This window comes from Saccostrea echinata, unplaced genomic scaffold (assembly GCF_033153115.1).
Source record: "Saccostrea echinata isolate AGI-Se365-2 ecotype Australia unplaced genomic scaffold, CSIRO_AGI_Sech_v1 ptg000012l, whole genome shotgun sequence".
In the NCBI taxonomy this organism is placed as follows: domain Eukaryota; kingdom Metazoa; phylum Mollusca; class Bivalvia; order Ostreida; family Ostreidae; genus Saccostrea; species Saccostrea echinata.
In genome coordinates this window covers 14,743,118-14,846,676 of record NW_026889761.1, presented here as the reverse complement: position 1 = coordinate 14,846,676, position 103,559 = coordinate 14,743,118, and the positions used below count along the sequence as shown (strand labels likewise).

The 103,559-nt window shown below is 32.3% G+C and overlaps 3 protein-coding genes across 3 annotated transcripts; 2 read left to right on the top strand and 1 right to left on the bottom strand.

Annotated features, from left to right (window-relative positions):
* Nucleotides 1-28,201: 28,201 nt before the first annotated feature.
* LOC133185997 (snake venom 5'-nucleotidase-like) lies at nucleotides 28,202-37,604 on the top strand. The gene is made up of 9 exons (XM_061321279.1): nucleotides 28,202-28,715; nucleotides 33,053-33,266; nucleotides 33,950-34,141; nucleotides 34,748-34,942; nucleotides 35,474-35,605; nucleotides 35,907-36,029; nucleotides 36,321-36,476; nucleotides 36,931-37,134; nucleotides 37,372-37,604. The coding sequence occupies exons 1-9, from the start codon at nucleotides 28,377-28,379 to the stop codon at nucleotides 37,545-37,547; spliced, it is 1,731 nt and encodes a 576-aa protein (XP_061177263.1). The 5' UTR covers nucleotides 28,202-28,376; the 3' UTR covers nucleotides 37,548-37,604.
* An 8,703-nt stretch (nucleotides 37,605-46,307) lies between these two features.
* LOC133185052 (agrin-like) lies at nucleotides 46,308-84,614 on the bottom strand. The gene is made up of 27 exons (XM_061320116.1): nucleotides 84,474-84,614; nucleotides 81,456-81,591; nucleotides 81,053-81,207; nucleotides 76,159-76,261; nucleotides 74,918-75,055; nucleotides 73,940-74,076; nucleotides 70,053-70,247; nucleotides 63,566-63,685; nucleotides 61,294-61,384; nucleotides 60,465-60,587; nucleotides 60,198-60,335; nucleotides 59,640-59,756; nucleotides 57,537-57,674; nucleotides 57,286-57,399; nucleotides 56,885-57,010; nucleotides 55,043-55,171; nucleotides 54,507-54,638; nucleotides 53,391-53,525; nucleotides 52,196-52,309; nucleotides 51,528-51,656; nucleotides 51,192-51,326; nucleotides 50,095-50,208; nucleotides 49,192-49,320; nucleotides 48,672-48,797; nucleotides 48,255-48,380; nucleotides 47,499-47,630; nucleotides 46,308-47,194 (listed from the first exon to the last, which is right to left on the bottom strand). The coding sequence occupies exons 1-27, from the start codon at nucleotides 84,586-84,588 to the stop codon at nucleotides 47,143-47,145; spliced, it is 3,399 nt and encodes a 1,132-aa protein (XP_061176100.1). The 5' UTR covers nucleotides 84,589-84,614; the 3' UTR covers nucleotides 46,308-47,142.
* Nucleotides 84,615-90,573: 5,959 nt separating this feature from the next.
* LOC133185051 (CASP8-associated protein 2-like) lies at nucleotides 90,574-102,289 on the top strand. Its single transcript, XM_061320115.1, has 4 exons — nucleotides 90,574-90,663; nucleotides 91,543-91,677; nucleotides 93,248-93,432; nucleotides 97,635-102,289. The coding sequence occupies exons 1-4, from the start codon at nucleotides 90,574-90,576 to the stop codon at nucleotides 101,983-101,985; spliced, it is 4,761 nt and encodes a 1,586-aa protein (XP_061176099.1). The 3' UTR covers nucleotides 101,986-102,289.
* The last annotated feature ends 1,270 nt before the right edge of the window (nucleotides 102,290-103,559 follow it).

Sequence of the window (103,559 nt, the reverse complement as noted above, 5' to 3'; positions counted from 1 at the left end):
TTTTTAATGGTTAGTGCTTATACTTTCATAGATCACAGGTATATTCATTGAGATAAGTCCTTTCTTTCGGTAACAACATTTTTTATCCCTTGACCTTGGAGTTTGATTTGCATTTAAATAACTTCAACCTTCGCCAAAAGATGTCATACAGGGGCATCAGTGTTTCTAAAACACATCTTGTTTTTCTTTAGAAAAGGAAGTCGTCCACTATTTCGGCAGAGAATGCTTTTAAATATATATTATCCGGAAAAAGTTGGATATTGATTATATAGAGCTAATCTTACGGGAAGCATAATAATAATGGATAACTATCAAACAGAGCCTTCTATACACATTAAAATAATCTAAGCAATCTTACTTAGGATGTAATGGTCAGTTCCCATTCAAGAATCATTCCAATGAATAGCTCTTGGAGCAATGCTGCAATTGCAATTATTAATTCTGATGGAATACGTGGATCTATCTAAAGAGGTAAGCTAGCCATAGTGATTTTCTCGGGCAATATTTCTACTTATTAATAAAGTAAATGACAACGAATTGTTCATATTTTCTGAAATAAATAAAAGAATCCTTTATAAGAATGAGCCAGAATCATTTCCTTCCTATATTACTCTATTCAGAGTTTATAACTCACCATTATTAACGATAATTAAGTCGGGGAATTACAGGATTAAAATGCCTTTCTTTCCGACTGTAGGAAATATATTCCGAAGAGACGTGTTAACAACAATGCTGTTTGGAAACTGTGTGGATCTTATTAATCTCCAAGGGAAATATCTGAGACAGGCATTGGAACATTCTGTGGTGCGATATAACAAGCTCATTATCTCCAACTGTAAGGTTGTAAACTATAAACGTAATCAATAGATTAAGAAATATTACTGTTTGAGGTGTGGTTTAAAGCCGATCTCTCCTTTTGTTTTACTATACTCCCATCATAACAATGCTGTTTAAACAAAAATATAGTAAGGAAAGCATCATTATTCTTTGAATACGTGTGTTAATATATTTTGTATATTTTGTTTCAAGAAATATGCACATGAAAATGACAACATAATGGGTATTTAAATACATTTGAAGTGTACTGTTCACGCAATTTATTTTAGCGTGTTCACGATTAAGCACAAACTTTCATGTATATTCGTAGCAACCATGAACTAGTGCGGTCAGTATTTGTTTCATATAGACATTCAAATGAAATATAACTTGTGGTAGTATTTAGAAAAAAAAGACACAAAGGATTGCCAAAAAATATGAATTCTTGATGAATTAAAATAAATATTCAGCTTTATTCATTTCCTATGGTAAATCCATCATTTTTTTTTTTTTTTTTTTTTTTTTTTTTTTTGGTTGTTTTTTTTTTTTTTTTTTTTATTTAATTTAATTTATTTCACACACGATGCAGGAAGTGCTCAGTTCCGAAGTACTCCACTTTAAATGCACACTATACTTACGCTTAGTTTTATTATTCAGGGAGAGCATAGCTATAAAGTCATTAAGGACCACGATACAGATCACTTGGCATTTAGTGAGTTATTTTGTTATGGAATCTTCACTTTTTTTTTTTTATACTTTTTTAAAATCAGATCAGATAGAGATTCCTGAATCGGGTGATGTTACCAAACATGTTTGTCAATTACTTGTGATATACATAGGTGCCTGATGACGAGACACCTCACTCCCCCTCCCCCATATATACATCCCGGCCTGGACCTTTTTGACTTCATTCACAAATTAACTTTTTTGACATCCTTCCCATCAAATCGAAAAATTACTTTAAACAAACATTTTTTAAAACAAAATTCCTATCCACTTTAAATTGAGGAGGATGAAATTTTTTTTATAAAATGTTCATTCTAGGCGATAGTTTTTTGATTTTATGGTTACTTGAGATACTTATATCTCAAATGTGTCATAAAATATAATTTATGAAAAAAAGCCAGGGTCCTCAGGCCTTGCAACTTTATTGATATATTAAGCATCTTCGTCAAATCTCATGGGAACATTATAAAATGAAAATGTCATTACATTGAAAAATACTTTTGTCAATGAGTATATAAACTGTAGATAACAAACAACGTTCGGTATCTCCAATCACACAGTCTTATAATCAAAGGCGAAGAGTGAAGGATAAGTCTTTTAGAAGACTCCCTAACAAAAATAATACTGTAGTAAACTGTAGTTAACTATAGTTTACTATAGTTAACGATAGTACCAAAGTAAAAACTTTGAAACTTTGATTTACTATAGTGAAAACTTTGAAACTTTGTTTTACTATAGTGAAAACTTTGAAACTTTGACTTACTATTGTAAAAACTTTGGAACATTGATTTACTATAGTAAAAACTTTGAAACTTTGATTAAGTACGATAAATCCGGTGGAATTATGTTTTTTGATTCCCATTCTTTACATTTTATGATATTTCAAGTTTAAGATTCATAAAAGCTTTAGAGAACATTTTAAAAACCCGACCCCTCTCCTAAAAGAAGAATGTACAAGATATGAGTTTTAATATAAAGGTTGTCGCTTGCGTCGATAAATAAGCAATATTAATTTCAATGTATTTAATTTAAATGTTATGCAGATGTAACGTAAGTCTTAGTTATGGAGAAAAAAATATATTATAAAAAGATTGTGTCATTTAGAATCAAAATATCTGCTTCATCAACTTCAGTCAACATGTATTTCTTTTTTAAATTCATAAATGTAAATATTGCATTTGAATTAGCTACTATGTATATTTTTTTAAAAAAAAGATGTACGACAAAAACCAGCCCAAACCAACCATGTATCCACCCCCTCCCCGAAAACGGCTAAATAATAATAAAAAAAAAAAAAACTAATAAAAATACATAAGTTGCTAAACTAATGAAAAAACTTTGAAACTTTGATAAAGTATAGGGAAAACTTTGATACTTTAGTTAAATATAGTAAAAACTTTGGAACTTTGATTTACTATAGTAAAAACTTTGGAACTTTGATTTACTTTAGTGAAAACTTTGGAACTTTGGTTTACTATAGTTAACTATAGTAAACTATAGTTTACTATAGTATTTTTTGTTAGGGCTGTACCAGTAATGGAAGAGTTGTCAAACCAAACACGTTCATACTTTGAATCTTTTCTTTACATTCATGTTAACTTGCTAAGGAAAAACGTTTCATTGTTAGGGATAATCGTTGTGTATAACTTTCATTAATTGTGGTCATGATAAATTAAATGTTAAAATAATCTCTTGAAGTTAAAGTAGGTGGATTCAGGAATCTCTATCTGATCTTTTCTTTTATTTCTGTATAAAATATTTTTTAGTATATTCGACCACTACCCCTAGAAAATTAAAAATCTTAAATTATCAGATCTACAACCTAGTAGATTAACGATAAACCACGTACTAGGGTTGTCCAAAACGTTTTTTGATACACTCATGTCTGGTCATAATCAGGGAAACAGAATAAGACTATTCAGTGACTTCTAATTTAAAGTACATGTCAAAACAAGTGGTATCCAAATATTTTCTGGATATTCACGGTTTTTGTAATAGTTGATATCGATAAAGATTTTTGTTTTTGAAAAACTGGATTTCCTGTGCTAGAGAATATTTCTTTTCTTAAATGTATGAATCAAATCCTAGTGTTTAGATATATTCGTATCGTCGAAAATAACTCAACGAAGCTCCATCTAAATTGTACAATACAATAGTTACTAGCCTTATTTTATAAATATAAATATTCAACGGATTTCCTCGACCCTCTTTCGGCTATTTTAGTGTAAGACAGACTTATGTGCAGTTCTAATAATAGGTGTCAAATTGTAAGGTCGACACTTATCTTTCATATCACAAAAATCTAAGAACGGTTCTTATCTTTGTACAATGTTAAGTGACGGCTCACACCACTTATGGAACAAGTAGTTGACAATTGCTGCAGTGATAATACGAAAAAGAAAATAATCATCTATATAGATACAAATACCTTAAGGGGAAGAAGGACCTTGAGCTGAAAAAACTTTGCATGTGAGTTAAGGCTAGGTATAGGTGTTTCTATGCAAATGAGCTAATAAAAAAGCATAAGAGGTATATTTATTATTCAGAAAAAGTTTGATTTATTTTCTTATACATATTTAGTACCCACGATATGTTATAGACCGTACACATTATGACGTCATGTTATGACGTCATTGTTCTTACTTACTGGAGGTAATAAAACACATCAACAAAACAGCTTCGGCGCAAAGGATTACCCTATTTAATTTTACATAAAAATTTTATAATGCTAAGAAGAATATTCTATAGATTAATAAAACTAATGCACAAATCCTAGACATTTTTTCATTTGATCGGAATTTGAGGAAACATATTGGATTGTATATTTTTTCCCTAATTCAACTAATACCTTTACAAATAGTAATTAAACAACTGAGCTGCTGATATTTGTGCAGCAATACCAGCAATCCTTGGAATAATTTGCTTCTAAATATACCTTGTTTCAGTTAAATAAAATTGAGTATGCCCTTGCGCCGAAGCATTATTGTGAATGTCCTTTATAATCTTGTGTAGTAATGAACAATGACTTCATAATATGACGTCATTATGTGTACTGACTATGTCATGTCGTGGGTACCAAGTATGTATTATATAATAAGTTTTAACTTTCTCTGTATAATGGATATAGTCTTTAGGCATTTTAATTACTTTATTTGCATAGAAATGCGTATACCACGCCTTAACTCACCTTCGTTGTCATTCAATTTTTTTCATATTTTGTATATTTCGAATTAAGTATGTCCCACATATCTGAAAGCACTTATATCATGAGGATTGTGACCTTATTTTAGAGATATTATGCTCTACAGTGAAGATTTAATTCTCCATGTATCCGGGCCCATTACTCTGTCCATAATAGGATTTTTTAAGCGTAGATAAAAAAATATGTAAGCGTACATGTATCTTTTAAAATATTTCAGAGTATAAATAGAGTTTAAAATTCAAAAAGACAAGTTTCTTCTATTAAACTGCATCTGGATAGGGAAAATTACGTACTTTTTCAGACAACATAAACAACAAAAAACATAATTTGCAAAAAATTCTATCATTCAATATTTTTAAACTTACGTTGAAGTGCAAGTCCTTCATATCATTGATGAACTGTAAAAATTTCGAATGGTGAAGCTGACCTCAATATTGCACAGGACATCGTTAAGAAGACATAAGCATGACAAAACCGTGTCATGTTTACATTTCTCGAGTACGGGAAAAACCAACGTAAGCTAAATAAGCGAAATAAGATGTACCTACAAAAGATTTCCGTCAGCAGCAATGCAAAAGTAATTTTTGTGTTCCCCTTCTCTCAAAATATTTCATCATATACTGATTATGACCCGTTTTTACATAATAATACCGCCTCTGTATTCACCGAGTATGATCTTGCTGTACTAACAGATCGTGTATGACGTCACCGACTTGTTGGACGGGCAGTTTAAGGAAACAGAGGAGTGGATCTTACAATTTCATAATTTGTTAATGTTTAGAAGAATGTTAAAACTTTTTATTTTTTTTTTTAAAAAAGATGGTAATTAAAGTAAATAAATTGTCAAAAATTTATACAAGAACTGATGGTTTACACGTTTTGCTCTTATATAAACAGAGACTATGACGTAGTTAAACATAGTCATGTGACCATGTGTCCTTCATCCCCTTAAAAAGGTTTTATTACATATGTAATTGTAGTGGTCCTAAAATGCTGTTGCCGAATTACTCTGTCACCTTAGTATTTGTCCGGAGGGTGCGAGGGGGTTTGATGAGGGGGTTTTCACAAGAGTGTTTTTGGACCTCAGTTGTCGGGGTTGATGTAATATATGTATACTTACCTTATAATCCGGGATATCCAGGTCCAAGAAGCATCTTTTACTTCCTGGTGTTGACGATCGCACTGTAGGATTCCAAGGAGATGCATGCAGAGCTTACCTATTCTTGGATGGAGCCTTCGCGACGTAATGATGGCAAAGTTAGGCAACGTCATGACCGGATGCTGAATGGTGATTGGATGTCATCGATGAACCACGTGGCAGACGGCAGGTGTCGGAGACAGCGATTGACTACGTAGAGGACTGAGGCTACTCGGGTGTTGGAGGAATGTGATGTGTGTCTGTGATTTTAACTGTGATAATTTCTTATACATTTATTTTGCAATTTGTGATGTCTGTTTACATGTGTGGTAGGCCCTGCTAGGAATTTTTTTTTTAATTTTATGTACATTCTAGTTTGTAACGGGCTGGGAGGCCCTTTATTAAAATAGGGAGGCCTGTATACGTAGAGCCTAGATGTCTCCTCTAGTACACGTGACTCTCTGTTCGCGCACCTGTTGCGTCTTGTGCAGAGACTCGCTCCCTTTCCAGTTAGCTGTAACGGAGAATAGACATAATTCTGTAAGTATTGCATATTGTGATTACCGGTATATTGTCAACCTAGCATTATGGTAAAGTGCGGAATTTTATTACATAGTATTTTTCCTATTGGTCATCACAGCAGTATTAACATGTAATTTAGGAGAGACACTATAAGATGAAATGCAATGCTGTAATTTAATGAGTACTTTTATTTAAAATTCGGATGGGATTTTGATGAGTATTCAAAACTCAATTAGAATCAAATCATTCTGTAGAAAATTTAAATAAAATTCTTTACTTACGCTCTATATAATATATATCCTTATTATCCTCTACTGGATCCTTTCTTTTAGACAATGTACTACAAGCCTTTCTTTTTCTCACCCTTGCATCATGCAGAGAGGTATCAATGATCTTGATTCAATTAGTAAAAGATTGGAACGTATTTATGGACAGTTTATACTTGAATTGTAGTCCATACTTGTAACATGGATAAAAATATATTTGATGTAAGTAATCCGCAAGAGACGCGTAGTGGCTGTATTTTCAACTAATCCACTCAGATAAGAAAACTAAATATTGATAATAAATATGGTACTTTATGTGTGGTGTGCCCCATGGTGAAAATGCAAATTTTTAACCTTAAAACGTTTTTAGTAAGGAGCAGCTGATTTGATGTTATGCATACTTGAGTTAGGAATGTTCAGAAATTGAGACATTTAGATCTACTTGTAATCCATAAAGGAAAGAGATAAATTCATAAGAAACAAGATGTGTTTGTGAAACACTGACTCCCCCGTATGGCAACTTACAGCAAAGGTTAAACTTTCTGAAATGCAAATAAAATATGTTGGTACCCAAAGTAAGGTCTTGTCTAGAGGAATATACCTGTGAAATATGAAAGCCCTTACAGTAACCATTGAATAGATATGGAAAAGGTTACGTTTTTTCAAAAGTATGTCAAACATCAAGGTCAAGGTCAAGTGGTCAAAATTAATGGTGCCCAAGGAAAGGCCTTCTCCCAAGAAATATACAGGTAAAATACGAAAGCCGAAGCACCAATCGTTCAAGAGTTATGACCAAGGTTAAAGTTTTCCAAAAGTATGTCAAACTCCAAGGTCAAGATCAAAGGGTCAAAGTTGTTGGTATCTAAAGAAAGGTCTTGTCACAAGGATTATATATGTGAACTATGAAAGCCCTAGCACTAATTGTTAAAAAGTTATGGCAAAGGTTAAGGTTTTTTCAAAAGTAGGTCAAGCTCCAAAGTCAAGGTCACAGGGTCAAAGTTATTGGTATCTAAAGAAAAGTCTTGTCACAAGGATTGCATATGTGAAGTATGAAAGCATTAGCTCCAACCGTTCAAAAGTTATGGCCAAGGTTAAAGTTTTTCAAAAATAGGTCAAACTCCTAGGTCAAGGTCAAAAGGTCAAAGTTGTTGGTATCTAAAGGAAGGTCTTGTCACAAGAATTACATATGTGAAGTATGAAAGCCCTAGCACTAATTGTTAAAAAGTTATGGTCAAGGTTAAAGTTTTGTAAAATTTTGCAAAACTGGGTCAAACACCAAGGTCAAGGTCAAAAGGTCAAATATGGTGTTACCCAAAAAAAGTTCTTGTCACAAGGAATACACATGTGAAATATGAAAGCCATAGCTGCAACAAATCAAAAGTTATGGGCAAGGTTAAAGTTTTTGCGGACAGACAGACAGACAGACGGACGGACAGGGCAAAAACTATATACCCCCGAATCTTCGATACGGGGGCATAAAAATCGTCAACATTTTATCAAAAACTATGAAAACAAAAGTGTAAAATTTCTATTTAATAGCATCATTGGATAAGTCCTTGTTGTAAATTTGTTGTGGGATGACATATAATTCACAACAAGCGTGTTTATTGGTCTGTAGAGTCGACTAGAAAGGATTAGGAGATGGATAACATATACAGACATGCTGGCATTTTATTTCAAACGCAGAAACGTATTAATATTTTTATTTAAAGGAAAAATGTTTACAAATCGGATACACATATTCAAGCTCATCAGAAATGACAAAACTTTAATTCTGAGTGCAAATACATGTGCTTTTAAATACATCGCGACATCTATCACTGTAGACAGGGGCGTAGCTGCCTATACGCAAATACGCAAGTGCGTACACATCATTTTCAAAAAAAAAAAAAAAAAAGGAGAGAGAAAGAGAGAGAGGGGGTATTCGAAGAAAAAAATCTCTGTTCTGTACCATCCAACAAATATCCGTGTTTGTGTCATATTGTTTCGATTTGAATTTTATCACAATTATAAAATAAAATTTGAAATCCTTTATTAAATCATTGCCAAATCCAAACAAATCATTCATTAATTTTTAATTGTTCTTTAATACACTGATAATTTTTTTAAAGATCTTTTAGAAATTAAATTTCAAACACATCTTTGAATGCTATGATATACTAGTATATGAATTATATTACGTTATTTTTTCTTAATAATTAACATTAAGTATACGTGTTTTTTAATGTTAAAAAAGAGTATATGATACCAATATCATGGCCGTAGGAAACGCCGATATATAGATTTATTAGACTTATTAAGGACACAAAAGAAAGAAGTACTTGCCTAACATTCGGTGAACTACACTAACAAAACTTAAGAGGAAATCCTTGTAGTCGTCTTTTGTTTTGATTTTCAATGATATTAATTAAGTATTGTGTCTATAGATAAGCCACTGTTACCTGAAATTTAAAAAAAAATAAAGATTAGCACTTGAGCTTTCTACTTTCTTGCGTAATTATAATGACGTCAGGGAAGTAAAAATTAAGAAGCGAACGCAGCAAACTGCTCATAACTGCGAACTTTTAAAGCAACCCTGGGCGAAGAGAAAATCCGGGTTGTGTACATTGATTCAAATGATTTTTTTTCTGCAGTAACTTCTGGACCCATAATGCAAAACAAATATACTGTTTTCCATAACTGCTGTACTGCTCTTTGGTGCGATAAAAAAAAATCAAAATAAAAAACTGACTTGCTATAACAAAATTAGATATAGTAAATAAGACACTTTTTTTTATAAATATTTACCTTTCAAATACTAATTTGTTATGGAATTGCAACTTATTTAAGACGTCATGTGTGTCACAGTCTACACCTTCAAATGTCACCTCGTGCGTTTTGAGTGGCGGATCAAAGTTTTATTTTAAAGTGAATACATATCAAGCAACCGAACAGTTGCACCGTCAACATATTACTTATTCCGATACGACAGGAAGTTTAAATTCAAACTTGTTACAGTGAATTTTAAATTATACAGATGCTTTGCGCTTCCCAGTACTTTCAGTACCTTGATTAAAGAATCAGTTTCTAGTTTGTAGGTATGCCAGAAAACAACAGTTGGAAAGGTGGGATAATTTGACATGCATATTAGGCATTTGACCTTTCACTTTGCGAATTTTAAATTCAGTTGTAAATATTGAGAAATTAACATACTTAACTTTTAAAGAGTTAACAAAGAGCAAACAGTTGGAAATGTGAATATTAACAAATGAACTGCATTCTATTTCTGTAAAGAGGCTACATGACTGGGTTCTTTTCTTTTTCATCTGGTAATATATTGTAGCGGAACTCAATGAAAAAGGTGAAGATAACGAACAGTGATCGATCTCAAAAACATACAAACAATACATGTGTGTGAACAGGGCATAAAACACGGACTTCCGGAATTGCAGAGGTGATAAGGTGTCTATAAGGAGTAAGTATCCCCTGTCGACCGGTCTCACCCGCAGTAGGCCCTATGTTTTCATCATTTAAACGGAACACCCCGTAGTCAAATTTAGTATAAAAACAAAGACATAATATTTGTATGAATTATGTCTCAGGCAAACTACGATCCAATGAAGTTTGTCCTTATCTTCGATAGTCAGTTAAACATCCAAATATGGTTCACTTGGATGTATGAAGTCGACACATAAATGGAAATACCTATTGTTAATCGATTAAATTTTCGTCGGTATATCTAAGCGTCGAATTGAATGCCACAGGAAGTGTCCTCTTCTTCTCAGTTTAGTTTTTGAATACATTCTGGTTCAGTCTCCCGCGTGGCGCAGAGGTTAGAGCGTCTGCTCTAGAGTCGCGAAGTAAGGAGTTGATCCTTACGTCGCGGGTTCGAATCCCACTTGGGACGTGGAGATCGGTCCTTCGGATGAGTGCATAACCTGTGTGACTGTATGTATCAAGTAGCTGATTTATTGTAGAGTCTCCAGGAATAAAATCAGATTGATTCGAACAAAAGAAATTATTGTAAGTTAAATATGAATTTACACGATTAAAGATACATCTTTCCATTACTTTTACAGCTATGGATGTAAGCGGTATAGGTCTATAATGTGAAATATCATTGTTGTCCACTTTTTTGAATATAGGCGTGGCATTAGCTTTTTTCTATTCCATTGGAAAGAAAGCTTTTTTAAGAGACATGTTAAAAAGTTTGCACAAAAGCAGTTTCAATATAGAAACCGGTTCTTTCCAAAGACAGGGATTAAAGGAGACCTCGTCCTCGGCTTTAGAAGTATTTAGGGAAACTTTTGATTTCATTCGCCTCAGGAACTAAATTAGAAAGAATTTTGGAGTTGTTGTAAAAAAGGGAATCCCGTACTTGGTAGTTTGGCTGTTTGATCATCAAAACTTTTTGATTTATTTCTCTCTGCCACTGCTCATTCTTTGTATATATCTTAAACTATCATCAATATTTTAACTGTAATTTTTATATAGGGGAGACATCTCTTTCAGTAGGGGGGAGCCGTTTAAATTTTCATTATAACTCAATGAAAGATTTACGCTGAATTTATCGTATTAATATGCCAAATTCTTCCTCACGTTTACCTTACTGAAATGTTTAATGGTAATCTAACAACCAAGCTTTATAATAAACCTGATGACTTTAACTTTTCAATCCCCAACTTCCCTTACCTATGCAGCAATATACCTTCATCACCTGCATACGGAGTTTATATCTCTCAGTTGGTTCGATACGCAAGAGCATGCTCTACGTATGTACAATTTCTAAAACGTGGTAAGTTATTGACAAACAAGTTGATGAAACAAGAATATCAACTGTCTCGTTTAAAGTCATCATTTCGTAAGTTCTATGGTCGATACAATGACCTTGTCAGCAAATACAAGTTATCATTGAGTCAAATGCTGACTGATGTTTTTCATACTAATTGTTAAGCCATTATTTACAAACAGAATTGTCGACGGGTTTTACCGTTATTTCCCGATCATGACAAGGAGCACACAGCTGGTGTGACCGGTCGGCAGGGGATGCTCACTCCTCCATGGCACCTAATCCCACCTCTGATGTTTTGGAGGTCCGTGTTTGCTCTGCTCCTATTTTGTATTGTTTGATGGACTTTTGAGCTTGAATACTGTTCGTTATCTCCATATATTTCATTATATGTTGTTCTAAGAAAGACAACCTGTAACTATATATGATTTGAAAGAAAACTACCTTATTGTTTCAAAAAAGGTGAAAAAGGCAGTGTATCTAACCTCAGTAAGAGAAGTTTTTGAATTCAAATATTCTTCATCAAAATGTGTTACAAAATAACCTTTAATTTGATATAATATAAATGTTTATGATACTATTTATGAAGAAGTTTTATTCTTTACTAAAACGAAGTTTAATATATTGTTATTAATCTATTTGTGCAAAATACGATGAAAAATAATTTGTATGACGAATCCATGAGTAAAATCAATACAATGTATTTAAGATGCATAATTTACATTGGGAAAATTTAGCAGAATGATTGAAATGATAAAGTAATTGAAAAAGGTCCATATTCTATAATGACCAATATCTGCCCCAAAAATATCACTTTGATGGCGAAGTCTATAATTATGTTCTAAACCAGCGGGATACCTGTAGACTTCAAAGCACTACCTATTTTCATTAGCCATGACGCCATTTATTAGATATGACGTCAAGAAGATGACGTAAATTCTACATTTCAATGATTTTGAGAGGAAAAAAGTGTATTTTACGTGACTATTTTGATAAAAAGTCATACAGCGCAGATCTGCTCAACTCAGTCTTTTAATAAAATGTGTAACTCCGCAGTCGTCCACGGTTATTCTTCGGATGCAGCCAAGGAGAGAAGACGAACGAAAATATACTGGATAAAGTATTTTCAATTATTAATTCCTCGCCTTTTTTCACAGTTTGAGAGTGAATTTGGAAGGCCATTTGAGGTTTGGCAAACCAGATATACATGTAAGGCCTGCCACGAAGAGGTTGTCCTCCCGTAAAGAGGCTAGCCATAAAGTTAGTTAGTTCGTCTGCATTGACTGACCAGTCAGTCGTCCAGGCTGCTATACTCATTGTCCGTCCTGAATAAGGCATCGTACAGTGAGTGTAGTGGTTGAAGGGTTATCATATATACTGTCAGTCCTGATATGCCGTAGTCTGAGTGAGACTGGGCTTTTGTTTTAGTATTAGGTTAGGACTACCAGATAATTTATTGTTGCTTGCCTCCGATTGTTATCGTGATTTTCCATTACTGTTTACCTAGGTAAGGTTATGACATATTTGTATATTTCGGCAGTCCACTGAAGTCATACCAATTAGTTTTTAATCAGTTAATGTTGAACACCCCAAACCCTGGAATTGACCAGGTACGATCCCTGTGTTTTTATGTAAATACGTTACAATACCACATATATTCCTTTAAAATTGAAGACAATTCAACAGTAGGATTGGCCATTAAGAAAAATATATAAATGGAAAATTAAAAAAATCTTTTAATGACATAATCATATTTGATTATTAACCTCAGTGATTTGACCTTGACCTCCTGCCTATCGAGTTTTACAATATTGGGCTCTTGAGCCAGTATAATAAGCTCTTTGTCAGAATGCTAACTTTTAAATATTCTGAATATATGTAATGATGTAGAAGATTGTAAAGTGTGTTTATATTGGTGAAATATGTGGAGTTAACGAACAGTATTCGAGCTCAAAAGTTCATTAGTCGCCTGCGTGGCGCAGTGGTTACAGCGTTCGCTCTAGAGTCGCGGCGTAAGGAGTTGATCCTTACGTCGCGGGTTCGAATCCCATTGTGGGACGTGGAGACTGGTCCTTCGGATAAGACGTATAAACCGAGGTCCCGTGTCGTAGTAGGTGATGGCACGAAATAGATCCCTCACTGCTCAATGGCCCTGAGTGCCGAGTATGTCAAAATTTGCAGCTCTCCAACGGCAAGTGGTGGCGTCTCCATATGAGTGAAAAATTCTCTAGAGGGACGTTAAACAATAAAAAACAAATAAAAAAAAAACAAAAGTCCATTAAACATTACAAAATAGGGGCAAAGCAAACACGGACCTCTAAGACATCAGAGGTGGGATCAGGTGCCATGGAGGAGTGAGCATCCTCTGCCGACCGGTCACACTTTGGTGTGACTATCTGAATAGCATGAACGCAAAAGCAAAAAGAATAATAAATGTTATTTTGTGACTTGATTATTACTATTATTAGGTGCAAATACAACAGAAGATGAATTCAAAGGTGTCTAAGAAGTAGCGATATTGCATACCGTGACAAGTCACGTCACATGCTTAAAAACTTTAACTTTTGTATGCATCTTTTGCTATCGTGTAATTTGTCATCAAAGTTATACAGACTTTTGTCACGGGTGAGAGGGATACAGCGCATGGCTGCCTGTCCGAGCCTGTACATATTGAAATGAAAACATTTCTATGAAAAATACTTAAAAGCCACAGTAGAGGTTCAGTATCACATAAAAGAAAACAGACTGTAGGAACTCTTTAGTGCAAGGATATAAACAATTGCGTCAGGGGAGCCATATTTTGAACGGAGATTTTAGTGAATGTTTTTATGTTGGGATTTACATGTCTAGACGGTAAGCAATGCTAAAATAATAGTAACAGAGAGTTAATTAAACAACTAAATGACTTAATTGAAGCAAACGACAGTGTCGCCTAGGTGAATAATTCTTGATATAGCCGGTGTAAAGACGAATAATGACCCCCATAGAATAATGACCGGGAGGTCATTTTTCAACGACAAAAAATGACCCCTCAGCCGTAGAAAAAAATAATTTTTTGTAGAAAAAGAGCCCTAGGGGTCATATCTTTATATGTGGGTCCTATAAAAAAATGACCCCCGTTGGAAAATGACCCCTTTTCCAAAAGATACACAATTTATAACAGGTGATTGATGTCAAGGTTTAAACTTCAATGTTTAATTCTTATTTATGCCCTTTTTGATCAACTTTGGACGAAAGCGCAATTAAAATGCAATAAAACAGCATTACATTTACCTGCATATTTCTATCTTTTAAGCCTATTGTGTTCTCAGCACATATTGAAAATCGCAAAATGGCTACTATTGGTTATTCTCCCTTTATGAATGTCTTCCATTCGTTTCATATTTGGATATTTGACTGATTATAGACATTCATACAAGTAGCTAAATAACAGCGGGATGTTCTGGATTTCAATGGTAAACATGTCTCTCAAAGTATTCAGCATGCATTGAATACGATCAAATTTATTTTTTAAAGTGACTGAAAAAAAATGAATGAGATAAGTTTTCGGAAATAAATACGGGAAGTTATGCAATGTAATATTATATATTTATTTTAATGACATAAAAGGTGTGTAAATGAGGTAGAATGTATCGCAAGTGACATAATATCTCGTGTGAACGACATACTGCGGATATATTTCCTAACGAAAAAAAAGGTGAAGATAACGAACAAGGATGATATCCACAAACAATACAATTATGTTAACAGGGCATACAAAAGGACCCCTGAAAATTGCAGAGGTAGGAGTAGGTGCCTAGAAAGAGTAAACATCCCCTGTTGACCCGTCACACCTGCCGTGAGCCCTATAAATAAATCAGGGGACATTCCGTTGTCGAATTAAGTATAGAAAAAAGGCCAAACAATTGACCATATTATAAGTTATATTTGTTGACAGGGTCATTGATACGACCATTGAATTTACGAAATGCTGACTTTAAACGAGGTTGTTGAAACCCCTGTAACATCAACTTATATGTATCTGTCAGTAGCCTGACTCGATTTAAAAATTAATCGTGTTCTTGGGTATCGAATAATTTGGTAGATGTTAACATCATATGCAAATGATAGCGGAATATTACTACATAAATAAAGAAAGTTTACGATGGAAAAAGCTGTCAGACAATTTAGTTGTAAGCTGGTCTTGAGCGTCTATAGTCAGCAGGACGTCCAAATATAAAGCAGACGTGGCAAACATAAAAAGGAAATAAAATTTCTGCTTGTCAGAAATATATACAATCGCATAATGTGCATTCAATTTTATTTATAAACAATGGTCTATGGGAATTTCTTTTCAAATATATAGAAGTAATAAAGAAGGATCCCAGTATAATATACATATGTACATTCAAGTCTGTTAACATGGTCGTCTGAGAATAGGATACATACATGTAAGAGGAATAATTTTCTTTAGAAATCCACTTTAAAACAGTGATACATTTGTCAAATAAATATGGAAACATTTCAATACAGTGTATATTGAAGTAGATAAATGTTTTTAATTTATCATTAAAGACAGACCATTTTATTGACCTTCCAGGTGAATATAAAGATATATTTTTTCTACATTGAACTAAATAGATTGAAAACAACTCTGAAAAGTTATTTCACCTGCATCCGTATTCCACTCAAGTTAACATAATATTCAGGCTCAAAGAATCGGAGAAGGGGGCGAGTGATTGCTCACCCCTCCTTTTTCTGAATGTAAAATTTAGCAATTTCTACTTTCTAAAATGTTCATTGAAAGTCTTGTAAACACCCCCTCGTTTTTATACAATATACATGTAGTTAAAAACTCTCTCCTACTTGAGTGGACATGGTGAACATAACATTCAGGCACATAGAATCAGCGCTGCGTGGAGTGTCCTCCCCCTTCCATTTTCATGAACGCTATTTTTTTTTATTTTTTCGCTTGAAAATTATCATTGCAAGTCTGGTTGCCCTATCCCAAACTTTTTGATACAGTAGAGTAAAAGGAAATCCCCCTTACATCAATAGACTTTTTAAGGGGTTCATCAAAGATATTTTTGGGGTAACTTGTCATTTGGCCTCTTATAATGCCCCATTCCCCCCTTCGATGCTATGCCTGACGTTTATTTTTTCTACATTGCACCAAAACTAGATTTCAAATGCAAAATTAATACTGGTTATGCTTATTATGTTACCTCCGATTCTCTCATTGTGTTTGGCTAGGACTTGAGCAAATGTAAACAAGAAACTTGACGTGTCTTCTTAATCAGTCTGTATCAATTTAATCGTTGAATCATATAATATAACAGTTATTGCTGTTTTTTCTGTCAGTACGATGATTTTCCACCATCGAAAAAAACAAAGTTCACCTCGCCCTTTGGGCTCGATAAATCTTTTATTTTTCTAGATTCTGAATCATCGCATTAATCTTAAAAACAGTAATGATTGTATAATGTAATGAAATCAACATATCATCGATTTATTCCCAATTTAGATCAGGTGAGCATTTTGGTCAACAGGTCTCTTGGTTTATTATTTTTATTTTGCAATTTCAACTTTAATCCTCTTTAATCCACAAGGGGTCATTATTCTACGGGGGTCATTTTTCTTCACGGGGGGTATGCAGATTTTTGGGGTGATGACACTTTTTCTATGGGCAAAAGGGTCATTTTTCGACGTCGAATAATGACCGGTGGTCATTTTTCGCTGTTGAATAATGACCGGGGGTCATTATTCGATGGCGAAAAATGACCCCCGGTCATTATTCTATGGGGGTCATTATTCGTCTTTACACCGGCCGAAGTTGGGGCTGAATCTCCAGACGTGAATTTTGAAGGACTGTCCCGAGATTCGGTGGGCGTCAGACCAGATATCTAGCCCAGCCGAATCTCCACCTAGATTAGAGCTTGACTACCGTTTTTTTATCTTCATGATTCATTTAAAGAGAGATTGACCATTTATTCAATTTTCAACTTACAGAGTATTTTTATAATTAGTTACTTGTAAAATGTAAAGAAATCGCACAGATAATTTGATGCCGTTTTCAAATTCAAGAAAGACCAGGTAAGTTCTTCTTTTTTTTCATTTTAGATCAACTTATCAACTGATTCCACAGCACAGGAAATCAGTCACATGATGTTTTCCTATTGATGCATTCATCATTGTTCATTGAAGTATTTCTTGCAGTTTGTCCATTGCATTTCATCATTGGTCTTTTTTTTACCTATAGTTACAAAAATCTGAGTTTTTTCATTGATATTTACTGTACATATTTGACATTTTTTTCTTGGGGAGAGGGGGGGGGGGGTCAACAAACCTATAAGTGGCCTGTGAACGGGTTTCGTTGCAAACAAAATCAATTAGGTTATCTTTTGTCAATATTTCTTATGATTGTTCCTTCTTTGAATAAGTGTCTGTCAATTGGTCGATGGCCTTCAAAAAAGTCAACAACGATTTGGACATGCAGCTAAACAAGCAGTGCTGGATATTTACCGATATTTTTATGCTAGAGTAGAATAATGTTTTCTGAATTTTGCTGTTCTGTTGATTTCAATTACTTTACCATGGAAAATAGTTTGTATTTATCATCAGAAAGGTATTTAAATAAAGTGTAGTATCAACATAATTGCCGCATTTTGCAATTATTCCATTATTTGTCAATTCAAATTCACATCAAATGGATGAAGATAAGAAATTTTATCTGAAACTATTGTTTTTTAATAAGAGAATGTGTCTCTTCTTTTGCTTTGATTCAAATTTCTTTAACAAAAGACATAAGTATCGTATTTTCCCTAGACTGAAATGCTGGTCTTTTACATAAAACGAAATTTTAAAAAAAATCACTCATCTTTTTAATGCACTAATGCACTTCAGCAAAAGTAAAAAAAAAGCATTCCTGCAAGACGTGTGCGAAAAGAGTATTTAACAATTTATTCCATTTCTATTAAACAAAATGAATTATTTATGCTTTCGTAACTACAAGTACATGTAGATTTCAGAAATGTAATGGGTTTCTGTCTTTGTCACTGAAGAAGTTATATCATTACAGAAATTGTATAGAAAAGATTCACAGACTATTATAAATTAAAGAAATATTTAATCATTTTATCATACTTATACCACTAAAGATATTCTAATCAACGAATTCAACTGATTTTTAATTTATATTACTTTGTTGTCTAATCAATGTGTACACATATATATACTTGAAATCCAGGAACAAAATTCCATTTTTTTTTTTTTCAAATTTCATAGCGGTTCCCATGTTATCTTATACTTGTTTTTGTGTTTGCTATATTTCTATAACGAATTTGATTTGATTTGATTTGATTTTTTTTTTCTTTTTTTCTTTTTTTTCTTTTTTTTTTTTTTTTTTTTGGATGACTTTTGTGATTTTTTTTTCTTTTTAAGATATCTTCGGAACCGTGTATTTTTTAAATTGATAAGCTTTTGGGAGAATTTAACGTATGGTTTTTAGCGTATTATGTCCTTCAATTGATGGATCCAAAAGTTAACAACGTTGTCATTTGTCCAAATGAGGTAGAGTGCGATTTGTCCACTGGACAAGTCAGGTTCGAGTGCCCTTCCTCCGTGTTGAACAGTTTGAATCTCATGTTCATTTGTGGCTGATCTGCTAAATTTCCGAGATTGAGAGGTTGACCCTTCTAGAGCTACTTATCCAATTACCTAAGGTAAACTCTTTTTATTGATAAAATATGTATTTTTTTTTTTAGATTTTATATTCAGGTCAAAGACCTTAACTGTAATTTAATAAATAACTGCAGAATAGTTAATTGATTTATTTATGGACGTGTTATTTTTCGTCAACTACATTCAATAATTGCATTATTTGAACGAAAATAATAAATGAAGCAAAATACGTATCCTTGCATTCTTTCTAAGCGTGCAAATATTAAATTTCTGCCTAGGCTAGAAAATAGATTTTACTATTGGTTTTAATTGACAGATACAGATCAAATAAAGTACTATATCTTAAATCAAAAATCATTTAAAGCGAAAGCAATTACCATGTAATAAATCAATATCAAAATTCCATACCCAACTATTTGACAAAAATATGCAACAAAGTTAATTTAAGAGATGAATTTAAGTTTTGAGAATTCATGAGGACATGAACTACGACGCTTCACGCCTGTATATTTCATGAAGTGCGTTAGCGATATAGTTCGATCATGTTCCTCATGAATTCTCAAAATTTAAATTCGTATCTTATATTTACATCATTTTGGTGATGACTTGCCACATATTTTTGTCATTCAACGATCATTTTCTGAAAAACAAAAACATTTTGCACTATTTTTTCACTTCAGTTACATTACAATGGAAATATTCTTACTCATCCCAAGGTAGTTCATGAGAACGTGAACTTTTTCTAATTTTCAAAGAATCTTAAGGAAAAATATTTGGAAATGTAAATATTTTTTTAGCAATGCAGAAAAGATTCATACAAAAAATTTCATTTTCATTTTTTCTCACCATTTTTCTTTTATAACGATATTATTCTAAAAAGTTAAGTTTATATATCTTTTTTCTTGCAACGATTTTGTTTCTTAAATGACAATGGTAAATGCTATTTAAAAGCATTATTTCAAATAATTAGAGGACATGCAATGAAGATAATCGAAAGTATGAACTAAAGATATTCAAGACAGAATATTTCCAAAATTTAATGATTGACTTTATATATTTTTAACACCAGCAGAGAGAGGGTAATATAAGCAAGCTGAGACTATACATTTAGAGTTCATATCACTCAGATTTTTGTAAAACTACATGTAAAATGAGTAAAGTTTAGAACATTGAAAGAGGAAATTCGGTCAGGAATATCTAACAAGTTTATTGCTTACTCAGATAACTTTGTTTAGCCTTGAGGGGTATAATTAATTGTTTTATTTTGTTTAGAAAGAAATCTTGGTCGTAGGCAAACTTTTAGCAGTAGATTTTAAGAAATATTCATCATTGTTCAGAGGCGACTATCTTGAAAAGTAGGTCATTGACCCACTGAATTAAAAAAAAAACCCTCAATCATAGGTCTATAAGAGCAACAAGTGATTTTCTATCCCCATCAATGGAATATTTTGCAAGCTGAGTAGACAATTTAGAAATATGATATTTGAATTATTCAAGCAAACCATTATCATGATCATCTTCTAGAGATGGTAGTAACTTGCTTGTATAATCTTAATTGTTTTACGAAAAAAATTTCGGTTTGTATCTGATACCAGACATTCATCTGCCACAAGCTTTTACATTTGTCGTACACGAAGGTGAAGAAATCCATGTATTATTTACAATTATATTGAATTCTTGAAAAATTTTACAAATGTTCTTTAAGGAAGATCATATGAAATGTTTAATTGGAAAATTTCAGAATTTTCATAGTGTCCTTCTTTTTGTATACATTTCATACACACATTCAAAGTCGTATGGAAAGCCAAATTAAACTTTTCCAAGGAACAATAATCGAACAACACAGGAATTGCGTTTCTACTTTTAAGGCATCTTTAACTAAAGCTGTTTTTTAAAAAAAAAAAAAGTACGAGTGGTTATCAGATATTTCATGGACCAGCGCCACAAAAGTAAGACCGTTGAGATATATCAATGACTTTTTTACACATTTAGTAAGCATCATCCTTTCTATCTATAGGATAAAATTTAAATCATCAGTTTTGATTTTTTTTTTTAAATTATTGATGTTTTTGTAAGTAATGGTTAGGACCAGGCGGTACAACCTCAAATTTACTGAATCTAACGGTGAAAAACTTAATATAAGCTTATGCCATACAATAACCACGTTTATTCACTCATGTGGTATGATACCATGGTTCCGTAAAATGTACTTGTTTTACCGAAAATAAGTTCTATGAAATGCATTTATATTAGGAAACACATACAATTTTGTTATTTTCTGACAACAAAGTGTGTTCAACGGCTATACGTTTTTCTTTTCTTGTCGCCTATGTACGTTATTTTCCTGTCTTTTAACAGGGTTGAATTTTGTAGCAGGACAGACCTTAGCCCAGACTATGTTAAAATACTATTTGCTTAAGAATAATTTCAGACGCAGTTTTATACTCGATCTGTTATTATTGAAATCTTGTACAACAACCCAAAAAATGTGAAAATGCGCCATACTTGAATGAATGTGGTGTCCATCTGATTTCATGGCTAATTACATCGAAATATTTTTTTACTTACATTTTGATACTTTGCCAATTGAAACGACAGATCGGACTAAAATTTGGGTCGAACTAAATTTAAGTCAATTTGCTGATGCCATTTTTTGCAGAAATTTAAAATTCTTCTAAAGCATTCAATGTTTTCCCTCGAAAAGATGTGTAATATACAATGCATTGAGTTAAACCTGCTCGATACTTTTTTTCTTAACTATAAAGCATATATTTCCAATACTTCATATAAACTAAAGCTCTGCTTTGCAACCAAAAGCGTTTGTGAAATTAAATGGACCCAAAAGCTACAATTTTGGAGTTGAAAGAAAAGGATATTAGCAAAAAAACCCACACACACACATGTTATGCTTACTTAGATCGAACCCTTAACCCTTAGATTATATCTTTCAAAGCATCTAGGAAGTTAAAAGTGTCGAAACTGTACAGTATTTCGTTTTAGGTTTTCATCAAATATTGCAGATGCTAAAAATTACTGAAATTTTCCCTTTCTCTGTATGTACAATTTATCGTTGGGTAGTATTTTGACTGACATGTTCCTCATTATGTAAGGTCATTGTTTTTTATACCATTTTGATCACGGATAACTCCGTTTACTTGATCAATACACAGGGCTCACTTCCGGTGTGACCTGTTTACGAGGGATACTTACTCCTCCAAGGTACCTTATCCCATCTCCGGGGATTCCAGGGGTCCGTGTTTTTTGCCCTGTCCATAATTTGTATTCTTTGATCACTGTTCGTTATTTTCACTTTTTCATTTGCACATTTCTGCAAAAGACAAGACTGATTTTAACAGATCCACGTAAACTTCCGGCGTGGTAATTTTTTATGTGCTGTTTTAGTGTGTGCCTTTGGGAGAGGAGAGATTCAGCCCTGTAATAAATAAAATGAAATTATTTGTATGGAATGCCGTAGAACATAATAAGAATAAAATATTGAATTGCAAAAACATTTCTTCTTATACCACAATTAAATAATTCTACATCAAATTATCAAATTAAGATAAATTCTACAAACGAAACAGAAGAATGCATGACAGCAAAACCTCAACTCATATTAGGGGAACAATTTCATTATTGAATGTCTGAAGCACTTCACTTTAAAAGGTAAAATTTATTTTATTTTTATCTGTACAAATATTTTAGCCAATACAAAAGTTGTTGTTTACGCTAATAAATTTATTATTTCCTCATATATGGATTACAGACAACCAAACTTTTAAAACAAACTTCCTTGGATCTTTTGAAGAGTGCTTTAAAATTCAAGTATTATGTCTATTTGACGTCCTATTTGAAGTTTGAAAAAAATATTACATCGCTATTTAGCTGCAGAACTGTAGCTCTCTGGTTGAGATAATTCGTACCGAAAAACCAAAGAGCTACAGTTCCAACGTTGTAAAAACCTTCAATTTACGGCGCCGCTTTTTGTCGGACACTTTGATTTTTATTTCATGTATGAGTTCCCTTGCCAAAAGCATAGTATCGGTTAAATAGCCATATATTTTCTTCCTTATCTTGAAGGAAAAATGGAGATAGCGAACAGTAATCAAGCCCAAAAGTCCATTGGAACAATACAGATCTGGAGTAGAGCAAACACGGACCTCTACAAAACATCAGAGGTGGAATCAGGTGCCATGGAGGAGTAAGCATCCCCTGTCGATCTGTCACACCCGTCGTGTGCTCATTGTCATGATCGGGCAAACAGAAAAATTCGTTGACATTTAGTGTTTAAATAATGGCCTAACAATGAGTCTGAAAAATGTCAGACAGCATTCGGTTTAATGATAGATTGTATTTGTTGACAAGGTCATTGCATCGACCATAGAACTAGCGAAATGATGATTTTTAACGAGACTGTTGATATCCTTGTTTCATGAACATGTTTCAATAGCTTGCCGCGTTTTAGAAATTGTTCGTAAGTGGAGTATGCCCTTGGGCAAGTGAGAGAGGTATATTGATACATAAGTTAGGGAATTTGACGATAGAAAAGTTGAAGTCGCCACGTTTGTTATGAAGCTTTGTTGTAAGAAACCAATATCGTCTTTTTCTAGTAAAATATCCAAATATGAAACAGATGTGTCAGACTCTGTGGTATACGTATACTTTATTTCAAGTTCACTGGTATATATCGAGTCAATGGAAAAAAAACTATTGTTAATTGATAATGCGTCGTCGATATATCTAAATGTCGAGTTGAGGGCCAAAGCAAGTGTCTTCTTCTCTTGTATGAGCTTTTGGATAAGTTCTGCATCTTATGAATACAAAATAGGTCTGCTAATAACGGGACGCAATTTGTACCAATGGTAATTCCGACAGTTTGTTGGAAGACCTGATCTCCAAAGATTACATAGATATTATCATTCAGAAACTCGAGAATCATTTTAATATCTACTTCAGAGTATAATTTTACAAATGACCAATGACAAAATTAGTAGAATTATGAGTTCCATTTTTATTAAAAAAGAAGTGTCTATGATGTCAAAAAGCCTGGACTTTAATTTATCGTTGGGAGAAGTCTTACGTTTTGAAATTATTGATTTTGGCAGAATTTTACATTATTGTAGTGCATTGGTCAGGTACAATTATTGTAGTGTATAAATCTATGGTAAATTAACAGATACGTGTTTTAGCGGAGGAGGCATAGAAATCACGAAATAATACCCGAAGAGTGCGTCCATTTATTAAAGGTTTTTACAATGCTTGGATGAAAAGGTGAAGATAACAAACATTGATCGATTTCAAAAAATCTACAAACAATACAAATCTGTGAACAGGGCATAAAGCACGGACTTCCAGGAATTCCAGATGTGGGATCAGGTGTGAGCGCTTGGCAAAGGAACAGTTACTACCTATTTTTTATCAGCTTAAGTCAGTCACGGCCGGGGCTCGAACCAATGAACTTCCGATCACGGAGCAAGCGCAGCTACCGTGGCGGTGGAAAACATAGGAAAAAATTTTAAAATTCTGTTTAAATACAGCAAAGTCATGATTAGTAATATTGATATGGAAGCATCCTGAGGAAGTGTAAATTACAGTCCCCCCTCCTCGGTTCAGTTCAATACTGAACTGATTTCTCCTTCTTCCTAGCCAATGAGCTCAGGTGAACGATGTGGCCCATGCGCCTCTTGTTAAATATGATTATAATTATGTGTTCATATTTCATGACTACAGACATTTGAAGACTAGGCCGAAAAAAACTGCATTCAATTAAAAGTAATTTTCCGTAGTTCGTGCCCTTGAAACTAATGATGGCAATAATATTTCCTTTTTAGAGTGGTGAAATGTCATTTAAGAATATTTGATACCCTTTTCAGAAAAAAAAAATTAGCTGCAAGCATTCACAAACAAAAAAATGGTGGAACTCTGAAGGAAGATGATAATAAATAAAATGAAGAAAGTTTTAGATCGAGTCAGAAACAATAATCAAGAGGTTAGCTTAGTGAAATGTGATTTTCCCAGACAGGTAGTAACATGGCAGGTGTGTATCATGTTTTCATAGTGATGGGCTGAAAGCAGATCCAAGAAAATTCGGGCCGTGTCAAAAATTACACCACCAAATAACAGAAAGAAACTGAGAAAAATTAATGGGATTCATCCAGTATCTTTATTGACACTGGGACAGAGACACAGGAAAAATTCCAAATGCCACAGATGTAACAAATACGCCAGTTTTGACCTACTTTGATTTAGAGAAAACAGTTTTACTAAGTGTAGACAGTAGCCCAGCAAGACTTGGAGCAACATTGATTGGTTAACCTTGTATGCAAATACAGTCTGTCGTTGGGTCGAATTTTGACTTACTTTTTTCATAAAAAATTTTAATCCATATTTTCACACTGATTATTTCCTAGGCGGTAAATGAGCTTTAAAGCTCATGTTTTTGTTTTTTTTTTGTTTTTTTTTTTTTTTTTTTTTTTTTTTTTTTGTTGTTGTTGTTGTTGTTGTTGTTGTTAAATGTATAAAGTCCGACTTTAAATAAAATTTACTTGCTTACTTACTTACTGAATTCTCTACGGATTTTCCGTTTATTCGATCATGACAAAGAGCACACTGTGGTTGTGACCGGTCGTCAGGGGATGTATATTCCTTCACGGCATCTGATCCCAGCTCTGTTTTCAGAGGTCTGTATTAACCCCGCTCATAAAATGAGTCGTTAAACGGGCTTTTGAGAATGATTACTGTACATTATTTGAAATTTTTATTTAAATGAGTAGAAGGCTATAGCAAGAGATTTCTTTTTCTCGTGTAGAAGTTTCGGAATAAATTCTGCTTCAAATGAATATAAAAACAGGTCGGCTGATAAAAGAACACAATAAATGCCCATCGGAATTTTATCAGATTTTGTGATCTTGAGTGACAGTGAAATAAATATAACAGTAGAGGACCGGATTATCTTGAATTTCAACCGTTCTTCTGGTTAGTACCGTACAGCATAGAAATCCTGATCACGGGACAACAAAATGAAACTACGTATTCGCAAATCCAGATAATTGAGAGATGAAAGATATCCATCAAGGTCCAGTAACGTCAAGATCCGGACGTGATATCATAATCAGAGGTGTTATGTTAAAGTCTGATAAATTTGTGAAATGTGTGACTGAAAATTGTAGTGAACTCTGATTCTTATTTATCTATGCGTGAGTCAATGTTTTATACAGGACCGCAATGTAAGTTAGTCATTTGTTTCTAATTTTGCTATCCTGTCTAAATAAAAGAATTTATTAGTATTATTATTATCATTATTGAGCAGGGCAAGAATTTTTTTTATTCTGAGGATTTGTTTGTGGAACATTGTTATCTGTAACATAATAGAAATATCAAAAAATTTGCTAAATATTAGATTAATTTCCTTTTTTATCTCTCTTTATTTTATTTCTAATTTCAAAATTATGTCCATCATTAAAATCTGTAGTTGTAACTTTTGCAAAAAAAGGATTGTAATATATTTTAAGTACATTTATCAATAATTTCATATCAAAGCATGAATATCCTAATGCTTACTGAATCGTAACATCGTGTGTAAAGCTAATAGTTAAACCTGATTTAATACCTAAATAATTAAACGTACTTTGTACAGTGTATATGACAGCTATTTAAGGTCTGATTGATAATTCCACAGAGATTTCACTAAAAAACGTATATGCATTATTAAACGCCTTTAAGTGGTTTCTATCACTTCCAACTGACAATAAACCTTAATCATATAGAACCATCATCCCCACCCAAACCCCACACAAAACACAGAACAAAACAGGAAGCTTTTTTTATGCATTCCGGAAATTATATTTTGAAAATTCAGCATTGATGTTGAAATTTTCCATAAAAAAAATTCCCCACCTACCTACCGACCCAAATATTTCATCCTGGGTCGGGAGAAGGCAAGCAAACATTATTCTAAAGTTGGCCCAACATGTTAAATAAAAGAAATCACCTCCAATAAGACATGCGAGTTTCTTTTTATCGTATTTCACCCAATTTTATTTACCCTTCTTTATTTTCCCATAGGATGTCTCACTTAAAATAAAAATCAGGCAAGTAAGATCTGTTGTTTTATTATTTTATTGATTAAATTATTTGAAATTCTACCTGCAATATACACTCATAAATTTATGTATATGGCTCTTAAGGTGTATAGTAGGATCGGAAAAAAAATGTCCAACGAGTAATACTTACTGAAGAAGGAGATAAACATACGATATTATACAATTATTGCTGGGTTTTGAGGTCAATACGATGATTTAGACACCTGAGGAGTACAATATTCACCGAGCCCGAAGGGCGAGGTGAATATTGTACTTCGAAGGTGTCTAAATCATCGTATTGACCTCAAAAACAGCAATAACTGTTTTATTATATGATTAAATGATAGCAAACTCCTACAAGACTGTGTTTTTTTGTTTTTTTTTTTTTTTTTTTTTTTTTTTTGTTTGTTTTTTTTTTTTTTTTGCTTTAATTGAAAGTTTTAGCGAGAAATTTCAACAAGAACACATTGTAACATGAAAAAATGGAACAGGAATAATTCATTATATTGACCTGCAACAATTCCTTATATTGACCTGGAAGGTCACGTGATTCATTATATTGACATGCAATAATTCCTTATATTGACCTGGAAGGTCACGTGTAGGTCAATATAACGTAGTATTTTTCTAACATTGTTGGATCTCAGCCAATCAGAAAGAGGGAAATTATTCAATCATATAATAAATAAAAATATTGAATCTTTTTATATGTATGAAAAGTATATTTTTGTGAATATCTATGTTAGTTTTCATGAATAACAGGGGCGCACAGGTAGTACAATAAAGTTCTAAAACTATGCTACATACATGTAAACTACAATGTAAAATATTTCGAATAGTACTCGTATTGTGTGCAGATTTATTTGGAAATAGATATGTCATAATGAACTTTTAAAACATGTATATGTTGATTGAAACGTAATGATAATTGCTCTTCATAATTTGTCTGACTTTAGGTTTATTTACGATCTACACAGCGATCTATTGTAGAGGTTTACAATGTCAAAATTCCATTGAATGATCGCTGCATTACAGAGTCAATAAGGACCAAGTGTTCTGCTTTTCGTTTACACAAGTCCTATCTTGAGATTATCTACCGAGATTTGTCAACAGGTGCCCCTGTGTTGTAGGGTTGATATTTCATTACTTGTAGTCTTTAAACCAGGTAGGAAGTACTATCATTGGATCCCGGACCATAATGTTTGTACAGCAGTTCCTGTGTTTAATTTGTCTTCTGAAATGCACCACTGTCGTCTTTTCCTACAATCTTGTCATTGTTCATACAAACGACGTCCATGCTCACATTGAGGAAATGAACAAATATACGAGTGCATGTAAACCCGATGACGAGAAAAAGGGAGAGTGCTATGGCGGAGTTGCACGAAGATTTACGAAGATTAATGAGATCCGGGGCCAGGATCCGGACCACACCCTTCTGTTGGACGCTGGGGACCAGTATCAGGGAACATTATGGTTTAATATTTACAAAGGGAGAGAAGCCTCTCGGTTCATGAACGAAATGAAGTACGACGCTATGGTAAGTATAGGAAATTAAATTTATCAAATTATCAAAAATGTAACACAAAAAATAATTAATTAACAATTATTACAACCCATTTATTGAGCTATGTTATGAATTTTTACACATTTAATTTTGTATTCGATGTGATGTGGATTTTGCTAGATAGTGTACATTTACAAATTGAATAGTCACTCTCTTTACACATTGAACACTCGAACAATCATATCTCAGTTTAAAAAATATTTATGAAGACGTGTATACAAAAGCCTGTTAATTTAAAGATCCTGTTGTTTGCTGTCAGTCAAAAATAAGGCCTGTGTTTTTATTATGCAAGTAAAATCAAGTTGTTGATCAACTGATCAATTAGACAAGATCGACCCCTAATTTATTTGCATATTTTGCGTAATCTGTAAATACCTAGTATTTAACCCTTGGAAAGTGTCAGGAATCTTAAACAATTGGTCCACTAAAAATATCAGCTTGTTTTAGTTTAAGTTAAGCTAAGGAAAAATATTATAAATTAGTGAAAATGAAAATTAACACTTTTAATTTTAAAAGAAAGAATTCTATATAGAAGCAGTATTTCTCCATATAAAGCAATGTAATAGCAGACGATGGACCCTAGTATAGGTCGATATGTGGCTTTAAGGAGGTTGGATCCTGCCATCAAAAGTAAGGAGAATTTTTTATCAAGTATATTTTTAGTATTTATACATATAGCTTAATAAAAAATCAAAACAAAAAATGGGGGTCAATGCGCTTCTTTTGGCGCTACAGAGCATTTAGTTTGACCTTTTTGCACTGTAAACACGTCTTACACATAAATCAATTTTTAAAGTTTTTCCTCCAATATTTTTATTCAAATAAATTATGAGAACAAACACAGTCTTATTTCATCGTGAATAGACACATTAAAATTTGTGACAATGAAAAAAATTTCGAATTACTCCGCATGTATAATTATTTGACCTTTTTGCACTCAAAAAATTTCATTTTGCTGGAATCAAAAATTTAACAAGCAAAAAATCATTTGAAAGTAATGACATTTTACTGAATTTAAGAAGGATGGTTAAAAGTATGTTATATATTCAGAAAATAAAATTAAAAGTGGGGGTCTGTGATGTTAATTTTTAGATATTACTAAAATAGTGCTAATTTTAAGCTTAAATTAGGGCTATTTTTTTCTTGTTTTTTCACAATATATTTGCTATATTTATCAAATATGATGATAGAATTCATGACAGTTAATTTAATATATAATTTAGGACCAGTATAAAACAGTTCACTGCACAAAATAACTCTGTGTGCAGAATGCTTGTAAAAATAGGAATCCAAACTTAACATACTTTAAATACTTCGAAAGAGAAAAAATGATCATATTCTTCTAAAAACTCTTCCGCCACAAAATATAGTTCCTCGCTTAATGCTTTTGGTATGGAATTTAATCATGGAGTTTTAACTTAATATACTTAATAAAGTTTAATTTGCATAGTAGAATCCAAATTTATTGTAAGAATTAAAACATTATGCTTAATTTTTAAAATATAGGTTAAGATAAAAATCTGTTCAAAAGCTCAGGAGCGAACCTCGTTAAGGACCCATGTCAAGTGATATTAACCGAAGACACAGAAAGTGTCTGATGTCAATGCAATATCACTTGACATGGTTCATTTCAACCAAATATTGACTGTTCACTGAAGTTTCTAATAGTTATCTTATAAAATCACTCAAAGTGAATAATCTGACAAAGTCCTAACTAAACAGACTTGGCTAGCTGTCATTGGGTCACAATGGTAAGAACATATGCTTCTTATATTATGACGTCACGTTCTACGTAACTTTGGTGCTGCCGAACTCGAGTCGTGCGATATCAATCCGCGGACGCACTTTTGCGACAATGTAACAAACGTTCTCTCTCCAGAGTTGTCGTTCCCGCTACGCTCCCACATACACCTCTGTCAACGCCAGTTATGAAAGATTCTTGGAAAATTTGTAAATGAAGAAAATTTGAGTCAGTAATCGTTTTTAATTATATTTCTTGTCAGAAAACAGAATTTATCTTAATTTTTACTCCGCAAAATAGTTCCCTAACAACTTTGAAAATAAATGGTCTTGAGGGATGATAGATTTTAAATATATGATGAATTATCATCTTAATCGATAATTACAATAATTGATTACGAATTTAATTTAAAATTTTCATTATTTAAAATTTGTACAAGAATCTTGTACAACGAGCGTTGACAGAGGTGTTGGGAGCGTAGCGGAAGACAACTCTGGATAGAGAATGTATAAGAAAAGGACGAATATCAAGCCAATGGAAATTACAAAAATAATCTTCTATAACATTTTCTATTGTCTTGTAAAAAACACACATAATAATAATTAATTTTATTGATTTTATTGATCATTTGATGGTCAGTATTAATCTAAAAGACTTTCACTATTATATGGTGGCATATTTCTGCCCCCTCAATGCAAGTTACTTTTTTGTAATTTATGTCGACATGCAAGATAATTTTATCAACATGCAACATAAATATGTCGACTTTAAGCATTACTGTGTCAACATGCAAGAATTTCGAAAACTTCCCAGAATTATCACATGTCGCCAACATGTGACTTTCAACAGCTAGATGCAACCTACTTATGTTAACATGCAAATTATCTATGTTGACATGCAAAAAAGTATGCTGGCGTGATCAAGTATAACAAAATATGCGGAAATGTCCTTAAACACTGCCTTCCTCAATTTATCCGTCGCGAGGAGCTCAACCCGGGTAGTAAAAACATGTTTCCAACTATCCTCCAAAGGAGATTACAGTAAGTCTTTACTGCAATTTTCAGTCTACGCTATCCATTATGGAATACCTATTCCGATGCATTTTCATAGTATTGTGTGGTAACTGAATATCATGCATTTTCAAAATGCAGAATTATAAACTCGTGAACATGTATAAATGCTAAAACTATACATCTCAAAATTACAAAAAAAATACATAAGACAAATTAAACTGTCCGGGATATTTTTTGCAAAGTAGGTCAAAGGTCAAGGTCAAGTGGATTGTTATTTTTCATTATGTTTTATGAAAACAGTACACTTGCTAGATAGCATGTAGACATACCTTTGGAATGTCAAAAATTTGCCGTGTTTCTGCACTATGAACTATTTTGAAAAGTTGGTCAAAGGTCAAGGGTCAAGAGGATGGTTACCATGGTAATTTACAAAACCTATAATGCCAAGCGGTATATCAAATCCTCTTACAATTCTCGAGATTATAAGGTATGACAGATGGGCAGACAGATAGACGCCGGGTAATGTGATACTGCTCTTCTTGCAGCACGAAAATGTATACACTACTTATTATGTTCTGTATTCAGGTAACTACACTTGTGCCAGATTATCAATTACACTGATGTCGACCCATTATTTAACATTTAAATAAATTTGTCATTATAATGACTTTATACTTAAAGCAACACCACGTCTGAACATGACCCCTAAACGCATTAGAAGTCAATATGGTATTGGATGCCCATGACTCCACGTCTAGTATTTTACATTTTATAAGATTTAATAAAACCCTTTCCGAACATATATATAAAATATTTGATTTTTTTTTCGGACAAAAAATCGGGCAATTGTCTTTTACTCATGAATAACTCAAGACATTATCACTTTGTGATCTTTTATCACATTGATATAATTGCACATTTCTTCATATTTCATTTTTATGTTTTGTTTTTATCAATAATGTTGACAATATTAACATGAAGAAGTATTACATCAACATGCTCCTAACATATATTTGACATGCTACATGAAATGATAAATTTCTCTTTGAAATTAATTACAAGATGCAATTCAATTACCGGGTATGTCAACATGTAAGATTTTATTACCTTATATTGTGAAGCTTATTTATGTTTAGGTGCAACATATTGACATGCAGGATAATCATATACAACTTGTCTTGATATGTCAGATAATAATGTCAACACGCTAGATACATGTACCTTTATTTTGCTGAATTTAATTTAATTTTGAATATCAAAATTTTTACTTGACAAACATGTTTAAGAAGTTGCAAGTTTGTACTATACATGTACTTAAAAAAAAACACATGATAAAAAATTTCTTTTATTTCCAAAATACATACATTTAATTTCAAATGTTATGCTTTGTTCTGCTTCACTGTAATTCAAAACTTTGACTTTAGCATGTTCTCAGTTTATGTCTTTATATTTGAATGTAATATGGTAGTATATTTTGATAAAAGCAACACATATAATCGTAGTTCAGGATATATTTTGTTCCCATCAAATCCTTCTGCCAAAACTTTTTCTTTCAGAGCCTGGGAAATCATGAATTTGACAAAGGTGTTGTGGGACTTATTCCTTTCATGGAAAACGTTTCTTTTCCAATAGTCTGCTGTAATCTTGACACGACCTATCAGCAGAACATGGAAGGACTCTTCAATTCATCGGTAATCATAGATAAAGGTGGCAAAAAGATCGGCATCATTGGATACCTCATAGAGGAAACTGCCTTTATATCTAACCCAGGTATGTCATAATGTAGATAGGTCAATCCATTATAACATTGACATTGAAAAACATTAACACTCTTATCTTAGAGAAGAACTGATTAGAGTCAATGACTACCTGACAAGAAACTTACTTTAATCTGAGATGCATACAAAGATTGATAAAATTAAAGTCAAAATATCATTAAATAATCTTTGGGATCCAGACACTTATCCTTTTACTTAAATTTCTTTTTTAATTTGGATTTTGGCATTCCAAGATTGAAAATTTTAATTCAGTAAATTAAATATTTGTAAATACCAGTGATAAAATAAGCCCGAAAAAGTGTTTCATTCTGTGAGAAAGTGTCATGTTTTTGTAATAATAATTCTTATCATTATCCAGTCATTTTTGCTTTTATCCTGTCTTTTTCTATTGAAGAACCTTTCAATTCAGCTTTTGATGTATAGTGATTATTATCCACTAATTAAAAAATATCCAGGATAACTGATAATATTTGTTATACAGTGCCATTCTGTATTTTTTAAAGGAATTATTGTCTTAAACCAAGAAATGTTTTCGATTGAAGAGGTATTAAACCACATCAAAAACTAAAATAAAATTTCGGCGAATTTTTTTTATATCCCGGTTAAAAAGGGGTTTTCTGATATTCAGAGTTTTATCATAATATTTAGAAAAATGGTCAATGTCTTATTCTCTAGGGAATCATCTGCGCTTTAAAGACGTCATTGAATCTGTCAAAAACGAAGTCCAACGAATCAAATCTCAAGTAGACATTTTAATAGGACTCGGCCATTACGGTTATGGAAATGATGTGAAACTAGCAGAGGCCGTGCCCGACCTTGACATCATTATTGGGGGACATACTCATACGTTCTTGTACAATATGACAGGTAACATGACAAAATATGATTTATGTCTATTTAAATTATTTATCAGTATTGAAAATTCTAGTCAAGGGAACTCTCCAGCAGTGAAAATATGTAAGAAAGTGTCATTAATTACTGATGTATTGTTTCTTCACATCACTGTTATAAATTCGGATAAGTGTAATTAATTTTAATGCATGTGTTCCTTGGCCTGTCTTGTATACCTTATTGTCCTTAAGTCAGATAATTTTTCACATATTATTTACTCCTTCCTGGTCTTGATAATGTAAGCAGAAGTATGTACGAAAGCTTAAATCTATATTGCTTTCTTTTCTGTAAAGTACACATTCTTTTCCTGTCACATAATCAAACAAATTAACCTTAAACGCAACCAAGGTTTATAAAGTCAGCAAAATTACATCAGCCAACTGAATTGTTTTTAGTCCATTGAAGAAAAGTAAAAATGAATCAAAAATATTTGCTTGGTTCCATGGTAGGTAAAGTAGTTCATGTGTTATATATGAGCAAATTCTTGATTTATTTGCAACTAAGCAGGTATGTTTTTTATTACTTTTGTTAATAAAGTAAGAAAAGAGAAAAACACTCCTTATGCACTAAAATACATTGTAGGACCCTTTCCCTCTAATGATAACCCCGAAGGACCTTATCCGACAATAGTTAACCACGGCACAAGGAAAACATTAATAGTACAAGACTACTTTGCTGGAAAATATCTAGGATTCATCAACGTTACGTTCGACTCTAGCAATGATGTAGAATCCTGGACTGGTTTGCCGATTCTACTGGACAACTCAACTTTACAAGGTAAGAAACAAAAAATAATTGTTAATATTGATTATTTTTATTATTATTATTATAAAATTTTATACAGCGCTTAATATAAATTTTAAAAAACTCTAGAGCGCTAAGTCGCTAAAATAATTATTTAAGGAATGAAACTTATTTTGACCTATGTTATACGATATAACATAACTTGGGGCAGTTTAAGCTTTATAAACCGCGAAGAGGTTATATATATATATATATATATATATATATATATATATATATATATATATATATATATATATATATATATATATATATATATATATATATATATATAAACCAACTGTATAATTCAGATTAATGATAAAAAAAATCATTTTTATGTAGTCTCACTTTTATTTAAAGTTGTTAAATACATTAATTATTTTACTATTAAAAAGCCAATGTATGAAGTGTTTTTGTTATGAACTTGCTTTAATCCGAAGGCGAATTAGGTTGCAATCCTTTGCATGCTAATTGGTTTATTTGAGGATAACTAATTGCTCCATTGTTTTTACTTTTTTTAAGATCCTCATATATTAGCGGAGGTAAAGGATATGAGTAAGTTGCTGGAAACAGAGAAACAAAAAATAGTGGGATATTCGTCTGTGTACTTGGAAGGAGACTCAAAGATATGTCGTTTAATGGAATGCAATCTTGGTAAGGACATATGATTCAGGCTTTGTAGTAACTGTCCAAGAAATAAACAAACATCGCAAATTAAACCCAATTTTCTAAATAAAAAAGTTTTTGATAACTCTTAAGAAAATAAACATCTGATGTAAATCTCTGTTTGTTTTGCAAATATATTATGCTTTTCTGTTTTTGAAAGTCATATAATTTTAATTTCGTTTATTTATTAAGATCTAGAAATTATATCCCAATATATTAAACCCCTTTTTCTCAAATATCATTTGCATGTTACTGAATAATCTTCTCCATAAACACTGCAATTTTTCAGGAAATCTTATAACGGATGGAATGGTCAGTTACCATTCAAGAAACATCCCAATGAATAACTCTTGGAGTAATGCTGCCATTGCAATTCTTAATTCTGGTGGAATACGTGCACCAATCGAAAGTGGTAAACTAACTACAGGAATGAGTCCAATTTCCCCTAGATCTGACAATTTTTTTTTTCAATAAGGATTTTTATTCAACATTGTTTACATTTTAAAAAAAATCTAATTTTTTTATAAACTAAATGACGAAGAATTAGTGTATAATTTTTTAGATAAATGAATGCCTTCTATAAAATATTAATTCAGAATTACTCCCTTGTCTTATTACTCTATTCAGAATTAATAACTTACCATCATTAAAGATATTAAAGTCTGGAATTACAGGATTAATATGCGTTTCTTTCCGACTGTAGGAAATATATCCCGAGGAGACGTGCTGACAACAATGCCGTTTGGGAACAGTGTGGATCTTATTAATCTCCAAGGAAAGTATCTGAGACAGGCACTGGAGCATTCTGTGGAGCGATATGACAGGCTTAATAGAGTCGGGGCTTTCCTTCAACTCTCAGGTAGTAAACTAAATAACAGAGAAATTTCACTGTTTTGAGAAAGGTTTCTACATTTCTCTCTCCCTTAAAACTAGAGACACCTGTTAAAACCAAGATTTTTAAAAAAAATCATTGTAATACAAACATTGATATTCTCTCCAAGAATTTGTGCACAGAATAGTTTGCATATTTTCTTGCAAGAAATATACATGACAACATAAAGGGGTCTGTATTATTTTAGTGCATTCTAGCTACGTACACACACTGGTCAGGCACTATGTGCAGCAATCAGAAGTTAGTGCTGCCAGTATTTCTATGATATATTCAAATAAAAGATAACTTTCGATTGTATTTATTAATCGAAAACAACGATTGCAGGAAATAAGAATTCTTCTAAAATCAGATAATAAAGAGTTTTGCTTAGTTACACCGGTACGTCAGAAAAATGTACATCATCTTAGTTGTATGTATATAGGACTGAGAGTAACTTACGACCTGTGTAAACCCGCTGGACAGAAAGTCGTCTCTGTTTACACACGATGCAGGAAGTGCCCTGTTCCAAAGTATTCTCCTTTAGATGACAGTAAAATATACACTATCGTTACTCTTGATTTCGTCATTCGGGGAGGAGATGGATATCAAGTCATTAAGGATCATCATACAGATCACCAGCGATACAGTGAGTTACTATCGGTTTTCTTTTATCTTTTTAACAGGTAAATTCTACAAAAAGATATTTTTGTATAATGTTAGCAGGTAATAGATGCACTATTTGGTCAGGTAATGTTTATGCTACCGAACATTGATAGTAATATAATTATCGTTTTTATAAAATCCAATATTAGAACATTGAATATTAAATGAAAATGTAATTAATTTGAAAACGTCTTTGTCAGTCAGTATATGTGTATTGCAGATAACATCGACAGCGATGTCTTCACAACATATCTCCAATCACACAGTCCAATAATTAAAGGAGAAGAGGGAAGGATAACTCTGTTAGAAGACTGTACAAGTAGTGGAAGAGTTGTCAAACCTAACACGTTCTTATTTCTTTTAATTATATTATATATTTTTGTTACATTTAGATAAATTTGCCAGATCATCTCATTGTTATAGATATATTTTGAGTGAAAACTACATTTGTATAGGTACATATGATAGAATAAATGGTTACATTTCTTCTTGATATGAAATTGTGATCTCTATATATTTTTTAATGATTGCTCCTTTAAGCATATTCTAATAAAACTAAAGACAGCACAAACACCGAAAACTTTTGACATTTTTTGAAAATAACAGACTCACCTCTATGATAAATGAAAAACGGTAAATCCCACACGAGGGTTCTCCAAAAGGTTGGTGGAATATTTTTGTATGATTTTTATATGGTCTTTTTAAACCGCCACGCTTTACGAAAACAAATACTGTTCAAGCAACCCGCTTGTTCCTTAAACTTCAATATGCCAACAAAGGCATTGACGTATTCAATATAAGTAATATTCTTAATCAAAAGGGTCTAGTCTTGTATTTCACCATACATATTTCAAGTTGAAGTTTAAACATTGAATTCCTTACAAATGTACATCGACTATTGCTTTTTTTTAATTACAAAAAAACTCTAAAGTGCGTAGATATCGAACATCATCTGAAACATAATCCTACAACATGTTTATGTTCTTCTTCACCCTACAACTATAGTCCTGCTGGACACGACATTACTGGCGACGTAAATATAGTTAGTAATAGGGACCTTAAATCACTCATAAGGGCCAAAATTAAGGGAACCCCGAACTTTCAACTGGCGTCATTATTTCATAAATATTATACAGTTTTTGGCGATGGGACAAACATGAAAAAGAATACCTTGACACTTTGACACAATGGATTAAGAGCATCAGATGGATGCTGAAATCTCCTATTAAGCGATTGAGGGGCAATATGAAAACCGTCTATCTTTCTGTCTTCAGAATAATTCAGAAGTGAAAAAAAGAATTAGGTACATTACACGATTAATACGTACTGGTCCCCGCTGAGAAAGCAGGTAACAATATTTTATTTGTTCGCAAGGTTCATTGTTTTAATTGTATTTTAGAGGAAGTTGCATTAAATTCAGCAAATGGTAATCTAACGTATACCCATAGCTCCCTTTCTAAGGAAGAAATTCTTCAAAATAGTGTGTCAGTTTTTAATATTCCCGACAATCAAATTGAATTTGAATTACCATACTTATACTGGATACCTAAACCACATAAAAATCCTTCTAAACAAAGATACATAGAAGGTTCCGGTAAATGTTCTACCAAGCCTCTTTCTTTTCTCCTCACTTAAATATTAACAGCAGTAGAGAAGAAACTTCAGGAGAACTATACATTAATTTATTTGAGAAGTGGTGTAATTCAGATGTTGATACTGACAAACTCCAAGGAACCTTTAGAAAATTTTAAATCACAAAACTTTACCAAAATCAATAACATCAAAACATACGACATTTCAACACTTTATCAATGAATATCAACAGTCTCGTTTAAAGCCATCGTTTCGTAAGTTCTATGGTCGATACAATTATCTTGTCAGCAAATACAATCTATCATTAAGTCAAATGCTGACTGACGTTTTTCATACTAATTGTTAGGCCATTTTTTTACACACTGCATTGTCGACTGATTTTTCCGTTATTTCCCGATCATAACAAGGAGCACACGGTGGGTGTGACCGGTCGGCAGGGGATGCTCACTCCTCCATGGCACCTGACACTTGATCCCACATCTGATGTTTTAGAGGTCCGTGTTTCCTCTGCTCCAAAATTTGTATTGTTTAATGGACTTTTTAGCTTGAATATTGTTCGATATCTCCATATATTTCATTTGTGCAACCTTTCCGTATGATGAATTAATTTCCAGGCTTTTTTAGGTCACAGACAGCTGTTTTTCAATAAAAATAGAACTCGTAAATTTACTTACCTATTCATTATTCGTTTACATAAATTATTTTCTGAAAAAAACATTCTGATTGTACACACAAGACTTCTGAACTTGATATTAAAGAGACGCTTGAATTTCCAATTGACAGTATCTATATAGTTTTTGGAGATAAGGTCTTCCAACAATCTCTTGGAATTTCCATTTGTACCAATTGCTCTCTTATTAAAAGATCTATTTTTGTGTTCAGATGAAGAAGAATTTACTCAAAATCTTATTAGAAGAAGAAAATACCGTATAAGCAAAATTTTAGCGAGGATTTAATTTTGGCATTATTAGCGAGTGTGCTGAGATCGCTAAAATTGAATATCGCTAAAAATTAATTGCGTTTTATTTGTTATAGCCTCTTTAGTGAGCATTCTAAAATCGCTAAAATTACTTCTCGCTAAAAATAAAATACCAGTTTTCAAGGACAACGCTGAATTTTCCTCTCGTTAAAATTTTCACTTATACGGTACTTGTTGTGGTCTCCATATTAAGATATGTCGAAGACGTATTATCAGTTAACAAAAGTTACTTCCATTCATATGTCGACTTGATATATCCCAGTGAACTTGATATAAAGATACCACAGAGTCTGATACATCTGTTTCATATTAGGATATTCTAATAGAAAAAGACGTTAATGGTAACCTTACAACAAAACTTTATGATAAACGTGATGACTTCAATTTTTCTATCGTCAATGTAGCAATATATCCTTATCACCTGCATACGGGGTTGATTCGATACGCAAGAACATGAACAATTTCTAAAACGAGACAAGCTATTGGCAAAAAAGATGGTGAAATAAGAAAATCAACGGTCTCGTCTAAAGTTATCATTTCGCAAGTTCTGTGGTAGATAAATGACCTTGATAGCAAATACATTCTATCATTAGTACTGAATGACGTTTTCATGTTAATTTTTAGGCCAGTATTTCAAAATTGAATTGTCTATGGACTTATCCGTTTGCCCCGATCATAACAAGGAGCACACGGCAGGTGGAATCGGTTGACAGGGGATGCTTACTCCTCTATGGCACCTGATCCAACCTCTGGATTTTTAGAAGTCAGCGTTTGCTCTGTATTGTTTCAATGGACTTTTGAGCTTTTGATTATTATTCGTAATCTCCATATTTCAAGTACATATGTATGTTAAGTCTCATGTGTTTGTTTGTTTTTTTTTTTTGGAACAACCTAAAAGATGCCGATAAAATTCAAATGTTTCATAATGTTTTTTAACTTCAAATTGTCGTCTCATGGCGTTTTGCTTCAAGTTATGAAGAAGATACATCAGTTTGTTGGTTTTGGAGATATGGTATTTTTTTTACTGTTGTTTGTCAATAACTTGTCATAACCGCTAAGTGCGCCCCAGTACTTATATACATACCATATGAAAACAAAAAGAACTCAGTCAGAAGTGCCTAATGTGGAAAATAAGAAATAAAATGCTTTGACCTCATCTGTATTGAAACGCCCATACTTAACCTCAATTCACTGGGTGAGTCTTCAGAAAAGTGAGTTTCCAGCTAACATTTGCATTTCATTTTGTTTCTTAATTTACCTTTTCGATGTCATATAAGTAAACTTGCTATCTGAATCCTCTGATATTGTATAAAGTGACAAGCATGACAATGTGTGAATTGTTAAATATTTCTAAATGATATTCTTTGCTACAAAAATGTTTCAGTGGAAGATTGTTATACTAAGCTATTTTTTTCGATCTCGGTTACATGTTGAGAAATGTTATTTTATATATAATATTTGTCTTCTTATTCACCTTTCAAGTCATTTGAGTAAAAATACGAATATGTTAATAAAATTTCCACACAAAAATATTACTGGAAGCAATTGTGTGAAGTGACCAGCATGTGTTAATTAACCAAACGTCATTCTTTGCTATAAATAGGAAATGGGAAAATTTCGTCACTTCTCTTCAATCAGCAATAGACATAACAATCATGAATGTTTTCTCTCTACTTTTGATGTACGCATCTTTTGCAATGGTTTGCCATCAACGGCAAGCAAATGCTTGTCCGGGAAGAGAAAGGTTGAGAGCATGGCTCCCTTTCCGGGCCTGTACAAATCACATCAGGGACGTCATCAGACTAGTGTGTACAAGTTTTCCTTCTTTGGTTTCTGCAGCTTCAGGTAAGAAAGCTGGTGACACTTAGCTTTTATTCACTAATAATATGAATGTTTGCAATTTTAAAATTTACTATATAGTATTGTTTATTTCATAACTAAAAATATGGTATTTATCTATTTTTAAAAACAATTAAATGGTATCAATTATATAATAATATTACTTTTACATCATGAATGCATACGGAGAGAGAGAGAGAGAGAGAGACTTTTTTTTTCAATTTACTAAGTATTTATGCTTAAGAGGAAAAAGTACAAAATTTGCAAAACTAATCTGGTGTCATTTTCAAATTTGAGAAGTTTTTTTTTTGGTTTTAGATCAACAACTGACACTCGATTTATCAGCCGACTCCACAGCACAAGAAATCAGTCACGTGATGTTTTGTCAATGTTGCATTCATCATTGTTCCTTTTCTGACTTGGTGTCTTTTTGCCAGTTTCTCGATCACATCTAAACATTGGTCTTTTTTTTACCTGTTGAATTAAAACATACTATAGCTATGAAAAGATTCAAATACCATTTTACCTATTAATTAGACGCTTACTAAAACTGACATAAAATGGTGATAGTGTTACAAACAAAATAAATATTGTGAACTGCTACGTGTGTGCTAATCAAATAACATATTTTAGCAAACCAGTTTAATCTCAATTTTTTTTTATATTTGCGCTACATGTTTGATATTTTTTTAAATCAACCAATGAATGACCTGTCAACAATGTTCCGTCCAAACAAAATTAATTAGGTTATCTTCTGTCAATGTTCTTTCTGTGGCTCTCTGTCAATTGGTCGATCGCCTTTAGAAAAGACAACGATTTAAACATGCAGCTAAGCAAACAGTCTATGTATTTTCTGAAATCACTGTACGAGAATAATAATGTTATCTGAAATTTGCCTTTTTGTTTTTGTCAATTATATCAGCATGAAAAATGCAATACTTAAAAAGATTAAGGTTAAATATAAAAGATTGTATAAAGAGGAGCCTAAGTGGTAATTACGACTTATTCCAATAAAAGGTCGTATACTGGATGAATTATTGTTTTCGTGAATAGAAATAAATTTCTGACCTATGTTGATTTTATTTGTTTATTTATTTATTTAATTTATCACTGAAAAGTGTTTAATTAATTTAGTATCAGTACTGATATAGAATAACAAATTCTTAGTATATAATTTAGTTAAAAGAATACAAATCATTAATTTTTTGCACCATTACGTTTTTCTAAATTACAGAGTTCATTTATTTTTAATTTGAATTACTTTGTTGTCTGAAACAGGGTGTACACGTAAACATACTTGAGATTCTGGAACTTGTTTCCATTTCTTTTTCTTTTTCTTCATTTAATATTGGTTTTCACGTAATGTAAATCTTGTTTTTGTTTTTTGCTTCTTCGGCGTATTTGATTCGATGTGCGCAATTTTGTTGATGACGTTTGTGTTAAAGTAAGCCGAAGTATCTCTATTTAAGACGACATCTTCAGAACTGTGCAGTTTTCAAATCAATAACCCTGTGGGAACATTTAGCTTATTATCTAGAGGCAAAATGAAGGTTATAGTAATCTTAGTTGTATGTGTTTCAATTGTTGTATCCAAAAGTGACCGAAATGCAGTGATTTGTTCCAATGGGATCAAATACGATTTGTCCGCTGGACATGTCGGGTTCGAGTGCGCTTCCTCCCTGTTGGACAGTTTGGATCTCATTTGTGGCGGATCTGCTAAATTTCCGAGATTAAAAGGTTTGCCTTTCTAAAACTTTTTTATAACTTAAAAAAGAATAGACTATAAGGTTTGGAATTCAAATGCAGTAGTTAAATAAATAACGACAAAATTAATTAGGAAGGCGTCAGTCTTTGTAAACCACATTCAATTGCATTGCAGCAATAAGCAAATTATGTATCCTTGCTCTCTTTTTAACACATATTAGATTGTTGCATTATCCTAATAACTTCTAAGGTAAAGTCTAATATCAGGGTAATTTCTCTTGGCATCTCGGACTGGTCTTCATCAGGCATATAGTTACTATTAGCTGTTAAATCATAGATCTTTTATATCTGAAAGGGACGTTGTCCACATAATATTATATCTAATACAAGTAGGATTTTACAATATGGAACAATATTTCATTTCTTAAAAACGGTAAGAAGAAGTGCAATGTTTCAGTAAAAATTAGAATGATTCTCATTTTATACTTTGCATCCTCTTCTAAACATTATAAGTTCTATGCGTAACCAAATAACAATTACGAAAGCAGCAAAAGTCGAAATTAACAGTAACCACATTCCTTCTATTTCTAGGAAAAGTTCTCTATTGTCAATTCGGTCAATGATTTAAAGGTGCTTGGACACAGATTTGAAGTTAATATTTTCTCAGATTTTCTGTATAATTTCATGACTTATATGTTGCTATAGCATTTCATACTAAAATATAATAAAAATCTTATTTCATCTCGAAGTTATTGAAACTTCAAATTTCTGGACGCGTTTGATTGACACATCCTTGCACTTTCACAATTTTTAATTTTATTCTTAATACTTAAGAAAAGTGGCAGTTTTGTTGTGTATAAATGAAAAGTATTAAAACTATAATCAAGAAAATTCAGAGTAGAAATGTTCGAAAGCAAAACCCACTCACAGTATTGTCATTTCGTGCTCAGTGGTGTGTGCAGACTTTAACAATTGAACTCACCCGGTGAATCGTAAACATTAACAATAACAGAGCTCGTGCCCTGTTTACAGAAACAGTTTAGGTTTCACGGATGTATTCAATTTGTTAAACTCTGTACACAACACTGAGCACGGGCTGACGTTATTAGTGAGGGGGTTTGCTTTCGCACATTTCTACTCTGAATTTTCTGGATTATAGATGTAATGTTTTTCATTAATACAAAACAAAATCGCTTCTTTTCTTAAATATTAAGGATAAAAATAAAATTTGTGAAAGTGCAAGGATGTGTTAATCAAACGCGACCAGGAATTCGTAGTTCCAATAATTTCCAGATAAAATAAGTTTTTAATTATATTTTCGTGAGAAATGCTATTGCAATATATAAGTCGTGATATTATACAGAAATTTTGAGAAAATATTAACTTCAAATCTGTGTCTAAGCACCTTTAAGGCCATAGAAAATAAATATGGCTTATCAGAAAAATTTGGGAAAAACTTCAAAGGCAAACTTTCACAAAAACAGTTTTATATTTACATCTACTGAATATTATCTCCTTTATTTCTTTAAAAACCCATTGCCATTTATCAGTCATTAACATCGCTAAGCATATCACCACTTCAGATTTCTTGAGCAGTGACTGTTCCATCAATGAAACGTACAATGACGTACATATCAATCATACACTATTACATCCACTAAATTCTACATTGAAGTATTATTTGTACAGATATAGATATAAACAATAAGATATTTTTCTTTGGTTGTTAGTACGGGAATTAACGTTGCAGCTATTGCAGAAAAAAAATACATAACCCGCTAACGCAGGTTATGCATTTTTTCTGCAACAGCTGCAACATTGATTCCCTTATTAACAACAAAAGAAAGCATTTTTGTTTAAACAAATATCAAAGCATGGCCTTTCAACATTATCCCACTACAATAGACACTTTCGTGTCATTGTAGCATTGTTTGTGGTTTCTTCAATTTTAGCTAATGACATCAGAATTGAGTTGAAGTTTACCACTGTCCGAATTTTAACAAAGCTTTTATTTGTTAAAGTTGCAAGTCATCAATGTTTCAGTGTACATTAACTATATTTCTAAACACAGACAATTTATTTATTCGTTTTTTCTAATAAAAAGTTTTTATCAACTGTCTTTAAACCACCCCCCAAAAAATGTCCAAAATGCTATCATTACAGAAATTCAAAGAGGAAGCTGTAAATGAATTTCGTTCATTAAAAAGTGACTTTCCGAGGTTCATGCACCTAAATCTTTCATTTGTAAATATGGCCATGACATAGTTAAGCCATTTTTCTCCTACCCTATGAATGCTGGAAAAATACATTTGAGACCAGTTGACCTCTTTTTCTAAAACAAGTTTGAACTGCGAGAAATAACACATAAACATATCATGCCATCATAAACATGTTGTCCTGTGTAAGTCCAAACAACTAAACATATTGTCCCCTAATTTATCCTGATGTCAATCCATAGTGAGGGCTGTTATTGAGCGGCAAATCCTCTAAGCTTTAAATCAGCATAATCTCTGTGAAGCTCCTTGAATTATCTAGAATATTTACAACTAATGATGTTTACATGGCATAGTACGAAAATAGAAAGATATTTCTAGGGTGCAAGGCTTACTAGTTTTCATTTAAACGGTTGAAATTATATTTTTATCACATGTGACTCCTTTATACATTGGATATCGTTCTCATCAAGGCTCTTAGAAAGAAAACACACAACTTACTGAATAAAAATCAAATACAACCATAAACCATCGGAGACCCCATATACATCAGAAAAATATAATACTAATTATACATGTATTTCTTTAAAACATTTTTTCTCTTTTTATGCGACCAAAATATGTTCTTCGTTTTGAGATACATCATTATCAATATTTGTACAAATGATACCATTAAGTTACACCTTTAAATACCTTCATGGAAAAGACTGAAGAAACGTAATAATTTTGATTTTGTTTCTATATGTCAATCTTCTGATGCTTCATTTCTTTAATGTTTTTATTTTAGGACTTGCATCCATTTTTCAAGAAGAACATAAGGCAATCAAGGAATTTGAAAAGGATTTATTCTGTACTTGCTGCTTAAGACAATGTTCGGTGGATGAAATTAGGTCATTTTGTGTGCGTAAATAATGATTTCTTAGAAACAATTGTAATACTGTTCTAACAACATCATTGCGATACTCTAGAGAATTACTCTCAAATGCACAGTACAGATGTATTGTTCTTCTACGTAAATAAAAACACCCTCAATAGAATTTCTTCTCTTGTAATAACAATACATGTTTACAGAAAATGTTATTTTCATTTAGTGTATACATAAAGGAAATAAAAGTTTTTTTTACACAATAATATGTAAAATATTTTCTTGCCCTTTAAATACTCATAAACAGCTATACATTTATATACAGTAAAGCAAATGCCAACCTCAAAATTTTAAAATTTTAATTGTTACTTTTTAAGTCTTTTCCTTTTGATACTCAGTTTTAAGAGAAAAAGAAATTAACGTCTCAATTTTGCACAAAAGCAGGCTAATATATTTACAGAATCTGTTTATGTGCAATATTATTTACTGGATTTATCAAAAATAAATCCTCCTTTAGGCGATATAACTTAATATTCAATTATACAAAACATCCTGACCATATAAATATAGCAATTTCACAGTGCTTCAATTTTGTGTTATAATTATGAAGAATATTTTTTAAAGTCAAAAATTGATATAAAATTATAATACAAGAATTAAAAATACAAAAATGTACATTAAACACTCAGTATAAAAGGAAGACATAACTTCAAATGAAACATTGAATTCGTCTTGTAACTGTTTTCCTCTGGCAAACATTATAAGCTCTCTGTTAGGGGGATTTCCAGAGTTGTTATTTTACGCTAATATGGTACAGGGGCAATCACCATTACAAGCTACTGATTGGCTCCTGTCAGAACAGATAATGAAGACTTATTTTGATGAATTGTTAATACATTATGGCAAGCTTGTAAAAACTCATCAGTGGATTCTAAAGCCTGATTATTCTAGCATCTGTCAGGATTAAGAATGAGAAACGTTATTTGATTTCATTTCTTGGTTGTTCTTTAAGTAAACTAATTGGGATAAAAGTAAATAAGATAAACGATATTTAAAAACAGTCATTTATCATATATATAAAGTTAAGTACTCGTACACAACAGATAATTAATTTTATTTCCATGAATTTTCAAATGCTAAAGTTATATACTCACGCACATCGGGCTTGGCAGCTGTTACCGTATGTTACGCCATCAGTACCGCACACAGGGTCAATATTTCGTGGACACAAACAAGGCTTGCTCTTAGGACAAGGACAGGACCCACTGCATTGTTTCTCAGTGCCACTGAAACAAAAAAATGATTTATAGTACTGATTTTTTTTCTGAAAATATTATCATCAAGATTTTTTCTTCAATTCAAAAAATAAGATAACAAATATATATGCATATCAAAGAGTAAGAAAACACTGTTTTTTTGTTTTTTGTTTTTTGTTTTCCTTGTTTTGTTTGTTTTTCATTGCAATAACGACAATGCCAAGTGTATACGATCATATTTTGTATAGACCATGGTTAGGTAAATATATGAATAGAGCAAAATACAATTTTACAAAGATTTCATGAACGTAATCAGCATAATTACTCTTAGTAATTACTTCACAATAAAATTATATTTAGACTAAACTTGATTTTTGATAAATATGACTAATTAATTCCAAAACTTATATTACAAAGATTATAGCATTTCTTTTAATGTTTGCCTGGACTCTGTACAACTTCCACAACCATATAAGACCATGATTGACTTGAATTTTATATTATTCAATACGTTTATCTAAGATCATTCTAAATGATAAAAACGTCATTGTTCATTTATTTTTTAAATAGCCCCTTATATATATATATATATATATATATATATATATATATATATATATATATATATATATATATATCCCAATTGTGCCTTACTCGCACTTAGCTGAGCATTCGTTATCATATGTTTTGCCATTCATTCCACAGACCGGTAAATATATGAATGGGCACATGCAAGTCTTCCGACAAGGACACTGTCCTTCACAATCTATGCTTTTGTTCCTGTTAAAAAACGTCTGAAGTTAAAAAATCTTATAGATATCCAATTCTTTTTCAAATATGTTCAGAGATTAAAAATTAACAAATAAATGTCATTTATCTTTTTTTTATTTATGTATTATTATTTAATTCATTTCCTTTTAAACAATATCATGTTTTCATTTTAAGCACATTTTAATCACAAAGGGATTAAAACTTTTAATATTTCAACTTATATCGGGTTATAAAAATAATCAAGGTTAAAGGAAAATAAAACATAAGCATTTTTTTAAAATCCACATCATGTTCACTTACGCACATCTTGCTCCACATTCATTGTCATACGTAACGCCATCTTTACCACATACGGGTTTTAGTATGAATGGGCAGGCACAGCCTGTTTTACATGGGCATGTTCCGTTACATTTAACAGCCACATTCCTGTCAAATCAAGGAAATCGTGCAAAGAACGTAAAATATAACAAAAAAAATTTAATTGAGAACTGATCGAAAGAATTTATAATTACCTATTTTCTAAAATGCTAAAACCAAGCAATGAACTTCGCAAAATGAAGAAACACAAGCTTGACATGGTATTTTAATAGATAATTTAGTCTTTGTAAAATATTGAACTTTACTAGTTTTAATATCGATGTAGCACTGTTCGAGCTTGTTTAATGTTCATACAATGTTTTATCTTTTTTGTATTGAATGGCAATTTCTAAGATTTGGCAAAACTGACGTTAAAATATAAATTGCACTTTGGGCATAAACAGGACTAAAAAGTCCAGCTTTCTGAAAGAATTGGAGCAATGAAAAAACTGAATTTACTCACACAGCTTCTGCAGAGCAGCGATTACTATATGTCTGTCCGTTTACCCCACAAACAGGGTTATATACCATTGGACACACCCGGAGAGATGATTGACAAGGACACTGACCTTCACATGCTACAGAAATATCACTGAAAAGTCAAACAAAAAGTCCAGTAAGCACAATTTTGAATTAAAGAATTAGCTACTTTTTTTCAATCTGACCTACTGCAATATTGATTGATTACGTTATTTCTGTTATATTCAGATTTGAACTTATATAGTCAGTGATAAAATAGTGTTATATCGTATAACCTGTTTTGCCTTCGTCACTGTATGACTAATGTCAAAAACTTACTAAGCCGCTTGACGTCGCATTCAAGTTTTTAAAATATGAAGTCATTTTTTAGGGGAAAATTTCTTTGCAATAGATAATAGTAAATCAAATTAATACAAGATAGTCAAAAGGAATATATTCAATAGCTACCAAGGTTGTACTTGTATAACCTGGGTTGGGACAGTTTACGATTTTTTATAAACCGCTTGCTTGATCTTCCAATGATATACATATTCATGAATTTCTTATTTATCAGCACGTTCATGAAATGCTTGTATTAGAAATAGGTAAATTTAGGAGCTGGATTAAAGGATCAATATTTATAACATCTCACTTAATATTTTTAATAATTTCATGGTGTCAGATTACAAAACACTTATAAATAGCCAACAGTAAATAACGAATAAAGTTCAAAACGTGCTGATCATTACATGTTGTATATGAATTTCGATATTATATAGTGTTGGCAGTTTGTTGGTTGATATACGGTTTATTCCTTAAGTCAGGACAAAGGAGATTTGTGTCTTTTATATGAACATGATATAAATAGAAAATGCAAATAATACAATTTTGACATGGCATATCGAACCTGCATCCAGCGCTACACGCGTTGTCGTATGTTTTATTATCAGACCCACAGACAGGTTTGTAAATTTCCTGGCATATACATGGACATTTTCCCTCTCGAAGAACCTGGGTTCCCCTGAAATCCAGAAGAAAATAGTTTACAGAAAATATTAATTCTATCCATTAGATATTGAAGAGACTTCAAAGTCCATGAGATTTTCAATTAATATTAATTAAAAATAATGATTAATATTTCATGTATTGCCGAAGAGACGAAAGAAAATCGTATTTTAGTTATATAGAGTTGATCTCTAGATAAGGTACTTGTCAATAATGCTTGATCCTACATACCAACGCAATTCATCGAGAAAGGAAAATAGTGAAATTGAACAAAAAATTAAATTAGGTAAACCTTGGCAGATGAAACTTACTTCATGAACAAACTAAACGTTTTCCCTTTATCAAAATTTCAAACCGTATTTTGAATATATTTCTTTGGTTAGCATTCATTTCAGTTATTTATGGTCATGGTATAAAACAACAAGAGTACGAATTAAAAGATATGAAAGTTTCAATTCGCACCACTTACATCTAATCTAGCACAAACATGCAATACTCAAGATCAAAGCCAATTATATGAACTTAAGTCTGATGAACAGATCAAAATCACAGTGTATTTATGACAATTTCTATAATGGTATCTTAAATAAGCAAATTGCAAAGTAGCGGTACCCAATCATAATACAATTCGTGTATCTTGAATAGGAAAATAATGAATAGTTAATAGCCCAGAACTTAATTTAGAATACGATTATTCAAGACAAAGTATTCTGACAGGCTCTCATTTTAATTATCAACATGTACTTCATAGCTTTTATTTTTGAAACATTAATTGATTTTAAGAAAAATTGATGATTACGATGCGCATAAATAAATTATCACTTTGATATTTGATGCATAAATCGGTTCTTTTGCTTCAAAACACAAAATGCATGGATGAAAGGGATCGATGTTTTATTTTGTATTTATACGTTGTAAATATCCTGGAAAAACTAAGTAAGTTAGTCAATGAATTCAACATTTAGTATTTATTCAATATTCGTTGATGTGTAACATTACCCTTGTCTGGCCAGGCATTCATTATTGTACGTTTTCCCATCAGAGCCACACACAGGATTATAAATCCGAGGGCAGGGGCGTAGGTTGCTTCTGGTTGGGCAAGGACACGCTCCCTCACAGTCCAATTGCTCGCCTCTGATTCCATAAGTATATCAATGTTATTGTATATTTGATTTTCATAAAAACACGTCAAATAATTCATTGCTTTGGATAAAAAAAAAGAATCTGAAGAATACTCTATATACACTGTGCTTTCTTGTTAAAATGTTCATATTGTAAAAGACCTAAAAATGAGTTTTATTAGTTTGTATTTTATCACCCAGATGGATTTCTTACGCTTGTTCTAGGAGACAACGGTTGTTGTAAGTCTTTCCGTCTCTACCACAAACTGGTAACATAATCCGTGGACATGGTCTTAAATTGGTTGTGCATGGGCATGACCCGTCACAGCTTACTGTTTGGCCACTTAAGATAAAAGCAAATTAAAAATAACTATGAACAGAAAAAAAGCCTTGAACCATTAAATACAATATTCTTAAAAATAACTTGCTATGAAATTAATTAAAATTCATTTTACTGTGAAATCAATAATTTTCGTGGGGGGTTAATTTTTGCAGTTTTTCTTGGTATGTAAAGCACTACGAATTCATGCCCTCCATGAAATTTCAAGATTTTAAACTACAGTTTCATGTTTCTTTTTCAGCCACAAAATCAAATCCCCACAAACCAATGTTTTTTGTTCAAACCACAAAAACATATCCCACGAAAAATGGTGATTTTACAGTATTTTGCTCTTGCATCCAAGGCCATATCTTTGGTACTAATTAAGAACATTGCAAACAAAACTAGTTCTATTTCAATCATCAGAACCAATACACACGTAACCGTTAAAAACGAATATAGAAATTTAAAGAAAATACATGTACAAACATTTACAAGATGTTATCAAAAAAGAAAAAAAAATTGGCTCTTTGATAAGATTTTTTTCAGATTGACTTTCATACCTGCAGTTTGCATTGCACGCATTGTCGTAGGTTTTATTATCAGCACCACAGACAGGTTTAAGGATCAGCTGACAAGAGCATGGGCATTTTCCCTCCTGTACTACCTGAACTCCTCTGAATTACACGGTTATAAAACATAATCGTAAAAGAGATTACCGAATAACATGCATTGGAAGGATAAAAATACAAAACATGGACGCTTTGATAATTCATTTTGAGCACCATATTGTCAAGAAGAAAATTAATTTTCATTCTGTTCACGGTGTATCTTTATATCTAATGTGAGTTGTAGTAAAGATTAGGATTAATGGGTCCTTCTAACGCAAGGACGAGTAAATTTTCCCCTTTATTGTAATCAATTTTCATCTCGACAGTGTGACAAAGCTTCTCCCATTACGATTCATTCATTAAATTTTGGATAATTGGAAAGATGATCTCAACTATGAAAAATGTTCTTCGTTACAGTTCCTCTATCCAAAAGGTTACATATGTTGGCACACTAAGTACATATCCTGCAATTATTGTTTTCTTATTCATTTTCCTTCTGTAATTATGTTATGAAAATTTAATTATGCCTTTCTTTTAGTACGCAACTTTGCAGTCATGACGATGAACAAAACCATTTACTGTATCTGTGAACATTTATTTTTCTTCTTTGACAGTGATATATAAATCAACTTGCCCTTGTAATATGGGATATATTAACATGTCTACAAACTTTGTGAATTGTTTCAGTGAACGAATTTTTATCATGGTTTTGCTGTCAAAATGTGTTACATACATGTATATTATATATACCTATAATACAAAGCTCGGGTATGTTCAACATTAGTTTCTGTTATGTTGGCTTAGACAGTATCAGGAAGCACTCAAAAATAATTGTAAATATTAGTAAGATATGATCGTATTTGTTAAGATTTACTTATTTGGCTAGAGATATGTATGAAAATTGTGGTGATAAAATACCTGTCTCAAACATTGTGGGACTATCGTAAAACTTATTGATATCTGATTATTTGTGATATTTAAAGTTCAAATTCTAATTAATGATGTAAGAACTGTCGATTCACTTTGATAAATGCTTGGTATTCGACCTATCTATTAATAACTTAAAGTGATATAAATTGAAAATTTGTGTTAAATTCTATTTTTAAAAAAGCAATCTCAAATAAAATGAAGCACAAAAATAATATACCCCTGTTTGGCCAGGCATTCATTATTGTACGTTTTACCATCAGAGCCACACACAGGGTTATAAATCCGAGGGCAGGGACGAAGGTTGCTCCTGGTGGGGCAAGGACACTCACCCTCACAATCCAATAGCTGACCGCTTGAAGAAAGTAAAATAGTATACTACTGGTATTACATATACATGTATAATATAATTAAAATTAAAAAAAAATTAAAAATCCTGTACAAGTCATTGATTTTGAGAAATATATTAATGCCATCATCTGAAATCAACAACTCATATAATATTAATTACGATATTGAATTTCAATTAAAAAAAAACAAACTAATAATATCTGTGTTTATTACCGAGAATAACAACACTGCGTGGGGCTTTCTGGAGACAGTGGATTGAAAAAAAAAAACAATACACTACATGTTTAAAAGCCTCAGCTACGATTTGTACTTTTATTAGATATAAGATGCTTAACTTTCCCTTCCGATAATGTTTATAATGGAATACTAAATGTTTAAAAGCCTCAGCTATGATTTTCATTTTAGTGATTAATGCACTGTATTTTTCAACAATGTCGAAAACATTGTTGCATAGCTTAAGAATTTTTTAATGAATGGTTTAATATTGTCGTTCAACTGACAGTACTTGAATCATACTTTGATTGCTGCTTAATTATCGTTCTATGAAATATGCCAATGGAGTATTTGGTAATTTGAATTACAAAAAATGAACACATTCCATGAACATTTTTCTAATATCCATTTATTTCTATTCAATTAACACTAGTTAATTACTAGCAATTTTGAGTCATAGACATCGCTCATTTATTCGCTATTTACTACCTGATCTTTGAATGGCAGTAGTTCGTACATACCTTGATCGTTAGAAACTCATACACAATAATGGCTTTCAATTTTACGATTTTTTTCTCCATTTAATTTTTGTTTTTTAAGAATCGTCTTTGATCATGTTACTTTATTATATAGAGTCTTTAATTGTAGAAGGGTAAATCAGGTATATTATCCTGTTTTCTCAATCTCATACATCTTGTTTCCCCTCTAACTATATTTTCTCTCTTTAATCAAGTCTTACAGGCTTAGATGTCTCTATACTAAAAGTACTTACGCTTGTTTTGCCAAGCAATCATTATTGTACGTCTGACCATCTGCTCCGCAGACTTTGTTTATGATTTTTGGACAAGGAAGTGAAGGTTGTTGAGAGCAAGGACATTCTCTTGTACAATCTACTGTTACTCCCCTAAAATTAATAATAATAGAGTTTGACAGACTCGGGGGAAGAACAGTGTTTTTTTTCTTCCTAAAGATTTGCAATGTGATAATATGATTGTTAACATGCAGTTTATTTCTAGCAATGAAGACAAAAGTGGAAATTAGCAGAAATTTCCTTGCAAAAATGGAAATTAGCAGAAATTATTTTGGATATTTTAGTTTGATGGAGAATTTTTATTTCTAAAAATGTTAACTTTAAATTTTATTGTCGAAAACCTATTGAGAAAGAAAACCATTTTTGTCAATCAGAGACTACTGAAAAATATGTCACCAACGTGTTGTTTACGTTTCTTTGTAAAATCTTCTTTGAGAATCTTTGTTAAATTCATAGTTCAAATTATAAATCGATTCAATGTCTGACACTGTTCTTACGCTTGTCGGGCAAGACAGTCGTTGTTGTAAGTCTGGCCATCAGAGCCACACACTTTATTCATTATACGAGGACATGGTAGTAAGGAGTCCCGGCAGGGACATTGGCTTTGACAAGCTACAGTCTGGCCTCTGTAATTATCACATATTATTGTATAAATCATACATTCGTGACAGAAAATTTTATGTTATCATCATATAATAATTATCAATCATAATTTTATTTTCGGAAAACAATTATTCTGGTTATTCTTCTGCTGTAGCAATTAAAGCATAATTTGAAATTTCAATCGTCAACTTCCCTTACTTATGCAGCAATATACCTTTATCACCTGTATACGGGGTATATCTCTCTCAGTTGATTCGATATGCAAGAGCATGTTCTACGTATGTACAATTTCTAAAACGAGGTAAATTATTGACAAACAAGTTGATGAAACAAGAATATCAGCTGTCTCGTTTAAACTCATCATTTCGTAAGTTCTATTGTCGATACAATGACCTTGTCAGCAAATACAATTTATCGTTGAGTCAAATGCTGACTGACGTTTTTCATACTAATTGTTAGGCCATTATTTACACACTAAATTGTCGACGGATTTTTCCGTTGTTTCCCGATCATGACAAGGAGCACACGGCGGGTGTGACCGGTCCGCAAGGGATGCTCACTCCTCCAGGGCACCTGATCCCACCTCTGATATTTGGAGGTCCGTGTTTGCTCTGCTCCTATTTTGTATTGTTTAATGGACTTTTGAGCTTGAATACTGTTCGTTATCTCCATATATTTCATTCTTCAGAACACATAACAATACAGAGTGTTTTCTTACAGATGTATTTTCTTTTGAATGACTTCTTGGAACTTCATGGTTATAAATGTGAAATCAAAACGGTTATCAATACATGAAAACGTAAATATTTTTACTTGAACACTCTCAAAAACATCATATACATCCACCATAGATGGCTTTGTTGTGTTAGAATTGAAGTGCTTATTTATACCCCACCCCTAATCCCCGCAAACAAAGTTTTGGTGATTATATAGGAATCACTTTGTCTGTCTGTCCGTCTATCCTTGTAATCTTGTCTAGGCTATAGCTGGAGAATCATTGGAAGTTCAAACTTAATACAAACTTTAATATTCTTTATGATCTGAGGATATGTTCTGACTATAACACAAGGTCATCGTGACAAGTTCAAGGTCAGAAGCAGAAAAAGTATAAAATCTTGTCTGGGCTATAACTTTATAATGAAGAATCACTAGAAGCTCATAAATGATACAGAGATTGTTTATACAAGAAGGTCAATTTGGCAGGCACAAGGTCACTGATTTAAAAAAAAATGTAAAATTCATGACATTTCTATAATTTTCTAATGGGGAAACATTGGATGTACTTATTTCACTAAAAGATTACTTATGACCAGAGGATATATCAATTTTTAATTAAAGTCTTTTTGGCAAATTCAAGATCACATTTACAAAATTTGATTGGATATTTAAATAAAATGCAGTGGGGTATATTTTTTAGCTTTCAGCTTATAGTAACTCTAGTTGATTTCTGTCCTTTTTAAGTATTATTTGAAAAGTAACTTTTGGTTGTGGAAAGTACAGTTATGTAGTCACCGAAATGAAGTTCAAATAACCATATAATGCAAAAACTATTTTTCATTTCTTCTGCTTCACCTTCGATATCATATTTTTGCTTTTTTCGTATATCTTCGGAGAGGTGGTAATCTTTTCAGTAGAATAGCTGATCAGATTTTTTTTCTTTTAATTTGTAAATACTAGTAACTCATCGAATTGACTAAGTTGTTTTCCATTAATACATAGGCCTAATCAATACTTACGCTTGACTTGCAAGACAGTCGTTATCATAGGTTTGTCCATTTGATCCACACACTTGTAAAAATATTCGAGGGCAAGGTTTTAATTCCTGACAAGGACACTGACCATTACAGACAACTGTTTGTTTTCTGAAATGTGTAGATAAATAGATATCTTAGATAATCTGCAATGTATTTCAAAGGTATTTTGGATGGACTTAATATTTCTTGTTATGAACACTTTTTAATGTAATCTTGTAATATTAAACATCAAAGTTACAGGGGTTTTTTTAAACTTTACTTTTAGTCAAAATGTTTTACTACTTTAGCTCCCAATAATATTTTACTTATAATGAAAGTAATTTCAAAATATTTTTAAGGATGTCATTTCTTGATTTATTTTATCATAAACAAACATATCTTACTCGCACTTTGCTGAACATTCGTTGTCGTACGTTTTGTTATTAGATGCGCATACCGGAAGATATATCAGCGGGCATGCGCATGGGCATTCTCCCTGGCTTGCAATTTTTACACGCCTAATGACAAAAAGAAGCAATGTGTTTCTAAACATTATTAATACCTTTCAATACAAGCAAATATTATCAACTGCCGAAAAAAGGAGTTCGTTAAACATTTGTCTTAAAAAGCGTCTGCATTTACCCGGAAAACTCACTTGCATCTTGCCATACAGCTATTACCATAAGTAACGCCATCTTTTCCACAAACAGGTCTTCTATTCTTCTTACATCTACATCTTTTAGAAGGTCTCTTGTTTTTCTTTGATTTCTTCCTATACTTTTTGCATTGTCTCCTTTAAGTAAGCAAGTATTTTTAAAAAGCTTTTAAAATATTCAATGCTAAATACCATTTCATACATATTTAATTATTAAGTAGAACCATTCATCAACTTAATTGTTTTTATGAAGTGTTTGGCTACCCAGTGAACATACTTTTCAAAGTGTGAAGAAAAAAACCTTCTTTATTTTTGTAATGATTCGTTTATTAATCCGTTAGATAACCATTGTTTTAATTTTCATGACAGACTACATGTAAGATATAAGCTATTTGCATTTATTTTACTGTTTGGAGAAGGGGGCATGTAAGAATAAATTCTATTCACACATGTTTAAAAAGGGCTATTAGGTTGACCAAATATATATAATTATTATTACAATGGGGAAAATCATTTATTAGAGTTATTTATCCCCAAGCTGATGTCTGAACTTATGTTCTTTTTCAGGAAATGTTGAACAAAAAGCTTTAATTGCTATAAATACTTTCTATGAATAGAATGTTTTACAAATATTTTTTAACATGCACAAAGGTAGAAATGTCCGCCATGTTAACTCAGAAACTTCTAAATTAAAAAACAAATCTTATATTAAGGTTGTTAATCTGAGATGCTAAATTTCAAAGCTACTTAATTAAAATTTTAAGTCTTTGTTGTCCTTGTTGTGTAATTGTGTAATATTTTTATATGTTTTTGTCATTATTTGTAATTATGTAATATCCATAATATGTATCTTTGTTGTCATTGTTGTGTAATTGTGAAATATTCTTGTATGTATCTATGTTGTCATTGTTGTGTACTTGTATAATTTTCATATGTATCGTTGTCTAATTGTGTAATATTCTTGAAATGTATCTTTGTTGTCCTTGTTGTGTAATTGAATAATATTCATGATATGTATCTTTCTTGACATTGTTGTGTAATTGTATAATACTCTTGATATGTATCTTTGTTGTCATTATTGTCTAATTATGTAATATTCTTGATATGTATCTCTGTTGTCATTGTTGTGTAATTGCATAATATCTTGATACGTATCATTGTTGTCATTGTTGTGTAATTGTATAATACTCTTGATATATATCTTTGTTGTCACTGTTGTGTAATTGTGTTATATTTTTGATATGTATTCAATGAATAAAAGTTAATTTTAAAAATACTTCCGAGAAAGATATTTCAAACCATGTGGATTGTTTATTTCTCATGAATATTTCTGAATGCTGTAACATGATCTTGTTTACCATATGTATATGTTTATCAATTTGAAGTCACCGTTCTTTCTTTCCATCTCACCTGTTCATAACCAACTGTTGAATTAAGAAATTAATCAAATTTTTGAAAATTCATGTGGAAATAAACTATGACGCTTCACGTCGGCATATTCCATGAAGCGGGTTAGCGCTTCATGATAAATATACAGATGTGAAGTGTTGTAGTTCGTGTACCTCACAGATTTTGAAGATTCTATTTATATTTTATACTTAGATTATTTATCTGATGACTAACCACAAATTATGTCATTAAACTATAATTTTTAAGAAAAAAATAATTGCACTGTATTTTTGACGTATCGGAAGTATTCATGCTCATCCATGCGAGCTCATGAGGAAATGAATTGCATTCCTATTTGTAAAGAATCTTGAGGGAAAGTTATTAGAAATGCATGAACAGCTGATTAAGGCTCATCAATCTTCTGTTCACTCATGAAAAAAAAATATTGCTCTTATGCTTATGATTTTCCCCCAAGAATATAAGTTATAATTAAAATGCACACAATTTCACACAATTATATGAGAGAGTCAATTGTAATTTGTACCTTTATGAGCTTTTTATGAGAGTCAGAAATGGTATTTTAACTTTACAATTTTGTAAAGGAGTGATTAGTTATTTATCTCACTGAGAGTTATCTCTCTTATGAGAGTATCGATGTACCTTAAGTGGTGAAATTCCCTTTATCTTTCGTTCAACTGAGTATTTAATATTTACCTGCAGGGATCGTAACATTTCCTCATCGAATTTGCATCCGTAAGGCAACGGGTTGTTGGTTTTGAACAATCACATGTTGGGCAGGGACACTGGCCTTTACATTGTGAAGACTGTCCACTATAAAAACAAAGAAAAACGTTAAGAAAACATAAACATGGTAAAGATAAGAGAGAGATTTACCCAATAGTTTTACAGCATTTTATTACTACGCTATAATTACAATAAAATGTGAAAAGTCTATGTCCTACTGCGGGAAATACATTTCTCATTAGCTTACATGCAAATTATTGCAAGTCATTAAAATAGATGAATAAGCAAGTCGCTTAGGTATTAAGCATTCACATTTAGAACAGTTCTGTGACCAATTGATAATTTTGTTTTCTTTTCTTTTTTCCCAAGAGTAAGAAAAATAGTTACTAGTAATTAACAAACAAATAGGCCTCAAGTGATCTTGAATTTCGTGTACAAAGATCAGTAACATGAAATTCATATGAATGTTTCATGGTTACTTTTCAGGAAGTTTAATGTAATATTTAGATTTGAAGACTCATGTATCACCTGCACTTTGCCATGCATTTGTTTAAGTAGGTTTTCCCGTCATTTCCACACACTGACTTCTGTTTCTTCCTTAAGCATCTATCGCAGCGGTTCTTCTTTTTACAAGGACATGCATTGGAACACTTCACTTTTTGTCCCCTTTTAAAAATATTAATAGGAATTGCTGTCATTATCTAATCAAGAATTTGCCAATGTTGCTAATTTAAATGATATTATCAACACTTTAAAAATATAGAGACTTCCTAATGAAGCTATTATGATACGTACGCGCACTTGGCCTCGCACATGTTGCCGTAAGTTTGTCCATTTTTGCCACAGACTGGAGCGTACTCGGCAGTACAGATACAAGGTTCACAGGGACAGGTCTTGTTACATGCTATAGTTATACCTCTGCAAACAAACAATACTAATGAGTAGCAAAAATGTTGATTATAAACTTTTTAAGCTTTAATAAACTGATAAAATAATCTGCTATTACTTGAAACTTAAAAGATGACTATAAATTTATTGGTATATTTATTTCTTTATATTTTAAAACCATAAAGGATATCATCGTGTAATATATTCAAGTTCCTTTCCAAAATTAGTCTGTGAAATGTTATATGGCATTGCAAAATGGCACATGTATTATTTCATAGTAATTTATCATGCAGTTGGCATGAGCAAAAAAAAATCGATAACATTACGCGTTCAAATATGATGAGGACATAATTGTTGGATGGAATTACAAGAAACTTTTTTACTCAAATTTATAAGCCTTCTTTGATGCCTCAAGAATGTCCATATAATTTCAACTGCACAGAGATTACCTTTAACAAAATCATCACTCTTTTTACATAAGTAGTGGTAATAATTAAGACTTACTTTTTGATAGTCTCATATAAGTAGTGGTAATAATTAAAACTTGCTTTTTGATAGCCTCACATATTAAGTAGTGGTGATAATTAAAACTTGCTTTTTGATAGCCTCACATATTAAGTAGTGGTGATAATTAAAACTTGCTTTTTGATAGCCTCACATATTAAGTAGTGGTGATAATTAAAACTTGCTTTTTGATAGCCTCACATATTAAGTATAGGTGATAATTGAAACTTGCTTTTTGATAGCCTTGCATTCGTTCCTGTAGGTTTTTCTATTTACACCACACACAGGACCACTTCTTTTATCACACTTTGATTTCTTTTTGTCTGAAAAGGCACATATATACTGCAGCTGAAACGAATGACTGGGTATGTTCGATTTTATAAGACTAAAATCCTTAAAGATTTTTTAAAACATCTTGATATGCAACAGTCCTTTTTTATACTTAAAAAAATCAATAGTTATATTTTTTCTTAAAAGCTTTTCAGAATCCAACTATTTGTTCAAAAACAATTTTTGCACTCAATACATGTAGTAAAAGGCAGAGTCTTCCTATATGTGTTGTACTCTTAAGTTTGATTTAACGAATGGGTGGAAAATTTAAGAATTCACACAAAATGTGAACAACATCTTAATTCATTTTAAAAAGAAAATCAAAGATAGTTGAATAGAATTCAATTCAGACTTTTCTCCATCCGAGACGATATCAGAACGACGCATTACTCTATTTAATTGGGCCATATAATTTTATTGGGATTTGTCTGTTTACAGAATAGAGAGCAATAATTGTGTCATCTTTATAAAAATTTGAAAACCTCTCATAGTAAATCAAAATCCAAAACTTGAGTATCAGAAACTTTGATTGATTATACCCAGCGAAAAATTTCAATTGTTCGTATATAAAACCATATTTGGACAAAATTTCAAAGACGAATGGGGGAAGCAGTTCCTTTAAAAAAAGTAAGAAAAAGAAAAAAGCATAAGGATATAAAGAAGTATGAATTATCAACATTTATTGTCACAGACATCCTATCGATGTTCAAAGTTTCTCGATCATATTTTTTTTATCTATAAAACTTTTGACGGAATTTCTTTCTTTCTTTCTTTCTTTTGTTTTTTTTTTTTGTTTTTTGTTTTTTTTTTTTTTTTTTTGTTTTTTTTTTTTTTTTTTGTTTTTGTTTTTTTTTTTTTGTTTTTTTTTTTTTTTGATAAAACAGATTTAGGCAAAAAGACTTTTGATTTTTTTTATAAGAATTCAACGATTCTTGTAAATTTATATCAAAGTTGACATTTAATAGATATAAAGAATAATCTAGAAAGCTATTAAGTTTATTTACAACACCTATAATATACTAGTTTAACACAAAAGACAAGCATGGTTAGAAATAAAAATGTCCATTTTAGAGGATTCTTCAGATAAATGTCAAGATAAATTTTCTTATCATAAATTCCCAAATAGTTTTGTGAAAGGGTAAAGTTGCAAGTAAAGTGACAGAGTGACAAACACAATTCGCTACCCCCCAAACTGGTTCTTCATCTTGATGTGTCCCCACACTGGTTCTCCATCTTGATGTGTGTAAAAATATAATACCTGTAGGAGAGTGGGATGGAATCACAATGCACGAAACAACACAAACATGGTTAGGAACTATCCTTTTCTATCCTTTCGACACTTATAGGAACCATCCTTTACAATCCTACCTACACTTATAGGAACCTATCCTTAACCATCCTACCTACACTTATAGGAACCATCCTTTTTCTATCCTTTCGACACTTATAGGAACCATCCTTTACAATCCTACCTACACTTACAGGAACCATCCTTTACAATCCTACCTACACTTACAGGAACTATCCTTTACAGTCCTACCTACACTTGTAAGAATCATCCTTTACAATCCTACCTACACTTACAGGAACCATCCTTTTCTTTCCTTTCGACACTTATGGGAACCATCCTTTACTATCCTACTTACACTTACAGGAACCATCCTTTACAGTCCTTCCTACACTTTTAGGACATCCTTACCATCCTACCTACACTATAAGGAACCTATCCTTAAATATCCTACCTATAGGAATTTTTCTTTACTATCCTACAAACATATAGGAACCATCCTTCAATATCCTGCTACACTTAACAAACATGGTAACGATTATTTTTTACTGCCATTACTCTTAGTATTGTCTCTCGCTGTGCAATATGCATTACAGTTCTTAAAAGGATAATTAAAGTGACCCCAAAAGGTTAAAGGTTTAATGCTTTTGTATTTTATTGCAGCATAACTGCATTAAAAAGAGTACCAGTGTTGCAAATCATAAAAAAAACAGTTTTGAGTCTTGAGTTCGATTATTCATGCAGAATTAACCAACAAATGATAAGCCAATCACTTTGTATGATAAAATGGAATTTTGAGAGTTTGTAATTGCTTTTCTTAAAAATTACTGATATTTTATTTAGGTTTATTTTCCGGTTGTAACTTTAGAAGAAATAAGTACCTTACCTTTGACTCTTTTTCCATCACAAACATCAACACATATGATACTAACAATTAAAACAATTATGAGGACTTTCATTACTTTCTGTTTATATTTTCCTTCCATTCTCTCCGTTCTGTCCCAGGCTACAATTTAAAGTAATTTACGAAACAAAGTTAGTCGGGTACATGGTTTTATAGCGAGAAACAGTGTGAACAGTATCAATAAATCCGCGTTTTATGGGTACGTTAGAGGGAAAACATCGTAAATAACAAAGGATTGGTATTTATTTAAGCTGTCAGAGCCGTGAGAATTAAGAAAAACTTACATTTTTTTGTTACTTTTAACTGAATCAAGTCTAAATTAAGAGTAAGGGGAAAATGTAAGGTTAGCTGAGTCATTTAGAAAACCGAAATGCATGTATCAATATTTGACTAAAAAGGGTTTGTCATTTTCTGAAGGATTGTGTACTTGAAATTATGTCCTGGGGAAAAATAGGTTCCTATACGTAACAGAGCTCGAGGTTGTGCATCTTTAAATTTTAATTTAAATATTGTAATATTTTAATCTGAAATTGGCGGCCGCTGTCGACCATCGTACCAAAAAAAATTTTAACGCATGGCTCGAGTAAAAAAATCAAGACAGAAAGACAGACACGAGAACAAAACTTTTGAAATCCTAAACTTGGTGTATATTCAAATTAAAAAAAAATTACTTCGCACAAAAGTATATTATATCCTTAATTCTCTGTCAAAGTTATTATGATCATTTTGAAAATTGTACAATTTAAAACCTCAGAGATAATGCTTACAAGCGCCGCTATGTCGGCTTTTGACATTTTTGCTGATTGGCAGGGCGCTTAATATTTAGCGTTAAAAAATGTCCTTTTAGTGGAATATTTATGGACATTTTAGCAGAAGATTTTTAGGACATTTATAGCGGAATTTATGATATAATGTGTACACTTTCGCTGGAGAGTTAAGTCAATTATAGAGGATATATAATTTTTTTGTTAGACTGCCTGCTTCCCGACCCATACATTTTTTTATACAGTTAATGTGTAAAACTATCGGTTCGGATAGGAGGTTTGCAGTTTTTCATGGAGCAGATCCAAGAAACAACTCGATATGGATTTCCATACGCGACAGCCAACTGCTTACTGCGTGCCACTGTCAGCTGCTTATTGCCAACTGCTTACTGTCACTGCTTATAGACGGTATTGCTCATTTTGTTATCTTTTGAAAATACACATGCTTAAATAATCTTTATGTAACATAACAAAAAAATGGCGGGTTCAAGAATTTTAAAAGGGGAAGGCGGAGTAAGAAGTATTTCCTCTTGAAAAAACAACATCTAACCCCAAAATTTCTTTGCAAGCAAAATAATTCAACATAATTCAAAAGTTATTTTGACAGTGGAGAAAATCTGTCGATATATTAGAAATACTACGGAAAAAATCACAAATACTTTTGTCTAGAATAAAATATCTTGTGATATTTTATAGTGTTTCTTTTTCAAACATTTATGTCATAAATCAAAAGGCCTTTTACTCTATTCAAAGCCTATTTTTGAATTTTCATATGTATGTCTTATTTAAATCAATTTAATGGCTAATGTCAGGCCTGTAAAAACGTAAGTGGGAAAGGGGGGCAATAGTTTTGCAAACATAAACTATATAATGGAAAACGAAGCTAATTTACGGTTGTGTTTCTGGATTAATAACATTTGTGGTCTTTTTTTTTATTACTTGTATATCTCTCAGCTGATTCGATACGCCAGAACATGCTCTACGTATGAACAATTTCTAAAACGAGGTAAGTTATTGACAAACAAGTTGATGAAACAAGAATACCAACAGTGTCGTTTAAAGTCATCATTTCGTAAGTTCTATTGCCGATACAATGACCTTGTCAGCAAATAAAATCTATCATTAAGTCATATGCTGACTGACGTTTTTCATACTAATTGTCAGGCCATTATTTACACACTGAATTGTCGACGGATTTTTTCGTTTTATTTCCCGATCATGACAAGGAGCACACGGCGGGTGTGACCGGATGCTCACTCCTTCATGGCACCTGATCCAACCTCTGATGTTTTTGGAGGTCCGTGTTTGCTCTGCTCCCGATTTGTATTGATTTAATGGACTTAGAGCTTAAATACTGATAGTTATCTCCATATTTCATTGTCAAACAATTTTTGTTGGACTCTCACCCCCGCCCCCACTTTGTCTGAAATTGCTTCCTACAGGCCTGAATGTTACCTAGAAGGAACAATATATTTACATAGCCAAACACCTTGTGATGTATGACGTAGTACTGGAAAATAAATTGCTTAAAGGTTTCAGAAGACATTTTACCCATGGCAAAATTATTTGAAATTTTCCGTAGTGTTCATGATCAAGGACCCAAGGTTCATCACACAATAATTGAGATGGGGTCCTTAATTAACCTGTAGTTGACTTCTCAAAATTAGTAAATATTGTGTTGTTTAAAAAAACTTTTTGTTTTGTTTTCTAGGAGACTGTCTGTAAAAATAAAAAATAATTGTGCTTGACAGGATTTCCAGAAATATGTGATCACAAAACCTTCAATGGTTGACATATATAAAATAAAAGTTTAACTGTTCAATCCGTCATAAGAATAAGAAATAAAAATGATCTGTTAAAAAATGCTTACAAAAAGTACAAAAGTGTACTTGCGAAATGATTATCAACAATTGTATATCCATAGGGTGAAAATATTTATAAAAACAGTTCCAGTAGCCATTCAGAATTCAAAATTTCACAACTTGTCAATGCAAGTTAGGCAATCCTAGACGAGTATTTTTTTCGAGCCGTCTGAAGTGACGATTTCTAACATTTGAACGAGGAGATCAATTCGAACTTTAATTTCCTGTCTTCTACATCAGTAAAACTCATGCATCCAATCCCTAAGGATATTTACACCTCATATGACAGTTGGGCGATGATGTGTTAAGTTTTAGAAAAGCATTTCGTCATTAAAATTGTTTGCTATCAAATGAAATCGTTAGAGCTTGAACGTTTTTTATGAGAAATGCTTAGAAGCATATTTCCATTAATTGAACTAGTCCGTTCCTCAGGTTATGAAAATCGGCAGTTAAGTAATTTAAAATACAGTTATGCATTTTATAATTGAAAACTGATTGACAAGTATACCGTATTTTGGATTTTAAAAAAAACTATAAATATCCAGGCATTCAAAAAAAATGCATGTTTTTTCAAACTTATGCAGTATTGGATCAATCCTTTTAGTTTTAATTATTACAGTGCAAAAAGTATGTTATATCATTGGAAGATATCACAAATCACTTCCAATTTTATTTCATGCTAATAAACACTGGTATCTAAATAAGGCAAAACTGAAAGAAATTCTATTTCTCTAAAATTGTATTTATTTGTGTGTGTGTGGGGGGGGGGGGGGGGTGCAAATATCTAAATTTTTTTTTTTTTTTACAAGACTGTGAGTCATATTAAGATGTGTGAAATAAAAATTGTTGAAAAAAAATCAATGTCAAGATTCATTCCGAGGCTTATTCAATTAGAGGTACTGTGAGTGGGCTCACAAAATACATGTAGTACCCCCTTCACCCATTGCAATTTTTTTAAAGTGCTTGTTTGCAATGTTGTAAATGTACATGTGGCCTTGAACTTGCCAAAATTACCTTGGTTAAAAAATGGCACATCCTCTGGTCAAAAGTAGACTTTCAGTGAAATAGAGACATCAGTTTTTCTCCATTAGAAAATTAAGGACCTGACGCAAATTTTACACCATTTCTGCCTGTGACCTTAAAATTGCCACACTAACCTTGGGTCAAAGCTATGACATAATTTTAGCTCATAAATAATCTTTAACTGAAGTCTCAACTTCCAATAAAAATGTTTTACTTTTTCTGCCAATGATTTGAACTAGCCAGAATGACCCCGAGTCAAGGTTTTAACACATCTGCAAGACATAAATACTATTTGGGTTAAATATGAACTTCTAATGTTTCCCCATTAGAAAATAATAGACCTGACACATTTAACACTTTTTCTGTCAGTGACTTTGAACTTGCCAAAATGACCTTCAGTTAGAGCATGACATATCCTCAAGTCTGAAGTGATCTTTGTGTCAAGTATCAACTTCCATTTAGCCTTGACTTGAGAGTTATTATAGGCAGGAAATGAATAAAACAGTGACAGACAAGAAGAAGATGGGCGAATAAGGCGAGCGCAATGCCTACAGTGCAATAAACATAAAGGTGAAAAATTAAAACTCAATTATAACAAGATTTTCTTTGATATTCCATCTAACATAAAAGTATACTTTTTGTACAATCTCCACAATTTGCAAAAATCTCACTAAGACTGAAATTTTTTACCTATGAAATGAAATACCATACACACACTAAATATGGCAAAAAGAATCATTTTCCCAAACTAAAACACAATTTTTCGATATGAGTGGATCTTCGCTCCATATTCTTCAAAGTTTATCCTAAAAGATTTGAGAAAAATATACATTTTTTGGTCAACAAAAACATGGAGCAAATACCTTAAAAATACACTTTTATGATTCGCATCTTTCAGAGAAATACTTGAAGTCCATTTAGTCAAGGGTGAAGGGTCATATCACAAACATTATTTAAATGCCACAATTCATCAAGAGCTGTATAGCGTATTGGTTAGCGTGTTAGTCTCAAATAAAAGATTTTTAAAAAAGCGTGTTAGTCTCACAGGAAAATGACTTTTATTGCTAGGGTTTGAACCCCACGAATTTATTATTATTATTTTTTAAATAACTGAATCATTTTTGCCAAGAAAATTTTCCTCAAAAAAGTTTTGTTTGTCATAATTTCATAAATTTCAATGACCTTAAAAATGCATTCAAAACTCGAGGGTAAGCAACCCCCAATTTCGTGAATAAAAACACCAACAATGACCACAGTGATGAAGTAGTCAATGATGAATCTAAAAAGGATATTGTAGTGTCTTGTTCACATTGTTGAAGGACATTTCCCTTCAATATAAAGAATGTATAGAAATTCTGCTTGTCTGCATATGTTCATAACAAATTTGTATCTTAAATGTATGGCAGGTATAACCTTAATATATTTATTTGGACTGTTTGACTTTAGCTCTATATTTAGCTCTATACCCTTATCACCTGCATATGGGGTTTATGTCTCTCAGTTGATTCGATACGCAAGAGCATGCTCTACTTATGAACAATTTCTAAAACGAGGCAAACTATTGACAAACAAGTTGATGAAACAAGGATATCAACAGTCTCGTTTGAAGTTATCATTTCGTTAGTTTTACGGTCGATACAATGATCTTGTTAGCACATACAATCATCAAGTCAAATGCTGACTGATGTTTTTCATACTAATTGTTAGGCCATTACTTATACATGTACACTGAACTGTCTATGGATTTTTCCCCGTTTTTTTCGCGATCATGACAAGAAGCACACTGCGGGGTTGACCGGTCGGCGGGGGATGCTCACTCCGCCATGGCACCTGATCCAACCTCTAAATTTTGAGGTCCGTGTTTGCTCTGCTCCGAATTTGTATCGTTTCATTGGACTTTCGAGATTGAATACTGTTCGTTATCTTCATATTTCACTTTACTTAATTTCAGTGCAATATAATATGCCTATTAATCTGATGTTATTCATTTTTTTATGCCTTCAGGTCTTCAAATAGGAAATGTTGCCGATATACATGTATGGCTGAAATACTTCTGACTCGAATATTAAATGATGATTGATCAATGTACCTAACACTATTAGGAATTGAACAACCAGACATGCTTGAACATAACATAGTTCCCCTGTAACACACATGTGCATGTAACAAGTATGAAAAACAGCTGAAGTTTGAACTCGTTTTATTGTAATAGCACCAAAAACCATCAATGAATAAATAACTTTTTAAAATTTAATGCATTCTTTTACAAATTTTGTCAAAATCAACAGAGATTTGAATTTATACATACAACATCCACAGTAGTAGACAGATATTGGAATTTTAAGTTAAAATACTTTGGTTTCCCAATCAACTGTCAAAGTGTGATTTTTTTTCTTTCAGCTTTGTTTCCAACATGACTTCTCCTTTCCTCTCCAGTTAAAATTATACAAAAAGTTTAAACCTGCTTTCAAAATGCAAAAAGAATGTGGGGAAAAAATTAAATCTCGTTAACACAAAACAGTCATATGAATAAAACTGACCCTGTTTTCCATTTTTTTTCCCTTAACTTAGAAACTTCAAGTTTTTAATTTTTTTTGATGATAATTTTGATGATCTTCAAATTGTCAGTGAATGACTCGAAGAAAATTAAACATGCTGTGATGCAATGCAACATCGAGAAAAGATGGTGTGTTGAAAGAGGAATCAGCTGTTTTACTGGCTGAACATCACTGACCATGGCTCACAGACCTATTTCAATCAGCTGGCCTTAAATGTACGTTTTTTTAAAACCAAATCCGATGAAAAACATTATCTATTAGGATTCTGGTTTCACTGGAGTCGCGTCGTTATTGTTGACACATTCATCTGGCATGACGCATTTCCACAATCCGTAGGTTTTGCCTACAGTGGTTTGCCAAAGTCGGAGCGTCCCATCTTCACTTCCGCTGGCATACAATTCACCATCAGGGGAGAAACGCACACAGTGTACAGGGCCAAAATGTCCTTTAAAGGACTCTGAAATCAGAACAATCAATACTTTTAAAAAGATTCAGTAAAATGACTGACAAACAAATGCATCATAAATGCACAATACATGATGATTTCAGTTTATCCTGGTGCCAGTGGAAAGAATATGAAATTTTTTTCCTCCAATGCAGCAAATTACTTACTATTATGTCCACAGGTACTTGTGTACAGGACCCTCCCCCCCCCCCCCCATATTCAACCCCGGGGCTTGTGTATAATGTATAGTGGGGTATTTTTGTGTGGAACGATTATTTTGGGGTTTTCACGATTTTTTCCTATGGTACACAAGATGAATAAGTGCAATTAATATAATTTTTGAAAAAAATGTCCAACAAGCCCAAGGGTTGAATATCGGGGGGGGGGGGGGGGGGGGGGGGGGGGACTGTCCACAAGTACCTGTGATTATGTCTCATAGATGATCGAAGTACAATAGGAAAAATAAAACACAATACCAGGTACATGTACCAAGACATACACGGATGTACCAAGACATACGCAGATGTACCAAGACATATACAGAAAAACTGATGTAAAGGGAGTCACAGGTGCATGTACTCACAAGTTAATTAAATTAGATCTTCAATCTACTCGTGCATTCGACAAACACAGGTGGTCAGGATACAAGTAATTCAAAGATCTAATTTGAAATAGATCAAGATATTCTGGGACTGCATGCAGTGTTCTGCTAAAATTTCTGTGTCCAAGGACATAAACAGATCCACATTAAAAAACACACAAAGGTGCTTGTGGGCAGGACCAAATTCAATTTACTGATTCATTATACAGTCAGGAGCATCAATTCACTCAATTTTTCATTATATCTGCCATACTGGTGTTATAGATATCAAAAGGTCAAAAGTAATTAAATTTTATTCACCAGCTGCACTTAGGCACAGCATTGATGTTGCAGCCTTGAATTTTCAATTACTTAAAAGGGCATATTGAAGCACAGAGATGGTTAAAGTACTGTTTAATTAAATAGTCATTAATTATATGTCCTTGAACACTGAATTAAGTTTTTCATCAAGGGAATTGCCAGCAGCTATCATTGGTGAAGTAAAGAAATCATTAATCCTGCAACAAATTCGAAGGATACAGAGTCAGAGAAAACTGACATTGGAAAGAAACCATGAAGTACACAGACATTTTCTCAGTATTAATTAACTGTAAATGCAACTCAAGTATCAAGAAATATGGCATTTAAAGGTTACTTCAAGGAAGTATTTCAAAATATTTACAGAAATCCAATGATTTCATTCGGAGAAAAAAAAAATAGAAAACAAGACCCCCTGGGACAAATGATACAAAAAAAATCTCTCTCTTGGTAAAAACTTTATAGTTCTTTTGCCTTGGACTAGAATGATGCTCTGTCATTGGGTAACGGATGTCACATCCCTGCTGTCAATGGTTTTGTGGACGGTGAGTAGCAAAATTTGGATGGCAACATTGCAGATTGAATAAAGTTAAGTCATCAAAATTAAAAGAAAAAAATCATTTCAGTGCTATTTTCACATTTAAAAGAGACTGAGAAATTCATATGTCCTTACCTTACCTTACATAATCAGTAAACAATAAGATGATGAGCAAAGAAGATTTGCACAGACGAGAAAATTGTTTAATTGTAATTGATCTTGGTAGGTTTTTTAACTGTTATTGGTTCTTGACAAAACAAACACACTTATTAGGTTTGTTACTGACAGTTCACAGAAGCCAAAAATGATTAAAGTGTCCATTTTACACATATAAGCATTTTTCTATAAACAAAATGCCTTGCTATTTTCTGGTGTTACACTTAATCAATGCACGTATTAACACAGAATACTTGGGAATAAATCTTTGAATTCGATTGTTTGTTTGTTTTTTGTTTTTTTTTTTCATTACACAATCTTTGGAGCTCGAATTCAATTTCCAAAGAATTTCTCAAACATTGGTAAATAAAGCAAAAAATCCTAAATTTTAAGCAGGATTTTTTTTCTAAATATTAAATACATGTAAGTATAGTTGATGTGAATACTGCATACAGGGAAATTACTGCCCCCTTCATTTTCACCCCTCTCACCCTCATTCAAGTTGGTGAATTTAAAATGGGGCACAATTGTTTGCAAGTCTGAATGGGCAAAATAAAACAGGGCAAAAATAACATAGTAAAACATAATATTTACATTTTCAAATGTCTTTGTTCAAGATAAAATTACAAATAAGGAAACAACTTTAAACACTCATAAAGGTATTTGTTCATCATGTGGCAGAACTGCCTTCTCACTTTAGTAATATCCTGTGTGGGGCTTGCAGACATAGATTTTTTAGATTTAGACTTAGATTTTTAATTATTAAATAAAAATAGCATAAAAATCTTTTTTTTTAAATTCAATGTTTTACGATCATGATCAATCAGTTTTCTCAAGTGATAGCGAGCGAAGCGAGTGGCTCAAAGCGCTGCTCATCACTGCAAGTTCTTTAAGCAATGCCTGGGCGAAGAGAAAATTAGGGCTTTGCACATTGATCCAAACAAATTTTTTTCTGCAGTAACTTTTGGTCCCATGATGCTTTGCGAATTGCATCTCGCCACAAACTATGTTCTCGAGATAGCAAAAAAAGTTCAACAATAAATAAAATCACATTGATTTAATGGATATTGTAGAAAAAAACAGTAGATTAAACATTCTTCATTAAAAAAAAGCACTGTTCAGGCTTCGATTTTGTAATGCAACCTACATACGACATCATGTGATGTCAGAGTCTAGATCGACATACAAAATGTCACGTGTGGTTTGAAGAGACCGTCAGACGGATGAAAATTAAAACTGAATAGGTATCTGCGGTCGCCCTAACAGTCACACCATCAACATATTATTAGTTTTCCTGGTTCAATCAAAGATTTATCCAGATTTACCCTGGGCTGTATTCCATACACCCCAAGGCTGAAGTCAACCGATCAACTCCTTCAAATATGGATCACACTTTGTGACCAAAATTCTAAGTTTGACCTTTTCCCATCATTTTTTCTTATTTACAGTAAACCTCGTTTAGTATGAACACAGATTTAATGAATTTACAGATAAAGTGAATTCATACTGAATTCCTGGCAAATTTTTGCAATTCTTTGTAAAGTGTTACAGTTGTAACACTGATATAACGAATTCAGGGATAAAGTGAACTGTATTTGTGTCCCATTTAAGTTAAAAAATAATGATATTTACATCTTTTATAGCAAATTTTAAAAGATCTCAAAATTTAACATGTTTAAAGCATTGAAGTAAGTTATTATTCCTTAGTATTTATATTTTGAATTAATTCATTATACAACTTAAGTAATCCAAGATAAGTTTTGTATTCAATATTTTCCAGAACATATGTGGTAGTCATATTTGAAGAGAAAACATGTATATATTTCAAACACTTTACCGAATTCGTTTTACCGATATCAGCAATTATGGATATATCAAAGTTACATGTAATTCACAGGTCCCCAGGACTTTGCTACAATCAAGTTTTACTGTATTATTTATTTATTCTATTTGCAGAACTATTTTCTTAGACATACAAACAAAATGATCTCTAAGTGTCTATAACATGTTTGGCAGTGGAATGTTTTACTTAGTAGGAGAGGACTTATATAGGCAGTGCCTGCTGTCCAATCCTTTTATGGTTATACATAATAAAATATTGTTTAAAATTACCTAGTTCCTCTCCTGTCTCATAATCAAACTTGTACATCTTAAAGTCCTCTCCCCCACATACAAACACTTTCTTATCCTTGTGGAGAGATGCCGAGTTCACCTGAGTCGGGGCAATGTAATCCTTAATCTTCTCATACCTATTTCGTAGGGAAATAAAATAGTCAAATAAAACATTCTGGCTTTCACTTATTGTTTAAAGAATAAAGGATAAAATCTACACAACACTCTTGTATTTTTTTTTATTTCTTCATACTTATGCTGAAAGCAGCAATCAGTAGAAATAAATAATATTTCATTTCAGACAAAATTATCAGTAGTCTATGATATTCAGATTTGTTTTCATAAAAATACCTTCACAGAAAAATAATCTAAAAAGAGACAGTGTTCAAAACATTGACAGGTCTATTACATCAACTAAAAACAAAACAAAACAAAAAAAAAATAGATGTATCGTAATGCCACAAATGCCCCCCCCCCCCCCCCCCTCCTCCCCGGCAGCCAAAATTTCAAAATGCAAATTGTAAATTGCATATTTGTAGCCGAGATAATGATTAGAAACTGTGACTATTTTTAAATCTTTTCCAAGTTTAAGGGGGATAACTGTCAAAAATCACTGGACCAGGACCAAATTTGAACTTGACCTGTATTTTCTGGTAAAATACCTGCATATGCAATTTCAACCTTATACATATATACATCCCTACAAAAGTTAGAGAGTGGAAACTGAAATTTTTTTTTTCTAAGTTGAAGAGGGATAACCCTATCAAAAATCACCAGACCATGACCAAATTCGAACTTGACCTGTGTATTCCTTGACGTATCCATCTGTCAAATTTGCGTTGAATGTGTGCAACTGTTGCCAAGATAATGAATGGAAAGTCAATGATGACAGAATGATGGAACAGGGTAACACTATATGTACCCGGCCAATTTATATCTGGAGCATAAAGATATTTATGTACCACTCTCTGTGTATACCTGTCAGCATTCCAGAAGCTGGTACAGTTACCATGGGTAATGACCAGAATTCGTCCGTCCCTGGACAGTTCTAAACTGCTGGGGATTCCCGGAAATTCCAGTTTCTTAACCTCTTGTCCACTGACTGTGTCCCATACCCTGTTCAAAACATGACAGAATTTCATGTAATTATATCAATGAACTATCAAGAATATCCCACATCCTTAAAAAGGAAATTAGCTATGATAATGTCCTATACATAGAATCTTTTTTGAAAAATTTTTGACCAAAAAATTGGATGTGCACACAATTCACAGGCATTTCAGACAAGTATTTCAGGGTGCCAAACTTGCTAAAAACATTCAATTTTCGTAATTTACAAGTTGGCAACATTTACCACACTTTATTTAAATTCGTTTTATTCATGAGTAACCTTCAGAATAATGGAAGAAAACATTCAACACTTCACATGTCCCTTCTCATTTCTTAAGCATTAAACAACCAATGAATATAAGATATCAGTGACATTTTACAGCACATGATGATGAGTTCATACAAAATTGTCAGAAGTGGCCATTATTGAGTTCTATGTGCACAAAGGGAGATAACTCCTGCTCATTATGGAGTTCTATGTATACAAAAGTATACAAAGGTAGATAATTCCTGCTCTGAATTTTCCTGGTTGTAGACAGAGCACTTGAAACAACTTAAAATGAATAACATTATTTGAATCTAAAGTAGCGATGTCTATAGTTTATAAATTATTTACAATTTAACAGTAATCAATATTTCCCTAACATCAATTTTACTGAAATGTGCACATCCAAACAAAAACATGTACAAGAGTCAATGTAAACAATGTTTTAAGATTTTTCATTTTGTAAATATAGCAAACTACTAAATACATTACACAATTCATATCTTTAATAGCTTTATTTTTTTTCTGTTAGTCACTGTTTAACCGCTTAAAAAAGCAAAGCTAAGATAACAAAAAATAATCTGTATATTAAATGTAATATACCATCTAAAAATAAAAGTACAGTAAAACATGCTTATAATGAATTGATGCTTACAGTGAAGTGAATTTTATCCATATAACTTTAAAATACATTGTAAACATAATGAATATAACAAATTATGTTTTTATCGAGGCAAAATTGTCTGTCCCTGGCACTTTGTTATAAGCATGTTTTACTGTATACAGCACTTTCTTGGATAAAACTGAAAACTAAAAGGTTTTCTTTCTGTTGTGGTTTTTGTACCTGACAGTTTTATCATCCGATGCACTTATGATCTGTTTACCAAACTGAGCAAATATGGCTGCCCTGATGTTGTGTTCATGTCCACTAAATGTGGCTTTGGCCTCTGTAAAATGAAACAAATATACAATATCATATCACTAGCATCCAACTAGCATAGGCATTCTTAACAGCAGAAATCATTTATCAATAATTTCCTCAATAGTGCGGATGTCCAGTAACATGATGTCTATACTCACATCAGACAGGACTCTCAGACACTGACAGACAGTGACTTGTACTCACATCAAACAGAACTGTCAGGCACTGACACATACTCTCATCAAACAGAACTGTCAGGCACTGACAGGCAGTGACTTATACTGTTTATTTCACATCAGTTCAAGTATTAGCATATACAGTAATTAACATATTAAGATAATTACAACTTATTTGAAAAACATTAGAACAAAATTTACTTATGATTTCATTTGTTTTATTGATTCTTTATTAATCAAAATGCATGCACAGCACATGTCGTTAAAAATTTTGAATATCAAGTTCACACACCCACCCCACCTCCACCGTAAAACACCAACCACATGTACAGTCAGGACACATAATTATTCACTTTCCCAAATTCGCTGCAATTCAGCAGCATATTTTTGCTTCAAAAACAAAAATAGGGTTCACACTATAAATTGAGAAAATGTTTCCTCTTCCTATTTTTGTTACAGTGTCAAGCTACTAAATTGATGATATATATATATATATATACACAATTTTTTTTTTTGGTCTGCTGTCAAAATAAAAAAAAAAACAGGATGTATTGAAATGGGTCAGAAAGGACAGTAGCTGACCATTGAAGTAAGAAAACTCATAATAAATTCTAAAGAAGTGAACAGAAATGTTTCAGAGTTATGAAGAACTTTAGGAATACCAAGTTCTAAGGTGAGAAGTGTCATTTAAAAAATTTGAACATTCTGATGTAGAATACTGTCCAGGAAGAGGCCAGAAGTCTTTGTTCTCGGTGAGAGACACAAACTTCTCAGATCATTTAATAAAGAGTTCTATTTATGTCCTGAAGAAAACTGAAAACAATCCTACAGGGACATAACCAGCATAATTAATGAAATAGTGATCATCAATTTTGTATAAAAACTGTCCAGGGAACAATAAGTAAAGTGGGGTGTGTACAGAGTCTACCTAAACTGTCCACTCTTTTTCTTGCCTGAAACCACTTTTTACACATTTTTTTTTTTTTTAATTTGCTAACTTCACCAACTGCTTTTTTTTTTGACCTGAAGTTAAGGAAAGTAGCAGTCAATGAAGTTAATAAATGAGAATGTGTAAAGTGAGAGAGAAAAAGAGTTGACAGGTCAGGAGGACTGGTGTAAATGGATATTCTGTGAAGAGATTCAGATTATTATTGGGGACAATAAGATCTATGTCTAAAGAAAAGTGGATGAAAAGTACAACTCTTAACTTGAGTGACCTGATCCAGGACAAAAGTTAAGTGTTTTGATCTGCGGGTGTGGATGTTTTGAAGATCTAGGCACAATATTAACTAATGTTCAGGCCATAAAAAAATAATTAATAGTTTCTCAGGCCAAAAATTTCAAAATTCAATGCAGCAGGCAGTTTTTTTTTTTAAAAACAGGTATCTTATTTTCATGTCAGTCGTTCAACAAAATGATGATATGAACTGATTATCAGTTTTTTGTTCTCTAAATATACTAATTATAATGTACTCAACTATAAATTATGTTATTCTAAACATTTCTTTAAAAGTTAATTAATAAAGGACTGTATAGACTAGAAGAATATTGTTTATATAAGAAAAACGTCTATCTATTATTGTTATTAAAAGGGAAATAACTCAATTTTCTTTTTCAACTTGGAAAAATAGAAAATTGAGTTATTTCCCTTTTCAAAATGTCAATAAAATTGATGGTTACAGACTACTAATTTTACCCCTATTTCATTGACCACGCAAGTAGTGCCAGTTTAAAAATAGAGCTTTTTTCTTAAAAATTCTTTGGGATGTATATGGGGTGGAATGGGGTTATTTTTGGGCATAGATGGAAAGGAGAGGGTCTGAAAAAAATTATAAAATTGATAATAATGGGAAATTTTGCTTTTAAGCGCGTAGTAGGAAGGGTGTAAAGAGGCCCATGTTTACCCTTTCCTCGAAGGAAAAGTGAAATAAGCAGGGTAGGGGTTATTTGCGATGCCATAGCAGGACTTGCAGACTATGAATTTTCCCGAGAGCCTGAAAAATTTTTGGACTTGAATTGTTGTTACTCTATGCCAAGTTTCAGGTAAGTTGAGCCGGTGTGATTTTTTAAATTAATTTTTACATTATAAAGGAATGTATAGCAAAATAATTGGTAGTCTGTGTCCTGATCAATGCGGCCGTTTTTGACCTGATGCGGTGGTGCCTGAGAAACTATTGATTAATTTTTTTTGGCCTCAAGGTAACAAATACTTACAAATAATTGAAAATAATATCTGGCCAGTTATTGCAAGTCATTTCCCACACAATGAATACATTTTCATGAATAATAATGCTCCTGCTCATCAATCAAAATTTGTTAAAGATTACATGACTAATAACAGTATAACTACATGAAAATATTAAATTGGCCAGCACAATCTTCAGATTTGAATATAATAGATAACATTTGGTTGCATCTGAAAAGGGAATTAAAAACCTGTGTCCATCTCATAAACTTGCAACAATATCTGATTGTGGAAAATCAGACCATGTAGGAAAACAATCCATTAAATTACCTAAAAGACATTTATAATTCCATACCAGGATAAATAAATAAAGTAATTAAGACGAAAGGAAATTTGACCAAATATTTAGGTAAGTTTCTAAATTTATCCAGAACAAACAGCTTTCTAACTTCACTGAGTGGACACCTTTTTCGGCAGCCATTTTGCAAGTCGTGAATAATTAAGTCCCATGACTGAACTTTTATAACAAATTATGAGCACATTGCATGTACCAATTTATACTAAAATGTAACTTGGTAAATATTAAAGCAATAGATTTTTCTTCAGTTTGTACAAAAGTGCAGGTATACATTTTCTACCATACTTTATCAAAGAAACTCATTCTGTCTATGTACCATATTCATACTTTTCATTTTAATAATACTTGAAGTATGTTATTCCATTAAGATTAAAAGACATCAACACTGCTAAAATATTTCCTTCCTTTTCACAATATTCTGAATTTTTTATGCTCACCATCTAGCTAATGTCTACTTTTTTAACACACATATCAAGAGTAGGGCTGGGACGATATAAAGAGATATCAATAATATCAATTCTCTGTGAGGACAATACACAAATCGATAGGTATGAAAAAATATCGAAATATCACCCAAAAAAATCTGACTCATGTTTTTCTTTGTTTACTTAACATTTTGGGTTTAATATATAAAATAAGTATGCTAAATATAAATATGAAATACCGTATATACTCGCCTATAAGTCACTTTTTTGAGAGTTAAACTTTGGTCCAAAAACCTCTGTCCGACTTATAGGCGAGTTATAAAAATACTGGTATTATATCGGGTCAATCCCTTAAATATAGGCTTAAACAAGATGTGTTTGTGAAACACTGATGCCCCCGTATGGCAGCTTATGGCGAAAGTTAAAGTTTCTCAAATGCAAGTCAAAATCCAGGCCAAAAGATAAAAAATGTTAACTTTGAAAGCCCTAGCTGCAACTGTTCAAAAGTTATGGTGAAGGTTAAAGTTTTTTAAAAGTAAGTAAAACGTCAAGGTCAAGGTCAAAGTTATTGGTATCCAAAGGAAGGTCTTGTCACAAGGATTACATATGTGAAGTATGAAAGCCCTAGCACCAACCATTCAAAAGTTATGGCCAAGGTTAAAGTTTTTCAAAAGTAGGTCAAACTCCTATGTCAAGGTCAAAAGGTCAAAGTGTTTGGTATCCAAAGGAAGGTCCTGTCACAAGGATTACATATGTGAAGTATGAAAGCCCTAGCACCAACCATTCAAAAGTTATGGCCAAGGTTAAAGTTTTTCAAAAGTAGGTCAAACTCCTAGGTTAAGGTCAAAGGGTCAGAGAGGTTGATATCCAGAGGAAGGTCTTGTCACAAGAAATACACATTTGACGGTTGAAACCCCAAGCACCAACTGTTCAAAAGTTATGGCCAAGGTTAAAGTTTTTCATAAGTAGGTCAAACTCCAAGGTCAAGGTCAAAAGGTCAAAGTTGTTGGTATCCAAAGGAAGGCCTTGTCACAAAGAATACACACGTGAAGTTTGAAAGCCAAAGCACCAACTGTTCAGAAGTTATGGCCAAGGTTAAAGTCACATAAAATTTTGCAAAAGTGGATCAAACTCCAAGGTCAAGGTCAAAAGGTACCCAAAGAAAGGTCTTGTCACAAGGAATACACATGTGAAATATAAAAGTCATAGCTCCAACCAATCAACAGTTATGGGCAAGGTTAAAGTTGACAACAGACAGACAGACAAACAGATAAACAGACAAACAGACAGACAGGACAAAAACAATATACCCCCGGGATCTTTCGATCCGGGGGCATAAAAATACAACCGACTAATAGGCGGACCGACCTATAGGCGAGTATATATGGTACATAATAATTAACACCACTTGTGTAAAATAATTTTTTTTCACAACAGATATACAACTTCTTGCCTTATTTGTAAAGAAATGTTTTGTTCATTTCAATACAAATAAAAGACTTTATAACCAATTCAACATATCATGATACATATTGTATTGTGGCTCAAATATCATGATACGTATCGATATATAAAAAGCTGTATCATCCCAGCCCTAATCAAGAGAGTGAAATAAATCATTGGTAAACATAGCAAACACTTTAATAAGCTTTTCCCTTTCTTATGAATGTACCTAATTCTGGCTGATTTAGATCAAATATTCGTAAAAGCTTTTCGTTGCTTCCAGTCAGTAGCTGGGTATCATCTTCATCAAAGTCAACAGACTTAACAATGTGCTTGTGAGCAAATGAATGTAGCTCCTCCCCACTCAGCGAGTCCCAGATTTTTCTGCAATTAAACAGTAAGTTTCTATCAGATATACTAGTATCTTCATCAGGACTCTTTTTGTCAATATTTTACTAAAGATGACACATGAAAGCTTATAAAAATTTATGTTCATGTTCATATCATCAAGTGTCAATTAAATATCAAACTACTTGTTAAATAAAATGTCAAGTGCTTGGGAAAAAACAATAATCTTCCATAACATGACAGATAAACATATCACTATTTTATTTAACAAATTCTTAAATTACGCTGAGAAATCTGCGGCTCCTGTGGCGGCCCGAGTAGCATCTTTATTTATCGTGGCTCCCCATACTGCTCCTTTGTGGCCTTTAAATGTCCCAATCCAATCCCCTGTATCTCCCTGTCTAAACATAGGGTTTCCATCTAAAATTTAAAACAATCTTGTCTACATCTTGTTAAGAGCAAATTAATACAAGTAAGAAGATCCAAAAGTGTTTTCTACCAAATAGCTTATACTTTCATACTGTTTTAAAATTAAAACATGCATTGTTCACGAGAGTATTGCATAAGCAATACTGGTCCCCTAGCAGCAAGTGTATAATCTGCCTCCCGTTAAAAATTAAAAAGGCCAAAATTTCGTCAGTAGTCACTGAAGCAGAACAAAACACAAGCTGATCTTAAACTCATTAAGGTAGACCTGCATACCAAAAAATCATCTCAATATCTGCAATCGCTTGGGAAAAAAGAGCAGAAAACAAAGTGGAAAATCTGGTTCCACTTAAAAAGGCCATATTTCCATAAAAAATCACTGAAGCAGAACAAAATGCAAACCTGATCTGTAATTCATCAAGGTACACTGACATACCACAAGTCAGCTTAATATCTATAAGCATTTAGAAAAAAGATGGAGGAACAGCCAGACAGACAATGAGGAAACCTATAGACCCCTCCAGTTTCACCGGTAGGGGACTAATAGTACAAGGTCAAAAATCTAGTCACCGTGCAAACAGCCTTGATCTTTTTTTATGAACAGAAGGGTTAAAATTCATTATAAACATAACTCGCTATATCAGATAGGGAATGAAAATCATATCAGTAAGTATGAATTCATTGTAACAATGTTTTACTGTATTCCATTCCCTTAGCTAGCTATATTATAATAAATCTTTCTAGTACCCTAAAATACTTTTCAAAAGGGGCAAGGTTGACTGCAAGACCAAAAGCCATTTGTCCTTGTCCTTCTATCTCTATTTAATAAATATTTGGTACAATATTAGACATTGTGCTTGATGCTCAAAATAGTTCAAATGTATAACTAGTATTTGTAATAGATCAACAGACCTAATAAAAGTTGGATAAACATTCTATGTTGATAAACATATATATCCTTTAAGGTGGTGTACAGTTATCCAAACAATGTAAATACATCTTTTGCTTAAAAGTATTCAAAAGCTGCAATGTTAGAACTATCTTTGATTCTGGTTACTTTTTTGATAGTCCATAGTACTTGTATATATATATGAATAGTCAAATACTTGCAACTTTTTGTCTGTTTCTTACAAAAATCATTTTTGTGAAAAACTGCATATAAATAGCTTTATCAAGCTATTCTGAATAGCTTAATAAAGCTATATAGCTACTGTAAAAGTGGTTATTTACGCGTGGGGGAAATTTACACTACTTACGCGGTAAGCTTAGAACCGCGTAAAATACCCCCGCGCGTATGGTCACAAAATTTCTAAGTTCTGGAATAATTCTAGACTTTTTCTAATACTGATATACCAGTCGAACCTGTCATATATTAATCGTGGTATTGAACGCACGCGAGTAGATAAATACATCACAAACAGTGATGAAAATGGGTTTTTTTTATTACATTGTGCAATGAAAAATGCATCTTCGTATTAAATATCTTAAAGCAACGTCATGCAAGTAGAGCTTCAAAACGTAATTCTCATTTTCATTTCCTTTGTATGATTGTACGAGTACGTCCCTCTTAATTTCAAATAATTAGTTCAAAATGTTACACAAATTCACAGTCACTATACAAACATATCTATTGAATTAACAATTCACACATATCTATTGAATTAATTGTCAACACTCGCCACCCAGATACAGGTAAGTAGATCCCACTTTGAAGTTTGAGCTTGCGTAAATAATTACAATGAAGCGTACACCAGTTGTTCACACTTCACCGCTTTTGACTGTGCAGATCACCGTTATATTTAGCAATCCAAGGAACATGCACACATCGATGACCAGTATAAATTCTTTTTGTTTTGTTTTATTTGTCTAATTTCTAATTCATTTTTTCTTATTCATTAGTGTAAACTTCTTGACCTTTTCAAAGGGGGACAACTCGATATTAGTAACGATGGCTGCGTAAATTTTTCTCGGTAACTCGTGCAACCGTGTATATTACACCCACGCGTAATGTTTGACAGTCACAAACGCGTACTTAAGAACCAGTGTAAATAACCACTTTTACAGTAATTCAGGCTATATAGCTAAATCAAGAGATTGTGTTTGACCCGTGTATATTCAATGGCCTTTAATAGATAGTTTTCAGTAGACCCAAATTAGCAAGAGTTATTTCCCGTTGGCCGCCATATTAGGGGGCAACATGCTCATATTACTTCATTATTCAACCAACTTTAACTTTTTATACTGGCTATTGTGGGGTAGGAAGCATTGTTTTTCTGAAAAATATACATTTGTTAAAGCCTCCTTTATTTCATTATTTTTATTCTATAAAGATTTCCCCCCAAATATTTCTGCTACATCCTCTTAGATTTGGTAAGACAAAGAGGAAAAACTACCAGGTTGACCCCCAAGATGGCGGCCAAGGGAAATAACTCGGAGAGAAAATACGTCATATGAAAACTATCTATAGTATAAAAAATAAAATGTGAATAGAAATCCAAAAAATCACTATTTTTTTAATAAATATTTCTCCAACGCGTGTTCCATATTTTTTCATCATCACACGAGACAACAATCAGACGACAGACAGACAGTCCATTAACAATAAGCAATGAATAAGGATATGTGCTATGTCACTGTATGTATCCTAATTTTTGAAAAGTTTTGGAGAATCGAGTATACAGAGTAATTTAAAGTAAATTAAGAATTGAATTGAAATTACGAGAATAGAAAAAAAATTTGAGCACCTTATTTACTATTTTGTTCAATTATTATAAAATTTCTTTACAATAAATCAATATGAGGAAATTCGGATAAAAGTGAACACCCATATTGTTTCGAAAATTGATAAAATCTTCAAACATTATAATAGTCCAAACCTTTGCATGCACTTATAAGAAAGTATCCAAAAGGAGTTATATCGCTGAAGGCCAACTGGACCACTGGACGCGTGTGGCCACTGCATGTCAACGGTGTTTGCCGCAATCCCGACATGTTCGACGTCCAGTTGAACCTTCGGAATACCTCGGAACAACATTTGGTATCAAATAGGGAAAAAAATCAATTTCGGATTTCTCCGGAAATTTTTGGCATTATTTAGAAGATGGAAAGATACTATACACATGTTTATGTTAAATCTATATTGAATTCCAGCTTAATCACTGATACTTTCCAGCTTCATCGGTAATTAAAAATATGCATCTTCTGCATACATGATACATTTTATTTTATTAGACTAAGTTAAGATGGGGAATGTCCATGGGCCTGTAAAAGAGATCATCAACGACTGCATTTTAACACCTCGACGAACTTCCAAGAGAGAATGAATTTCTGGGCCAGGTAAACGGCATGATCAAAATCAAAATTTAACTTGTTCGCGATTAATTGAATACTAAAGTACCGGAGACATATTTAAATTTCTATACAAGATTGCACAGAGAACAACTGAGATCTATGAATTGCTATGAATTGATTTGAAAACAAAATAAATTTAAACGACAGGTACTTGTACACAGGACCCCACCCCCTTCTCCCAATATAGACACCGAAATACCGGGAATGTTTTTTTTTTTTTTATTTGTTTTAACTTTGTTTCATGAATTATTCTTCTAGCACATGTATAAGAATAGTATTCAGTACAAAAAATCCAGAAATCCACATCCGTGATGCAGATTGTTTTTTTAAGGACAGACGATACGTTCCTCAATTTTATACATAATTTTTTCTAGGAATTTGTCATTGAAGTATTGCTACTTTAACATGTTTACTCGCAAAAAATTGAGGTACCTTACCAGGTATTTGTGCAAGATACTGGAGGATGTTGTTTCCTATATAATCCTTTTGGAAAAAACTTAATTTGCCAATATCACATTTTTTAGTGTTTCAATTTTTAAAAGACAATTAAAAACCAGTTCAGAAATCAGAAGGTAATTAAAATTTTGAATATTTTCCACACAATACGAAGATAAACAAAACAGATCTTTGAGGAACGTATCGTCTGACCTTAGTTTTGAACCACCAAATTTTAAATTAGTATAAGAAAGCATACTATCCATGTAATTTGGTATGAAAAACGGATGAACAATTTTAACATCACAAAATACAAATGTAAGTTTTATATGTATTTATGTCTCTATATGCTGACACTGCCGACTCGAAATTTCAGTCATAGGTATGGGGAAGGATGTGGGGGCTTCTACCGTCTATTTTTGAAAAGGGGGAAGAGGAAAAGTATCCTTACCCCAACTTTTCTACAGAAGAAGAGTTGAAATAGTAAATACGGTGTACGGCACTAGTATTTGGAAATCCCTTCTTTTTTTTCTTTTTTTTTTCTTTTCTTTTCTTTTTTTTTTTTTTTTTTTTTTTTTTTTTTTTTTTTTTTGGTCAAAGGTTTGCGTCACTAAGCTGCAAAATAGAATTCCCCGACTGCGGCCATGAGCCCCTCCCCCATGGCCAACTTTTTGACGAAGAAGTAATGTATAGTATGTGGTAAATGCTGAGCCCTATTCCCCATCCGTGTTGGAATCCGAGGCAATCGACAGAGGTTGCATGTTCCATGTACATATCCATGTATATATATATATATATATATATATATATATATATATATATATATATATATATATATATATATATATATATATATATATAACAAATATAAGCTTTAGACTGAGATTTAACATTCCTTGCATGGTTTTTCATAAAACTCTGCATAGTTTAATTTTTAGACACTATATAATTTGAACCAAATGATTGATTTCATCTAATTCGCGTTAAACAACAACAACACTAAATAAAAAATTATTTGAAATAAGATTTTGATTTTGATATTTGGCTGATACTCGATCAAAAGTTCCGCTACATCGGATCTCATAGCAATAAAGAAGAACTGGTGTAACAATCGAGTCAAAAAAATTTCCAAAAGTTTACATGGATCCAAACCAATGGTTTTCTTTATCTTAAAATATAGGCTTTTCTGGCCTTTTCCATAAGTACTGACATAGCTAAATTCAGATTTTCATCACATTTTAAAGTTAATCCAAGATAATAAAACTTGATGCTGTTTGAAGGACACTTCCATTATATGTAAACTCATTGTTACAAAGTTTACCATTTGAGTTAAAAATAAGGACTTTAGCATTAACCTGTATTTTTCAGCTAGAACAATATGTTTCAAGAATGTTCAAATAAAATATAGCCTAAATATACAATGTAACCTCAAAACTTTTAAGAACTTTTAGTATCAGAGAGTGTGAATTTTTATAAAAGGCAAGTTTTAGGTTATATTTGGGATTTTTCAGTTGTAATACTTCGTTAATGTGTCATAGAAAAATATTTTGATTTAAAAAAGAAGTCAAAGAATCCTTGGGTACGGAACACGGGAGATGGAGGGGGGTCCCGTCCTCAAGTACCTGTGGTCTGTGCGAGAAAGAACATTTACCGTCAAAACCCTTGGTCAGTAAAACTACTAATAACACATATCAAAGGTCGACATGGTCACCAGTCAGAATAATTAGTAGGCTTAGTAACATACAAAGTGAAATAGGTAAAAATGCATTGATGAGAATGATGAATGAAAACTATATAACAACATTTGAGATAATAAAAAATAATTATTCTTTATTTACACAGGTGCTTGAGGACAGGACCCCCCCCCCCTCCGATAATATAGATCCCCGGACCTTTTCGACTTTTTTCTCATACATTATCTTTCAATGACATATTTGTGATATAATCTATACCTACAATTCGAAAAATTACCTAAAACAAACAATTTATAAAATCTACCCCGCTCTCTACATATAAATCAACATATATATACAATCTAATTATAGATTATATATATAGAGTGGGGTAGTAATTTAAATAAAATGTTTGTTTAAGCCAATTTTATATCACAAATGTGTCATCCATATAGGCCCTATAATTTATGAGAAAAAAGTCGAACAGGCCCGGTGGTCTAGAAGGATTTGGTAAATTAAGTACATATTTTAACTATAAAAGGTCATTCAATTTTGAAAAATACTTGAATATGAAAAACCGGGACAATCGGGTAATTCTCACAAAATTCAGAATTAGTAATCATTGCTTAAGGGTAGAGACGGGTAGATATGAAAGGATACTTAATAAATGTGGTAAAAATGAAATTCTTCCCAGGAGTGAAAGAGTCTGTCGTTACTGTACTTCAAGTCCAACTGAGGATGAAATACATTTTTTGCTAGAATGTTCATTGTATAATGATTCTAGAGGAGAGTTTTTGAACAAAATCGTTTTAAAAACTTTTCCAAATTTAATACTGCTTAATAATGTTGACCTGTTTACATGGATTATGTCAAATGAAGATTCTGAGTTTGTTGTTTTATTATGCCAACATTTAAATGAAAATTTTAATATGAGAAAACAACACAGTACAATATAGGCATATTACAGTCATTATACATATACTATTTGTATACATTTTATGCATCCCAAAAGTTGACAGCTAACTCTCTGTTCAATATACAATTGTTTGTTTTGTTCTGTTTATTGTTATTTATGACTATGATTTCGGACACTGTTCATTTCTGTGGGCCCAAATTGGTTGAATAATATTCTATTCTATATCGGGGGGGGGGGGGGAGCGATTCTGTCCTCAAGCACCTGTGTTTATTTATTGTTCTAAAATCAAACCCACTCTGCCACATATGCTCTTTCATTTTTCTATTATCTAGCTGTAGAACTTAGAAAAGAGGATCAACCAGACGTCATACATATTCCGACTTTATCTGTCCGTACCTATTATCAAAACCGGATTTTTTAGAGGACTTCCGAAGAGGCGCTCATATCCGCAGAATCATAGCGGCAAAATTGCAAAGAAAAGAAAAATGTAAACAAACGTATGCATTTTGAATATTTCTCCTTAATTTTTTAGTTGGGATGGTTGAAAGTAATGAAAAGATGTATGTCAGATTAGTCTATTTGATTTTATTGACTAAGTATCCAGATTTTTTAGTGATGTAATATCGGAATATAAAGGTCTAAACCCAAACTCCAGGTAGTAGATCTATTTAAAATAATATTTAAACATGCTAACAGGTCCAGTACAATCACTACATTTAGTTATTTAACTTGAATTAACTACGTAGTTTTATTTAGCTACTTGAAACAGCCTGATTTGGCTATTTTCATGGAAGTTTTTATTGAAAACGTAGGCACTCCCCATCTTAATGTTAAAAATATATATCTACTATCATGACTATACTATAATCGTTATGTTTATAGTATAGTTGATATTTTTTTTTTAACAATTAAGATGGGGAGTGTCTATGATTTAAAATAGACAAAAATCCAGAAGTATTTGTACAGTTGTCATGGCTGTACTGATTGTGATGAAAACATACAAAAGGTGGCATTATGTTCTATCTGAAAACAACCAGTATCAATCTTAGTAGTGATTGTTCTCAAGTAGTGCATTGTTGATCGTGGAGTATGGGTTACATATAGTACATTTCACTCTGTTTACTTTGGCATGCTTAAGACAGGTCCAGCACAATCTCTTGATTTAAAGGCCGAGGTTTTCAACCGGTCGGTTTTCCTCAGTTAAGTTTGATGTGGGGTGGAGCTTAATTGAAATGGCTGCGAAGCCCCGAGGGAACCAAGCTGGCTTGTGTATACCTACCTATATACATAGGATGTTACCTGTATATTACCTGTAAATGTTTTCCCAAGACATAGTTTAACTTCGCGTGTTGGTCAATCGAAATGTTGATCGTCAAATTTTTGAAATAAAACATGCTTAATTTTTGATGTAGACTGATTCCTTAAGTTCAATTCTTTTTTTAAAATATGTTTAAATAAAGGAGACAATTTTAGTTTAATTTTGTGCGTTAATAAATTTCAAATCTTTGGTTGTAAGCTGGCGACACCGTGGGAAATAGTCATTCACAAAAACGAAAGTAGAAAAAAGTGCGGTCCTGAATAAGTCTCTAAAACTTAGAAATCCTGTCTGAAGGCTAAATTTTGTAGAATATACATAATAAATTAGATAAATATTTTTTATAAAATACCTATGTGATTAACCCATGATGCATGTTTCATAAAAATGGTCATGGCATTCGCATATTGTTTCTCCGACAGGTAGATGAAATGGGAATATAATCACTTTATCGTACTTTTTTTCCTCGGGATCCATAATTCTAAACATAACTTGTATATGCAATGACAGCTTTTATAATACTGCTTATTTCTCTTTAAAACTGGTTATTTTACCGTAACTTTCATCACCATGTCTCAAGAAATATTACATGTCTTAAAATTTTTAACTTGGACAATATGACTATCTCATAATTATAAAAAAGGAATTATTATTTTATTAAATTACACGATGCTTCCAGTGCAGTTCAGTATTTTCTGTTTTAAGTAAAATTGATGTAGGTGTAAATTTGGATAATCTATACTGCATTATAGATTGTATAGTGAAATGAACCCCTCTTTCTCAATTACAATTAAATAGATATATTAACTCAATGATTTTATTTTTCATTTACATGTATTTTATTATTTGACAGACTGATTAAATATAAATTATATATGGCTAATTACTTTATCATAAAGTAAAAAAAAATAATATCAGCTCTGGCTGCTTCTTTATCACTGACGATGTTATATATGCGGTAGGCATCAAAGACTGAATGTTAATTCAATGATCGATACGATCCCCAGCCAAGGTATACAAGATATACACAACGGCAGGTAACAAAATGTCAATCAATTTTCAGTATCCAATCTCAGGCTTAATTTCATCTGATTGACAGGGGTTCACAGACCAGGTAAAACTGAGGGTGGTGCTTATTTCCTCCCCCTTTAACTATTTAGCTTGAATTAGCAATATAGCTTTAGTGTAGGTATGAATTTCTACTCAATTTATTACAAGGAAAAAAAAAACATTCTTGTTGACATGAAATTTTACCTTGTTAATTTTCACAGAGCTTCTCTCAGACTATGGAAGGAGAAAATTCTGTGGACATATATGCAGATTTGTTGGAAGACAACATTCCTACAGAAACCCAAGAACCAGTGCCTCTTGAGAAGGTATATTGTATTGCATATAAAATTTATTTAAATTGGAATTGTTTGAATCTTTGTAATATGCAAAGTTTAATATTTGATCATGTGTGTTGATTGTGCACATTGTAATGAATGGATGTAAAAAATTACTGAGATTGATTATTTTTTAAACATTTTAAAAGAAAAGACATATGTATGCATTATGAACTTTTGTCAAAATAAACATAGTAAGAAAGAGCATGGATTGATATACCAGTATGTAATTTAAGGAAAAAAATATTGAAAAAATGATGATTAAAAAAATCAGTATTTACCAGATATAATAATTAGAACCTTCAGATCCTGTTTTGTATAACAGTCTTGTCCTACTTCCTAGGTCCCTACAGTGGCGTGCAGTATTTTGTATAACACTCTTATCTTACTTCCTAGATTCCTACAGTGGCGTGCATTATTTTGTATAACACTCATATTTTACTTCCTAGATTCCTACAGTGGTGTGCAGTATTTTGTATAACACTCTTATCTTACTTCCTAGATTCCTACAGTGGCGTGCAGTATTTTGTATAACACTCTTATCTTACTTCCTAGATTCCTAGTGGCGTGCAGTATTTTGTATAACACTCTTATCTTACTTCCTAGATTCCTACAGTGGCGTGCAGTATTTTGTATAACACTCATATCTTACTTCCTAGATTCCTACAGTGGCGTGCAGTATTTTGTATAACACTCTTATCTTACTTCCTAGATTCCTACAGTGGCTGCAGCATTTTGTATAACACTCATATCTTACTTCCTAGATTCCTACAGTGGCGTGCAGTATTTTGTATAACACTCATATCTTGCTTCCTAGATCCCTACATTGGCGTGCATTATTTTGTATAACACTCATATCTTACTTCCTAGGTCCCTACAGTCACGTGCAGTGTATCTGAGACTGCTGTTGGCTCTGTAGATGAATCAAGTCGACTTACAGCTTTGGACCTCTATGATGACTTGATAACAGATGAGGGTGTACAAAACCAAGTCTCATTCCAAGAGGTACACTTCTTTAGCTATTCAGGGCTCAGCATTAACATTTGTCCACTTGTCCAGTGGATATATTTCACAGGCAGGTGCTTATTGCTGGGCACTTGTCTAATTGGACAAGTGATTTTTCTATGAAGAATTTTTTTTTTTAATAGTTGAAAATGAAAAAAAATAATTTTCTATGAAGAATATTTTTTAATAGTTGAAAATGAAAAAATAAAATCTTTTGTCAACTTTTTACTGGGAGTTCAAAATCAAAAGCATGCAGTGTGTAATTAGTTAACTTTGAGCCAGATCGTAAAAATGCTGCTCAGTCATCGAATGCGAGATCGATGTTACTACGGTGGCAGTACTTTTGATTCTAGTTGCATGGATCTAACGAAATTGGGGCTTTTAACATAGGGTAGGAAAGCTGTAACAAAAGAAGACCAGGAAGGGTAATATAAAGGATTAGAGAAAGAAGGCAAATAAACATTTGACAGATTTCTTTTTTCATATTTTTGTTGCAATTTTTCTATTATATTTATGAAGCATTTACCACTACTTAAGACAGGAGGATACAATTTAGTTCAATTATTTGCAATATGTGTCAGAAACTCATAAAAAGAACTCAGTGAATATATTTTATTATATGATTGAATAATTCCAATCTCTCTGATTGGCTGAGATCCAACAATGTAAGAAAAATACTATGTTATATTGACCTGCATGTGGCTTTCCAGGTCAATATAAGGAATTATTTCCAGGTCAATATAAGGAATTATTTATTGTACATTGGACTAAAAATAGATAATCATATAATAAAACAGTTATTGCTGTTTCTTGAGGTCAATATGATGATTTAGACACCTGAGAAGTACAATATTCACCGAGCCCGAAGGGCAATAATTATAAAATAGTCGCTTGTCTGAGTCCACAAGCAAGAAAAAACATTTATATAGAGCCCTGCCATTAACTTATACACATTGGTTAGAGGAATTGTACTGTGTTTTAAATTTCTGACTGACCCTCCCTATAATCTTGAATGCCAATTTATAATATTTATTTATAAAAAATATCATATCAAATTTCATACGAATATTATACATATCATTGAGACAAATTCGACTGTGTTGTAATTTCCTGACCTTGACCTTCCCAATGACTTTACATCTTGCTCTTTTTTACACAGAAAAGTCTTTGTGAGAATAGTACATTGTACCATATCTACTTATAAATTTTCTTTATATAGAGAGAATGAACTTAAAGCAATGAAATTTTTCATTATAGCTGTTAGATTGATGGAATAAATAAACAGTACATACCGTGCTACTTTACATGTAGTTAACAACTGTACTAAAGGTATCAGTTCCACATAAATGTATATGAAAAGATGTGACAATTATTCTTTCTTTTAACGTAATCTTCTTTTAGCTCAGAGGTTAGAAGCAACTTACATTTCTTTGAATGATACAATAAATATGTACTATTGGCAGGACATTCATGCCCTATTGAATTTATTTTTATTTGTTTTATAGACCATAACAGGATAGTATATACTTTTTTCAATCACTACAGATGATTTTATAATTTGATTCTTTAGTTGAGTGACCGGTATCAGAGAGCTTTGAACACAGTCAGTGATTTGGAGCAACAGCTACAGACAGCTAGGAATCATGAGAGATTTTACTCAGAGAAGAGCAAGACACTGGAGAAAAATATCTCCCTGCTGTATGTCACAGCGAAAGCAGAGTTACAGAGGAAAGACACACAGATTGAGGAATTAAGGTATTCAGGTTTGACCTGACATGTATTATCTAGAGATAGAGTTAAATTTAAGGAGAATTGAAAAAAAAATCATTGATTGAGTTTCCCCAAGGAGATCAAGCAGCATTATTTTAATCCTAAAGCATATGATTTTGAGAATAAAGATAATTGAGTTTTTATTAGACTAGCTGAAATTTTTATTTTGGTCAAAATTTTTTTTTTTATAATGGCGAGACATTATCCAAGAAGTTATTGCACTTAACACAAATGTTAGTTATCAGTCAACAGTGAATGGTTTACACAATACTCAGATGACTAAAGGTCAAAGGCTTTTTTATCTAGAGAAAGTAGCTTCCATATCTCAAAATATATTTTAAATATCTACATTTATTAGGGCCCTGCATAAAAATTTTGGAGCCCTATAGGAATCACATTGTCCATTTGTCTTTCAACACTTATGTTGTTACATGATAACACAAAAGGTTTTCAACAAAATGTTTTCAAATTTTGTACTTTACTATTAGACCAAGATACCTATAGAATTTAGGGTCAGGCCAAAATAAAATTATTGTTTGTTTGGAATTGCCTCCCACCTCATTGAAATGACTCCTCCTGGAAAAATTTTATTGACCAAAAATAAGAATGATTTTTTTTTTATTCAATAAATTCTTGGCCTGTTACCACATGTGCCACCCAACCACTTAATAAGTGTAGGATCTAGGCAAAACTGGTTGATGGGAGATACCCTTTACAAAAAGGCAGAAAATAATGTGTTCATTCCTTATAAAGATTTTTATCATCAATTTTTAATTTAACTTTAATTTTGAAAAAAAATAATTTCCCTCCCTCCCTCCTGGATCTGAAACCTCCCAGGTGGCAATTCCAAACAAACAATTTTTTAAGGATGGTCTCATATAACTTGATATATTTATATTATTCAACAACAGTATATACAGTAAAACTTGTTGAATCCGGATGTTGTGCATTCCGGCATGTTGTTCAGTCTGGTGTAATATTTTAGTCCCTTGAATTTTCTTTATAATTTATGTTTAATAAATGTTGTTCAATCGGGATCTTGCTTATTCTGTAAACTGGCCACTATTTAAAGAACTAACTGCTCATAATTAGTACAAATTATCTCCTCTAATCCAGCCACTTATTTTTACCTGTGATTATTGTCCCGTTAATGATCTATCCTGTATCGACTGTTTAGAATTTAACAAACGTGATAAAAAAATCATTAATGGCTCAAGTAAGGCGAGGAAACTCACAAAAGAACGAGTGATAGTGATGGTTGCGTGTAGCATGTCTTTTGAAAAAAAAATTTGGGAGACTTATTCATGACCTTCTTTCTAATTTCGTTTTGCGTGCACCACATGCAATTCCAATTACTTCCCTTTGTGTTGCTAGTTTACAGCGACCATAACAACAGAAGATTTTGGTCCAGTATTCATTATACCATTTGAAATTAACAAATACAGTGTCTAAATATTCAAACATATCAATTTTAAAAGAAAGAAATGAATTAGGAATCTGTCCCTAACAAAATAATATTTACAGCTTTGATGAGGTTTTGGAGTGTGTTTAAGGACGTACAACACACCCACCACCAAAAAATTCCTGTCGTTTAATTTTCACTAATTTTGTATATTTTATACGTGACTATATATACAATGCGTATGCACATTTTGGACAAAATCGTTCGAGTTGTATTTGGACAGGAAGTTCCATAAGTAACCCCCCTTTGGTTGTTCACGTGGGGAATAAATTTTCGATCGGCTAGCTATAAAATCCCTGATTTTCAAAAAAGTCCAGCTAGTCTGGCTGTCAAATTTCATCGACTCATTCATTTAACCATTAACCACACAAATAAAGTATTTTTGTAGAGGTACACATCGCCAAAATATTTTTTGAAGAACTTAAACAGAAAAACTATGGTTCATTTAAGCCTTGAAAAATGCGTATTTTTCAATTATAATATTTTTTTACAAAAAAACCTATCGTTTAAATTTGTAAAAAATACGTTTTTCGTGTAACTGGTTACAAAAGTAATCTTGATAATTTTTTGTAATTTTTTTAAACGAGCCATTTTGAATTTATAGCGAAAAATCACCCCCCCCCCCCCCCCTTTCTCCTTAAATCACGTTTCTCAAGGCTCTTTCAGACGTGGGACGAAAACATTGTTAGATCTACAAATACACATGAAAAATTCCAAACTAGAAAATATCTTGCTTTAAAAAAAATTATTTACATTATATATCAGAGTTTTTAAAACTTTTCAGTTCATTGAAATGCAGATGTATAGACAATTTTTGACGAAGCCCCCCCACCCCTTTTTTTTTTGTACGTAGTCATTAGAGCTTGATGAAACATAGGTTACCCTCGAGATATTTAATCTTTTAAATCGCTGAAGTACCAATTAATTAATTCATTCATGCAGATTTAAATTCTGACAACTAGAATAAGAGTTAAACTATCAACTACTAGAATAAAAGTAAATCTTATTATCTAAGGATCATATGTCCACCTGTCCAATATGTAGTCCATACACATAGCTGACATGCATTTAATTTTATACCTGCGTATGAATTCAACTTACATAGAATTTCAATTTTTTTTTCATTAAAAGTGAACGCACAATGTTGAAAATTCAACTCGTCTCTTATGTAAACAGGCTGGTAAATGTAATATATTGTTTCTTATTTATTTCAAAGAAGAGAGGGGTCTAAAAGTAACCCCCCCCCCCTTGTATGCATACTTTTGTTGCTTCTATAGATAAAATGGAAATATTCGTCTACATTAACTTAAATTTATTAAACTGTAAATTCTCCATCTATGTTTAAATTATTTATGTGTCAAAATATTCATGTACAGTGATACATGTATGTATAAAACGTTTTGTTTTGATTCGAGGAAATGCGCACTGAAATTGTTGACAGTGGTATATCATAATCTAGATGGTCGGACAAGGCCAGTTTGTCGCATATAAGATATTCGTGAATTCGGGCTATTTCAGTAAACAATTCTGTTACATTTTCGGTACTTACTTAGTATATATTATAGTTTTCAGTTCTTGAGTTCATCAGAATTCACTGTTCGACAAACAGGAGGAAATAACTCAACTAGGGGAGGGCGGAAATCTCCCACATATTTAGAGTTGTTCCTCTTTGATCAGTGAACTTTTGGAAACGGGTTGTAAAACATTTGTTTTCTTAAAAGGAGAACAAAACAGTATTTATATGGCTAATTCTTAATTTGAAGATAGGCCCGTGATCTGTTAATGTGAATGTTACATAGCTACATGTAACTGTAACGAAAGAAAGCAATGTATCATAAAAAGATAAAGAATATTGTTATGCTAATATTAATATTAATAATAATCACGGATACGAGTTTCATATAAAATTAAAGAAATTTTAGACATAATTTTTCTTTTCTTCCCTATTTATGGAGGAAGGGCGGGTTTTAAATCAAAAGCGCAAATAATCAAGAATACGATTTGGTATTTCTAAAGAAACCACATCAAACCCGTTTTCTTATAATTACGTCGGGGTCGATTCGGTCGTCATTTTGACGCTTTATTATAAACGTCAAATTTGACGTCAAGTTAAACGTTTAATTGAAATCGCAAGAGTTATCTCCCCAAGTGTGTTGTACGTCTTTAAAACATTTAATGATTTTCAAATTTAATGAATGACCAACAGTTTATATATTTCGTCACTGAATAAAAAACTTAAATGGAAATGAAAATTCTGAAGAACAAACAGAGTTCAAAACAAACAAAATAGATGATTTTTTCAAGTGAAATGCAAAAAATGACACATTTGATCAAGAATTTATTTACCACTCTTTGTTTATATCTATGTAATTTTTAACTTGTTATAGCAGTTCAATTTTCTCCAATCGGGATGTTGTCTAATCTGGCCAAAAATTTTGAAACCACTGGTCGGATTAGACAAGTTTTACTGTATATCCACAAACTGTATTATATCCATGACACTTTTCTTGTTATATCTCAAATAGATTTCAACGTAATGTTTTCAATTTTTTTACAGAAATACTTTACTGTAAGAGGTATACACATATAGATTTTTCTTCTGTCTGTATTTATGTTTGAATGTATATCCATGATGCTTTTGTTGTGATGCGATAATTCAAACAGTTTTCAATGTAAACATGGTAAATGTGTAAATTTATGTCTAAATATTTTTTTTCTATTGTAGAGAGAAATTGAAATATAGTAGTCTCAGATGGAAGCCAGGCTGTTTTAGGTTTCACAGAAAGGATTTTCTCTCAGAGGAAGGACATGCAAGAAGTAATGGACATAGTGCAAGTATTGGAACTAGTGAGAGAGACATTCACCGGGAGTCAAATATTTCTCCAAGGAAGAGAAAGATTGTGAGCTCATGGGATGACCTGAAAGAAAATTTTAAAAGACAGAAGAGGGATGAGCCTTGCTATGTAGCAGTTGATGCAAGTTCCTCAAAAGGATTACATATTTACTCTGAAAAATCCAGGGATGGCTTAATATCTGCTAGAAAACTGGTGGAGAAAAGCATAAAAGATTTAAGAAATAGAAGATCCAATGAGTATAAAAGGTCCACAAAGGAACAGTCAGAATCTGTGATGGAAGGAGACCTTCCTGTAGAAGGTAACTGTAATGTGATCTCAAAGTCTGATCCATCTGGCAGTCTAACTACTTCACAGCGCAATGAAAACAGAAGTGAATCCAAAAAGATGAGTGGAACTGAAGACAATAAAAGTGTTCTCACTTTCAAAGGTTTAATTGACAGCCACACAGAACATGCAGAAGTGGAAAAATCAAAGAGAGAAAAATTATCAAGTGAACAAGTAATTGACAGTCACACAGAAGAGGTAAAAACACACGTTGAAAAATTATCAAGTGAAGAAGTGTGCCAAACTCCCGATTCACCAAGTGGTGGAGTTGGTCAGTTAATATCAAAGGACAAGTACAAAGAACATTCTCCATGTAGATCAAGGAAAGAAACAAGTAGTGTTAAAGACAAGCACAGAATGTATTCTGAGAAAAAGAAATCTAGCAAGTCTGAGAGACCAAGTCATGCAAGACGAAAATTGGATGAGAAAGAAATTACTGCTACAAGCCAAAGTAAAGTTTCTAGTATAAGTGCTGATTCTTCCCGTAGACGAACATCTGAGCATTCAGGGAGAAATTCCAGGATTGTGAAAGACAATGAACTCAAGAGGGATACAGAAGAGAGAGCAAAGAGTAATGATTTGAGATTTAAGCTACAACAGAAGAAAAGACTCAGATCAAGTGAAAGGAGGCAGAAAACATCACCAGACAATAAAAAGAAAGAGATTCCTACAGAACAAAAAGATACAAAGAATATCAAGCGATATAAATTGGACAGAACTGAATCCGAACAAAAGGATAAGTTTCTTGAAAGATTTCCCAACAGGAAGCCATCATCACAAAAATCTGATGAGATACAAGTGCAGGAAAAACCTCAGGACTCAACATCAGATATTGAGAAGGTGTGGTCGTTGGTCAGTTCAGAATCATCAGAATACTTACAAAAATCTAGCAGTAATAACTTCCAAAATGTTTCAGATAAAAAAGAATCTGAGTCAACAGATCATAAAGCAGAGAGGTATCCTGATACATCGTGGAATAAAAAGAAACCTTTAACTCCGAAACAAAGCAGTAGACGTTTTGATAAAGTGAATATTTCAGAGGTATCAAATGTTGAAGAAGCCATGATCAGAGTGAATGAAGAGAAAATTTCAATGTATAGTAAAGCATCAAACAAGGAAGTAGAGGCATTGTCAAACAAGCCTCTCAGTGCTTTGAATAAAGATATTTCTCAGGCAGACAGAGAGGATCCTACAGAGGGTCTTTCATTGAATAAATCTCAGGGAGAAAATAATCCTGGTGAAATAATCCAGGCAAGTTCAGAAAAGAGAAACTCAAAATTACCACCAAGAAGCCAAGACAATAAATATTGTACTGCAGATGGCAAAGATGCAGCCAATGTTTTCATTGAAGAGTTGATATCAATAGACCAAAGAAATGAGAATTTTTTCTCTGGTGAAAAAGATCATGATCTTGGTGCCACACCAAGTAAATCAGTTTCTCCAGAACATAGTGTAGAAAATGAAAGTAAAAATGAGGAATGTTACAAAAAATCCTTAACAGATGTGCATGAAAGTAGTTTAAGCTGTTTTGATATTAAAATCCATGTGTCTGAAACAGAATTGAATGACTTGCTTGGAAATGAAGATAGCTTAAGTGGGGGTGTTATGTCAAAACAACCTAGTCATCAGAAAAAAGAAATTGTAAAAGATTTGAAGGTTTCATCAAGAGATCAGTCAAAATATTCAAGCCGTATGGACGCTTCCAGGAATAATAAAAATAAAATTAATACTACAGAAAAAGAAGGTAACAGGTCCTTAAGTCAAGGAAATGAGCCTGGAAGATCAAAGGCAGTTCTGAAGCTTCCACTTGGTCCAAAGCAGGTATTTTCAGAGAGTATTGTATTTGAAAACACCCAAAAACCAAAAGTCTTGAGTGAGAAAGTATTTACATCGTGTAAAGGCACAAAAATAGTAATGAAATCTGAAGCTTTGAAGGCAGAAGAAAAAAAACCTGTATCTAAGAACAGTCTGTCCAAGAAAGAATACGATGCTGATCGTGAATTCCTCAATCAATTGAAGACAAAGTATTCAAAAGAGCAATCAAAGATATGCCAAAAATCAAAAGATGGATTAAAAAATAACCAACCAGATACTGTTGAGCTATCAAAGATGTGTATAAAACAGAAAGATGACTTGAAAGTTAGCGAAGTTGATACTGGCAGTGAAATTAAAGAGAAATCAGGGTTTCCAAAGATCTACAGTGCAGGTATTGTAGAAAATACTGAGAAGCATAGAGATAGTGCTGATAAAATTAAAGACAGCAAGACTTCACTTAGCACATGTACATTTGAACATCAAGATCAAGGTCTTAATCAGAATATATTAAGTTCTAATGAAAAATGTGAAGAAGAGAACAAAATTATTTGTGATGAGGAAAATATTTCAAACAATGAGGGGGATAATAGTGTTGAAGAAGGAGTGGTTACAAAAGAGCAAAATTGTACCAAATCAAAAGAAAGCTTGAATTTGGGGGATATTACTGAAACATTAAATGAAAAGTCGATGGCTGAAGTAACTAAATCATTCTTAGGTGAGAACTCTAGTTCTACGAAAGCAAATGATCTGGATAACATTTCTCTGGAAAATTATAAGGCAAGTGAAAGTACTCCAATTACAGGTATGGGTATTGATGACCATAGTTTCAGAGAGACAATAAAGGAAAAGGCTGTTGCACTGGAACATCCCCCAGTTTTGAGTTCTGCAGTGTCCATTGATTTCATACGTAACAGCATCATAAAAAAGATTGAAGAAAAGAGTCAAATGTGTGATGATACCAGTACTGTAAGCAAAAGTGTATCATTTATCACTAACAAAGTAACAGATAATGGATTACAAGAACAAGCCCCTGAAAAAACTATGCCTGTCGAAAATTTAGTGATTACAAATACTGTGGAACTAAATGATAGTAAAGTGAGTCAGGAACAGGATGTGAAATCCTTTACAATGCCAACTTCACCGGTCAGACAAAAAATGGATAACATATGCAGAGAAGTGCTCACAGAGACTGAAAGTATTACTGAGTTTTTTGATGACGAAAGTCAACTAGATTTAAAAAGTGCTGTTTCTTTACGAGCTAAGGATGGGATCAATGTAAGAAGACAGTCGTTCGAAAAACAAAATGAAGATAAAGAATCTGATGAAAATAATTGCTCACCAGTGGAGGAAATGAACTTTGATGTTGTTGAGGCATTTGAAACAGAAAACAATACTGGGACACCTTTAAGGGACAGTGAACCAGAAGAAGGTGAAGTACATTCCTCAGATAGTGAAAATGAAGATCAAAAAGGTAAGGAAAAAGTAATGGGAGCGAAAAAATTCAGAAGTCTTTCAAATGCAAGTGATAAAGAACCAGGCAGCAGAAACCGACATTCTTCAAGTCACAGATCAAAGTCAGAATCAAAAGAGAAATATAAGAAGGACAGAGTCGAAGATAACTCAAGAAGATCTGGTTCTGAAGCAGAAAGGTCTCTGAAACCAAAAACACCAAGAAGAGACTCTGAAAGAAAATACGACCCAAAGCAGGATAGAAAAGACAGAGAATCGAGGTCAAAAGAAAAGTCATCCTCTTTTAGTAGCAGTAGAGAAAGAAAAATTGATGATCGAAGGAGAGAAAATGATTCAAAACATTTAATATCAGGTAGACACAGCAGGACAAGAGTGGAAGAAGTGAATCGGCACAAAAGTTCGGAAACAATTTCAGACAAACGTGAAAAATCACGACGTGATGCTACAGAGACAAAAGGAGATCGACATTCCAGATCCCGCCATAACAGTGTAGAAACAAAATCAGACAGACATCCCAGAAAGCTCCATGACAGCTCAGATACAAAGTCTATGCATAGGAGTTCAAGTAGATTGTCTCGAGACAGCCATAAATCGTCAACAAAGAGAAAGTGATTTTTCTTAAGAAAGTTCTGAGATGTTAATATATGTACAGAGATTCACATTGTAAAATATGTTTATACTAATATTATGTGTGAAAAATATTTTTGATAATATTATGTACTTGTGCACACTGAAATCCAGTTATGCAACATTTATCAGGACTTTTCATGAATTATTATAATATTTTCAAGCTCAGAAGTCAATCATCAATCTGCATATCATCAGTATTCATAACCAATGATAATGATTTTTTTCCTATTCAAAGCATTCGGTATAATTCTACTGATGCGAAATAAAAATAAAGATTTAAGAAATACATCTTCAGTATACTTGAATAATCTGCAGGACTTCAGCAATTTAAGAATTATGAGGAAATGATAGTTTTATGTTATGTGTAGAGTTAATTGCAGTTTTTGGGAATTATAAAATTGATGTTAGTCTCTATTGTAGAGGACATACCTCTTATAGCACATTTAAAAACCATACATTTGGTAAATGGACCTGGTAGATAAAAATTAGGTGTCACTGAATCAAGTTACTAGACGTTTTTTGAAATTGTAAGGTAGTAGTATTTGAGTCAAATATTCTAAGCAATGAGAGTACTTTTTTGGGTGCCTCTCGGACGTAGTTTAATCAACAATGGCCTACAACCATGCCAAATGGTAAATCAAATTGAGTATCGATGTTAAAGCTGAACACTACTCGCAAAAGGCATGATTGTCCGCCATATATCTTTCATCGTCGCTATCCCTTCAATCCCTACATTAGCTGCAGACCTTTTAACAATTCAAATAATTTGCTGTAGAGGTTTCACCGTGGACGGTCATATAATTAAAGCTGAACACGACCCGTAAATAGGCATACGCAATATTAGTTTTCCTATCGATCCCTATATCAGCACGGGGGTATATAAACCCTTCGAATTCGTTACACCTGATTGTGGTCGCTGCGGCGTGTGGTAAATGTATATCTCTTCCTAGGAGAGTCCTATTTTGCGGAGTAAAAATTTTTGAAAAATAATAGAAAAAAAATCCTTTAAGAGGATGATAGATTAAAAATAAGTCGTTTTTACTGATAATTTACCAAGCGTTGACAGATGTGTATGTGGGAGCTAGGGGGAACGATAACTCTGGATAAATTCGTCGAATCTATTTGATACATTCATTGGAAAGATGATCTGTATTTTATTTTTAATGTTTGTTTAAAAATTCAGGAGATAGCACAAAGAAACAGCATAATTGACTCATGAAATCTAGGATACTTAATTAGTAATTGTAAAATGCAAGTAAAATTAACATTGATCTTCAAATAAAAAATAGAGGATATTCAATGTTTTGTAGATGAATATGGAATTTATTTCACGAGTGGGACAGGATTTTTTGATATTTTCACGAGTGCGAAGCACGAGTGAAAATATCAAAAAATCCTGTCTCACGAGTGAAATAAATTCCATATTCATCTACAAAACATTGAATTTTCTGTTTATTACATTTTCTTTGATTTTCCCTTTGCCTCTGTCTTTTCTTAACACAGTGTCATAGGCCTGACGTCATAGTTGAGCGGTTGAGACGTCATAGCGTAGAAGT

Bases quoted from the DNA above. Each gene is read 5' to 3' on its own strand.
- LOC133185051 (XM_061320115.1), top strand. From the start codon at position 90,574: ATGGAAGGAGAAAATTCTGTGGACATATATGCAGATTTGTTGGAAGAC. The intron at 90,664-91,542 runs GTATATTGTATT...CTTACTTCCTAG, and splicing joins AACCAGTGCCTCTTGAGAAG to GTCCCTACAGTCACGTGCAG. The intron at 93,433-97,634 runs GTATTCAGGTTT...TTTCTATTGTAG, and splicing joins ACACAGATTGAGGAATTAAG to AGAGAAATTGAAATATAGTA.
- LOC133185052 (XM_061320116.1), bottom strand. From the start codon at position 84,588: ATGTCGGGATTGCGGCAAACACCGTTGACATGCAGTGGCCACACGCGT. The intron at 57,675-59,639 runs GTAAATATTAAA...GCTTACTTAAAG, and splicing joins AAATGTTACGATCCCTGCAG to GAGACAATGCAAAAAGTATA. The intron at 50,209-51,191 runs GTAATGTTACAC...TCTGGATTTCAG, and splicing joins GAATGCCTGGCCAGACAAGG to GGGAACCCAGGTTCTTCGAG.
- LOC133185997 (XM_061321279.1), top strand. From the start codon at position 28,377: ATGTTTGTACAGCAGTTCCTGTGTTTAATTTGTCTTCTGAAATGCACC. The intron at 33,267-33,949 runs GTATGTCATAAT...CTTATTCTCTAG, and splicing joins TGCCTTTATATCTAACCCAG to GGAATCATCTGCGCTTTAAA. The intron at 37,135-37,371 runs GTGAGTTACTAT...TGTGTATTGCAG, and splicing joins TACAGATCACCAGCGATACA to ATAACATCGACAGCGATGTC.